The 144179-nt window shown below is 41.5% G+C and overlaps 1 long non-coding RNA gene across 2 annotated transcripts; it reads right to left on the bottom strand.

The window, feature by feature from the left end:
• Nucleotides 1-30010: 30010 nt before the first annotated feature.
• On the bottom strand, nucleotides 30011-112414 carry LOC109895576 (uncharacterized). 2 transcript variants are annotated; one of them, XR_002256005.2, is made up of 6 exons: nucleotides 112305-112408; nucleotides 111551-111680; nucleotides 33247-33354; nucleotides 32966-33068; nucleotides 32652-32826; nucleotides 30011-30797 (listed from the first exon to the last, which is right to left on the bottom strand). It is a non-coding gene; the product is annotated as an uncharacterized LOC109895576 (long non-coding RNA). The 2 variants fall into 2 exon arrangements; XR_002256004.2 differs by having other exon boundaries at nucleotides 30012-30797; nucleotides 111551-111617; nucleotides 112305-112414.
• Between the last annotated feature and the right edge of the window lie 31765 nt (nucleotides 112415-144179).

Genomic DNA, 144179 nt, shown 5'->3' with positions numbered 1-144179 from the left:
GTTTGGGTCAAGAGTGTCCCCCCCTTTGAAGAGGGGGATGACCGCAGCTGCTTTCCAATCTTTGGGAATCTCAGACGACACGAAAGAGAGGTTGAACAGGCTAGTAATAGGGGTGGCAACAATTTCGGCAGATAATTTTAGAAAGAAAGGGTCCAGATTGTCTAGCCCGGCTGATTTGTAAGGGTCCAGATTTTGCAGCTCTTTCAGAACATCAGCTGAATGGATTTGGGAGAAGGAGAAATGGGGAAGGCTTGGGCGAGTTGCTGTTGGGGGTGCAGTGCTGTTGTCCGGGGTAGGAGTAGCCAGGTGGAAAGCATGGCCAGCCGTAGAAAAATGCTTATTGAAATTCTCAATTATGGTGGATTTATCAGTGGTGACAGTGTTTCCTATCTTCAGTGCAGTGGGCAGCTGGGATGAGGTGTTCTTATTCTCCATTGACTTTACAGTGTCCCAGAACTTTGAGTTAGTGTTGCAGGAAGCAAATTTCTGCTTGAAAAAGCTAGCCTTGGCTTTTCTAACTGCCTGTGTATAATGGTTTCTAGCTTCCCTGAACAGCTGCATATCACGGGGGCTGTTCGATGCTAATGCAGAACGCCATAGGATGTTTTTGCGTTGGTTAAGGGCAGTCAGGTCTGGGGAGAACCAAGGGCTATATCTGTTCCTGGTTCTAAATTTCTTGAATGGGGCATGTTTATTTAAGATGGTTAGGAAGGCATTTAAAAAAAATATCCAGGCATCCTCTACTGACGGGATGAGATCAATATCCTTCCACGATACCCCGGCCAGGTCGATTAGAAAGGCCTGCTCGCAGAAGTGTTTCAGGGAGCGTTTTACAGTGATGAGTGGAGGTCGTTTGACCGCTGACCCATTACGGATGCAGGCAATGAGGCAGTGATCGCTGAGATCTTGGTTGAAGACAGCAGAGGTGTATTTAGAGGGGAAGTTGGTTAGGATGATATCTATGAGGGTGCCCGTGTTTAAGGCTTTGGGGAGGTACCTGGTAGGTTCATTGATAATTTGTGTGAGATTGAGGGCATCAAGTTTAGATTGTAGGATGGCTGGGGTGTTAAGCATGTTCCAGTTTAGGTCGCCTAGCAGCACGAACTCTGAAGATAGATGGGGGGCAATCAGTTCACATATGGTGTCCAGAGCACAGCTGGGGGCAGGGGTGGTCTATAGCAGGCGGCAACGGTGAGAGATTTTTTAAAAGTAGAAGTTCAAATTGTTTGGGTACAGACCTGGATAGTAGGACAGAACTCTGCAGGCTATCTTTGCTGTAGATTGCAACACCGCCCCCTTTGGCAGTTCTATCTTGTCTGAAAATGTTGTAGTTTGGAATTAAAATGTCTGAATTTTTGGTGGTCTTCCTAAGCCAGGATTCAGACACAGCTAGAACATCCGGGTTGGCAGAGTGTGCTAAAGCAGTGAATAGAACAAACTTAGGGAGGAGGCTTCTAATGCTAACATGCATGAAACCAAGGCTATTACGGTTACAGAAGTCGTCAAAAGAGAGCGCCTGGGGAATAGGAGTGGAGCTAGGCACTGCAGGGCCTGGATTCACCTCTACATCGCCAGAGGAACATAGGAGGAGTAGAATAAGGGTACGGCTAAAAGCTATGAGAATTGGTCGTCTAGAATGTCTGGAACATAGAGTAAAAGGAGGTTTCTGGGGGCGATAAAATAGCATCACGGTATAATGTACAGACAAATGTATGGTAGGATGTGAATACAGTGGAGGTAAACCTAGGTATTGAGTGATGAAGAGAGAGATATTGTCTCTAGAAACATCGTTGAAACCAGGAGATGTCATTGCATGTGTGGGTGGTGGAACTAATAGGTTGGATAAGGTATAGGGAGCAGGACTAGAGGCTCTACAGTGAAATAAGCCAATAAACACTAACCAGAACAGCAATGGACAAGACATATTGACATTAAGGAGAGGCATGCTTAGTCGAGTGATCAAAAGGGTCCGGTGAGTGGAGAGCTTGGTTGGTGATTTAGACAGCTAGCCAGGGCATCGGTAGCAAGCTAGCATAGGATGGAGGTCGTTTGTTAGCCACCTCTTGTGTTCCGTCAGTAGATTAGTGGGGTAGAGGGGATTAATCCAAATCACACAACAACAACAAAAATAAAAACAATAGATATAGTTATAGAGGCCCAAGAAGAAAACATAATAATAATAATAAAAATATATATATTTTAAATTGTCCGATTGTCTATTCAGATAGCAGCCGGTAAGACAGCTAACGGTTAGCAGGCCGCAGATGGGCGTTCAGGTAACGTCGCGACGGAGGAGCCAGCCGAATAACTCCTTCGGGTAGATAACGTCGGCAGTCCAGTTGTGAAGGCCCGGTGGGGCTCTGCGAAGGCAGTAAAACGGGTCCGGATAGGTGACTGCAGCCCAGGTGTGATTGATGGAACTCGGGAGTGATTGACGGAGCTTGCTAGCTCCGGAATAATTGATGTTTGCTCCGGAATCGACGAAGGCCGATAGTCACACGGATAGCAGCTAGCTAGCTGTGAGATCCGGGTATGAATGTCCAGAGAGCAGTCGAAATCCAGGGACATGGAGAGAAAAATTGGTCCGGTATGTTCCGTTCCGAGCCGCGCTGCACCGTACAGAACTGGCGATAGATTTTCGAGCTAAAGGATAGCTGATGACCACAAACCGTTGTTAGCTGAATACTAACGATTTGCCAGTAGAGGAGCTAACTAGCTTCTGAACTAGCTTCTGGATTAGCTTCTGGCTAGCTTCTTGGAGGATTACAGATCTGAGGTAAATAATACTTTTTTATAAATATACATTGGTGAGGCGGGTTGCAGGAGAGTGTTTTGAAGATGAGTTGATGGAAAATAAAAATAAAATGTATGTGAAAAAGTTGTAAATATATATATATATACAGGACACGACAAGACGAGGACAAAAGACGTCTGAACTGCTATGCCACCTTGGTTGAGGATTTGATAACAGGCTCAAAATAGAACACCAGCTCAAAATAGCCAGAAACAAATAACGTTCTTCTGAAACTCATCAGTCTATTCTTGTTCCAAAAATGAAGGCTATTCCATGCGAGAAATTGCCCAAAGAAATTGCCCAAAAAATGTTTAATCTCGTACAACTCTGTGTACTACTCCTTTCACAAAACAGCACAAAATGGCCCTAACCAGAATAGAAAGAGAAGTGGGAGGCCCCGGTGCACAAATGAGCAAGAGGACAAGCACATTAGAGCATCTAGTATGAGAAACAGACACCTCACAAGTCCTCAACTGGCAGCTTCATTAATTAATACCCGCAAAACACAAGTCTCAATGTAAACAGTGAAGAGGCGACTCCTAGATGCTGGCCTTCTAGGCAGTGTTGCAAAGAAAAAGCCATATCTCGGGCCGGGCCAATAAAAAGTAAATATTAAGATGGTCAAAAGAACAGACACTGGACAGAGGAAGATTGGAAAAAAGTGTTATGGACAGACAGATCTAGGTTTGAGGTGTTCGGATCACAAAGAAGAACACTTGTGAGACGCAGAAAAAATGAAAAGCTGCTGGAGGAGTGCTTGACGCCATCTGTCAAGCATGGTGGAGGCAATGTGATGGTCTGGGGGTGGTTTGGTGGTGGTAAAGTGGGAGATTTGTATAGTTTAAAAGGGATCTTGAAGAAGGAAGGGTATCAATCCATTTTGCAATGCCATGCCATACCCTGTGGACGGTGCTTAATTGGAGCCAATTTCCTCCTACAACAGGACAATAACCCAAAGCACAGCTCCAAACTATGCAAGAACAAATTAGGGAAGAAGCAGTCAGCTGGTGTTCTGTCTAAAATGGAGTGACCTGCACAGTCACCGGATCTCAACCCTATTGAGCTGTTGTGGGAGCAGCTTGACACTATGGTACATATGAAGTGCCCATCAAGCCAATCCATCTTGTGGGAGGTGCTTCAGGAAGCATGGGGAAAAATCTCTTCAGATTACCTCAACAAATAGACAACTAGAATACCAAAGGTCTACAAGGCTGTAATTGCTGCAAATTGAGGATTCTTTGACGAAGGCAAAGTTTGAAGGACACAAGTATTATTTCAATTAAAACTCATAGTACATAACCTTGTCAATGTCTTGACTATATTTCCTATTCATTTTGCAACTCATTTCATGTATGTTTTCATGGAAAAGGAGGACATTTCTAAGTGATCCCAATCTTTTGAACGGTAGTGTATATACTGTATTTTATATTGCATCTTGCCTATGCCGATCGGTCATCGCTCATCCGTATATTTATATGTACATATTATTATTCCATCCCTTTAGATGTGTATGTTTTAGCTAGTCGTTGTGGAATTGTTAGATTATTTGTTAGATATTACTGCACTGTCGGAACTAGAAGCACAAGCATTTTTCTACACTCGCATTAAAATTAACATCTGCTAACCATGTGCATGTGACCAATAAAATGTTATTTTATTTCACTTAATTTCTTTGCCACATTTTTTGTAGTTTTACTTTAGTGCCTGCCTTATTGCAAACAGGATGCATGCTTTGAAAAAACAATTCTGTACAAGCTTCCTTCTTTTCACTATCATTTAAGTTAGTATTGTGGAGTAACTACAATGTGGTTGATCCATCCTCACTTTTCTCCTTTCACAGCCATTAAACTCTAACTATTTTAAAGTCACCATTGGCCTCATGGTGAACACCCTGAGAGGTTTACTTCTACTCTGGCAACTGAGTTAAGAAGGGCACCTGTATCTTTCTAGTAACTGGGTTTATCGATACACCATCCAACGTGTAATGAATAACTTCACCATGCCAAAGGAATATTCAATGTCTGCTTTTTTTTATTTTGACCCATCTACCCATAGGTGCCCTGCTTTGAGAGGCATTGGAAAACCTCCTGGTCTTTGTGGTTGAATCTGTGTTTGAAATTCACTGCTCGACTGAGGGACCTTACAGATAATTGTATGTGTGGGGTACAGAGATGAGGTAGTCATTTAAAAATCGTGTTAAACACTATTATTGAACACAGACTGAGTCCATGCAAATTATTATGTGACTTTTGTAGCAAATGTTTACTCCTGAACTTATTTAGGCTTGCTATAACAAAGGGGTTGACTACTTATTGAATCAAGAAATGTTAGCTTTTCATTTTGAATTAATTAATAAAGATGTCTAAAAAACACAATTCCACTTTGACATTGTGGGGTTTTGTGTGTAGGCCAGTGACACAAAAATCTCAATTGAATCAATTTGAAATTCAGGCTGTAGCACAACAAAATGTGGAAAAGGTCAAGTGGTGTGAATACTTTCTGAAGGCCCTGTATGCATGCGTTCCCCTCTCTCTTGCGCTCTCTTGCACCATATATACCATATTATATTCCTTCTAGTATCCCAAATCAGGATGTTACACCTCACTTCACAAGGAATAGACATGTCCTCTGCAGGGAGTTTGATTCGAAGGTGGGTTGGAATGGTGAACATGTTTTAAGTCCTCTTTGGCTTCATTTACATCTGATTCTTTTTCATACTTCATAGCCATGTGCTGGCTATTCAAGTGATTGGATTTCCATCGTGGTACTCTTGGAGAAGTGGAAAAAAAGAGGCAGAGTAGTGAAAGAAAAACAAAAGAAGGTGTTGGTGTCTGTAAAATAAAATATAACTTTTGCACAAAAGATTTTGGCTGGGATTCAATCCAAAACATTTGAAGTTAATGTCCATATGAACCGACATCTGCAGTGTTTGCAATTGTCTTTATAAGGCGCATTGTCGACAGAGGTATACGGATTGACTCGCGGCCTAAATCTCTGAACATTGGTGCTGTTGCCTGGCACACGTTTAGTTATTGTATGTACAATAACATTGTCCAGGCATCAGCATTGCCATCTTTGTTGTGAATGTGTATGTCTTTACTGTCCATGTTTTCTGCTGATGGCAAACCTTCATGCCTTCGGAATCAATAACAAACTTCTCATCCAGGTCCTGTGTGTCATTGGAATGAATGATGCAGCCTACCACCCTTCCAGGCTCCTGGAAAAAAAGTTGGCCATATAGGCAGATTTCTAGGAATAGCTAAGTTTCGCCAAATCCTACACTCTAAGAAGGTGATATCTAGAAGCTAAAATGGGTCTTCGGCAGTCCCCATAGGATAACTCTTTATAGAACCCTTGTTGGTTCCAGGTAGAACCCTTTCCAAGAAGGTTCTACCTGGAACCCAAAATGTTTCTACCTGGAACCAAAAGGGTTTTCCTTTAGGGGCAGCCGAAGAACCATTTTGGAAACATTTTTTCTAAGAGTGTAGCATTAATCACTATGGGGAAAACACAGTAATGACCTTAGATCAGTGTATAGGAGGCAACTTCATCCTGCTTCCCCCTTGTGGCTGAGTGACAGCACATGATCCCTTTTGCTTTGGCTTTTTGGGCGTCCTGTTAAATTCCCTTTCATTACCTACTCTCACAGTCTATTGGGGATGCCACCACTAGCCCCGCCTGCCACACTGATTGTTTCATACTGGGAATTTGTTGGAGTAACACTTGTGTATACGTGCTTGCATTTGTTGCTTCGAGAATTCAGTGAAAGCAATTCACAGTTAGCTCGGCTCACTTCATATAACCTTGTTTGTCATCGACAAACACATTTCTCCTCTGGGCCAGAGGTCACCGCGTCCTCGTCCCTCGCCATCCAAAGCACTCGTTTCCATGGTTGCAGCCGCTGACCTCATGACAGACACTCTTCAGACCACAGGACTCAATAACTGATCTGTCATGTGATACCTTTTTACCTAATATGCAATGAAATTCATTGTGGTGGTTCTACTCCAGCACAATGTTGTGTGTGTACACACTCAACATATATACTACTACTCCTTTTGAGAAATTCAATCTCAGCACCAAGCCCACCTCTTTGTTATCTCTCCTAGGAGTGCATGTATCTACATTGCTTTGCGACAGAAGGGAGGGGCTGTCTCGCCCCAATAATAGGAATCCTGGGGATGATGGCATGGCAAAACAAGAAGAGGTTGGTTGGGTGGAAAAGAGAAGGGGTAGCAACATTTGTATCCGTCACGGTGTAGCGAAAGCAGCAATGATGGGCAGCTGCGATGACGGCCACCCGGTCTCCCTAATAAGAGACACAAATGGATCTGCCTCTTATCCCAGCAACTCCCGGCCCACCGTCCATAAAGGTGGCTTTCAGACAGAGAGGGAAGCTCATTTGCACTCCTGTTTATTTTGATTATCACCAGGCGAGCGGAAGATCGGGACCGGAGTCGGGCTCGAGCATGGCAGCGCATCTCCCCGTGACACTCCGTCGCAGTCCGAGCCTCAGGTGTTTACCAGCCTGTCACTTCATGTGAGTCCAGAGAGGCGTGAAACACCACATCCTGCATCCTAGTCTTTGTTGATTTGGACTCCCTTGTCCCAATTATCACCTTTATTTACTGCCGGGTGTACTATTTTCAAATCACTTTCTTCCAGTGAATGTGTCAGTGGCCTCACAATTAAAAAAAATATATATATATACACAAATGTAATCCTTCCTAAAATGTTTTCTAACAGTCAGGGAAAACAACTTAGATTCCAATGCTATCATTAAGTGTCAGTGTTTGATTAGACTCTTGTTGATATCAAAAAGCTTTGGAGCCAGCTACTGGGAGCCAACATCCCCCAAACTGACCTCACACTGAAGAACATGGAATAATAGTGATATAAGGGGACGATTGTATCAAGCACATCCGAGAAGAAGGGCTGATCTAGGATCCGGTCCCCCAGTCCACGTAATCGTATACATTTTATCCATGCTAACAGGCAAACTGATCCGAAATCCGCACTCCCACACTCGATACATGCAGGTAGCCTAGTGGTTAGAGTGTTGGGTCAGTCACCGAAAGGTTGCTGGATTGAATCGCCGAGCTGACAAGGTAAAAATCTGTCGTTCTGCCCCTGAACAAGGTAGTTAACCCACTGTTCCCCAGTTGGCTGTCAATGTAAATAAGAATATGTTCTTAACTGACTTGCCTAGTTAAATAAAGGTTACATAAAAATAAAGCAAATCCCAGATACCATTGGGCATCAAAGAGCTTTTTTTTGTCTCCAAATTGAGTGATGGGTCAGTGATATTGTAGACCTGTATGTTGGATGTCATTGTATTCCTTAAAAGGACACAAAAACCTTTGCTGAAACACTTCAAAAGTGTGGTCTTTCTTCTTTGTAGAGATGACTGCTCTGATATGATCCTGACATGCTGTTGAAAGTAATACGGTGAAAACCTCATCTATCCAACTCCTTGAGATTCTTATTTCAAGTGAAGAAGGAATCATTTTTTTGATGATTCGAACAGGGCCTGGTCCTCTGCAAGTTGCTAGAAGAGGAATTATTGAGTTGTTGAGGCCCAGGTGGATCAGTGTTATGAGGATCCATGGGGGGGGGCACACTGCTCTCCAGCCCCGGATGAAAGCATCATTAACACAGGCCCTTCAACCTTCTCCAAAAGGGACGGCATGCCTCCCTTACATGCTGTTTCGCGGCAATACCCCACAACTTTCTCTGACTTTGAGGATGAAACTGCCGTCTTCACAGGTTTTTTTTCCGGTTGCTGCGTCTGTAAACGAATGTTTGATTTTGACTGGGAACATGTGTGTTATGTTTTGTAGAGTGTGTGTTATGTCTGGGAGAGTGTTATGTCTGGGCTTGTCATTTTATATTGAACAGTGTGTATATTCTTTCCAAGACTTTGTTGTGTACATATATTTGCTTTTTTAGCCCAGTCTGTGGTTCTGAGCGTGTGTGGGTGTTTTCACTTCTCAGACATCCTGTATTATAAAGTGACTGAGGCCAGTCTGAGAGCTCCGAAGAGTAAATCAATAACATCAAACAGTGGCTGGTTCCTTCGTCTCAGGCTGGTTGAGTCTCGGTCCGCCGCTGGGGAGGGATTCTTCCGTGCTGTCACCAAGGTTATAATAGTTTTGTGTTTTTATATTCGTTTTTATTTCTATTAGTTTTCTGAGTTTTGGTTTTCAGACCCGATGTAGTTATAGTTGTACAAAAATATTTATATTTCATTTTTAGATGATTGAGTTTCAGTTGTATCTTTAGGGACAGAAAGCAAGTGTGGGAGGCTAGGAGACCTTTTGGTTGTATAGGAAGTGTCTCTATATGGTTGAGGGAATAGGGAATGTTTTTTTAATTTTGGGATATCACTTCTTGGAACTGGGGGGCAGGAATACATAAGGTGATGGGTCTGGTCATAGGTGTGGTTAGCACTTCTCATGACAACTCATTCCACGTCCCTTTTGATTAGTTCAGTTGATTTAGTCAAGTCTGAAATGCTTGGTCTAAAATAGGGCTGGTGCCGCCGGAAAAAAATCTTGGTCAGTTCTTTCGACAAATCGTCTAAATTTTAAAACGTGTATTTTACAATATAGAGACACTTCCTATGTGTTTTAAACAAATCAACTATATGCACGGAGCTTGTCTGATGCTTTAACCAAACTGTTTGATGAAATAATTAAGCAAACAAATGACTAAAAGGAGTCCGACTGCAATTGATTTGATTGTGCCGCTTGAGTCACTGTGTGACAAGCACCCGTTCTCTCTCCCTGATGCAGTGACCACCACCAAACATCAGTGTGTATAGTGCTGTCCGCATTGCTGCAAAATAATTACAGCCAATTCAGACTGAAAAGTTGTTATAGAAATTCATAATTTGTTTAGATAAAACCTTCCCCAGTCTCAACCCTTGCTCTCTTTACATGATACATGTACTGTATGCTTCACATGCACATGACCAATAGGGCCTAACTTACAGTATAGCATAATATAATCACGGCAATAAATTGGTTATAACAAACTCTGAACACATGTGACAGGACAATGGATGCAGAGGACTTGACAAACTCAAAATGTGGAAATATTTACTGGTTGCGCAGGAGGTAAAAGTGAAGTCAGATATGTGGAATAAATTTGACTAGTTGTGGAAAATACTGGAGAACAGGAAAAATAAGCTATGGAGCTGTCACACCCTGACCTTAGAGATCCTTTTTATTCCCTATTTTGGTTAGGTCAGGGTGTGACTAGGGTGGGTAGTCTAGTTTTTTCATTTCTATGTTGGCCTGGTATGGTTCCCAATCAGAGGCAGCTGTCTATCGTTGTCTCTGATGGGGGATCATATTTAGGCAGTCTTTTCCCACTGGGTTTTTGTGGATCTTGTCTTTGTATAGTTGCCTGCAAACACTACATTGGATTCATGTTTGGTTTTGGCGCCTTGTTTTCTGTGAGTTTCATCTAATAAACATGTGGAACTCTATGCACGCTGCGCCTTGGTCCAGTTATTCTAACAACGATCGTGACAGGAGCAAGTGCTTGGAACAATGTTTGGAATAACGTAAACAAAACTAAATGAACACATAAGAACAAACACATACATGTAATAGTGCCAGACATGCACACAAACATATAAAGTAGGCATTGCTGTTACGATTTCAGTTGTCCTTGATGTCCTTCATTATAAATGTATTATTATTATTATTATATTTTTTTGCATTGCTGTTTGCTGTTTTCTTCTGTCTTTTCCTTTTTTCTCTTTAGTTCATTCTCTTGGTTGTTGGTGCATTGGGGTGGTTCTTGGGGATGGGGAATGGAATTAATTGTATTATTTTTTCCAGGGGGGGGGGGGTCTCGAATGGTTGAGGGACAGCTATTGGGGAACTGTGGGGGGATCTTGTAGGGTTTGGATTTCACAAGATTGTGATCATGAAAGAGGAAACTATGACATATGTTTTATATCACTATCATGCACACCCACCCTCACACATAAGGATGGCTCTGTTGCGGAAAGACTGATACATGTTTGATAGTGTCTTGATGCTGTATTGTTTGTCCTTCATGTTTTAATACTTTAACTTGTTATGGTTGCAATCCCACTAACGGGATCGATATGACAACTACCAGTGAAAATAGAGTGCGCCAACATTTTAACCACAGAAATCTAATAATTACAATTCCTAAAACATACATGTGTCTTATATCATTTTAAAGTGAATCTTGTTGTTAATCCCATCAAAGTGTCCGATTTCAAATATGCTTTTCAGCAAAAGCACTACAAACGATTATGTTAGGTCTCCACCAAACCACAATAAGCACAGCCATTTTTCAGCAAAATATAGCATTCACAAATAGCGGAAATAGAGATAAAATGAATCACTAACGTTGAATTATCTTCATCAGATGACACTCATAGGACTTCATATTACACAATACATGCATGTTTTGTTTGATAAAGTTCATATTTATACACAAGAATCTGAGTTTACATTGGCGTATTAGATTCACTAGTTCCAAAAACATCAAGTGATTTTGCACAGATCGTGTTTGAACTAAAGAGAAAAAGGAAAAGACAGAAGAAAACAGTAAACAACAATGCAAGAGGTTCTTTTCCTGGCACTACACTCCTAGGGCCTTCACCTCCTACCTTTAGGCTGTCTCGTCATTGTTGGAAATCAGGCATACTACTATAGTGTCGTCTGCAAACTTGATGATTGAGTTGGAAGCGTGCGTGGCCACGCAGTAATCAGTGAACCAGGAGTACAGGAGTGGGCTGAGCACACATCCTTGTGGGGCCCCAGTGTTAGGATCAGCGAAGTGGATGTGTTGTTTCCTACCTTCACCATCTGTGGGGGCGGCCCGTCAGGAAGTCCAGGACCCAGTTGCACAGGGCGGGGTTCAAACCCAGGGCCTCAAGCTTAATGATGAGCTTGGAGGGTAGTATGGTGTTAAATGCTGAGCTATAGTCAATGAACAGTATTTTCACATAGGTATTCCTCTTGTCCAGATTGGATAGGGCAGTGTGCAGTGAGATGGCGATTGCATCGTCTGTGGATTTATTGGGGCAGTAAGCAAATTGAAGTGGGTCTAGGGTGTCAGGTAAGGTAGAGCTTATATGATCCTTGACTAGTCTCTCAAAGCACTTCATGATGACGGAAGTGAGTGCTACAGGGGCGATAGTCATTTATTTCAGTTACCTTTGCTTTCTTGGGTACAGGAACAGTGGTGGACATCTTGAAGCATGTGGGGACAGCAGAATGGGATAGGGAGCAATTGAATATGTCCGTAAACACTCCAGCCAGCTGGTCTGCACATGCTCTGAGGAAGTGGCTAGGGAATGCTGTCTGGGCCGGCAGCCTTACAAGGGTTAACACTTCGGCCACAGAGAAGGAGAGCCCACAGTCCTTGGTAGAAGGTTGCATCGGTGGCACTGTGTTATCCTTAAAGTGGGCGAAGAAGGTGTTCAGCTTGTCCGGAAGCAACACGTCGGTGTCTGTGACGTGGCTGGTTTTCCCTTTGTAGTCCGTGATTGTCTGTAGACCCTGCCACATACGTCTTGTGTCTGAGCCGTTGAATTGTGACTTTTTCTCTATACTGATGTTTTGCCTGTTTTATTGCCTTACGGAGGGAATAACTGCACTGTTTGTATTCAGCCATATTCCCAGTCCCCTTGCCATGGTAAAATGTGATGGTTCGCATGAGAACCTTATGGCTGCATGGCCTTGGTTCTCAAGAGCTAAGGTTAGGCTAGGTTTAAAATATAAAGTGAATCTCAATGTGACCTCGTCCCCAGGATATTGTGCATATAAGCCTTGTACATCATCAATTCAAAATTGGCCTTAGTGGGACTGACCACAGACTTCTAAGGGAGTGACCTGAGTGAATAAAGTATTTGTCATCATTTAATTTGAGCAAATCAGTCAACTGCGAGGCATGGCTCTGTGCTTGCGGTGTGCTAGCGTACAGGGGAGGGTTAGAGGGAAGGTGTTGTGGGAGATGATTGGTTGATAGTTTAAGTCGATTAAGCCAATGCCTATGGGGCGTGAGTTTCTCCCGGTCTTTCTGTATTGGATAACAAAGGTGACGTTTGACCCGTTTTAGAATCAAAGATAATAGTTTCAGTATAGTTTAAGTTTTTCAAACGGGTTCGTTAATCATTTTATTTCAGTTTTCTGAATCGTTTTTTCATGATTAGTTAAATGTTTTATTTCAGTGTTAGTTTACTATAAAACCTTGGCTAGTGCTCCAGCGTCTTCATAAAGCCACACCCCATAATGCACACCCCTATGCCAGGGGTTGTTTACCTTTTTTTATCTATGGGTCCCAAATGAGAAATTGACCCAAACAGTCCTCCAAATTAAGAAATAGTGTATGAATATAGATGTATTCTCATAATTTGTGACCCACACTTTCACTTGCCCATGGTCCACTTTCGGTCCAGACCAATAGTCTAAGAAACACTGGCCCACTTCCCTCCTCCATCAAATGAGCCTGACAGGCAGCCTCTACCTGGTTAAGAGCCTATGGCTAGGTGGGTCGGAGAACACATCGTTAATGAGGTGGAATAGCAACAAAGAGATGGGAGATTGTGTTTTGTTCTCTGCTTGAACTGCTAAGCCCTCTGGGAAAGCTTCAAACGAAGCTGGGGGTGTAGGAGAGTTTATCTCTACGTCTCGCCAGCTGACGAGGTAAGCTTACAAAAACGAGCCTAACAGGTTTGAAAGCACTTCTCGAGGAGGAGGATGAGGACGAGAAGGAGGGATGACTATGTACTAATGATCTGTTGAGTGGATTGTTTTTTACTGAGTAATTATGCCTCAATTTCCACTGATGTTTTTCTTTCAACCACTTCAATTGGGTCTGAAATACACTTGCGTCTTATTAATGACGCCAACGACAACTTCATTAGCACTCTGAAAAAGCATTGTGTTTTTCCCATTTTCCTCTCAAGATTTTCGGGGAAATATTTAGTGTAAACAAATGACAAATAAAAGGTTTAAAACACGTTACACACATGGACAAAGAGTTGTGGTTTTACTTGGATAGAATTTTAAGTCCTTACTAGAGTTATGCACTCCTCTCCCCCTCGCTATTGCTTCCCTCCTCTCTGCAGTTTGTGGAGATAATAGTGATGTCTGTCTACTATATGTTGCATTATTGTGGCAGTGGTAGTGGAATACCATGGATATCATTCAAAAGTGCAGCCAACACAAGCTCACTCTAAAAAGAAACGCGCCGTGACAGACAAATTGGATGTGTCTTTGCTTGTCATCTCTTTCGCTCCTCCTGGACTGATTAAGGCCTCGCTCTCCTTCCTCCCTCGCTTTCTTTTCTCTTCTCATGTGTCCCTGTGGGCCTAACTGGAGAGGGGAAGTAGAATGTAGCCGTGACCTTTTGTCACCACCGATATCCTAGCAATTAGCTACTGAAAACGCTTGCGAGTTTATGCACACATTGCACGATTAGGAAAATTTAGTTGTGAATGAAAAAGTAATAGGGAAGGATAGTGAGGGATGTCCTCATAGCGATATTCCCCCTAATCCATCTCTGATCCGGTACATGTCAGGCAGGGAAGACGTATGTGGTAAGGGTTCCCCTGCTTCTCTTTAATTGCTAAGCATTGAAATTAGCCTGTGTTTTCTTCTGCCCCTTAACTAGCCTTCTCTTCAGCCCGAACGACAAGCAATCAAGTGAATATTGATGAGGAGGGAAGATGGATCAATCTGGAGGGGCCCTGGGTTGCACCAGATGTTTCTATTTTCTCCTCCTCTTTCCCCATAATTGACAGCAATGTGAGTGATGTATGACTCACTCACTCCATGTTCAAGTACGATAAAAAAATGAGACTTAGGCAGCACAGAAATATAGAGGGGAAAATATGTGTAAAGAAGACTCAGGAGGATACTGTTGGGAGATGGAGGTGTTTTGCTCAGCTGGTTGAAAATGTCACAATCATAAACTACCAGAGGTATGATGTGAAATGGTCAATTGGAATGACCGCCCACTTTTTCCACCTTCGAATCGTGACCTTTGACCCTAGAGAGATGGATTTGGAACTAAAGCAGTTCCCTCTGAGTACACGAACGCAGTAGATCTGACAATCTGAGTCGTCATCTTCTGGAGCAGGTGGAATGAAAGCACTTGGGAGCAGCATTTGCCTTGTGTTGGCTTTCTATCCTTATTCATGCTGAAAGGAAATACCTCATATTCCACAGCCTCTTCAGTCTGCCAGACACTTTGAGAGATTGTGGCATAATCTGTAACAATTGGCTATAGTCACATCGCATTTCATCAACCCCCTCCCCAGGTGGATTCCGGTTAAAGATGATATTGCCAATGCCATTGTCGTCCGGGTGTCATCGTTTGAATCGATCCAAGGACGGATTAGCTCTTTGCCAAGGGTGGTTATTTGCTTTGTGTTGTTCTTGTTTTCCTCCCCCTCTCTCACAACGTGACACAATTGACACCTTTGTATTGATCGGTCAATTATTGCAATGCATGAGAAATCTGTGCCAGATTGGGGGTATGGGCACATGGGGAGCCGATTAAAACAAACATACTGTTTTTGCCGATAGCTCCTACTGCCGGCCGATAATGGCTCAAGCACAGGAAACCTGTCGCCTGCAGGATAGCCGTGGAATACCACCCGATCGACAAGAGACAGGCTATAAGGAAAAGGGTTTGCGGTAAAACATGATGGAGATTGTATTATTATTGATGGCGGATGATTTGTTGGATGAGGTGAGTTTCCTTACTATGTAAAGCACTTTGAGCTCCTGGAAAAGCACTATAGAAATCTACTAAATGATTATTAATATTGTACACTAGCTGCAGAGAACCTTATAGTACAGTAATATAACGTGTTGATTAATGTCAACACAGGCTATGTGCCTGTAGGCAAAAGTAATTTACCATCATCAATGGATATCCCCTGTATCTAATTTGCTCATTTGAGTGAATAATAATAGCCAAATCCTATCTTCCGACAATGAGACACTTTCTATATTATCAGTAAGTCACTGCAGCTGACAAAGTATGATCATTGGTTTAGAGGGGACCAATCAAATACCAAATATGAAGAAAGAGTGAGAGAGGTAGAGCAAAAGAGATGGAGAGAGAGAAAATAAGTGAGAGAGTCAATGCAGGGTATAATCAAGGTCAGCGGTTTCTCATATTAACCATTTTCTGTTCTGATTGACGTGTTCTACATAGAAAGAGGCATGACTGTGGTCGACATATGGAGACTTGGCATTTCTGCTGTCCGGTGGGGAGCGATGCATATAGGGAACAGGGGTATGTAGGAGTGGCACGGAGTCGGCATTGCGCAGATCGTGTTTGATCGTCTCTTAAATTAGCTTCTGTTGGCAACACTGTGCTAGACTGGGAGCTTGGATGAGGGCTGGGCAGTCGGCACATATACACAGATACCAGGAATGCAACCATTTCCCTGCTACTGCGTGACCCTGTTAGACATCCAACTGTCTAGTTTATGCAATGCCACAACTGACAATGGCAAGAGACACTTGGCTGTGTGAAGTTTTTTGTGTCATATTGTAGCAACTGAGGGTGGAAGAGACAGAGCGGGACTTGAACCATCAACCTTGTGATTACAGGCCAAGCAAACTTCCAGGTCTGGACCTCCTGGCAGAGGCTGTATTGCTATCCAATTACATACAGGAGCACTACAATACTCTGAATGTAACGTAATTCATGCTTGTACAAGATTTACATATATATTGTGTACTGTGGATACGAACATTACAAGGCTACAGACACATAGCTAATGTAAACTCCAATCATCAGTTTATGAATTTAAAAACACACATAAAACCTCAGTTTAATTATGCAGCATATAAACTATAAAAGTTGCTCCACAGAGAGAGAATGCAGAAAGGAAATTGTTGGCGTAAACACATACAAATAACACACATACACAGGAGCTGCATTTCAGACATCTACTGGAGTGCTATCTGAGCGGGGTGCGACAGTGATCGATTGCAGGCACATGTGGGCTGTAATAAGTAGGTCCCGTGTCCCACCTGTATTCAGGAGGGGAGAGACTCCCGCATAATTCGTTCTCATTCAAGGGGCAGGTTTCAGAGATCCTACATAGCAGGGCCACTTCAATGAAAGAATAGAAAGGATTTAATGGCAGGATCTGGAGTAAGTCCAGCGGTGTAGGTATATAAATAACCATTGCCGTATGGTATTGTAATAAAAACACCTTTAGTCTTGACCTGCAGATCGGTCACATGGCAGGTTGTCTTTGTCAGTGGTTGATTATGACTGCGGTGTGGTGTGCTCCCATATTCAATAATGTGTTATAGCAGTAATATGCTTTTCAGCATATATTTTCTGTATCTTCCCATGTCAATGTATAATTAGCTAAATTGTCTAAAAGGCTTTAATTAATTCCAAGAATTCCTTTTGCAACCCCTGTTTCCCATTATCTCAGTCTTTTATACCAGTCAATCAATCACATGTATTTAAAAAGTCCTTCTTACATCAGCTGATGTCACAAAGTGCTGTACAGAAATCCAGCCTAAAACCCCAAGCAGCAAGCAATGCAGAGGTTGAAGCACGGTGGCTAGGAAAAACTACCTAGAAAGGCCGGAACCTAGGAAGAAACCGAGAGAGGAACCAGGCTCTTAGGGGTGGCAGTCATCTTCTGACTGTGCCGGGTGGAGATTATGACAGAACATGGCCAAGATGTTCAAATGTTCATAGATGACCAGCAGGGACAAATAAGAATAATCACAGTGGTTGTAGAGAGTGCAACAGGTCAGCACCTCAGGAGTAAATGTCAGTTCATTCAGAGTATCTCAGAGTCTGTTTGATCTGCGGTCAAACGACCACTCCTCATCACTGTCAAATGTTCCCTAAAATACTTCAGCGAGCAGGCCTTTCTAATCGACCTGGCCCGGGTATCCTGGAAGGATATTGACCTCATCCCGTCAGTAGAGAATGTCTGGTTATTCTTTAAAAGTGCTTTCCTCGCCATCTTAAATAAGCATGCCCCATTCAAAAAAAAATTGAACTAAGAACAGATATAGCCCTTGGTTCACTCCAAGGTTAGTTAGGATAGCAAAGGCTAGCTTTTCAAACAAAAAATGTGCACCCCGTAGCACAAACTCCAAAAGGTTTTGGGACACCATAAAGTCCATGGAGAATAAGAGAATCCTCCCAGCTGCCCACTGCACCAAGGCTAGGAAACACTGTCACCACCGATAAGTCTACGATAATCAATAATATTGAGGAGATTTTTAATACAGCTGGCCATGCTTTCTACCTGACTACCCTTTCCCCGGCCAGCAGCTCTGCACTCCCCAAAGTAACTTGCCCAAGCCCACCCCTCTTCTCCTTCACCCAAATCCAGATAGCTGATGTTCTGAAAGAGTTGAAAAATCTGGACCCCTACGAATCAGCTGGGCTAGACAATCTGGACACTCTCTTTCAAAAAATATCCGTGCAATTGTTGCAACCCCTATTACTAGCCTGTTCAACATCTCTTTTGTATCGTCTGAGATCCCAAAAGAGTGGAAAGCTGTCGCGGTCATCCGCCTCTTCAAAGGGGAGACCCAAACTGTTTTACAGACCAATATCGATCCTGCCCTGCCTTTCTAAAGTCTTTGAAAGTCTAGGGTCTAGTTTCCTGAATTTCTGCCTGACTAACGTGCCCAAAGTAAACTGCCTGTTTAGGATATGCATATAAATGGTAGCATTGGATAGAAAAGACTCTGAAGTTGAAAAAATGAGACTATAACAGAGACTATTACATGGCAGGCGAAAATCCAAAGAAAATCTGACCAGAACTTTTTTATCAGCTCCCAGGCTTATTATGGAAACCTATTGTTTCTATGTATCGCCGTCACCCAGATTGCAATTCCTATGGCTTCCACTAGATGTCAACAGTCTTTACTAATTTTTTCAGGCTTCTTTTGAATAACAAACAAGTTTTTGGAGTTTCTGTTATGGGACCATCTGAAGCAAATCTTCCATTGCGCGAGGGTGAAGGCGCGAGCTTATGAATTTTCCTTTCCTATTGAACACACTACTTTCCGTGTGAAATATTATAGTTTATTTACATTTTAGAGTACCTGAGGATTAAATAGAAACATTGTTTGACTTGTTTGGACGAAGTTTACCGGTAGCTTTTTGGACTCCTTTGTTTGCATGTTGAACGAGTGGATTACTGAAATAAATGGCACCAACTAAACTTACTTTTTTGGATTTAAAAAATGATTTTATTGAACATAAAATAAACGACCATTCATGTTGTAGCTGAGACCCTTGGGATTGCAAACAGAGGAAGATCTTCAAAGGTAAGTGATTTCTTAAACCGCGATTTGTGATTTTTAGAATCCTGTGCTGGTTGAAAAATATGTTGATGGGGCGCTGTCCTCAGACAATCGCATGGTATGCTTTCTCCGTAAAGCCTTTTTGAAACCTGACAACGCAGTTAGATAAACTTCTTTGGGACTGGGGGGCAGAATTGAGTTGCTTGGATAAAAAGGTGCCCAGAGTAAACTACCTGCTACTCAGGCCTAAAAGCTAGAATATGCATATAATTAGTATATTTGGATAGAAACCACTCTGAAGTTTCTAAAACTGTTTGAATGATGTCTGTGAGTGTAACAGAACTGATATGGCAGGCAAAAACCTGAGAAAAAATCCAACCAGGTAGCGGGAAATCTGAGGTTTGTAGTTTTTAAAGTCATTGCCTATCAAATATACAGTGTATATGGGGTCATATTGCACTTCCTAAGGCTTCCACTAGATGTCAACAGTCTTTATAACCTTGTTTGAGGATTCTCTGTGAAGGAGGGGGGCATGAGAGCTGACTGAGTCAGGTGTCTGGCAGAGTGCCATGAGCTCAGTCTCGCGTGTTCCATGAGAGTTAGCTGTGTTGTGATAAAAACTAGCTGTGTTTATGATAAAAACATCCTAAAGATTGATTCTATACTTCGTTTGACATGTTTCTACGAACTGTAATATGACTTTTCGTCTGAACATTCGCCTCGACTTGCCCGCGCCTCCTAAGTTTGGATTTGTGTACTAAACGTGCAAACAAAAAGGAGGTATTTGGACATAAATGATGGACTTTATCGAACAAAACAAACATTTATTATGGAACTGGGATTCCTGGGAGTGTATTCTGATGAAGATCATCAAAGGTTAGTGATTCATTTTATCTCAATTTATGCTTTTTGTGACTCCTCTCTTTGGCTGGAAAAATGGCTGTGTTTTTCTGTGACTAGGTGCTGACCTAACATAATCGTTTGGTGCGCTTTCGTCGCAACGCCTTTTTGAAATCGGACACGGTGGCTGGATTTACAACAAGTTCATCTTTAAAATGGTGTAAAATACTTGTATGTTTGAAGAATTTTAATTATGGGATTTCTGTTGTTTTGAATTTGGCGCCCTGCAATTTCACTGGCTGTTGGCGAGGTGGGACGCTACCCTCCCACATATCCAAGAAAGGTTTTAACAAGACGGTAAGCTTTTAAATGATATAAGACAGTTGTATATTCATGAATGTTTAATATTATGAATATTATTTTGAATTGTACGCCCTCCAATTTCACCAGATGTTGTCAGCTTGTGTCCTGCTAGCGTCACACCTAGCCCCAAGAGGTTTTTAACAAACAGATCACAGACCATTTAGAATCCCACCGTACCTTCTCCGCTATGCAATCTGTTTTCCGAGCTGGTCATGGGTGCACCTCAGCCACGCTCAAGGTCCTAAACAATATCATAACCGCCATCGATAAAAGACAGTACTAAGCAGCCGTCTTCATCGACCTGGCCAAGGCTTTCGACTCTTGTCAATCACTGCATTCTTATCGGCAGACTCAACAGCCATGGTTTCTCAAATGACGGCCTCGCCTGATTCAGCAACTACTTCTCAGATAGAGCAGTGTGTCAAATCGGGGGCCTGTTGTCCGGACCTCTGGCAGTCTCTATGGGGGTGCCACAGGGTTCAATTCTCGGGCCGACTCGTTTCTCTGTATACATCATTGATATACATCAAAAGTAATTAATGCCTTACCTTTGAAGACTTCTTCTGTTGGCACTCCAAAATGTCCCAGAAACATCAAAAATGGTCCTTGTTCGATAATGTCCCAAAAATGTCCATTTATTTGGTGCATTTAATTCAGAATACACCGGTTTCAACTTGCCCAGCATGCCTACAAAGTATCTACTGAGTTACCTGTAAACTTGGTTCAAACATTTCAAACAACGTTCCTAATCCAACCTCAGGTACCCTAATATGTAAATAATCGATAAAATTTTACACGGAATAAACTGTTTCTAATACCGGATAAAGACAACGTGAGGCGGGCTCCAGTTCACGTGCACCAAAACAGTCCACCTGGAGTGACACTTACAATGAATAGGACTACTTCTTCATTTCTCAAAAGAAAAACATTGAATAATTTCTAAAGTCTGTTGACATCCAGTGGAAGCCATAGGAACTTCAACCATGTTCCTAATAATAAGGGTATCCCATAGAAAACAATTCGGATAATCCTATGACCTAAAACAAAAATCCCTGAATGGTTTGTCCTCGGGGTTTCACCTGCCATATCACTTCCGTTATACTCACCAACATTCTTTTAACAGTTCTAGAATCTTTAGAGTGTTTTCTATCCAAATCTACCAATTATATGCATATCCTAACTTCTGTGCCTGAGTAACAGGCAGTTTACTTTGGGCACGCTTTTCATCCGGAGGTGAAAATACTGCCCCCTACCCAAGAGAGGTTAACAAACCTCCTTCCGTGGCCTCCAATGCTCTTAAATGCAAGTAAAACTAAATGCATGCCCTTCAACTGATCGCTGCCCACACCCACCCATTATCTAGAATCACTACTCTGGACAGTTCTGACTTAGAATATGTGGACAACTACAAATACCTAGGTGACTCGTTAGACTGTAAACTCTCCTTCCAGACTCACATTAAGCATCTCCAATCCAAAATTAAATCTAGAATCGTCTTCCTATTTTGCAACAAAGCCTCCTTCACTTATGCTGCCAAACATAACATCGTAAAACTGACTATTCTATCGATCCTTGACTTTGGCGATGTCATTTACAAAATATAACACTCTACTCAGCGAATTGGATGTAGTCTATAACAGTGCCATCCATTTTGTCACCAAAGCCCCATATGCTACCCAACACTGCGACCTGTATGCTCTCGTTGGATGGCCCTCGCTTCATACTGGTCACCAAACCCACTGGCTCCAGGTCATCTAGAAGTCTTTGCTAGGTAAAGCCCCGCCTTATCTCAGCTCACTGGTCACCATAGCAACACCCACCTGTAGCGCACGGTCCAGCAGGTATGTTTCACGGGTCATCCCCAAATCCATCTCCTCCTTTGGCCGCCTTTCCTTACAGTTCTCTGCTGCCAATGACTGGAACAAATTGCAAAAATCCCTGAAGCTGGAATCTATCTCCCTCACCTAGCTTTAAGCATCAGCTGTCAGAGCAGTTTACAAATTATTGCACATGTACATAGCCCATATGTAAATAACCCACCCAACTATCTCATCCCCATATTGTTATTTATTTTAGCTATTTTTCACCCCACTCTCTCTACTTGCACATATATCACTACAGTGTTAATGCTAAATTGTAATTATTTTGCCACTATGGCCTATGTATTGCCTTACCTCCCTAAGCTTACTACATTAGCAGACACTATATAGATGTTTTCTATTGTGTTATCGACTGAACTTTTGTTTATCCCATGTGTAACTCTGTGTTGTTTTTTGTCGCACTGCTTTGCTTTATCTTGGCCAGGTCACAGTTGTAAATGAGAATTTGTTCTCAACTGGCCTACCTGGTTAAAAAAAAGTGAAATCAAATTTTAAAACCACAGGTCTGGGACAAGGTAGCACACCCGGTGAACAGGTCAGGGTTCCATAGCCACCGGCAAAACAGTTTAAACTGGAGCAGCAGCACAGCCAGGTGGACTGGGGACAGCAAGGAGTCATCAGGCCAGGTATTCCTGAGGCATGGTCCTAGGGCCAAGAAAGAAAGAAAGAAAGAAAGAAAGAAAGAAAGAAAGAATTAGAGAGAGCATACTTAAATTCACACAGGACACCGGATAAGACAGGACAAATACTGCAGATATAACAGATTGACCCGAGCTCCCCGACACAAACTACTGCAGCATAATACTGGAGGCTGAGACAGGAGGGGACGGGAGACACTGTGGCCCCGTCCAACGATACCCCCGGACAGGGCCAAACAGGCAGAATATAACCCCACCCACTTTGCCAAAGCACAGCGCCCACACCACTAGAGGGATATCTTCAATCACCAACTTACCTTCCTGAGAGTAGGCAGAGTATAGCCCACGAAGATCTCCCGCATGGCACAACCCAAGGTGGGGGCGCCAACACGGACAGGAAGATCACGTCAGTGACTCAACCCACTCAAGTGACGCACCCCTCCTAGGGACGGCATGGAAGACCACCAGTAAGCCAGTGACTCAGCCCCTGTAATAGGGTTTGAGGCAGAAAATCCCAGTGAAGAGAGGGGAACCTTTTTAGGCTGGGCTTCTGTACAGCACGTTGTGACATCAGCTGATGTAAGAAGGGCGTTATAAATACATTTGATTGCAACCGGCCAGGCAGAGACAGCAAGGGTGGTTCGTTGCTCCAGTGCCTTTCTGTTCACCTTCACACTCCTGGGCCAGGAGGACTTACTGAAGAGATGAGTCTTCAATAAAAATGTAAAGGTTGAAACCTAGTCTGCCTCTCTCACATGGATAGGCAGGCAATTCCATAAAAATTGAGCTCTATAGGAGAAGTACTACCTCCAGCTGAGCAAGCCCATCCTCTCTGAACTACCGATACCGGATCCGGGAGCGTGACTACACCCTCAGGCTCATTACCATAACGCAACGTTAACGATTTCTAAAAAATGAAATGAAATAAATATGCCTGCTCTCAAGCTTAGCCTTTTCTTAACAACACTGTCATCTCAGATTTTCAAAATATGCTTTTGAACCATAGAAAATCAATCATTTGTGTAAGAGTGTTGATGGCTAGCTTAGCATTTAGCGTAGCATTTAGCACATAACATTTTCACAAAAACCAGCAAAGGAATCAAATAAAATAATTTACCTTTGAAGAACTTCAGATGTTTCAATGAGGAGACTCTCAGTTACATAGCAGATGTCCAGTTTTTCCTGAAAGATTCTTTGTGTAGGACAAATCGCTCCGTTTTGTTACTACACATTTGGCTACCGAAACGAAACGAAAATTCAGTCACCAAAACGTCGAACTTTTTTCCGAATTAACTCCATAATATCGACCGAAACATGGCAAACGTTGTTTGAATCAATCCTCAAGGTGTTTTTTCACATATCTCTTCATTGATATGCCGTTCGTGGAAGCATGGTTTTTCTCAGAATCCCATGGAAAAATACCAGCAGCTGAGTTTTGCGCACCAATTTCCACGCAGGACACCGTGCGGACACTTGGAAAATGTAGTCTCTTATGGTCAATCTTCCAATGATATGCCTGCAAATACGTCACAATGCTCCAGACCCCTTGGGGAAACGATAGAAAGGGTAGGCTCATTCCTGTCGCATTCACAGCCATATAAGGAGATGATGCAAATCGGAGCCTCAGAAATCCTGTTCATTTCCTGGTTGCAGAAACATCTTGGTTTCGCCTGTAGCATGAGTTCTGGGGCACTCACAGTGAAAACCTTTGCAGTTCTGGAAACGTCAGAGTGTCTTCTTTCCAAAGCTATCAATTCCATGCATAGTCGAGTATCTTTTTGTGACAAAATATTGCGCTTAAAACGGGAACGTCTTTTTATCCAAAAATGAAATAGCGCCCCCCAAAGCTTAAGAGGATTTATTAATGCTTTGTAGGTTAGCATTAAAACCAATAAAACATTTTATAATATTTCAACAATGGTTTCACTTTCACATGTGTCTTTAATTTAACAAATTACTGTACTTTGTGCAAATTATTATCGTAAAAATGTAAAGATATGTTACATGAATTCACAAATACAATGAAATGATCCCACACGTTTTACTCACAGATTTGTCCCAATGCATGATTAATAAATGAGGCTCCAGGTATAAAAAAATAAAATGGAATGAAGTGGACCTTGAAATGTGTTCCTTTGCTATGGGAGACGCCGACTGTACAAATGAGCCGACCCAATGGCCTGAAGTTTCATACTCTTTTCCTATTCCATTGAATCTCTAGCTAAGTCGTACTTTTTACATCCCTGTAGTTGCATCTTGTTTTGATATGCAGCATTGTGTTTTTTTTTAAATCAGATACTCTATAACAAGGCAGATTGTTAGGTTAATGTAAACAAAGAGAGAGAGAGAGAGAGCATATCTGATGACGTAAATTTGCTAGCTGCATCGACAACTGCCCTGCATGACCAGTTTCTCCAGATGCTTTCCGACAAAGGAACCAACCCAGTTGCTCTGACGACATTTGTCAGTTGCCAAGACAAGAAAAGCGTGGTACTTAAACCTCCAGTCTAGGCTGCTTGTGTAGGCTCTGTTATACCTACCGTGTAATATACACCTCTAATGATAATCCCTCGCAATCCCTTATCAACAGAATGTGCCATCAGAGGAACAGGGAGTAGCCATGGACACTCTGGGGAAAGCATCACGTGCAGATTGTGGTTGACACGATTGTGGTTGACAAGTGTCCCTACAACTGAGGACAGGACACAGACAGCACAGTTGATCAGTGACTGCAGGACAGCACAGGGCATCTGGGATGTGACACTTCTCCAAAGAAAAGCCATTTGTTCTACACAAGGAAGATCCTTTCACTGTATTTACACTACCAGTCAATAGTTTTAGAACTCTTACTCATTCAAGGGCTTTCTTTTACTATTTTCTACATTGTAGAATCATAGTGAAGACATCACAACTATGAAATAACACATATAGAATCATGTAGTAACCAAAAAAGTGTTAAAAAAATGTCAATATATTTGAGATTTGAGATTCTTCAAATAGCCACCCTTTGCCTTGATGACAGCTTTGCACACTCTTGGCATTCTCTCAACCAGCTTCATGATGTAGTCACTTGGAATGCATTTCAATTAACAGGTTTGCCTTGTTAAAAGTTTATTTGTAAAATGTATTTCCTGCTTAATGCATTTGAGCCAATCAGTTGTGTTGTGACAAGGTAGGGGGGGTATACAAAAGATAGCCCTATTTGGTAAAAGACCAAGTCCATATTATGGCAAGAACAGCTCAACGAAGCAAAGAGAAACGTCAGTCAATCATTACTTTAAGACATGGAGGCCAGTCAATACGGAACATTTCAAGAATTTTTAAAGTTTCTTCAAGCACAGTCGCAAAAACCATCAAGTGCTATGACTAAACTGGCTCTCATAAGGACCGCCACAGGAAAGGAAAACCCAGAGTTACCTCTGCTGCAGAGGATAAGTTCATTAGAGTTACCAGCCTCAGAAATTGCAGCCCAAAAAAATGCTTCACAGAATTCAAGTAACAGACATACAGGTATCTCAACATCAACTGTTCAGAGGAGACCTTCATGGTTGAATTGCTGCAAAGACATGTGTCCTTTGATCTGGAGTTCAAATTGGAGAATTTTGGTTCCAACCGCCGTATAATTGTGAGATGCGGTGTGGGTGAACGGATGATCTCTACATCTGTTTTATTAACCACTGTAAAGGAGGTGTTATGGTGTGGGAATGCTTTGCTGGTGACACTGTCTGTGATTTATTTAGAATTCAAGTGTCACGCCCTGGTCTTAGTATTTTGTGTTTTCTTTATTGTTTTGGTCAGGCCAGGGTGTGACATGGGTTAATTATGTGTTGTGTTTTGTCTTGGGTGTTTTTGTAGGTATTGGGATTGTGGTATAGTGGGGTTATCTAGAAAAGTCTATGGTTGCCTGAAGTGGTTCTCATTCAGAGGCAGGTGTTTATCGTTGTCTCTGATTGGGAACCATATTTAGGCAGCCATATTCTTTGAGTGTTTCGTGGGTGATATTTCCTGTCTCTGTGTTTGTTTGCACCAGATAGATAGGCTGTTTAGGTTTTCACGTTACGTTGCTTGTTTTGTATTGTTCGTGTTTATTCGTTTACTAAACATGTATCAAAATGACCACGCTGCATTTTGGTCTCCCTCCTTCAACGGAAAAAAACCTTAACAGAATCGCCCACCACAACAGGACCAAGCGGCGTGGTGATAGGCAGCGGCAGCAGGAGCAACGAAATCCAGATTTCTGGACATGGGAGGAGATATTGGATGGTAAAGGACCCTGGGCTCAGCCTGGAGAATATCGCCGCCCCAAAGAAGAGCTGGAGGCGACGAAGGCGGTGAGGCGCTGGTATGAGGAGGCAGCATGGCGACGTGGATGGAAGCCCGAGAGTCAGCCCCAAAAATGTCTTGGGGGGCACACAGGAAGTATGTCGACGCCAGGTAGGAGACCTGCGCCAACTTCCTGTGCTTACCGGGGGGCTAGAGAGACTGGGCAGGCACCGTGTTATGCTGTGGAGCGCACGGTGTCTCCAGTGCGGGTGCGTAGCCCGGTACGGTACATACCAGCTCCTCATATCGGCCGGGTAAGGTTGGGCAGGCTCGGTGCTCAAGAGCTCCAGTGCGCCTGCACGGTCCAGTCTATCCAGTACCACCTCCACACACCAGCCCTCCGGTGGCAGCTCCCCGCACCAGGCTTCCTGTGCGTGTCCTCGGCCCTGTACCACCAGTGACAGCACCACACACCAGGACTACAGTGCGCTTCACCTGTCCAGCGCTGCCAGAGCCTTCCTCCTCTACAGCGCTGCCGGAGTCTCCCACCTGTTCAGCGCTGCCGGAGTCTTCCGCCTGTCCAGCGCTGCCAGAGATGCCAGTCTGCATGGAGCTGCCAGAGCTGCCAGTCTTCATGGAGCTGCCAGAGCTGCCAGTCTGCATGGAGCAACCAGAGCTGCCAGTCTGCATGGTGCAGCCAGAGCTGCCAGTCTGCATGGAGCAGCCAGAGCCGCCAGTCAGCATGGATCAGCCAGAGCCGCCAGTCAGCATGGATCAGCCAGAGCCGCCAGTCAGCATGGATCAGCCAGAGCCGCCAGTCAGCATGGATCAGCCAGAGCCACCAGTCAGCATGGATCAGCCAGAGCCGCCAGTCAGCATGGAGCAGCCAGTGCCGCCAGTCAGCATGGAGCAGCCAGAGCCGCCAGTCAGCCAGGATCCGCCAGAGCCGCCAGTCAGCCAGGCTCCGCCAGTCAGCCAGGATCTTCCAGATCCGCCATTCAGCCAGGATCCACCATTCAGCCAGGATCCGCCATTCAGCCAGGATCCGCCAGCCAGCCAGGATCTACCGGAACCGCCAGCCAGCCAGGATCTGCCAGAACCACCAGCCAGCCAGGATCTGCCAGAGCCATCTACCTGACTGAGCTTCCTCTCAGTCCTGAGCCTCCCCTCAGTCCCGAGCCGCCCCTCAGTCCCGAGCCGCCCCTCAGTCCCGAGCCGCCCCTCAGTCCCGAGCCGCCCCTCAGTCCCGAGCTGCCCCTCACTCCAGTGGGGTCCTTGGTGAGGGTTACTAGGCCAAGGTCGGCGGCGAGGATCACCAATCAAAGGACGCGATGCAAGTGGACTAAGACTTTTTCGGAGTGGGGTCCACGTCCCGCGCCGGAGCCGCCACCGTGGACAGATGCCCACCCGGACCCTCCCCTATGGGTTTAGGTGTGCGGCTGGGAGTCCACACCTTGGGGGGGTCGGGGGGGTTCTGTCACACCCTGGTCTTAGTATTTTGTGTTTTCTTTATTATTTTGGTCAGGCCAGGGTGTGACATGGGTTAATGATGTTGTGTGTTTTGTCTTGGGGGTTTTTGTAGGTATTGGGATTGTGGTTTAGTGGGGTTATCTAGAAAAGTCTATGGTTGTCTGAAGTGGTTCTCAATCAGAGGCAGGTGTTTATTGTTGTCTCTGATTGGGAACCATATTTAGGCAGCCATATTCTTTGAGTGTTTCGTGGGTGATTGTTCCTGTCTCTGTGTTTGTTTGCACCAGATAGGCTGGTTAGGTTTTCACGTTCCGTTTCTTGTTTTGTATTGTTCGTGTTTATTTGTTTATTAAACATGTATCAAAATTACCACGCTGCATTTTGGTCCTCCTCACCTTCACCGCAAGGAAACCGTAACATCAAGGCACACTTAACCAGCATGTCTACTGCAGCATTCTGCAGCGATACGCCATCCCATCTGCTTTGGGCTTAGTGGGACTATCATTTGTTTCTCAACAGGACAATAAACCAACACACCTCCAGGCTGTGTAAGGGCTATTCTACCAAGAAGGAGAGTGATGGAATGCTGCATCAGATGACCTGGCATCCACAATCCCCCGATCTCAACCAAATGGAGATGGTTTGGGATGAGTCAGACCGCAGAGTGAAGGAAAAGCAGCCAACAAGTGCTCATCATATGTGGGAACTCCTTCAAGACTGTTGGAAAAGCATTCCAGGTGAAGCTGGCTGAGAGAATGCCAAGAGTGTGCCAAGCTGGCATCAAGGCAAATTGTGGCTATTTGAAGAATCTCAAATATAAAATATTTTTTGATTTGTTTAACACTTTTTTGGTTACTTCATAGTTGTGATGCCTTCACTATTATTCTACAATGTAGAAAATAGTAAAAATAAAGAAAAACCCTTGAATGAGTAGAAGTTCGAAAACTGTTGACCAGTAGTGTATATAGAACTAATAAATAGAATAATAAATATGTGGGGTGTCTGAAGGGTCCCAGTAGCCTAGTGGTTAGAGCGTTGCACTAGTAACCGGAAGGTTGCAAGTTCATATCCCCAAGCTGACAAGGTACAAATCTGTCGTTCTGCCCCTGAACAGGCAGTTAACCCACTGTTCCTAGGCCGTCATTGAAAATAAGAATTTGTTCTTAACTGACTTGCCTAGTTAAATAAAGATTAAAAAATATATTTAAAAAATTAAAAGTATTGATTACCATTCTACTACAGGTGCAGACGAAGATGTTTGTGACACAGGCTACTTACAGTGATTTTATCACATGGACTCCAAAAGACTGCCTGATCTTCCATGTCACCAGAGATGAAGATTTCATCAACATCATCAGTGACTTTTGGGCGAGGCACATATTCCCCAGACAGACACTGACACAAGAGGATGTATAGGTAGGTGCTACACAGGTATACCTTTACGACATACAAACACTACTGTATAGATCTATTTCATTTTAATAAAAGTAATCCGTGTCATAACTTGGAAAAGTATGTTCACAAATGTAATGAAATGTAATGTACATCAAAAATTGAGATGCTGCAGAGAATAAACAAATATTTTGAAAAAATTTGACTCATTTCAGGAAACCTTGCTCATGCTCTCCACTTTCAGGAGGACTGAGTTTTGAAATCAGTGGAATGCCCATTGGAAGCAGATTATTTTAGCTAAAATGGAGAAAAATATGCAAATATGCAGAGGGAGTCAAAAAGAGAACACAAAGACGGCTGTTCTGTAAGGATCGATGGTGGTAGACGAGAAACAGGTATAGGACGTGAACATTTAATTAACAATGGACATAAAACAGCACAAGACAGGACAGCGTCTGGGCATAAAACATAACGACATTAATGCGGACACGGGGAAGCAACGGAGGGACAGACAGATATAGATGGGGCAATCAAAAAGGTGAAGGAGTCCAGGTGAGTCCAATGAACGCTGATGCACGTAATGATGGCGGCAGGTGTGCATAATGAAGGGCAGCCTGGTGCCCTCGAGCGCCAGAGAGGGAGAGCAGAAAAAGGCTTGACAGTAGCCCCTCCTCTAGGGGTGCCACCCAGCGTCCTACCTGGGCGAGCCTGACTGGCTGGCCGAGGCGTGGGAGCCTGACGAGCCGGCTGAGGCGTGGGAGCTTGACGAGCCGGCTGAGGTGTGGAAGCCTGACGAGCCAGCTGAGGTACCCCCGGTTCCATCGGATGTCGGCACCTGGACCTGACGTCACTAACAAAAACAAAGAAACAAACTCCCTTCACATATTGGTGTCAGCATTCTGTAAGGACAGACACTGATGGATGAGAAGCAAGTACAGGGAGTGAACATTAAATTAACAGACATGAAACAGGACAGGACAGCGTCTGGTCATGAAAACATAACGGCATTAATGCTGACATGGGGAACAATGAAGGAACAGGCAGATATAGATGGGGCAATCAACAAGGTGAAGGAGTCCAGGTGAGTCCATTGAGCGCGGACGCATGTAATGATGGTGAAAGGTGTGCGTAATGAAGGGCAGCCTGGTGCCCTCAAGCACCAGAGAGGGAGAGCAGGAGCAGGCGTGACAGTTGTAAAAAACACTTGTCTCCGGAATACATCTTCAAACTAAGGGCAACCGTGGCATCCGTGACAGAGAGGGAGAATCGTTCATCCATGTATATGGGTAAGAGAGTCTAGCTAGCTACATTTTCAGATATTATAGGTTTCTAATTTATTCAGAAAGTCATTTTCAATGCAAGTTAAAGGTTGCCGTTAGCTAGCACATTTGCTGGCTGGCTCGCTAGCTATTGTTACGTGTATGATCTGTGAAGGTATATTATTCACATCTCAGAGCAATTTGCATTGCTAGTTATAGCCTAATGTTAGCTAGTTAGCTAACATTGAACCTAGTTGGTTAGCTTTAGCTACCTGCAGATTCATTGACGGTAGTAACGTTATGAGTTTGGATTATGGTTCATTGTTTAGCTATCTAGCTATATGTCTAAACAAAAAACTCCACTATGCAAGAAGCCATTTCACTGTACCATTTACAGCTTCTGTATCATGTGTATGTGACAAATACCCTTTGATTTTATTGGATTTTATTTGATAGTGAGTGTTTACCAGAGACCGTAATGTGAAGAACAACATGACTTGCACCAAAGTCAAATTAGGATATAATGTTAGGCCAACGAGACAGTGTCCAAGTTCTAGAATTCTCCAGTAGAATGCCCTGCTTTTATTTCGTCACAAGCACAACCGTAAGCTATTTTTTGTGATTAGCTCGCAATTAACAAAATAATGATGTTGTTGTGAGTTTATTTCCTGCAATAATGCATACAAATTAGCTAAAGTTAAGATGTTGTCAGCTATATGATTATGGTCATATTTGAACTGGCTAGCCAGCTAACTTAATGTTACCTAGCTAGCTAACAAGCTAAAAACGAATCAAAACATTGTTTAGAAAGTTGCTTTTAGTTGCCTAGTTTGCTAGATTGACAAATACATTTTTAAACGGATCGGTTTATTGTGTTAAAATGCACAATTTATGCTATATTGGACCAGCAGGTTGCTGATGTCATGCAGCCTGTCATTTTTGTGTTTTTTTACTTTTCAAAACAACAACGACAGTTTTGATTTCGGACGACAATAGAATGTTCATGATGTCACTGCGACAACTGTCTACAGACATCTTGAAAGACGTGGTATAAACCAGCCTTTAGTCTTGAAATCTTTGGTTGTTTAGTACAACACCGTACTCACTCTGTTTAGAATGAGTGAATCCATAAAGAGATGGTTGGGCTAAGGCTTAAGAGGGTGTGAAATATGCTGAATGGGTATAGACAAAGAAAAGCTCTGCAGTAGGTGTACCAAAACATCCCAGGGCCATTTTATCAATAGTGGGTTTGCAAGTTGATCAACTTTCAAAGCAGAATTACTTTCCCATTGATCCTCAACTGTAGCGGATGATATACCATTTTCTAGCTCTGAGTCTACTTTTATCCGATGTAAAATAAGATCGAGCCGGTCAGTCACAAACGTCATGCATGCACGTTTGTCTCTGTTCATAACTGTGTACTTTATTAGGAGGCTGATCACTACCCCAGTGGTAATGGCAATGAAGGCAGGATGGCAGGCAGCACCAGGGTAGGCATCAGCAGTACAGGCAGCAGTAGCACAGGAATCAGCAGCAGTGTGGTAGGCATCAGCAGTGCAGGCAGCAGCAGGAGGGCAGGCGTCAGCTGCAGTAGGGCAGGCAGTGGTATTGCAGTTTAACCTGTAAAATAAACATGATTTTGCCAGTTACAATATTGCAGGTCACTCTTGTATGTGGGCACTAGTAAGATTATAACATATGACCATGACAAGCCCTATTGTTCTTGCTGTCATTAGCAAGTTCATCATCACACACTTACCACACTGCCAGTCGTGTTGATTTTGACGAGTGTTGCCTCTTCTGTCTTCGCTCTCATCCTTCATGTTCTTAACCAGGGGCAGGTTATGTGGCTATCAGCCTCTCTATTGCAAAACACAGGAACAATACTCAGTGATCTTACTGAACAGAAGCAGATTCATTGTTATTTATTGGAGTTCAATACTATGCACAAACATAGAATTCTGAAGCATAATTTAAGCTTTCAACATTAATGAATTCTAACCCATGGGAATCCACTGATTTCACTCTTGACTGCTCTACCTCTTTCCCTGGCAACTGCTTCCGACCGCGGATGAAGGCAGGTGTTATGAAGTGTGCTCCAATAAAGGCAAAATCATCCATAGGTGCGAAGTTCCTGTCTGACAAAATCTGAAATGAAGGACACAAGAACATCAAATCAAAATGTATTTGTCACCTTACAGTGAAATGCTTACTTACAAGTCCGTTTTAAGAAAATCCCTAAAAAAAAGTAAAAGATAAGAATAACAAATAATTAAAGAGCAGCAGTAAATAACAATAGCAGGGCTATATACAGGGGGTATCGGTACAGAGTCAATGTGTCAATGTGCAGGGGGGCACCGGTGTCAAGGTAATTGAAGTAATTATGTACATGTAGGTAGAGTTATTGAAGTGGCTATGCATAGATAATAACAACAGAGAGTAGCAACAGCGCACGGGGGGGGTAATGCAAATAGTCTGGGTAGCCATTTGATTAGCTGTTCAGGAGTCTTATGGCTTGGGGGTTAGAAGCTTCTTGGACCTAGCCTTGGTGCACCGGTACCGCTTGCCGTGCGGTAGCAGAGAGAACAGTCTATGACTAGGGTGGCTGGAGTCATTGAACATTTTTAGGTCCTTCCTCTGACACCGCCTGGTATAGAGGTCCTGGATAGCAGGAAGTTTGGCTGGGCCATACCTATTACCCTCTGTAGTGCCTTGCAGTTGGAGTCTGAGAAGTTGCCATACTAGGCAGTGATGCAACCCGTCAGGATGTTCTCAAAGGTGCAGCTGTAAAACCTTTTCAGGATCTGAGGACCCATGCCAAATCTTTTCAGTCTCCTGAGGGGAAATAGGTTTTGTCGTGCCTTCTTCACGACAGTCTTGGTGTGCTAGGACCATGTTAGTTTGTTGGTGATATGGACGCCAAGGAACTTGAAGCTCTCAACCGGCTCCACTACAGCACAATCGATGAGAATGGGGATGGGCTCGGTCCTCCTTTTCCTGTTGTCCACAATCATCTCCTTTGTCTTGATCACATTAAGGGAGAGGTTGTTGTCCTTGCACCACACGGTCAGGTCTCTGGTCTCCTACTTATAGGCTGTCTCATCGTTTTCGGTGATCAGGCCTCCCACTGTTGTGTCCTCAGCAAACTTAATGATGGTGTTGGAGTCGTGTCTGGCCGTGCATCAGACACAGCACAGATAAATGTTTATGCAGTCTAGGTTCAATTATTTCAACCATTATACAATATATTCCATTGTTTATGGTAGCCATCTCAGGTCAAAGAGAGCTTCTGTACACTAGCACTAGAGCAACTAGATATGCTGTTTTAAGAAACTGTACTGCCTGCCTGATCTCCAGGGTAGTGGTACGAATAGGACATAAAGCCTGATTCTCTCACAGTGTGGACATCTTATGCCCATCCTCCCCAGCCTTTTGACAGATTTTTGATGCTGCCAGATGGGTGGCAGCCAATGAAATACTTCACTTTGGTCCACTTCTTATAATTTGATTGTGATGTATGATGTGGCACAACTAGCTAATATATATATATGGGAGTAAGGGAATATAATATCAATGTGTATTTCAACGCATATTTTGTGTTTTATAAACTGCATTGCCTTGTTATACCACCAGTGTACTGTATGTTATAGTATGCCGTTAACTAATCACGGCTACGTGTCCCTGTAAGCATTTGTATGGCATTGATGTTGCAACAGTGCTTTACGACAGTTGAAAGGTCATGAAAACACTTACTTTTTACTTATTAAAAACGAATGAACATTATAGCACAGGTGAACTCATTTCAAAACAGTTCAATTAGATACATTTCTAGATCACTTACTGGGATTTCAGTCTTTTTGAATGCTCATCCTGATTTCAAAGCAGTCAATTTTACAGGTCAGTCTGGGGAATTTAGTTTGAGCTTCTGTTGGCAAGGATCTGCTGCAGTCCCGGGCTGGCCAGTGAATAAAAACATACATTTTGACGTAGATCAGATCGATCAATCGGGGCATTAAATTTAATACAGTGGGCTTACTCAGATCTAACACTTAATAGGGTTGTGGAAGGGTTCTCACCTGGCCGCATCCCTCCCGTTCCTCAAGGGAGGGTTTCCTGCTCTAGTTATACCAGCTCAGCTGTAGTCAATTGAACCCCTTTGGGTTGGGGAACCTGTTCATGTTGGGGAACCTCTACGGGTTGGGGTTCCGGGGGCTTTCCCTGGGATTCCTCTCTCCCCCTTGGCTTTCCCAGGGACTCCCTTCTCCAGTGGGTGTGCTTTCAAGAGGGTGTTTGTTTTCTTCTGTTAGCTATTTGTTCAAAGGTTACATGGAAGTTCCTTCCATCTCATATTGTTCACAAAAACAGCAAACCTGGTTTCAAGAAACAGATAAAGCAACACCTTATGGCACAACACCTCTCCCCTATTTGACCTATATAGTTTGTGTGTATGTACTGATATGTGAGCTACATGTGCCTTTTTAAAAAACGTTTGTAGTTCTGTCCTTGAGCTGTTCTTGTCTATTGATGTTCTGTATTATGTCATACTGTATTATGTGTCATGTTTTGTGTAGACCCCAGGAAGTGTAGCTGCTGCTTTTGAAACAGATAATGGGGATCCTAGTAAAATTGGGGGAGAAAGGAGCGAATATAGCCCGGATGGTCAGTCTTATTGCTCTTTCGACCCTGCAACAATAATACAGTGTAACTATCAATATACACAGCTAGTTTGCTAGCAACATTTAGAAACACTTGCCTGGTTAGTTTCCAATTTTGTCTGGATACACAAGTTTCTGGCTGATCTTATGATATGCCTTCACATTGTCACTATATTGACTAGCTATTACCAGAGATGTATCAGTCTATTTACTAAGTCTTGGTGACATAGTAGCTATGGTGGGTATCTAGCTATCTAACGTTAGCTATATTGAGTGCTGAATGGGGGTGACAGCTAAACAAACAACAGTCAGAAACCAAGTCACTTCGTAGATAAGTTATATTATAGTTCAATGTGCACTATCTAGGTAATTGTTGTTACCTCTTTTTGCCTCACTAAATGTTTACCACAAACATACAGTGCATTCGGAAAGTATTCAGACACCTTGACTTTTTCCACATTTTGCTATGTTACAACCTTATTCTGAATTGTATTTAATTAAATTAAATCCTTGTCAATCTACACACAATACCCCATAATGACAAAGCCAAAACAGGTTTTTGACTCACCGCCTCAATTCGGTCTTATGTAGCAACATTTGAAATTGTGTTTTTTACATTGGATAAAAGTAGAGACTGGTATATCATGATATATCATAAACTGCAGATGAGGGACAATGGGAAAGTAAATATGTTTTCAAAGTTGATAAACTTTTGATAAAATGGCCCTTGAATGTTTTGGTAAACTACTGGAGAGCTATTCTTTGTCAAGACCCATTCAGCATCTTTCACACCCTCTTAAGCCTTAGCCCCACGCATCTTTTAAGTATCCACACGTGAGGACATGTCCTAAACAGACTGAGTAGTGTAGGAAATAACCAAAGATTTCAAGACTAAAGCTGGTAAAAGTAGTAGCCTACAATAAGGAAAAACTACAGTTAACTATAAACTTTATCTAGTCATTGGCCTGCAGTGCCTTGCAAAAGTATTCACCACCCATGGCGTTTTTCCTATTTTGTTGATTTACAACCTGTAATTTAAATGGATTTTTATTTGGATTTCATGTAATGGACATGCACAAAATAGTCCAAACTGGTGAAGTGAAATTATAAAAATAACTTGTTAAAAAAAACTGAAAAGTGGTGCATGCATAAAAAAACAACATCCACACAGTGAAGCAAGGTGGTGGCAGCATCATGTTTTTCCATCGGCAGGGACTGGGAAACTGGTGAGAATTGAAGGAATGATGGATGGCACTAAATGGAGGGAAATTCTTGAGGGAAACCAGTTTTAGTCTGCCAGAGATTTGAGACCGGGACGGAGGTGCACCTTCCAGCAGAACAATGACCCAAAGCATACTGCTAAAGCAACACTCGAGTGGTTTAATGGCAAACATTTAAATGTCTTGGAATGGCCTAGTCAAAGCCCAGACCTCAATCCAATTGAGAATATGTGGTATGACTTAAAGATTGCTGTAAATCAGCAGAACCCATCCAACATGAAGGAGCTGGAGCAGTTTTGCCTTGAAGAATGGGCAAAAATCCCAGTGGCTAGATGCGCCAAGTTTATAGAGATATGCCCCAAGAGACTTGCAGTTGTAATTGCTGCTGAAGGTGGCTCTACAAAGTGATGAGTTTGGTGGGGGGGTTCAGTTTTTTTTGGTCTAATTTCTTGTTTGTTTTAACAATAACAATTATTTTGAATCTTCAAAGTGGTAGGCATGTTGTGTAAATCAAAAATAAACAAATCCCCCTTAAATCTATTTCAATTCCAAGTTGTAAGGCAAACAAATAGGAGGGGGGTGGGGGGGTGAATATTGTTGCAAGGCACTGTACCTAGAGAGTTTATCTGTATTTTTTGTAGCTGTCTACATACCACCACAGACCATTGCTTGCCCTAAAACCATGCTCAATGAGCTGTTTACCGCCATAAGCAAACAGGAAAACGCTCCAGAGGCAGCGCTCCTAGTGGCAGGGGACTTTAATGCAGGGAAACTTAAATCATGTTTACCTAATTTCTATCAGCATGTTAAATGCGCAACCAGAGGGAGAAAAACATTCTAGACCACCTTTACTCCACACACAGAGACGCGTACAAACCTCACCCTCCATTTAGCAAATCTGTTCAAATGAATCTGACCAAGTCCTCCCGATTCCTGCTTACAAGCAAAAAATAAAGCAGGAAGCACCAGTACCTCGGTCTATAAAAAAGTGGTCAGATGAAGTAGACTGCAGGACTGCTTTGCTAGCACAGACTGGAATATGTTCCGGGATAATTCTGATGGCTTTGAGGAGTACACCACATCAGACACAGGCTTTATCAGTAAAGTGCATTGAGGATGTCATCCCCATAGTGATTGTACGTACATAACCCAACCAGAAGCCATGGATTACAGTCAACATTCGCACTGAGTTTAAGGGTAGAGCTGCCGCTTTCAAGGAGCGGGACGCTTTGTCTAGGTCCAAGACTCTCCTAAATAGCTTATACCCCGAAGCCATAAGACTCCTGAACAGCTAATCAAATGGGTACCCAGACTATTTGCATTGCCCCACCCACCTCTCTGGAACACTGCTACTACTCTGTTATTATCCATGTATAGTCAATTTAATAACTCTACCTACATGTACATATTACCTTGACACCGGTGCCCACGCACATTGACATTAACTATGTACCGGTACTCCATTTATATAGCCCCGCTATTGTTATTTACTGCTGCTCTTTAATTATTTGCTATTCTTATCGCTTACTTTTTTTATATATATATTTTTGGGGGGTATTTTCTTAACTGCATAGTTTTTTTTAAAGGGGTGGATCAGCTTAATATGCGGAAAGAATATTGGTTCCATCAATGTAATTGTCTGCATCATTTCCAATCCCCCATATATATTTTTTGGTAAATATATATATATCCATACACACATGCATACGTATACACATATATACACATACCTATATAGACATACATCATTTTTTTAAGAATATACCTTTAGTATTATTCCTGGCAAACTCTACCACTGATCCCCCAATTGGAGTAAACTAATAAACACTTCGGCTTTTACCTTCAATTTATACATCTTATACACATTTTACATACACAGTCTGTTTTACAATAGTAATTTTTTGTTTGTTTTTAATCCTTCCTCTATTTCTGATGTCCATTCAGTTTGATTTCTATTTGTAAATGTGCTATTTCACAAAGGTTCTGAACATACATGTATATACAGTGCCTTGCGAAAGTGTTTGGCCCCCTTGAACTTTGCGACCTTTTGCCACATTTCAGTCTTCAAACATAAAGATATAAAACTGTAATAATTTTGCACGCCCAATTTTTCAGTTTTTGATTTGTTAAAAAAGTTTGAAATATCCAATAAATGTCGTTCCACTTCATGATTGTGTCCCACTTGTTGTTGATTCTTCACAAAAAAATACAGTTTTATATCTTTATGTTTGAAGCCTGAAATGTGGCACAAGGTCGCAAAGTTCAAGGGGGCCGAATACTTTCGCAAGGCACTGTACATTTTACAGATCCCTTATGTTTTACATGTTTTATCTTGCTATTAGTCCCATCCTTCAGCTCCATTCAACCTCTCCTATCGATCTCTCAACATCATCCATTTTGGATTTCTATTTGTCATATATTTTTCAACTGTGCTGTGATGCTTCACAAACAAATTGAACCTTTCTATTCTCATAGCTTCTACAGATTGTAAATTAAAAATATTTTTTTTGCTAAAATAATTATTATATTATTGATTGACTGACTATATGGCTTTTCAAATCACCCAGTATTGCTGTCTGCAGCATTAGTTCTAGGCAAATGTTGCAATTCTTCAGCCATTCCTGGACCTGTGACCAAAAACAAGCTACATATGGACAATGCCAAAATAAATGATCTAATGACTCTGCGTCCTCAAAGCACAATCTGCAGAGTTGGGAAGATTGTATCCCCCATACATATAACATTATATTAGTTGCAATAATTTTGTATAGTAATTTAAATTGAATTTTCTTTGCATCCGGCATTGTTTTGCATATCAATTCATAAACCATGTGTACATCGAAAATCTCTTCCCAACTATTTTTCAATGTATATGGCACAGCTGTCAGTTTTTGGTCCTTAAATTATATTGGTATATGTTTATATTTATCACACTTTTCTTTAACCATTTATGTTCTTTAATACAGGGCCGACATACAAGTTCCTTACTTTTTTCCCCTTCTACTTGCCTCTTACATTTTTGTGGTAATGTTGCAATTAATTGGTTGTCATTTTGGGTAGAGCAGACATTTCCATATGTCTGTGTTAGCTGCATGTGTGACATAACTCCACCAGTCCAATTTATGATATCATTCACAAAAATGTGACCTTTTTAAAAAAAATCTTCGAAAAATACAGTTCTTTTTTAATCAATTAGTATATTTGAATTTAACCACAATATTTATTGTATTATTTGTTCTGTCTTTTCAGGTGGATTAAACTGAAATTGCAACCAACTTTATAAGGCTTGTTTAAAAAATAAAGATATTTTGGAGATTATTTCCTTTTCAAACAGTCGAAAGTGGGCCGGTGTAATCTGAATAAAGGAAAAAAGGCCCTTCTTGAACATAGCATGAGACATTCGTACCAATTTACTAGAGAACCAGTTTGGATTTAAGTATAACTTTTTTATGACTGATGCCTTTAGAGATAGCTCTAATGCTTTAATATTTAATCATTTCTGCCCTCTGAATTTATATTTGTTATATAAATTGGCCCTTTTAATTTTATCTGGCTTGCCGTTCCAAATAAAATAGAATATTTTATGTTCATATAATGTAAAAAGTAGGTCACTAGGTGTAGGCAAAACCATAAGCAAGTAGGTAAACTGTGATATGACTAAAGAGTTAATCAGGGTGATTTTTCCACAAATAGACAGGTATTTTCCTTTCCATGCTAGCAAGATCTTATCTATTTTTGCTAATTTTCTATACAAATTTATTGGAGTGGGATATTTTCTTTCTCTTGGGATTTGTATACCGAGTATGTCCACATCTCCGTCAAACCATTTTATTGGTAAACTACATGGTAATGTTAAATAAATAAAAATTTGTGATCCAATACGTAATAGTACATTTATCATAATTTGGTTTTAATCCAGAGAGAATAGCAAAAGTATCTAGATTCTCTATGAGGCCGCGGAGAGACTCTATTTGGGGTTTCAAAAGAAAACATGAATTATCAGCGTTAAATGACACCTTAGTTTATAAGCCACGGATTTCTAATCCCTTAATATTATTGTTTGATCTAATCTTAACTTCTTAATAAGGTATAGGGGGCAGCATTTTCACTTTTAGATAAATAGCGTGCCCAATTTCAACTTCCTGCTACTCATGCCAAGAATATAAGATATGCATATTATTAGTAAATTTGGATAGAAAACACTCTGGAGTTTCTAAAACTGTTTGAATCATGTCTGTGAGTATAACAGAATTTATGTAGCAGGCAAAACTCAGAGGATTAACCGTTCCGAATTTTTATTTTTTTATTTTGAGGTCTCTGTCTGTTCAGTGATTACTCATTGGGAAACGATATTTCTTAGGAACTTGTTTTCAGTTCCTACCGCTTCCACTGGATTTCACCAGTCTTCGGAATTTGGTTGAGGTTATTCCTTTGTGCAATGAAGAAGTACGGCCATCTAGGATCTGCGTAACACTGTAACACATTTCAAGACATTGAAATGTAGCTTGTTTTGTTGTCTTCCTGTATTGAACACAGATAGACCCGTCTTCAATTTGATCGATTATTAACTTCTTGAATCTAGGGGGCACTATTTTCATTTTTGGAAAAAAAACGTAAACGGGCTATTTTGTCAGGACAAGATGCTAGAATATGCAAATAATTGACATTTTAGGATAGAAAACACTCTAAAGTTTCCAAAACTGTAAAAATATTGTCTGTGAGTATAACAGAACTGATATTGCAGGCGAAAGCCTGAGAAAAATCCAATCAGGAAGTGACTCTTATTTAGAAACCTCTGCGTTCCAATGCGTCCCTATTGAGCAGTGACTGAGATATCAACCAGATTCTTTTTTCTATGGCTTCCCTAATATGTCTAGTGTCACAATTCTTTCGAATTTTGTGTCAATTACACACGTATAAGAACTGTATCAACATACTTTAGTCGTATTTTATTATCATAATTATTATTATTTTTTTACTTGTGCATAAGGCATATGTTTTGTCCATTTGCAATATGATTTCATAGGAAGTCAAAAGTCGAAAATGTGAACTTAAAAAAAAAAACGTATCACCCTCGTAAAAAAGTGCTTTCTGGACCGTTTTTCGAAATTGTTTCAATTTTATGTCAATTAATCATGTGTAAGAACTGTATGAATATGCTTTTGTAAAATGTTATTATCATATTTTTTTTTGTTTACTTGTGCATAAGGAATATGATTTGTCCATTTGCAATATGATTTCATAGGAAGTCAAAAGTCAAAGTCAAAAGTCACTTTTTTGGGGGCCAAATGCCATAAGAAATTTGACATGCTCAAAAATCTTGCAGAAATGCAAAATTGACTGGCCTGATGAACAAGGGATGGCCGGGCAGTGATAGTGGGTGTTCTCCATTGCTCGTTGTGTTGATTTCATTATGTCCATTTGTTTATGTTTTCTCACTTTTGCTAAGTCACTGTGCATTTGCAATATGGTGCAATGGGCATTTACCATCACGAATTTGTTATGCTATAAAAATCCTGCAGGAATGTGAAATTGCCTGGCCCGATGAACTCGGGATGGCTGGGCAGTGACTCTGGTTCTTCTCAATCGCTCGTTAGGGTTGATTTCAGAATGTCACTTTGGTGATGGTACCTCACTGTTTAAACATATTGCAAATGGACAAGAGTCACCAGCAAGTCACCGTCCATCAGTCAATTAGATATCATTCTGACACCAAACTGATACAAACTGACACCAAACCCACTTTTTCCAACTCGTTTAGTAGCCAACTATCACATACTTCAGAGCTGGCCCAAAATTCACAACGCCTTCTGTTCAAACCATAAAAAAACATAAAACACGTAGTTACGTTCTAGCTGCGGGTCCATTTCTTATGTCATGTGTAGGCCTAGCTGAGGCGACCACGAATCCCAAGTTTCGGGTTGATAGGTCATTTGGTGTCCGAGCAAAACCCTAATTGGTGCTGAAAATCCACTTGCTACGGGGTCCTTGAATGAGCTATCGGACAGAAACGTTGGGGTCTGTCTATATGGGCCTGTCTATATGGGCTGAGACGGTCGCAATGCACCTAGTATTGCGACTCGGGGACATTTCTAAATGTCGTCATTTTCGTGATGCAAAAATGAATTGAAGTCATTGCAAATGTACGAGGCTGTCTCTCGGTCCGAGATCCTTCTAGAGCCACGTAACTCACCACGCCCTATCGACCTGAGGTCTAGAACAGGATCTAAAGTTTCGGAACTCTAGGTCTGACGGTTCTTTAAAAGTTCCAACAAGGTTAACTAATGCAGGCAGTGTATGTCTCTATGCACCCCAATACGTCCCTCCTTCCAAGCTGTGTGTGTGTGTGATTTAGTTTTCCTTTGAAAATTTATGGGAAAAATGACTGATTTACAGTTCATGGGGGTTGCCTAATCACATTTATGAAGTTTTGGAAAGATCTGACTTTTTTAACCCCTCGAAACAGCCCCTGAGACACCAATTATGGCACGTCTGGTTGGCACAGAAAGCTATAAGTCAACACATATCCTCGTTGGGGTATGCTTTTACAGAATCCTGAGTTTTAAGTCTTTAAGCCCACCTGAGACGCAACTGTCTCAGCAAATGCAAATGCGCTACGCTAAATGCTAATAGCACTCGTTAAAACTCAAACGTTCATTAAAACACACATGCAGGGTAGTGAATTAAAGCTACACTCGTTGTGAATCTAGCCGACAAGTCAGATTATTAAAATGCTTTTCGGCGAAAGCATGAGAAGCTATTATCTGATAGCATTGCAACACCCCAAAATACCTGAATGCGACGTAGCCGGCTCTACACAAATAGCAGAAATCAAATATAAAACTTTCATTACCTTTGACGAGCTTCTTTGTTGGCACTCCTATATGTCCCATAAATATCACTATTGGGTCTTTTTTTTTATTAAATCGGTCCATATATACCCAAAATAGCCATCTATGGAAACTGTGTGATTCAGAAAAAAACACAGTTTGAAAACGCTACGTCATTTTTTTAAATTAAAAACGTCGACGATAAACTTTCACAAAACACTTCGAAATACTTTTGTAATCCAACTTTATGTATCAGTAAACGTTAATAATCTATCAAATTGATCACGGGGCGATGTGTATTCAATAGCTCCACGATTTCAAATCATCTTCCAAAATCTCTCTTCCAAAACTTCCTGTCGGAGACCGGATGGAAAGTGTTCTCTCTACTACGTTTGACCAAGAAACAAAGGCACCGCAAATGACGAGACTGGCGACATCGTGTGGAAGCTGTAGGAATTGAAATCTCGGCCCCATTTAATTTAGTTTCCATTCAACAATACATGCAAGTGGCGCATTGATACTTTTTTCAGTTTTCAGTTTTCAGATTTTCTTGCGCTTTTCGATGAAACACACGCTCTGTTATAGTCACAGCCGTGATTTAACCAGTTTTAGAAACGTCAGAGTGTTTTCTATCCACACATACTAATCATATACATATACTATATTCCTGGCATGAGAAGCAGGAAATGTTGCGCAATTTTTAACAGAATGTTAACTGACTGATTTACACAGGATTGAATGCACTATGTCTATCAAACTGCAGGCATGGATATACACTTTTAGGGTGATTTTAACCACTTCCGGTTGGTCCAGGAAGTTTAGAATCGACACAGGTAGACCTCATAGTGTCCTGATGGACTGTCATCGAAGACAGGTTCATAAGGCATTCATAACCCACATAGGCCTCAGGTTGAATTTAGAGGAGCAGGCAATGTATTCCTATGGGGAGAGAAGTCATTCTAATCTGTGAGATCAAAAAACCCTGTTTTACTGTTAAGGGTTAATGCTACACGGTCAAGGTTAGGCTTGCACAGATCGGGAGGACCTTAGGAACGTACCTGAGGTCGAATTGTGCTTCTTACCCTAACGGTTCTCTCACTGTCACCCAAAAGCAAATGACGTTGTGGGGCAGGCTTCATTTTGGGCCTACTTTTCTAATGGTCACTGCGCGATAGCTTCGCGTGGGATCTGAAGTGCTGTAAAGAGGAACTCTCTAACTACAGATTCAGGAACTTCTCCTTCTTTCTCCTGGATACCTGTAAGTACCAGATTCTCTCTCATGGATCTAGTTTGTATATCCAGTAAGGTTTCTCTCAGAACGGTGTCGTCCTTTTTAATTTCAATCTTATTGACATTCCCTTTAAGCTTGTTTGTTTCCTTCTCCAATGTTGCAGCTTTTTCATCACTCATCTCGAGGCTTGCCTTCAACTCTTTTATATCCTTACTAACTAATTCAAGTACACCCGGTTTGTCATTTATTGATTTTAACATATCGGTTTCGACCTTTACCATTCCCGGTGGTGAAAATATGAAATTGTCTGTGTCTGTAGAAGAGTCACGTTTTCGTTAACTGCATTGTTGGTTAAGTGCTTGTAAGTAAGCATTTTGCTGTAAGGTCTACCTGTTCTATTTGGCGCATGTGACAAATAGAATTTCATTTGATTTATACTTTATCACATCATGAGTGAGCTCACCAATGATCGAAATAATTGAATAAAACACTCTATAGAAATCGAAAGTAACCTGGTGAGGGGTAGTTTGGTCGCACCAACCAAAGATAATAAGAGGAGACAAGATGAGTTTGGTCTGTTTTATAGTATGTATGTTGAAGGGGTGGTGTCATCTACAATCATTCACTTCACTTCCGGAAATTTACTCACTCCCTTCCTTCACCCCGTTATAACATCTTTGGTCTGACAGATGTTTATGTGACACCCAGAATACATTGTAAAAAGTCAAGAAACATTGTGACACACATACACGTAGCTGGCAAATAGCTTAGTGTTAGCTCAATATAAATCAGTACAACATTCAAAAAACTATTATACACACGGAATGCATTATCTGTCACCAGGATTTGAAAACATTCGTATAAAATTTTTAATACATTATGCTCCTTAAGTAGATTCATACATACAGTTGAATTCGGAAGATTACATACACATAGGTTGGAGTCATTAAAGCTAATTTTTCAACCACTACACACATTTCTTGTTAACAAACTATAGTTTTGGCAAGTCGGTTAGGACATCTTTCCTTTGTGTAATGAAGAAGTACGGCGAAATTGAACGAGGGTCACTTGAAGTGTATTGTTAGATAGGGGCGCGTGACCAAAAAGCTAGCTACAGTTTGTTTTCCTCCTGTATTGAACACAGATCATCCCGACTTCAATTGTATTGATTATTTACGTAAAAAAATACCTAAAGTTGTATTACAAAAGTAGTTTGAAATGTTTTGGCAAAGTTTACAGGTCACGTTTGAGATATTTTGTAGTCACGTTGCGCAAGTTGGAACCGGTGTTTTTCTGGATCAAACTCGTTTTGGATATATATCGATGGAATTAATTGAACAAAAGGACCATTTGTGATGTTTATGGGACATATTGGAGTGCCAACAAAAGAAGCTCGTCAAAGGTAAGGCATGAATTATATTTTTATTTATGCGTTTTGTCTACAGGGTTGAAATATGCTTTTCTCTCTTTGTTCACGGAGTTGCTATCCTCAGATAATAGCATTGTTTGCTTTCGCCGAAGAGCTTTTTTGAAATCTGACGTGTTGCTGGATTCACAACAAGTGTAGCTTTAATTTGCTATCTTGCATGTGTGATTCAATGAAAGTTATAGTAATGTATTTGAATTTGGCGCTCTACATTTTCCCTGGCTTTTGGCCAGGTGGGACACTAGTCCCGCATATCCCAGAGAGGTTAAACAGCTTGGAAAATTCCAGAAAATGATTAAATGTCTTTAGAAGATTCTGATAGGCTAATTGACATCATTTGAGTCAATTGGAGGTATAACTGTGGATGTTTTCCAAGGCCTACCTTCAAACTCAGTGCCTCTTTGCTAGGCATCATGGGAAATCAAAAGAAATTAGCCAAGACGTCAGAAAATGTTTTGTAGAACTCCACAAGTCTGGTTCGTGTTTGGGAGCAATTTCCAAACTACTGAAGGTACCATGTTCATGTATAAACACCATGGGACCACGCAGACGTTATACCACTCAGGGAGGAGAATCATTCTATCTCCTAGAGATGAACGTACTTTGGTGCGAAAAGTGCAAATCAATCCCAGAACAACAACAAAGGACCTTGTGAAGATGCTGGAGGAAACAAGTATCTATATCCACAGTAAAGAGTATCTATATCCACAGTAAAACGAGTCCTATGTCGATATAACCTGAAAGGCTGCTCAGCAAGGAAGAAGCCACTGCTCCAAAACCGCCATAAAAAAGCCAGACTACTGTTTGCAATTCCACATCGGGACAAAGATCTCCCTTTTGGAGAAATGTCCTCTGGTCTGATGAAACAAAAATAGATAATGACCATCGTTATGTTTGGAGGAAAAAGGGGGGAGGCTTGCAAGCTGAAGAACACCATCCCAACCGTGAAGCACGGGGATGGCAGCATCATGTTGTGGGGGTGCTTTGCTGCAGGAGGGACTGATGCACTTCACAAAATAGATGGCATCATGGAGGTAGGAAAGTTATGTGGATATAATGAAGCAACATTTTAAGACATCAGTCAGGAAATTTAAGCTTGGTCGGAAATGGGTCTTCCAAATGGACAATGACTCCAAGCATACTTCCAAAGTGTGGCAAAATAGCTTAAGGACAACAATGTCAAGATATTGGATTGGCCATCACAAAGCCCTGATCTCAATCCCATAGAAAATGTGTGGGCAGAACTGAAAAAGCATTTGCAAGGAGGCCTACAAACCTGACTCAGTTACACCAGCTCTGTCAGGGGGAATGGGATAAAATTCACCAAACTTATTGTGGGATGCTTGTGGAAGGCTACCTGAAACGTTTGACCAAAGTTAAGCAATTTAAAGGCAATGCTACCAAATACTAATTGAGTGTATGTAAACTTCTGACCCACTAGCAATGTGATGAAAGAAATAAAATATCAAATAAATAATTCTCTACTATTATTCTACTATTATTCTGACATTTCACATTCTTAAAATAAAGCGGTGACCATAACTGATCTAAAACAGTGCATTTTTACTAGGATTAAATGTCAGGAATTGTGAAAAACTGAGGTGTATGTAAACATCCAACTTCAATTGTACCTACATACTGTATGTGCCTACAGTAGAAACAACAACACGATATACAGAAAATAAGGACCTTACTTTGAAAGGAACACACACATGTCCAAAGTTATTATTTGTATGGAAAACAACAAGGCAATGCGAGCGCCATCCAGAAAATGTTCCAATTCGTGCAAGACTGCGCAAATATCTGCATACCACCTCGTGTCTTTAGTCAGAGTTTGAAGCACTTTACATGTGCAGCTGCAGACTGTTGGTATCCTGGTCTGGTAGGTGAGGTTCTTCTTCCTTTTGTGTTGGTTCAAAGTTTTAACTATTTCCCAAATGCAGCTAATGCACCACACTTTTCTGGTCTGGTAGGTGAGATTATCTTCTCATCTAGTGTTGTGGTTGAGAGTTTCCGTGTTTCCAGCATTTCAATGTGTGGACCACGGTCTCACATATTTTGGTCTGTTATATTCATTCTTAGTCAGTGGTTTTTAAGGTGTCAAAACCGGCCCAGCCCGCCCCTCACCTCACCTCTTCTGTGGGTGAGAGGGGTCTCGTCATCATCAGCTATTTGCCAAGCAGATCTGAGGCCTTGGATCCTCATCCAGGAGAGTCATGACACAAGCTTTGTCATCGATTCCTTGTAGAGACACCACACCGCTGCTTTTGTCACATGAGATGGCAGCAGCTTTCAACCAAAGTGTTTGTGTCCTGGGTGGCATCCTGGTAATACTATTGCATTATCCTCTGCATAGTTGTTGATGAAGTTGCCTCACGCTTCAGGTGCAACCTATGCTTGCTTGGGCCAGTTATCTTTTTGATGGGAGGCATTAGACCATATCATAAATTAACACAATATATGTCACAACAGGTCTCCTCAGGTGTGAAGACAGTGTTATGACCATATTATAACAGGCTATGACATGTTATGTTAGCTGTTGACATATTATGAAACGGTTATGACCGTGTTATGACGCTGGCAAATTGTTACCGAAAAAGTAATTTAGAAATTCTTCGGTCTTCATTTAAAACAAGTTGTCATCCAGTAGGCTTTGATTAAATGTCCATTACCCTCGCCGTTGTGGAAATTTTATACTAGGAAGGTGTATACCAATTATTTGACAGTCCGACTGCATTCGTTCCCCTATCAACACTTTTTAAACTTTTGGTGTCAGCGAGAATGACATAAGAAAGTAATCAAGATGACTAGCTCGATTGAGCTTCCGCAATGTATATCTCACTAGGTCAGGATATTTAAGCCTGCATAATGGTAATAGTGTGTAGTGTGATTTCCTTTACAGTACATTGAGGTACTTAAACCTGTTGTATAATCTCCCATCATAACAATAGAGTTATATTACTGTATTACTTTTAAGATCGATAAATTATTAGATATATTTTCAAAAAAGAATGGATCATGATTATTTGGACAAATCTGTTTATGGTCCAACAGCATATTTAAACGATGTCACCTTCCTTGCAGATCTGTTTATGGTCCAATAGCATATTTAAAAGATGTCACCTTCCTTGCGGATCTGTTTATGGTCCAATAGCATATTTAAAAGATGTCACCTTCCTTGCGGATCTGTTTATGGTCCAATAGCATATTTAAAATATGTCACCTTCCTTGCGGATCTGTTTATGGTCCAATAGCATATTTAAAAGATGTCACCTTCCTTGCGGATCTGTTTATGGTCCAATAGCATATTAAAAGATGTCACCTTCCTTGCAGGTCTGTTTGAACAGTTTGCACATTTGGTTCTAAATTATTGTAAATGTAATATCATCAACCCTTTTGAGTTTCTTTGCCCATGGGAGAAATATATTTGAACCCCCCCATGTCCTTTTTACACACAACTTCATCTAAAAGTGTTGAATGAGTTTTGTGTAAACAATAGATATGCCCCCTATTATATTAATCCAGACGTTAGACAGGATTCAATAGTGGTATGAGCAGTACTTGTGTGCAAAGCTATTTCCAATCCATTTTAAAGGAACTTGCAAGAAGATGGATTTGCTTTGCATAATCACCATAAGAGCTCCTCTCATCTCATCAATGGCTAATAAATCAGTAATCAAAGAGCTCTCTGCCCATTTGAGACATAATCAATTAATGTTAAGTACATGTTAATAACACTTAATTGATCCCCCTTATGCTTATTGAGAGTGAGTCGTGAAACATGGCACTGGGTTGCATACTTATGTTTCAACCCATTAACAGCTGTAAAGACAGCTAAACAATGACCGTGTCCTAATACCAATACTTGAGTCCTAAATAGTAGGCCTTTTGAATTTGCCCAAAAAATTTAGTTTAATAGTGTGTGACATTTCAAAAATGAAGTATACTTTAAAGGATGTTACACTCATTTTGGCTTTTCATCTATACTAAACGAAAATATAAATGCAACCTGTAAAGTGTTGGTCCAATGTTTCATGAGCTAAAGTAAAATATCCCAGAAATTTTCCATATGCACAAAATTCTTGTTTCTTTCAAATGTTGGGCACAAATGTGTTTACATCAATGTTAGTGAGCATTTCTCCTTTGCCAAGATAATCCATCCACCTGACAGGTGTGGCATATCAATAAACTGATTTTACAGCATGGTCATTGCACAGGTGTACCTTGTGCTGGGGACAATAAAAGGCCACTCTAAAATATTCAGTTTTGTCACACAACACAATGCCACAAATGACTGAAGTTTTGAAGGAGTGTGCAATTGGCATGCTTACTGCCTGAATGTCCACGAGAGCTGTTGCCAGAAAATGTCATGTGTAACCATGCTGGTACAGGACCTCCACATCCAGCTTCTTCACTTGTGGGATTGTGTGTGACCAGTCACCCGGACAGCTGATGAAACTGTGGGTTTGCACAACCAAAGAATTTCTGCACCAACTGTAAAAATTCATCTCAGGGAAGCTCATCTGCATGCTCGTTGTATTCACCTGACTGCAGTTCAGAGTCGTAACTGACTTCAGTGGGCAAAAGCTCCCCTTCGATGGCCCCAGGCACGTTGGACAAGTGTGCTCTTCAGGGATGAATCCCAGAATTTCGCAGCCACAATGCATTAGAAGAGGGGGTCTACGAGCTTTGATAGCTAGAGCTCTTCAAGTAAAAAACAACAACTTGGAAGATGACGAATAACGAAGCTTCTGCGGGGGTGGTCAAATGTAACTCATAGCAACATTAAATCCATTATTAAAAATTATGGCACCACAACAAACCTGCCAATAGATGGCCGCCCACCACAACTCACAGACCAGGCAAGGAGGTCATTAAATAGAGAGGCAACAAAGAGACCAAAGATGACCTTTAAGGAGCTGCAAAGCTCCACAGCGGAGATTGGAGTATCAGTCCATAGGCCCACTTTAAGCCGTACAATCCACAGAGATGGAAAAAAGCCATTACTTAAAGAAAAAAATAAGCAAACACCAAAAGGCATGTGGGAGACTCTCGAAACATATGGAAGAAGGTACTCTTGGCAGATGAGACTAAAATTGATATTTTTGGTAATCGCAGAAAACGTGCAAACCCAACACCTCTCATTAGCCCGAGAACACCATCTCCACAGTGAAGCATGGTGGTGGCAGCATCATGCTGTGGGAATGTTTTTCATCGGCAGGGACTGGGAAACTGGTCAGAATTGAAGGAATGATGGATGGCCCTAAATACAGGGACATTCTTGAGGGAAACCTGTTTCAGTCATTTTGGAATGGCCTAGTCAAAGCCCAGACTTCCATCCAATTGAGAATATGTGGATGACTTAATGATTGCTGTACACCTGCGAACCCATCCAACTTGAAGGAGCTGGAGCAGTTTTGCTTTGAAGAATGGGCAAAAATCCCAGTGGCTAGATGTGCCAAGCTTATAGAGACATACCCAAAGAGACTTGCAGCTGTAATTGCTGCAAAAGGTGGCTCTACAAAGTATTGGCTTTGTGGGGCTGAATAGTTATGTATGCTCAAGTTTTCTTTTTTGTTTTATTTCTTGTTTGTTTCATAATAAAAAATATTCGGTTGTCAATGAAATTATACAACCCCCCCCAAAAATCTATTTTAATTCCATGTTGTCAGGCAACAAAATAGGAAAAATGCCAAGCGGGTGAATACTTTCTCAAGTCTCTGTACATTCCTATTTTCCACAGTGGTGCTGGTCCCAATACTTATATTTGATTCTAGTTCTCCTGATTGTCACATCGGTTTATGTGTTTAATGACGTGATACTCTTGCTAGTATCACTTTATTAAAGCTTACATGTTGGCCTCTTGGCCTTCGTAATTTGCTCTACTAAACTAAATAAACCTGTCACGCCCTGGTCTTAGTATTTTGTGTTTTCTTTATTTATTTGGTCAGGCCAGGGTGTGATATGGGTTTATTTTGTGTTTATGTATTGGGGTTTTTCGTAGGTTTTGGGAGGTTATGGCTGTCTGAATTGGTTCTCAATTAGAGGCAGGTGATTATCGTTGTCTCTGACTGGGAACCATATTTAGGCAGCCATATTCTTTGAGTGTTTCGTGGGTGATTGTTCCTGTCTCTGTGTTATTTTGCACCAGTTTAGGCTGTTTCGGTTTTCACGTTACCTTTATTGTTTTTGTATTGTTCGTGTTTCATCTTCATTAAAGATGTATCGTATTAACCACGCTGCATTTTGGTCCGACTCTCTTTCACCGGAAGAAAACCGTAACAAAACCATCTTCGGTATAAAAATGTATTACATTTCAATAGCGCTTTTCATGATCCCAAAGCGTATCAAAAGCAAAAAACAAACAAGCAATACTTCATGAGTAGCCTAGCTATAGTTGGCTAGGTCAACCAACAAAGGCCAAGTCTGAGTGCATGCATTCTACAAAGATGGAGAGGGACCGTTCATGGCTTGATAAGAGGAAGGTCGTCAGAGAGATGGTTGACGAAGGTGGAGTCTGCTGCTCCGAAGATCACTGATTTCTCAATTTTTTTCCCAGTCTGAGCTCGTTTTGTTTTCCCGAATTCACAGTTTTCTGTTTTCTTGAATGCACCAAAAGTATTATGTTCCGGCCATGACATACTATATACTTTTTACTAACCAGTATGTGCTAAATAATATGTAGTACGATTAGTACACAATATGGAGTTTATGTAAATGCAGATTTCAGACACGGCCAGTCTGTAGCCCTAAAGGAATTGTACATGTTTAAAAACATGTTGTACAATAATTACACAATAAAATGTTGTACAAATGGAATTGTAACACATAGAAATGCATTCCATTCAGCTTTGCTGTACTTCATGAAGTTAGGAGTGCAGTTTTGTTCATAAACGCATTACAAATGTGTTAGAAACAGGTTATCAAGTCATTTCACATGCCAGGAACATTTCAAACAAAACGTGTTAATAACTGATCCCCAACTGAGTCTAGTTTTCTCTGTGTCAGATTGACCTAAGTATGGTTAAAATGTATGTTGTGTCTGGGTAAATGTTCTTTATTCTACAACATCATGTGACAGTCATAGCAATATGTTGTTGATTTGCTGTTTCCTTTGATCCTTTGATAAATTGCCTGATGCTTTCATGTAGCCATACAAATAGATAAAAAAATAGGCTGTAGGGAACTACATGCTGTAAGGTAGCTGTGTGGTAAGACAGGTGTACTCTGTTCTGATCTTAGCACAAGCAAACTGAAACAATCGTACCACGTTTTTTTTAACCACCAAATATATTTAAGATATTAGACCTGCAATCAGCTTCTACTGGTTACTTGTCATGTAGTGGGAGGTAGACTGGGGGGGTGGAGGGGAGTTCCAAATCCACGTCATTTCACACATTGCTACTGATCTACGAGAGGAAATTTTTTAGAGGGAGCAACGAGAGCTCCGTTGGGGATAGCTGGCTGTTCAGCACCCGGGCAGTTTGGGATGCAGTGACCCTTTACTGTAGCCCGCTGACCTTGGGTGATAAACTTTACACCTGGTGGCTGTAAAGTGGAATGGATTAATTAGCTAGCTAGTGCCATAGGTCTCCGCGAGGGTTGGCGGTGGGCGTGTAAGCACAGAGGGTGAGCCGTGACCTTTTTGTCTGTACTTGAGGAAAACATCAGTCATTATTGCGAAACCTCTCCCCCGGCGAGTGATACTCGGCAAGTCCCATGGGGATGCTGTCTCTGGCAAATTGAGTTCAGGAAGTGGTCAGGGATGCATTGTGTGCAGATTTCTCCTCAGTGAGCGATGTCTTCAGCACTCCTCCCACAAGTTTCTAGAAAACTTGTGTTTAGGGACAAAATGGCCCCTTTCATTATAACGTTGGAAATAGGAAATACTGTACATTACTAGCGTGTGGGGGATGTGTTTGCAGTCCTCATAAGTGCTAGCCAGCTAACTAATATTTATTAAAACAATTTTGGGGTTATACTAACCTGTTTGCAATCCCTTTAGCGTTGCTTGCTAGCTTGCTGCTAGCTACAAAGGTTAGATGCCTAGTTACAGAAACTACAGTTGTTAGCTATAGTGAACCCTTTGGAATTACCTGGATTTCTGCATAAATTGGTCATAAAATTTGATCTGATCTTCATCTATGTCACAACAATAGACAAGCATAGTGTGCTTAAACTAACAACACAAAAAGTATTGTAATTTTCTTGTCTGTATTCAATACATCATTTAAACATTCACAGTGTAGGTTGTAAAAAGTATGTTAGCACAATTAATTATTACTGTTGTCCTGATTAAAGAAACAATAAAACTGACCACCTGGAGCATCAACATTTGTGGGTTCGATCAGAGGCTAAAAATGGCCAAAAACAAAGACCTTTCTTCTGAATCTTGTCAGTCTATTCTTGTTCTGAGAAATGAAGGCCATTCCATGCGAGAAATTGCCAAGAAACTGAAGATGTCATAAACTAGTCCCTTCACAGAACAGCGCAAACTGGCCCTAACCAGAAAGGAAAGAGTGGGAGGTCCCGGTGCACAACTGAGCAAGAGGACAAGTACATTAGAGGGCCTAGTTTGAGAAACAGAACAGAACAGCTTCATTAAATAGTACACACAAACGACCAGTCTCAACTTCAACAGCAAAGAGGCGACTCCAGGATGCTGGTCTTCTAGGCAGATTTCCTCTGTCCAGTGTCTGTGTTATTTTGCCCATCTTAATGTTTAATTTTTATTGTCTAGTCTGAGATATGGCTTTTTCTTTGCAACTCTGCCAAGAAGGCCAGCATCCCGGAGTCGCCTCTTCACTGTTGAAGTTGAGACTGGTTTGAAGTCGAGTGATTGTGGAGGCCAGGTCACCTGATGCAGCACTCCAACACTCTCCTTCTTGGAAATTGTCCTGTTGATAGTCCCATGAAGAGCAAACCAGATGGGATGGCATATCGCTGCAGAATGATGTGGTAGCTATGCTAGTTAAGTGTGTCTTGAATTCTAAATAAATCACTGACAGTGGGAACCACACATGTGGAGAATATCTGTTCTCCTACTCTGTGTCTCAAAAAGACACAGCGGTTGGAACCAAAAATCGAACATTTGGATTCATTAGAGCAAAAGACAGATTTCCACCGGTCGAATGTCCATTGGTAATGTTTCTTGTCCCAAACAGGTCTCTTCTTCTTATTGGTGTCCTTTAGTCATGGATTCTTTGCAGCAGTTCGACCATGAAGGCCTAATTCTCGCAGTCTCCTCTTATCAGTTGATGTTGAGTTGTGTCTTACTTGAACACTGTGAAGCATTTTTTGGGGCTGCAATTTCTGAGGCTAGTAACTCTAATGAACTTAATCTCTTTATCAGAGGTAACTCTGGGTCTTCCACTCCTGTGTTGGTCCTGATGAGAGCCAGTTTCATCATAGCATTTGATGGTTTTTGCTACTGCACTTGAAGAAACTTTAAAAGTTCTTGACATTTTCTGTATTGAATGACGTTCATGTCTTAAAGTAATGATGGACTGTCATTTCTCTTTGCTTATCTTGCCAGATTATGAACTTGCTTTTTTACCAAATAGGGATATAATCTCTATACCACCTCTACAGTGGTTCTTCTTGTAAAAGTTGCGTCATACTGCAGCACAACTTGCGGGCTGCCACAGGATTCTACGGCAGGTTATTTAAGTGTCAGCCATTGTGGCAATTAATGCTTGTTAGTTCTAGTTTGACCACCAGAGGGCATCTTTGAGAAGCATTTGACTTTTTGTAATATTGGCTGTACTAGAGAATAATAAAAAAAAAATTGTAAGAATATGGGATTCATTTGATTAACATCATGGTGTTTCTATTCCAAGAAAATCGGAATAACGAAACCCCCAAGGTGAGGGAAATGTGGCGCTGTACAACGTAGGCTACTAAGAACAAAATAATCCTAACATTTCCACACCCTAAATGTAGTCTAACCAATACCCAAAAGGAGATTCAGTGAAAATATAAATCTCATTTATGGACTCGGTAAAATGGACTCACACATGTAACCTTTATTTAACTAGGCAAGTCAGTTCATTAAGAACAAATTCTTATTTATTAAGACAGCCTAAATCGGCTAAACCCGGACGACGCTGGGCCAATTGTGCACTGCCCAATGGGAATCCCAATCACGGCCGGTTGTGTTACAGCCTGGAGTCGAACCTGGGTGTCTGTAGGGACGCTTCTAGCACCGAGACGCAGTAGACCACTGCGCCACTCGGTAGCCCTGATTGAAGATCATCAAAGGCAATCAACATCGCTCTAATCACAGTCAGAAGACAGTTGAAGAATCTTGAGTGGACTTATGGAAAGGCTCTGTAAGACATTTTATATTATATATATTTCTTTCTTTTTTTTCCTCCAGAACATGAACCATGTGTATTCTCGTTTTGTACTGTTCGGTAGATCCGACCCAATGATTCATCTGACAAATAAAGACTTTGCTTGCTGCAGGCCGAGGCATGGATCACAGCTGGCGAGACATTCAATGATGTCATCTTCAGACGAATCAACCGTGGCCCTTGAGCAATTTAATCAAAATTGCTACAGAAAAAAAGGAAGAAGATCAAGCAGGCCGAGTTCCAAGCATTCTCTTCAAACTCCATGTGTGGGGAGCAATTTCTCGCCAGGGATCAGGCCCATATTTGATTTTTGATGGTAAGTTTAATTATTTACAAAGCTAAAGGTACATAAAATATTTTAGCCTACACCTCACGGACTGCTCTGTGTTCCACAATAATTCACTGTTTCCTCCTTTTTCAGGTATCATGGCTCGAAATTCAGAAATCATCAAGAGATATGCTGGACCTTATGTCAGAGAGGTGTTTCTGGGATCACATCGTTTCTTTCAAGGTAGAATTGTGACAATGTTTTGTTATGTTTAGGCCAATTTACATGTATATTTCTAGAATTCTAGTAATGTACCTAATGTTCGGCTAAATTCATTTTTTTTCTCCAAATGCTAACAATGACCCAAAACAATTGCAAATGAGGGCATAAATAATACAGTAGTAGTCGGAAGTTTACATACACCTTAGCCAAATACATTTAAACTCAGGTTTTCAAAATTCCTGTTATTTAATCCTAGTAAAGATTCCCTGTATAAGGTCAGTTAGGACCACCACTTTATTTTAAGAATGTGTAATGTCAGAATAAATGGTAGAGAGAGATTAATTTCTGTTTAATTTCTTTCATCACATTCCCAGTGGGTCAGAAGTTTACATACACTCAATTAGTATTTAGAAGCATTGACTTTAAATTGTTTAAATTTTGTCAAACATTTCGGGTAGCCTTCCAGAAACTTCCCACATTAAGTTGGTTGATTTTTGACCCATTCCTCCTGACAGAGCTGGTGTAACTGAGTTAGGTTTGTAGGCCTCCTTGCTCGCACACGCTTTTTCAGTTCTGCACACACATTTTCTATGGGATTGAGGTCTGGACTTTGTGATGGCCACTCCAATACCTTGACTTTGTTGTCCTTAAGCCATTTTTCCACAATTCTGGAAGTATGCTGGGGGGCATTGTCCATTTGGAAGACCCATTTGTGACCAAGTTTTAACTTCCTGACTGATGTCTTGAGATGTTGCTTCAATATATCCCCATAATTGTCCTTGCTCATGATGAAGGTTTTCTTTGAAATACATCCACAGGTACAACTATAATTGACTCAAATGATGTTAATAAGCCTATCAGAACCTTCTAAAGCCATGATATAATTTTCTGGAATTTTCCAAGCTGTTTAAAGGCACAATCAACTTAGTATATGTAAATGTATGACCCACTGGAATTGTGATGCAGTGAATTATAAGTGAAATAATCTGTCTGCAAACAATTGTTGGAAAATTCACTTGTGTTGTGCACAAAGTAGATATCCCAACCGACTTGCCAAAACTATAGTTTTTTTAACAGGAAATGTGTGGAGTGGTTGAAAAACTTGTTTTAATGACTCCAACCTAAGTGTATGAAAACATCCGACTTCAAATGTAACTTGTTAAAGAAAAATACAAAAAAAATGAAAAGTGGCACGTGCATATGTATTCACCTCCTTTGCTATGAAGCCCCTAAATAATTTCTGTTGCAACCAATTACCTTCAGAAGTCACATACTTAGTTAATTAAAGTCTACCTGTGTGCATTCTAAGTGTCATATGATCTGTCACATAATCTCAGTGTATATATACACCTGTTCTGAAAGAACCCAGAGTCTGCAACACCACTAAGCAAGGGGAACCACCAAGCAAGCGGCACCATGAATACCAAGGAGCTCTCCAAACAGGTCAGGGACAAAGTTGTGGAGAAGTACAGATCAGGGTTGGGTTATAAAAATATCTGAAACTTTGAACATCCCATGGAGCAACAATAATTCCATTATTTAAAATGTTTAAGCATATGGCACCACAACAAACCTGCCAAGAGAGGGTGCCTACCACAACTCACGGACCAGGCAAGGAGGGCATTAATCAGAGAGGCAACAAAGAGACCAAAGATAACCTTGAAGGAGCTGCAAAGCTCCACAGCGGAGATTGGAGTATTTGTCCGTAGGCCACTTTAAGCCGTACACTCCACCGAGATGGGCTTTATGGAAGAGTGGCTCGAAAAAAGCCATTGCTTAAAGATAAAATTAAGCAAACACATTTGGTGTTCGCCAAAAGACATGAGGGAGACTCTCAAACATATGGAAGAAGGTACTCTGGTCAGATGAGACTCTAATGGAGCTTTTTGGCCATCAAGGAAAACACTATGTCTGGCTCAAACCCAACACCTCTCATCACCCCATGAACAGCATCCACACAGTGAAACATGGTGGTGGCAACATCATGCTGTGGGGATTTTTCAATTGGCAGGGACTAGGAAACTGGTTAGAATGATGGATGCTAAATACAGGGACCTTTTTGAGGGTAACCTGTTTCAGTCTTCCAGAGATTTGAGACTGGGACGGAGATTCACCTTCCAGCAGGACAATGACCCAAAGCATACTGCTAAAGCAACACTCGAGTGGTTTAAGCGGAAACATTTAAAAGTCTTGGAATGGCCTTGTCAAAGGCCAGACCTCAATCCAATTGAGTATCTGTGGTATGACTTAAAGATTGCTGTACATCCAACTTGAAGGAGCTGGAGCAGTTTTGCCTTTAAGAATGGGCATAATTCCCAGTGACTAGATGTGCCAAGCTTATAGAGACATACCCCAATAAACTTGTAGCTGCAATTGCTGCAAAAGGTCGCTCTACAAAGTATTGAATTTGGGGGGTGAATAGTTATACACACCCAAGTATTCTTATTGGGTGAAAAGCATTGTGTGAATGTGATATGAGAGTTGGGTGAATGTGGAAATAAGTCAATCTGGAGTTTGCAAAATAACATATAGAATTAAGTATAATAAGATGATTGAAATGTGGATAATTAGCTTTAATATAATGTTATCCTGGGGTTCTGTCCATCACTGCCCATCATAGAATATCTCGAGATGGTATGGAGCGGGAGATGTTATTTTAGAAAATAGCGGCAAGTGTATAATTTAGAACCGTTGAGAATCCCATGACCTGGCAATGGAAAGCCGTTGAAAACGCACATGGAGTGCAGGGGTTCATTAATGTGTGTACCTAAGATTCCAACATTCTACTATATGGACTCAGTGTATATATGAATATGATGAATTTTCGGTGTGTGTAATCAATTACTAGAGATTTGATCAAATAGTAATTGGACTAATATTCATGTACTAACTTGTGTACCCAGACGTATGTCAGGGTTGGGGAAAATAATAAATACATGTTTTCTGAGTTGGTCCCTTTTATGGATCATTTGATGAAGATGAGGTTTAAGCATTATTAAACTGTCAACAAAGTCTGGGCAATTGTCTCAGAAACTAATTGGAATGTGTCCACTTTTGTTTTACTTACCCTAACAATGCAACTATAAAACACTTATGAGATTTTCTCTGCCCGGGTACTACATAAGGCAGTTTTTTATTCTCGCTGTATGAGAGGAGTTGCTATATTTAAAATGAAAAAAATAAAAACATCTCCATAGAGTGAATTAAGGTCGAATCTCAAAGTAATTTATAACCTAGTACAAAGCCTTTTTTTTCATCAAACAAATTATCATTACGGAGATAATGAAATGTAGTAAAGTAATTTATATGTATTGCATGGAAAACATAATCTGCTTTTATTAAATTAAAAGGCGCAAAATCTGGTTTCACATCAGTGGAGGTCGATTTCACCTGTTGACTGCAAATTTATTCCTTTTGCGCATGTGAAAATCTCTGTGGAGAAACACTTGGAGGACCAGTCAGTATTTCTGGTAGTTGTGTCTTTATTATGTGCCAAGATGTTAAGACTATAAATCATTTTAATTGGGTGATTTGCGGGATTTCTTTGTAATTTCAATAGCATTGGAGCTATGGTATTGACTAAAATCTGGGTTTCTGATTGTAAATTCAACTATTGGTATGTTTTGCTTAGACAGATACCGCAGCCAGTGTTTGTAAAGAAATAAACTGGACGATTTTGCAGCTTACTTAGTTCAAATTGAACAACTGTTTGATCGCCTGATAGAATAGGCTACTAGGAATGTCGTAATTTGAATCGCGGAATCAAATATTAATGATACGGTTATGAACTGAAAATATGCTTATTAAAAATTCTAAGTGTGTGCTTTATTACCTGTAGCCTAATCAGAAGGGACAGTTACCTAAATCTCATGAATTTGAATAATAGTGAATAAGCAATTGCGATAGAGCTGTGACCATGATCATAATTAATAACGAAACATAGGTTTTAATTATTGCATGATACAACAAACTGAAGTTGTGGGCAGGAAGAGGCTCTTCTATTCCGAAATGAACTGATTTTGCACATTACATGTTACTTTTAAAGTATTGGGCATTTCATAAGTGTGAAGCCGAAGGAGAAGAGAAAGTTGTCAAGGTGGTTTTTAACTTTACGATAGAGGTAAGCGCAGAACGTTGTTTGAGAATGGATTATATATATTTTTCCTACGGGTAAGAATAGACGAGGTATCATGTTTTACTCTGTGGATGTCAACGACTGGTGCTCGCTGAACTTAAGTGGGCTGTAAGACACGAAGTGGGTTAGTTTTGTATCAAGACTGCCATATGTGCCTAATTGGTTTATCAATACATTTTCAAGTTCATAACTATGCACTCTCCTCAAACAATAGCATGGTATTCTTTCACTGTAATCGCTACTGTAAATTGGACAGTGCAGTTAGATTAACAAGAATGTAAGCTTTCTGACAAAATCAGATATGTCTATGTCCTGGGAAATGTTCTTGTTACTTACAACCTCATGCTAATCATATTAGCCTACGTTAGCTCAACCGTTCCTCGGGGGACCCACCAATCCTCTTTATCCTACCCCCTACTTTTTCGAACATTCTGTTAAAAATCGCGCAACATTTCAGCGCCCTGCTACTCATGCCAGGAATATAGTATATGCATGTGATTAGTATGTGTGGATAGAAAACACTCAGACATTTATAAAACTGGTTAAATCACGGCTGTGACTATAACAGAACGTGCGTTTCATCGAAAAGTGCAGGAAAATCTGATCACTGAAAATGGGAAAATATATCCATGCGCCACTTGAACCGATTGTTAAACGTGAACCACATTAAATGGGGCCGAGGTTGCAATACCTACAGCTTCCACACGATGTCAACAGTCTTGTCATTTGCCTACGAATTGTTTCTTGGTCAAACGGACACGAGGCAGCACATTTCTTCCGGTCTCCGACCGGATATTTTGGTGGAGATTTACCCGGACATTATTTCCAGAAGTACAGCTATAGAATATACATCGCCTTGTGATCAATTTGATCGCTTATTAACGTTTACTAATACCTAAAGTTGCATTTCAAAAGTATTTCGAAGTGTTTTGTGAAAGTTTATCGTCAACTTTTTTCATTTAAAAAAATGACGTTACGTTATAAAACGCTATTTTTTCCTTGATCACAGTCTTCATAGATCGATATCTAGGCTATATATGGACCGATTTAATCGAAAAAAAAAGACCCAATAGTGATGTTTATGGGACATCTAGGAGTGCCAACAAAGAAGATGGTCAAAGGTAATGAATGTTTTATATTTTATTTGTTCGTTTTGTGTAGCGCCGACTATGCTAATTAATTTGTTTACGTCCCCTGCGGGTCTTTTGGGGTGTTACATGCTATCAGATAATAGCTTCTCATGCTTTCACCGAAAAACATTTTTTAAATCTGACTTGTTGCCTGGATTCACAACGAGTGTAGCTTTAATTCAATACCCTGCATGTGTATTTTAATGAACGTTTGAGTTTTAACGAGTGCTATTAGCATGTAGCGTAGCGCATTTGCATTTCCTGATGTCTAGATGGGACGCATGCGTCTCAGGTAGGAGCAAGAGGTTTTAACTGACTTGCCTAGTAAAATAAAGGTAAAATAAAAAATCATTAAAAAAAACGTGATGAACAAAACAGAGCGATTTCTCCTACACAAATAATATTTTTGGAAAAACTGAACATTTGCTATCTAACTGAGAGTCTCCTCATTGAAAACATCCGAAGTTCTTCAAAGGTAAATTATTTTATTTGAATGCTTTTCTTGTTTTTGTGAAAATGTTGCCTGCTGAATGCTAGGCTTAATGCTATGCTAGCTATCAATACTCTTACACAAATGCTTGTGTAGCTATGGTTGAAAAGCATATTTTGAAAATCTGAGATGACAGTGTTGTTAACAAAAGGCTAAGTTTGTGAGCCAATATATTCATTTCATTTCATTTGCGATTTTCATGAATAGTTAACGTTGCGTTATGGTAATGAGCTTGAGGCTATAATTACGCTCCCGGATTCGGGATTGCTCGACACAACAGGTTAAGAACTGACCGATTTACACAGGGTTGAATGCACTATTTATCACAAACTGCTGGTTGGATATGGAAAAACACTTTTAGGGTGATTTTAACCACCTCCGGTTGCTCCAGGAAGCTTAGAATCAACACAGGTAGACCTCATAGTGGCCTGATGGATTGTCATCGAAGACAGGTTCATAAGACATTCATAACCCACATAGGCTTCAGGTTGAATTTAGGGGTGCAGGCAATGTTTTCCTATGGGGGGAGAAGTCATTGAAAACTGTTTGATGTAAACACCTTCTTTTAACTGTTAAGGGTTAATGCCACATGGTCAAGGTTAGGCTTGCACAGATCGGGAGGACTTCAAGAATTGTGCTTCTCACCCTAACGGTTCTCTCGCTGTCACCCAAAAGCACCTGCCATTTAGGGCCAGGCTTCATTATGGGCCTACTTTATTCATGGTCGCTGAGCTCAGACCCAAGCAAGCTACGGTCTAGCAGGGCATCTCGTTGAACTCGGCACAGATTATGATAATGCCATTGCAAGCTCTGAGTGTCTCTAAGCACCGCACTCTGTCACTCCATCATTGCTGTGTGTGTGAGTGTGTGTGTGTGAGACAGAGAGAGCTTTTCTTTGACATCTGTTGGGAGAAATGACTAACTTACAGTTCATGAGTGTTGCCTAATCACACATATGAAGTTTTGAAAAGAACAGACATTTTTAACCCTTTGAAACAGCACCTATGACACCATTTTAAGGCACTTCCGGTTGACACAGGAAGCTGAAAGTGAACACATATCCTCCTTGGGGTAGGAATTTATATAATTTTAGGTCTTTATGTTAAGGACTGACTTATTAACAGAGGGTTGAATGAGTGTGTGAGTGGGTTGAATGAATGTGTGTGTTGAATGAGTGTGTGTTATTTCAGGAAATCACAGAAAATCACAAATCTCGCAGAGCTCTGAAACACACTTCAAAAAGATTTGTCTGAACACGCAACTGGATCTGTAACTTTAAAAAAAAAATGTTTTTCTTAAATTATGATAGTTAAATGGCTGGTTCTTTTTTTCCTGACACTGTAGGTTCATTTACTTTGACATGAAGCGGTCAAATTAGCGCTATATTTACATTTTTTACCTTTAATCCCAGAAAAATGGCCATAACTCAAAAACCGTTGAGGCCTCGACGCCATCTTGTTCGGGGCCAACTGCCCATTATGTCAAACCTATGCTCACCAAGTTTCGTCGGCCCGACGTTCGCGGACGTCTAGTAAAGGGACCGTACATTTGCAATATAGACTTTCTCACTAACCATATGGCAAATGTCAAAATGTTCCCTTCTGTATGGAAGTACCTTTGGAAGCCATTACTGGTGTGAATCATTTTCATTAAGATTCTACAAATGTTGTCCAATTCTTATAGCAACATACACTCAGTTGCCAGTTTATTAGATACACCCTAGTAATAGGTTGGACCCACTTTGCCTCTAGAACAGCCTAAATTCTTAAATAAAGGTTAAATAAATAAATACAACATTCTGGGATGGATACAAAGTCCTCCCCCACCCTCCCTCTCCTGTCTGATCCTCCCTTCCTATAGGCAGAAACAGGAAGTTACTGCGTCAGGGTCTATTCAACGCTGGTCTGACTAATGGGATATGTTCCAGATTACCTCTGAGATTAACACATATATATATATATATATATATATATATATATATATATATATATATATATTGACATATACACTGAGAGTGTGACTATATATTTAATGTTGTTCCCACTATGACTCTTAAAACCTACCCAAACCAAAACTCGTGGATAGATAGCAGCATTCACGCAAAACTGAAAGCGCAGCCCATCGCATTTAACCACTTCAAGGTGACTGGGAAGGTGATTGAATACAAACAGTCCAGTTATGCCCTCCGGCAATCAAACAGGCAAAACATCAGTACAGAAACAAAGTGTAGTCGCAATTCAACAACTCAGACACAAGATGTATGTGGCAGGGTCTCAAGACAATCAGGAATTACAAAGGGAAAACCAGCCACATCGCGGACACCGATGTCTTGCTCCTTGACAAGCTAAACACGTTATTCGCCCGCTTTAAGGATAACACAGTACCATTGATGCTGGCCGCTCCCGATGGCTATGGGCTCTCGTTTTCCGTGGCCGTCATGAGAAAGACATTTAACCTTTCTGGGAAGGGTGTTCCGCTAGCGGAAATTGCAGGGCGCCAAATTCAAACAACAGAAATCTCATAATTAAAATTCCTCAAACATACAAGTATTATGCAACATTTTTAAGATAAACTTATTGTTAATCAAACCACAGTGTCCAATTCTAAAAAGGCTTTACGGTGAAAGCACACCATACGATTATGTTATGACAACGCCTAGCCACAAAAACCATACACACATTTTCCAGCCAAGGAGAGGTGTCACAAAAGTCAGAAATAATGTTAAAATGAATCACTTACCTTTGATGATCTTCATCTGGTGGCACTCCCAGGACTCCATGTTACACAATAAATGTTTGTTTTGTTCGAAAAAGATTATCTTTGTGTCCAAAAACCTCCTTTTTGTTTGCGAGTTTAGTTCAGTAATTCATATGCACAAAGCGCGTGCACAACATCCAGACGAAAAGTCAAAAAAGTTCCATTAAAGTTCATAGAAACATGTCAAACGATTTCTATAATCAATCCTTAGGATCTTATCATAAATATTCAATTTTATTTCAACTGGACAGCAGCGTTGACAATAGAAAAGAAAGATAACCAACGACGCGCTCATGGCCGCGCACGATAAACAACTCATGGCTTTCAGCTGAGCCACTCTGAGTGGTCTTATTCTCTCCCCTTTCACAATAGAACCCTGAAACAACTTCTAAAGACTGTTGACATCTACTGGAGGCCTTAGATCTGACCCCACAGACACTGGATAGGCATTCACTTGAACACTATAAACCTCAGCAGTCCCACTTTCTGCTTGGATTGTTCTCAAGTTTTCGCCTGCCATATGAGTTCTGTTATACTCACAGACATCATTCAAACAGTTTAACCCGTGTTACACCTCGCAATGCTGCCTGCCAGCCGGCTGGAGTGTTTACGGACATTTTAAATCTCACTCCGGCGGAGTGGTGCCAGGAAAATAACCTCTTCCCCAACGTCAACAAAACAATGGAGCTGATTGTGGACTTCAGGAGACAGCAGATGGATCACCCCCATCCACATTGACGGGGCCACAGTCGGAAATGCTTCACCCACACAGACAGTGTGGTAAAGAAGGCACAATAGCGCTACTTTAAGTTTAGTAGGCTGAAGAAATTTGGCTTGGCCACTAAGACCCTCACAAACATTTACAGTTGCACAATTGAGAGCATCCTGTCGGGCTGTATCACCACCTGGTACGGCAACTGCACTGCTCCCACTGCAGGGCTCTCCAGAGGTGGTGCGGTCTGTCCAACGCATCACCGGGGGCACACTGCCTGTGCTCCAGGACACCTACAGCACCCGATGTCGCAGGAAGGCCAAGAAGATCAGCTTGTTAACCTAGCTTTCATCCAGAAGGCGAGGTCAGTACAGGCGCATCAAAGCAGGGACAAAGAGACAAAAACAGCTTAAATCTCAAGGCTATCAGACTGTTAAATAGCCATCACTGGCCGGCCACCCCCAGAACCCTGCCCTGAACTTAGTTGCCGGCTACCACCCGGATTCTCAACCCTGCACCTTAGAGGCTGCTGCCATATGTACATACAGTGCATTCAGAATGCATTCAGACCTCTTGACTTTTTCCACATTTTGTTAAGTTACAGCCTTATTCTAAAATGTATTAAAACATATTTTTTTATCAATCAAAACACAATATCCCATGATGACAAAGAAAAAGCAGGCTTTACATTTTTTTGCAAATGTATTGTAAATAAAATACTGAAACATCAAATTTACATAAGTAATCAGACTATTTATTCAGTAATTTGTTGAAGCATCTTTGGCAGCGATTACAGCCTCGCGTCTTCCTGGGAATGATGCTAAAAGCTTGGCATACTTGTATTTGGGGAGTTTCTGCCATTTTTCTCTGCAGATCCTCTCAAGCTCTGTCAGGTTGGATGGGGAGCTTCCCTGCACAGCTTTTTTCAGGTCTCTCCAGAGATGTTTGATTGGGTTCAAGTCTGGGCTCTGGCTGGGCCATTCAAGGACATTCAGAGACATGCCCTGAAACCAATCCTGCGTTGTCTTGGTTATGTGGTTAGGGTCATTGTCCTGTTGGAAGGTAAACCTTCACCCCAGTCCTGAGCACTCTGGAGCAAGTTTTCATCAATATACTCTCTGTATTTTGCTCCATTTATCTTTCACTCGATTTTGACTAGTCTCCCAGTCCCTGCTGCTGAAAAACATCCCCACAGCATGATGCTGCCACCACCATGCTTCACCGTAGGGATGGTGCCATTTTTCCTCCAGACTTAACGCTTGGCATTCAGGCCAAAGAGTTCTAGCTTGGTTTCATCAGAGCAGAAAATCTTGTTTCTCAGGATCTGAAAGTTGTTTAGGAGCATTTTGGCAAACTCAATTAGGCTGTCATGTGCCTTTTACTGAGTAGTGGCTTCTGTCCTGCCACTCTACCATAAAGGCCTGGTTTGTGGAGTGCTGCCGACATGGTTGTCCTTCTGTAAGGTTCTCCCATCTCCACAGAGGAACTCTGGAGCTCTGTCAGAGTGACCAAGGCCCTTCTCCCCGTTTTCTCAGTTTGGCCAGCTCTAGGAAGAGTCTTGGTGGTTCCAAACTTCTTCCATTTAAGAATGATGGAGGCCGCTGTGTTTTTGGGGACCTTCAATGCTGCAGAGATTTTTTGGTACCCTTCCCCAGAGGTTTTCGGACAATTCCTTTGACCTCATGGCTTGGTTTTTGCTGTGACATGCACTGTAAACTATGGGAAAACATATGGCGTATGCCTTTACAAATCATGGATAAAAGAGGAGACTCAGAGCTAGAAAAGTGTATATCATACACAACAGTTGAGGAACAATGGGAAAGTAATTTTGCTTTGAAAGTTGATACATTTGTCACCTCACTTTTGAGAAATTGGCCCGTGAATGTTTAGGTAAACCTACTGAAAAACTCTTCTTTGTCTACACCCATTCAGCATCGTTCACACCCTCTTAAGCCTTAGCTCAACCCATCTCTTTGATTCACATGTGAGGCCATGTACTAAACAAACCAGCAGCCTGCTGGTCCCAAAATAGCATAACTAGTTTAGTTTAACACCAATTAACCCAGCCATTTAAAAATGTATTTAGTTTATGTCAATCTAGCAAACCAGCAACTTTCTAAACAATGTTTTGGTTCATTTGTAGTTTCTTAGCTAGCTAGCAAATGTTACATTTGCTGACAAGCTAGTTCAAATAATGACCATATCATATAGCTGACAATGTCTTCACTTTAGCTCATTTGTCTTCATTATTACAGGAAATGAAACTCCCAAAAATATCATTATAGACAAGTTAATGGCGAGCCAATTACAATAAATAGCTTAAGGTTGTGAGTGTGACAAAGTTATATTATATCCGAACATTTTATAACTTGGACACTGTCTCGTTGACCTAATGTTATATTCTAATTTAAGTTTGGTGCAGGCATGTTCTGCACATTACCATCTCTGGCAAACACATACTATATCAAATACGAGTTTATTTGTCACATGCACAGGATACAGAAGGTGTAGTGAAATGGTTACTTGCATAGTGGAGTCTTTTATTTAAACATGTAGCATAATCCTAACTCATAACTTTACTACCCTGCATGTAGCTAACCAACCAGCTTCAGTGTTAGCTAGCTAACATTAGGGTATAACTAGCAATGCAAATGGATCTGAGATACAAATAATTTAACTACACAAATCATACAGGTAATGTTAGCTAGCTAGCTAACAGTACACTTTAACTTCTTGGTGACAGGGGGCAGAATTGAGTAGCTTGGATGAATAATGTGCCCAGAGTAAACTGCTCTGTCCCAGAGTAGCAGGCAGTTTACTCTGGGCACCTTATTACTAGTAGTATTGTATAGACAACACTCTGAAGTTTCTAAAACTGTTTGAATGATGTCTGTGAGTATAACAGAACTCATATGGCAGGTGAAAACCTGAGAAAAATCCAACCAGGAAGTGGGACATCTGAGGTTTGTAGTTTTTCAAAGCTTCGCCTACCGAATACACATTGAGATATGGATGAGGTTGCACATCCTAGGGCTTCCAGTAGATGTCAACCGTCTTTTGTAATTTAAGTGAGGATTCTACTATAAAAGAGGCTCATTAGACCTGGCAGAGAGCCTTGGTCTCATGACGCGCACTCCCAACAGAGTTACCTCTCGTTCCAGTGCCTTTCTGAAGACAAAGGAATTCTCTGGTTGGAACATTATTGATGTTTAAGTTAAAAACATCCTAACGATTGATTCCAGACTTCGTTTGACATGTTTCTAAAGGGCTGTAATGAAACTTTTCAAGTTTTTGTCTGGATGAAATTCTCGCACCTCATGAAGATGGATTACTGGGCTGAACACGCTGAACACAACAACAAGTGACTATTTGGACATAAATGATGGAACTTTGTGGAACAAATCAGTAATTTATTGTCAAACTGGGATTCCTGGGAGCGCCTTCTGATGAAGATCATCAAAGGTAAGTGACTATTTATGGTGTTGTTTCTAACTTTGTTGATTCCAAAATGGCAGATATTCCTCTGGCTGTTGTGGGTTCTGAGCGCTGTTCTCAGATTATTCTTTTTCCGTAAAGTTTTTTTTAAATCTGACAGCGGTTGCATTAAGTAGAAGTCTATCTTTAATTATGTGAATAACACTAGTATCTTTTATCAATGTTTATTATGAGTGTTTCTGAAAAAACTACTGGATATTTTGGAATAAAAACATTACTGCACGTAAGGCGGCAATGTAAACTGAGATTTTTTAATATAAATATGCACATTATCGAACAAAACATACATGTATTGTGTAACATGATGTCATATGAGTGTCATCTGATGAAGATCATCAAAGGTTAGTGATTCATTTTATCTATATTTCTGCTTTTTGTGACTCCTACCTTTGGCTGGGAAAATGGCTGTGTGTTTTGCGGTGATCTAACATAATCATATGTTGTGCTTTCGCTGTAAAGCATTTTTGAAATCGGACACGATGGGTAGATTAACAAGATGTTTATCTTTCATTTGCTTTATTTGACTTGTTAATGTGTGAAAGTTACATATTTAAATTTTACATATTCGTTAAATTGAATGAGTCATCGATATCCGTCTGGATATCTTGCCCCACTGTATACTGATTACAAATTATGTCATAATGGAAAACATCCCTAACGGACGGAAAAGATATGACAGCTGGTTACACAAAGAGAATGGGGTTGGGTTTGAGTGAAAGAGCGGGAAGACTGAGTAACAAAGGGAGAAGCTATGCTATCGTAAATACAGTATCTCATGCATTCTAAATTACCACCCAATTGAAAAAGGAAAATACAATAAATATTTACTCTGAGCTGCGCTTCGGTAGATTGGTCATAGATCGTAGGCTGAGGTTGTCCTTTGAAGAATGTCTGGTGGTAGGACGGATCCTCTGTACGTTCTCTCCTAGCCCACGTCTACAGTTGCTGCACTAACGCAACGGCTAGGAGGTATCACTTCTTTAGTCAACAAGAGTTCAAAGTTCATACCAAGTTGCCATACTTTAAGCTCATGCTATATTCTGGCTGGTATAGTCGAAATTCACATTTAAATTCAATGTCAATTTCGTTAGGTTCTTGCTGAGGTTGGCTTAGTTCTGTAGGTAGTCTTTGTCCTTTCAAGGTGGGGATGGTAAGTCCTCACATCCTTGGAACAGGAAGTTACATTTTCATCAAGGGGCTTATATAGGATTGATAGAGAGGGCCGTGTTTCATAGTTTACAACCACTGTCTGTTCACATTGGCGGGGCCACTGAGTTTGCAGAGTTTACTCTGTGACAAACCATTCTCTCATTAAGAAGCTAAATTACATTTAATCTTTTCACAAATAGTTTCATATTTCAACATTTAAATTGCACAACAATTCCATGTGAATCTGATAACTATAATGTGTAGACTTTACAACATACAGTTTTTGTCATTCTAATATCAGTAATCATGTCTCAGACTCCAACTGAACTGACATCATATTCATTAAGTCCCAAAGCATATTTTCAACTGGTTGGATTACCGAGATATGGTTCCGTTTGCCATATTTTGATGTCTTCAGACTCTCTGTGAATGTTAACAAAGGGATTTTCAAAAGTCACATCAGTAGAGTATAGAGAGGAAAGATGGGAAAGGTATTTAATGGTGTCATAAATCTCCCCCCTCACGCCAACGTCATGACACTGCACTCTGTAAAAGGAGGTACTCGCCGCTGTCCTGTTGCGGTGTTCTACAACGTACTCGAAATGAATGCTATAAACACACACGTGTTGTATAAGCAATGCCTTGACAAGAGCAGGAGAGATTTCTTCATGGATCTAGCGTGTGAGTTTCCCGAGAGCCAAATGAACACCAAGAATGAAGCTACAGCCACCAAGCAGGCTGCCAAGGCAGCAGGTCCTGTTTTCCCTCTTCCCCAAGCACCACAGCTCCTAGTCAGGAAAAAGAAGACACAATGTCAAGTTGGCAGGTGCACATGAAACAAGGCCCATGAAAACTGTGTACAGGCAACTGATTTGTTTGTGGGGCTCACACAAAGCCCCAAACCAGTGTGCTGACTGTGGACCAGAAGCATAAAGAGAAGACACGATTGATTCATTTGTAAAGGCACGGGTGTAAGGGCACAATACAGTGTCCGATATAATCAACTAATGACTGTTTTTATATCTTGTCATGAATATATTTCCACTAATATTTCTTTATGCAATGAATCCTTTACAAAAAAAAATTGTTACTGGTGCTTTTGTTTAGGAATATAACAAATAGTTAGACCTGAGCACCTGGATGGTTAGTATATTATAATTATCATCTTTTTTGTTTCTACTTTGTCAAACACAGCTTTAACTGGACTTTATGAATTACTATAATTATATTACTAATTTAATCTACAAAGAAAATGTGAACAAATGGATTACACTGTAATGTTTTTAACCTCTAGCGTCAAGCAATCCCGTATTCGGGAGCGTAATCATAGCCTCAAGCTCATTACCATAACGCAACGTTTCCTATTCATGAAAATCGCAAATGAAATGAAATAAATATATTAGCTCTCAAGCTTAGCCTTTTGTTAACAACACTGTCATCTCAGATTTGTAAAATATGCTTTTGAACCATAGCTATACAAGCATTTGTGTAAGAGTATTGATAGCCTAGCAAGCCTAGCATTCAGCAGGCAACATTTTCACAAAAACAAGAAAGCATTCAAATAAAATAATTTACCTATGAAGAACTTTGGATGTTTTCAATGACGAGACTCTTAGTTAGATAGCAAATGTTCATTTTTTTCCAAAAAAGATTATTTGTGTAGACGAAATAGCTCCGTTTTGTTCATCACGTTTGGCTAGGAAAAATGCCGGAAAATGCAGTCACTTACAACGCCAAACTTTTTTCCAAATTAGCTCCATAACATCGACAGAAACATGGCAAACGTTGTTTAGAATCAATCCTCAAGGTGTTTTTCACATATCTATTCGATAATCTATCCGTGGTGGCAGTTGGCTTCTCATCAGAAGCAAACGGAAAAATACTGCAGCTGGAGATTACGCAATAATTGCGACGGAGGACACCAAGCGACCACCTGGTAGATGTAGTCTTCTATGGTCAATCTTCCAATGATATGCCTACAAATACGTCACAATGCTGCAGACACCTTGGGGAAAACGTGGAAAACGTAAACTGACTCCTAGCTCCTTCACAGCCATATAAGGAGTCATTGGCATGAGGCGATTTTAAAAAATGCGGCACTTCCTGATTGGATTTTTATCTGTTTTTTTTCTGTAACATCAGTTCTGTGGATCTCACAGACAATATCTTTGCAGTTTTGGAAACGTCAGAGTGTTTTCTTTCCAAAGCTGTCAATTATATGCATAGTCGAGCATCTTTTCGTGACAGAATATCTTGTTTAAAACGGGAACGTTTTTCATCCAAAAATTTAAATAGCGCCCCTTATATCCAAGAAGTTAAGGGAAATGAAAATAGGCAATAGGCCTACGTTTTTTCTTGGACTTTGTAGAATTATACAAAATATATCCTTGACTCTGTCTAAACAAATAACTATTGTTCTTTTTATTGACATTTGTTCACAAATATTTCTTAATGATTTTCATCCTTTACAATAGTTTATGCACTATTTGTCAAGTGTTTAATTATCAAGCATGTTTGTGCGCCTTGCAGGTTGATATGCATCTGATGCATATGCTAAAGATGACACCCGGCAACATTCAGGCAGTTCTAGTATTGAAACCCGTACTGATGCCGGTACTAAACAGTTCTCTTGGTTTTGCACTCTGATGTCAGCACTCCATTTTCATTGTATTAGATGATCAAGCTTTACTGACACAGTGTGAATGATATGACACTGTTCCTGTACACATAGCTTTGGTGAGTTGTAGCACAATATAGCATTATGCCTGACCCTGTCTGTCATAGTAATAGAGATAGAAGGACATTATCACAGTCCATTGGACCAGAGTGGAAACTGGAAATGTAAGTGGTGTAATATCTTATTAAGGGTCTCACAGGTCTCATCCAGTAGGCTCCATAGAGAAAGGCTAAGTAGGTTGCCTATTTTGTCTGACAGACAATATGGAGTGAGATATTTGGAATGAGGAAAAAACTAGATCACCTTTACTCCACACACAGAGACACATACAAAGCTCTCCCTCCATTTGGCAAATCTGATCGTAACTCTTATCCTGATTCCTGCATACAAGCAAAAACTCCAACTGGAAGTACCAGTGGCATGCTAAATACGGAGGAAGTCCGATAAAGCAGACACGAAGCTACAGGACTGTTTCACTAGTACAGACTGAAATATGCTTCAGGATTAATCCGATGGCATTGAGGAATGTACCACATCAGTCACTGGCTTCATTTATAAGTGCATCGACAAAGTCATCCCCACTGACCGTACGTACATATCCCAACCAGAAGCCTTGGATTACAGGCAACATCCGCACTCAGCTAAAGGCTAGAGCTGCCGCTTTCAACACTAATCTGGCCGCTTATAAGAAATCCCGCCAAGCCATCCGACGAACCATTAACAGGCAAAGCAACAATAGAAGACAAAGAATCCTACTACACCGGCTCTGACGCAGGTCTGATTTGGCAGGGCTTGCAAACAATCACGGATTACAAAGGGAAACCCAGCCAGGAGCTGCTCAGTGATGAAAGCCGTTAACATTCACAAGGTCGCAGGGCTAGTCGGATTACCAGGACGCATACTCAGAGCATTCGCTGACCAGCTGGCAAATGTCTTCACTGACATCTTCAAACTCTCCCTGACCCCGTCTGTAATACCTACATGTTTCAAGCAAACCATCAAAGTTCCTGTGAATGCCAAGGTAAGCCTAAAAGACTATCGCCCCGTAGCATTCACATATGTAGCCATGAAATGCTTGTAAAGGCTGGGCATGGCTCATATCAACACCATCATCCCAGACACCCTGGACCCACTCCAATTTCCATTCCGCACCAACAGATCCAGAGATGATGTGATCTCTTGCGCACTCCACACTGCCCTTTCCCACCTGGACAAAATAAACACCTACATGAGAATATGCCCTTCAAGCTCATCAGTAAGCTAAGGACCCTGGGACTGAACACACCTTACTCTGAAACTGGATCCTGGACTTCCCAACTGGCCTCCCCCAGGTGGTGAGGGTAGGCAACAACACAGCCGCAACGCTGACCCTCAACACCGGGGCGCAGGTCGAGATCTTCAAATTTCTCTGTATCACCAAGGACCTATCATGTTCTAAATATACCAACACAGTCGTGAAGAGGGCACAACACCTCTTTCCCTTCAGAATTCCAAAAAGATTTGGCATGGGCCCTCAAAAAAGTTCTACAGCCGCACCATCGAGAGCATGTTGACTGGCTGCATCACCACTTGGTATGGCAACTGCTTGGCATCCGACCTTAGGGCGCTACAAAGGGTATTGCATATGGCCTCTATGCCAGGCGGTGTCAGAGCCCTAAATATAGTTAAAGACTTCAGCTACCCTAGTCATGGACTGTTCTCTCTGCTACCCCATGGAAAGCGGTACCAGTGTGCCAAGTCTGGGACCAAAAGGCTCCTAAACAGCTTCTACCCCCAAGCCATAAGACTGCTGAACAGTTAATAAAATGGCTACCAGGACCATTTGCATTGACCCTCTTTTTAATTGCACTGACTTTCTTGCACTTGCTCACTGGACTCTACCTACACACTCACACAGACTACACAGACACTCCCAAATGCTCATACACACACACACACGCATATTGACGCCACACACACACACATTCACACGTAAATACACGTTCACACTCTTCACATATACTGCTGCTACTCTGTATATTATCTATCCTAAATGCTGAGTCATTTTTACCCCTACCTACATGTACATGTACTCGGTATTGGTACTCCTTGTATATAGTCTCGTAATTGTTTTGTGTTACCATTTCCTTTTTCTGTCAAAATTACTTTTTAACTTTGTATTGTAGGGAAAGGGCTCGTAAGTATGCATTTCAGGGTAAAGTCTACAGCTGTTTTATTCGGCACGTGACAAATACATCTTAGTTGAGTAGTATTTCGTTTAGGATAAGCTAGATGCGTCTGTTGACTGGGTCTCTTGTGAAATGTGAAGTGTTTTGATCCCAATTCACACACAACGGGAGAAAACAGTAAATGCACCCAAATGTGAAATTTACTATAATTTTGTTTCTTTTATTTTTGTCACTGAGCCTTAAAAAGCATATTGCATTGACACTGCCATGTATGGTTCATTTATTGATGTTGATTGTTGTTTGTGAGGGGCATAAATGCACAATGTGAGGGATGAGAGAAAGTGTGGACTCAGTAGAGTGGAAACAAATGGCGAGCAGAAACATAAAATGGTTCAGCAAGCATTAGCCCAGGACATCTGGACCTCTTCCCCTACGCACTTGACAGCCACTGCCCAGATTCCCCTTAACCAGTCCAATCTGATTCATCCATGTAAACTCATAGCCTCTATCCCTTCTCTCCCGGTCACACCCCATCTTGTCTCACCCTGAATTAACATAGAAACAGCCCAAGTTACATGTATTTTATTATTGATCCATCCATTTTTAATGTGCTTCCCGGGGCTGTCCCATCCATGTACAAACAGGCCGACGATGCTGTCAGAGACCGTTTCAGGGTTCGACTGTTGAAAGAGAGGGCAACCTTGGAAGTACATTAACCGGGGCCCAGGGGACAAAGGCCTGCACATCAAAGCACCAGTTCCCAGTGAGACCTGAATTCCAGGCACAAACCCTTCCTGGTGAAGCAGCACTTATGCTCAAGAGGTCAAAGGTTAATCGAAATTGCATATGGTGCTCCAATTGGTTGTCATGTCCATTAACGGAGGTTCTTTGATAAGGTTGACACCGAGGTCACTTGCTGTGATGAGGACATAAAACCAGGACTATCCCTTCTAATGATTAAGACTTACGACTGACTGGCCTCCGGATCCATCACAATCTCCCACCCTTCTAGACTTCCTTTCATTATTTTCATCCCTTGCTTTTTTATCCTCCACTCACTAATTACCAAGCAAGATAACAGCGAAGTCGCCGTCAAAAAGCTTCAGACCCTTAATGAACAATCAAAATGCTGTCTGGACAAACGGCAGACATTTAATTGTGCAGGAGAAGGAGGGAGGGGAGGGGCTGTAATTTTGAAGTCTCGACGGACGCGCACACGCTGATCTCATAATCATGGTAAGAGTGTCTAAATTTGCAGATGGCATAGTGTAGAGCAGGCCTGGGCAATTATTACCCAGGCCTTGCCACATTAGAATATATTTTTGCCATTCACAGCCCAGAATCATATTACAGGATTATACATCATGTGTATGACTGTGTTGACAGATATATCTACTGTAAAGCACATCCAGATGTGCTACTTATTTAACATGCACAGAAAAAACCCAAATCCATGTTCTCCTTTGGGTAGGTATTTTCATGATTAAACATGCAATGAACTACACAGAGGGAAAAGTAGACTGTGCATTCAGCACCAAGAACAGAACTCTTGTTAACTGTTATGCACAAAAACACAAGAAAGAGAGAGAGCTCAACATTACATTTAAACTACTCAGTCAGTGTGAGGAGTGAAGTCTCTGATGTGCATTGACTAGAGCAGTCAGGTATAGTTTCTGATGACACTCTATGCACAGGATTGCTGAAAGGTGAGAGACAGTAAGAGATGATCTGTGCCTTGACTTGTTATTTTTCGTCAAAGAAATGTCTGTTCACATATATAGGTTGACCCAAACAGTACATACATCTTCTGAGCATAACTCCTAATTTATCGAGAGATGTATAGAACCTCGTCAGTGAAATTGTTTTGAATAGTTCTACAATCGCTGCATCAGACTGAAGATTGATAAACTCAAGTTGCTGTCACGCCCTGGCCTTAGTATTTTGTGTTTTCTTTATTATTTTGGTCAGGCCAGGGTGTGACATGGGTATTTATGTGGTGTGTTTTGTCTAGGTTTTTTTGTACGTTATGGGATTGTGGTTTAGTGAAGTAGTCTAGGTAAGTCTATGGTTGCCTAGAGTGGTTCTCAATCAGAGGCAAGTGTTTATCGTTGTCTCTGATTGGGAATCATATTTAGGCAGCCATATTCTTTGAGTGTTTCGTGGGTGATTGTTCCTGTCTCTGTGTTAGTTTGCACCAGATAGGCTCAGTCACTTTGGATTTTCTTTTTTCATTGTTTTGGAAGAGAAGAGAAGAGAACGAGCGCCATTCTCCTTGCGGAGATGGTGCTAAATACATCAACACGGTCGGTCCCTGGGATTGGGCTGGCCAACACGATTCGTTTTGCTTGGAAGGAAAAGGAGTTGGAGCCTTTAGGACGGGAAACTTTTGGAAGGATAATATTGATGGGGATTCTAAAGCTGACGGTGAAGGACGTGTTTTGTTTCCAAGGCAACTCGTTGGAGGGAGCATACGACGTGGCACTATATACAGAGGAGAAACACGATGATATCCTGAGAAGGGCAAGAGCAGTGGGAGGCGAGAGGCCGATGAGCCACTATGAAATAACAAGCCTGGCGAAGAATAACTTTAGGGTTGTAACTGTCAACATTTACAACCCATACGTTAAGGATGAAGAGGTGAGGGCCTTTCTGGGGAGATACATGGATAATGTCTCCTCAGCAAGGCACCTCAAAGACTCCCTTGGGTTTTGGAATGGGAGGAGAGGCTTCCAGGCCCTCCTCAGAGAGGACCCAAAAGGGACATGGTGGCTACCTCCATCCTCCTGCTATGTTCTCCCTAGGGGCTGACAGGGGGACGTTGTTTTATGCACGTCAGCCCCCGTTTTGCAGGCGCTGTATGGCCTACGGCCACATATTCGCCTCGTGCAGCACAAGAAAATGCAGATTTTGTGGATCTGAGGAACACGAGGCGAAGGATTGTGACAAGCCTAAGGCGTGCCACGGGTGTGGCTCGTCAGCACACCTGTGGCGGGGGTGCCCAGCTCGTCAGAGGTCATATGCGTCTGCGGCTGGGGGGGGAGCAGGAGCGGGGGATGGGGGAAGAAGAGGAGGGGAAGGAAGCAAGCCTCATGACCAGAGTACAGGTCCAGAGGGGAAGGCCGCAAGGAAGGAGGAGGAGCAAGAAGCGGCGGATGGAAGAGAGAAGGAAATGGAAGGCACGGGAGTAGGAGAACCAGGAAAAGCGGCGGAAGAAGGCAACCGAGTGGAGGAGCATGAGAGAAGAAAGCGAGGGAGGAGTGTTGGAGAAGGAGACGGTGGAAGAGCAAGTGGACTGGGGGGAAAGTGCCCTGGTGGAAGAGATGAGGGGTATGGTGGAGGAGCTGGTGGGGGGGGGGGGGTGGTATCTCTCCACTGCCGCCATCACCAAATAAGAGAATGAAGAGGAGGGTGCGATTGGCCGACAGTGAGAGGGAGGGGATGGCCAAGAGAGTGATGGGGGTGGGAGAAACCTCTGGGTTGCTGCTGGTTTCCCCAGGCCCTCAACTTCTGTTGGGTGGGGACACACCTAACAAGACTCAGGACTGGGTACAGGAGGAGGTGGGGAGTTTTTTGTTTGGGGACTCAGCCTCCCCGATCTTTTTCCAATCCAGCTGCAGCACTGGGGAGGGGGAGGATTGTGGGGGTAGACCCAGGGTGCAGGGCACCCCAGAGCCAAACACTATTCCTGCATCCTGGGTTGGTGAGATGGAGGAAGTGGGGGGGATGTCGGGAGTACGGATGGTGTTTTCACCGGTAGATATGGAGCAGGGGAGCATCGGGTGAGTCTCCTGTTTTTGTTTTTTTTCTGTCTGGGTTTAGAATTTGAGTGTATTACATGTTTTAATTAGATTTTTTCATGGGGTCTAATTTTACTTTTGTTAGTTTAAATGTAAGGGGTTTAAGGGATTTTGTTAAGAGGAGGGCGGTTTTTAGTTATTTGGAGGGTGTGGGGTTTGATTTTTGTTTTTTACAGGAGGTTCACCTGAGGGATGGAGGGGGTGTTAGTAAGTTTAAGTGGGAGTGGGACAAGGGAGAGTCGGTTTGGGGTATTGGGGGGGTGCACTCATCGGGGGTAGGGATTTTGTGTGGGCACAGGGAGGTAAAAGTGGAGGATTCTTTTGTGGTAATGCAGGGGAGGGTTATAGGGGTGGATGTCACGATAAGGGATTGTAAATTTAGATTAGTGGTGGTGTATGGGCCACAGGTGGTGGCAGACAGGAGGGAGATGGTGGACTGTCTGACGCCCCTGTGTGTCACAAATAGGAAATTAGTGATAGGGGGGGATTTTAATACAGATTTAGGAATAGGGGGGATAGCAGTGCAGGCGCCATTACCGGGCTAATGGCTTGCCATGGTCTGGTTGATGGTGGTCTGCACACTACTCCGAAAATGGCCGGTCCTACATGGCGCAACTCCAGGGGGGTTGAGCGGAGGCTCGACTATAGTTTTGTACCCAGGTCTTTGGGTAAGTTGTCTGGGCGGCTGTTGCCTGTTTTCTTTTCGGATCACGACGGGGTGCTCCTGCAGGTGGGGTCACCAGTCTGCCTCTTTGGTAGGGGGTACTGGAAGTTAGATCGGGATGTGCTGGAGGAGCAGACTTTTGTTGACGGGTTTTATGGTTTCTTTTGGAGGCTTGAAGGCCTCTGGTCCATGTGCGAGGGGGTGTTAGAGTGGTGGGAATTAGTTAAGGTGAGGATTAGGGCTTTTCTAATAGGGTATTGCAAGAGGAAAAAAAGGGAGGAGAGAAGGGAGGTGGATCATATCCAAAGGTTAATTGAACTCGAGTACGAGGCAGGCAACCTTGGCGGGTCGTTTCACTGGGAGAGATCCGCTACCCTAAAGGCGCAGCTCAGGGAGTTGCAGGAGCGGAAGGCTCGAGCTTTCCTGGAGCGTGCGCATAGTGGCTTTCTAGAACACAATGAGACTTGTTCCGCTATGTTCTTTAAGTCGGTTAGGGCCAGACAGAGTAGGAAGGTAATGCATGGCGTTAGGGAAGAAAATGGTAGTATAGTTAGAGAACCAGATGGTCAGGGTGACAACTGATCATTTCCAAGGTTTATTTAAGGAAAGGGAAATAGATGTAGAGCAGGGAAATGTGTTTTTAGAACACTTGTCCAGGCGGTTGCCGGAGGACATTAGAGAAGTGATGGAGGCCCAGATTTCACTAGAAGAGGTTGAGAGCGCTCTTAGGAGGATGGGAAAAGGGAAGGTGCCTGGGATGGATGGGCTGCCGGCTGAGTTTTATCTCAAGTTTTGGGGTATACTTGGACCAGTGGTCCTCGAAGTCTTGAAGGCCATCCTTGAGACGGGGGTCCCGGGGGTATCAATGGCTGTTGGTGTGCTGTCACTTTTATATAAGAAGGGGGAAGTAACAGACCTTGGCAACTGGTGGCCGTTGACCATGCTGTGTGTAGATTACAAGCTACTTGCAAAGGTGCGAGTGGGTCGCCAGGGCACGCATGCTCTGTCCCATCGGGGAGGGAGGTAGGGGGGTACCACATTTCCCCCTCAAGCTGGACGCAATTTTTGTTTCTTTCTTGTTAACGGAGCTTGCTCATCCAGTGATACACCCGTCCGGTTACCTCCTGCGGGTGTTCTTCTCGTATCAGGCGAGAAGCGTAATGGTGTGGTCTAACACGGGTCCTCGGGCGGAACAGCTGCCGTGGCACTTTGGTCATGCGGCCAAGTGGCTGCGTGCACACCCTGAGGTTGAAGTTGCCCGAGTAGGTTTAGATCACAGGCACCTGTACGAGGAGGTCAGAAAGGCAGGGAGTCCGGCGCCTGTAGTGGGCATCTCAGAAGTGGTCTTGGAGGGAGTGCAGGCGCGGGGTCTGGACAACAGGCTCAAGGACCTAAATTGGTTGAGCCTCCATAAGTGCTTGCTGGTACGTTCCATCATGTACCAGTATAGTTTGGTGCAATCCCCCACCTGTCCAAGATCCTCTTGTGGCAGGGAGGAGACTGTGCGCCATGTCTTTTGGGACTGTGCCTTTGCCGGAGTAGTATGGGCTAGGGCACGGGTGTTGTTAGGTTTGGTAAGGGGGGATTTTGTATTGACGTGGGCCAGGTTAGAGAGAGGTGTAGGGAGAGCGAGAGGGACGGATAGGGACAGGTTTCTGCTCTGGCTTCTCATGAGTCTCTTTAAACGGGGGCTGTGGGAAGCAAGGCAGAACATGGTGAAGACAGGGAGAGACTGGGGGGTGAAAGGGTTAGTGAGGAGGGTGGAAGGAGATTTGAGGGGGAGGATGAAGAGGGAGGAGAGGAAGTGGGGGCAGCATGCTGCTCGGGAGAGGTGGAAGGGGGGTTTAGGGCTGGGTGTCATTTAGATTTGTAAGGGGATAGATTAGGGACGGGGAGATAGGGAAAGGTAGTTTGTAGGGTGACGGGGAGGGAAGATGCTCCCCTGAGGTTTTGTTTGGGGTTTTTGTTTTGTTTAGTTCAATTAAAATACCATTGTTGGAGTATGTATGAAAATTATGAGTTGTAAAGAATGAATGGTATTGAAGGTAATAAATTATTTTTTATAAAAATAAAAATAAAATAGTGCTGATTTTGTTTTTCCACATTTTTGTATACTGTTTGTATTTTCATCTTTTATTAAAGATATTTATGAATAACCACGCTGCATTTTGATCCTCCTCTCTTTCAACAGAAGAAGTCCGTAACAGTTGCAGGTCGGTGGGAGCGTTATACACATTGATGGTGAAAGGAGAAGACACTTTGAAACCCTCAAAACAATGAGAAACTATTCAAAGCTTGCAGCAGCGACGAATACTTCTCCCGGTGGTCATCTGATAGGGAACAGCCTAGTAGTGTCAGAAGGTGGGTGAGATTGTTGTCTTCTATTTGGCAGGTCAGTAGGAGTCATTTTCCCTTGAAGGCTTTGACAAGGCTATAGTTCTGATGTGCAAAAAGGCCCTTCCTGTCACGCCCTGGTTTTAGTATTTTGTGTTTATATATTTATTTGGTCAGGCCAGGGTGTGACATGGGGTTATTTTGGGTTGTGTTGTGGTATTGGGGGTTTTAGTAGGTATTGGGATTGTGGCTGAGTAGGGGTGTCTAGCATAGTCTATGGCTGCCTGAGGTTCTCAATCAGAGTCAGGTGATTCTCGTTGTCTCTGATTGGGAACCATATTTAGGTAGCCTGGGTTTCACTGTGTGTTCGTGGGTGATTGTTCCTGTCTCTGTGTTAGTTGTCACCAGACAGGCTGGATAGGTTTTCACATTTTTCCGTTTGTTGTTTTTGTATTGTTCGTATTTTCGTTTTCATTAAACATGTATCGAACTAACCACGCTGCATTTTGGTCCGACTCTCCTTCGACGGAAGAAAGGCGTAACAGAATCACCCACCACACCCGGACCAAGTGGCGTGGTAACAGGCAGCGACAGCAGAAACAGCGAAAGGAGGAATGGACATGGGAAGACGTTTTGGATGGCAAAGGTTGTTACACTTGGGAGGAGATACTGGCTGGAAGAGATCGCCTCCCATGGGAACAGGTGGAGGCACTTAGGAGAGCAGAGGCAGCCGGAGATAGGAGCCGACGATACGAGGGAACACGGTTGGCAAGGAAACCCGAAAGTCAGCCCCAAAAATGTATTGGGGGGGGCTCAGGGAGAGTGTGGCAGAGTCAGGGTTCAGACCTGAGCCAACTCCCCCTGTTTATCGTGAGGAGCAGCGATCAAAGGACTTCTGGACTTGGGAGGAAATATTGGACAGAAAAGGACCCTGGGCACAGCCTGGTGAATATCAACGCCCCAAAGAAGAACTGGAGGCGGTGAAAGCGGTAAGGGGCTGGTATGAAGAGGCAGCACGGCGACGCGGATGGAAGCCCGAGAGTCCGCCCCAAAAATGTATTGGGGGGGGGGGCTCAGGGAGAGTGTGGCAGAGTCAGGGTTCAGACCTGAGCCAACTCCCCCTGTTTATCGTGAGGAGCCAAGGAGGAGACCAGAACCAGAGCCGGTGTTGGAGGTAAGTGAAGCAGATACTGTGAAGGAGTTAATGGGGAAAGTGGAGGAGAGAGTAATGAGGGAGTTGCTAGTTTGGTGCTTTAGGAATGATATTCGTCCAACGGAGCTTGTCGGGATTTGATGGCACCTGGGTCAGCGCTCCATACTCGTCCTGAGGTGCGTGTTAGTCGGTTGGTGAAGAGTGTGCCAGCCTCACGCACTAGGCCTCCTGTGTACCTACCTAGCCTTGCACGTCCTGTGCCAGTCCTGCTCTCAGGCTCTCCAGTACACCTTCACGGTCCGGTCCATCCTGTGCCACCTTCACACACCAGTTCTCCGGTGGCAGCTCCCCGCACCAGGCTTCCTGTGCGTGTCCTCGGTTCAGTACCACCAGTGCCAGCACCACGCACCAGGCCTTCAGTGCGCCTCGCCTGTTCAGCGCTGTCAGAGCCTTTCTCCTCTCCAGCGCTGTCGGAGTCTCCCGCCTGTTTAGCGCTGTCAGAGCCTTCCTCCTCTCCAGCGCTGTCGGAGTCTCCCGCCTGCCTAGCGTTATCAGAGCCTTCTTCCTCTCTAGCAATGCCACAGTCTCCCGCCTGTTCAGCGCAGCCAGAGCCTTCCTCCTCTACAGCGCTGCCGGAGTCTCCCGCATGTTCAGCGCTGCCAGAGCCTTCCTCCTCTCCTGTGCTGCCGGAGTCTTCTGCATGTGCAGCGCTGCCAGAGCCTTCCTCCTCTACAGCACTGCTGGAGTCTCCTGCCTGTTCAGCGCAGCCAGAGCTGCCAGCCTGCATGGAGCAGCCAGAGCTGTCAGTCTGCATGGAGCAGCCAGATCCACCAGTCAGCCAGACTCTTCCAGATCTGCCAGTCAGCCAGACTCTTCCAGATCTGCCAGTCAGCCAGACTCTTCCAGATCTGCCAGTCAGCCAGACTCTTCCAGATCTGCCAGTCAGCCAGACTCTTCCAGATCTGCCAGTCAGCCAGACTCTTCCAGATCTGCCAGTCAACCAGACTCTTCCATATCTGCCAGTCAACCAGACTCTTCCAGATCCGCCGGCCAGCCAGGATCTGCCGGAGCAAACTACCTGCCTGAGCTTCCTCTCAGTGCTGAGCTTCCTCTCAGTGCTGAGCTTCCTCTCAGTGCTGAGCTTCCTCTCAGTGCTGAGCTTCCTCTCAGTGCTGGGCTTTCCCTCAGTGCTGGGTTTCCCTTCAGTCCCGAGCTTCCCCTCAGTCCCGAGCTTCCCCTCAGTCCCGAGCTTCCCCTCAGTCCCGAGCTTCTACCTCAGTCCCGAGCTGCCCCTCAGTACAGTGGGGTCCTTGGTAAGGGTTATTAGGCCTAGGTCGGTGGCGAGGGTCGCCAATCAAAGGACGCGTTACAGGGGGATTAAGACTTGGTTGGAGTGGGGTCCACATCCCGAGCCGGAGCCGCCACCGTGGATAGACGCCCACCCGGACCCTCCCCTATGGGTTTTGGTGTGCGGCCGGGAGTCCGCACCTTGGGGAGGGGGGTTCTGTCACGCCCTGGTTTTAGTATTTTGTGTTTATATATTTATTTGGTCAGGCCAGGGTGTGACATGGGGTTATTTTGGGTTGTGTTGTGGTATTGGGGGTTTTAGTAGGTATTGGGATTGCGGCTGAGTAGGGGTGTCTAGCATAGTCTATGGCTGCCTGAGGTTCTCAATCAGAGTCAGGTGATTCTCGTTGTCTCTGATTGGGAACCATATTTAGTTAGCCTGGGTTTCACTGTGTTCGTGGGTGATTGTTCCTGTCTCTGTGTTAGTTGTCACCAGACAGGCTGTATAGGTTTACACATTTTTCCGTTTGTTGTTTTTGTATTGTTCGTGTTTTCGTTTTCATTAAACATGTATCGAACTAACCACGCTGCATTTTGGTCCGACTCTCCTTCGACGGAAGAAAGCCGTAACACTTCCCCTGTAGTTTGGAATTCAGTTCATTCATGAGGGCCATGATGTCCACAGTGAAGACAAAATCAGCCAACCATTCTTTATCTTGCAGTTGAGGGAAATCCACATTTTCCTTTCATTTGCGAAAACAAAGCAATATCCGACTTCAGATCCGACACCCTTTTAAGCACCTTCCCCAAACTCAGCCATCTCATGTTTGTGTGGTAGGGGAGATCTGCATGACCCGACTCTCTCTTCCAACAGTGGGACAAACTACCTGTGGTTTAAAGATTTCTCTTATGAAGTTTACCACTTTCGTGACTGTATACACAACATGGCTCATTTTCAGCACACATTTACAGAGCACCTTCTAATGAATAATGCAATACAGGAAAATAATTTTCTGATCTGGCTTCAGCTCAGCTACTTGATCTTGTATCATTTTCAAAAGGCCAATGTTTTTTCCTGTCAAGTTTGGGCACCCATCAGTGGATAACTTTTCAAAACTCAGTCCCAGCTTTGCCACACACTTATTAACCTCCTCCAATAAATATTTCCCTGTGGTTGTGCTCTTCATTGACTGCACTGAAGCAAGCTCCTCTGTAATTTCAAAGTCTGGGGTTGTGCCTCGTAAGAATATCAACAACTGTGCCATGTCACGTGCATCACTGCTCTCATCCTGGGCCAAGGAAAATTGGTGAAATCCTTTACCTTGTATTTTAACTGTTCCACATTTTCTGTGATATCCTTAATACGCCGTGTCACTGTTCATCTTGACAGGGAAACATTTTCAAACAGCAGTTTCTTGTCGGGGAAAAGTATTGCTGCAGAGTCAATTTAACATTCTTTAATAAATTCGCCCTCAGTGAATGGCTTGTAATGTTTAGCAATTTTATGGCATAGTACATAGCTAGCTCTCACAATTCTGTTTGCTGAATGCAGTTTTGTGAAAAGTCCTTGCTGCTTTTGCAACTGAAAGAGCAACTCTTTCGATGCACTTGTCCTCTGCTCAGAAGACAAATTCCTATTTCTCTGCATGCTTTGTCGGGAAGTGTCAGACAACTTGTAGTCTTTCAAGAGAGCGATGCTCTCTTTGCACACTAAGCACACACCTTTCCCTGATACCTCAATAAATACATATTTCAATGTCTACTCTTGCTGGAACACCCTACATTCATTGTCTACCTTCCTTTTCTTTGAAAAACAAATTTTTGCGCAGTTTCTATCTAGCTATTATTTGTAACTATGACGTGTGTGTCAGCCTGTCAGTCACCGTCTGTCCTTCTGCAGTTATTTATATGTGCCTTCAAAATAAATGTCCCACAAGCAGTGGGAGTTAAATCACTACACAAAGGTGAGTATTCATTGGGCTTTTATTTTGAAAAACAAATACGTTTTTCAAAACTTTAATGAAGCAAATTCTTTATGTGATCTGAGCATGATTCCGCGGGCCTTTCGGGACGGCCTTTCTCCAGGTGTAGAGAAAAGAGATGATAGCTATTGATTAGAAACCCAATTAAAGCCAGATGGTACAATAGCCCTTGTGTTAACTGAGTGCATGTTATGCAGACTACTATTTGGTTTTAACGAAAATTTAACCTGCTTCATCTCACATAACACTCACATCCACACACAGGGAAAATGAAACACATACACCCTTGGCATGTGCTTTAATCTCCCCGTGCTTCCACAATGGTAAACTTTGCATTATGCAGGAACGGGGTCTCTAGCCGCTCGCCGGGGCCAATGTTGGCTATGATGCTAATGAGATCAGTGGCATCCAATTCGGCGAGGGTCAGTGCTCATTTCAGGCAATTCATTTTTAATTGAGCTCAAATATAATCCATTTCGTAATGTCAGCTCCAATGCTCATCATATTGGCCCTGCGGTTCTTCAGTGAATCAGTGTGATACTTTGACATAACTTACTGCTAGATGGCCAGCTGTGCTCTTGTGATTTTTGTTTGTGTTGAAATGTTGTGGTTTCCTTCTTTGTGATCCTTCTTGTGAGTAAAGTTCTTGAATCTAAAGTATCTAAAACAGTATTTTTGGCAACACTTTATTTGAAGATACTGCTATAACACCTTCGTAAATGTCATAAATATGTAATGACAGTATTATGACATACGTGGTTTGTGCTTTGTGACATATATTTTAGTATTTTCTAGCATTATGACCGTAGAAATAGAATCCACCTGGAAAAAAAGGTGAAAAAGATTATATTTCTAATCTCATGACACCCTGATTATAATGCAGATGAACCTTTTGGGATAGAGGGCAGCATTTTCACTTTTGGATGAATAGCGTGCCCAGAGTGAACTGCCTCCTACCCTGTCCCAGATGCTAATATATGCATAGTATTATTAGTATTGGATAGAAAACACACTCAAGTTTCTAAAACTGTTTGACTGATGTCTGTTGGGTATAACAAAACTCATATGGCAGGCACAAACCTGAGAAAAATTCAACCAGGAAGTGGGACATCTGAGGTTTGTAGTTTTTCAAAGCTTGGCCTACCGAATACACATTGCGATATGGATGAGGCTGCACTTCCTAGGGCTTCCACTAGATGTCATTCCACTAGGTTTGAGGATTCTACTAGAAAGGAGGGGCTCATGAGACCTCTTTGAGTCAGTGGTCTGGCAGAGAGCCTTGGTCTCATGACGCGCGCTCCCGACAGAGTTACCTCTCGTTCCAGTGCTTTTCTGAAGACAAAGGAATTCTCCGGTTGGAACATTATTGATGCTTTATGTTAAGAACATCCTAACGATTTATTCCATACATTGTTTGACATGTTTCTAAAGGAACGTAATGGAACCTTTCGAGTTTTTGTCTGGATGAAGTGCCTACGCCTCATGAAGATGGATTACTGGGCTGAACACGCTAACAACAAGTGGCTATTTGGACATAAATTACTGACTTTATGGAACAAATCAGTCATTTATTGTCGACCTGGGATTCCTGGGAGTGCCTTCTGATGAAGATCATCAAAGGTATTTGAATATTGATGGTGTTGTTTCTAACTTTGTTGACTCCAAAATGGCGGATATTCCTCTGGCTGTTTTGAGTTCTGAGCGGCGTTCTCAGATTATGCTATTTCCATAATGTTTTTTTGAAATCTGACACAGCGGTTGCATTAAGTAGAAGTCTATCTTTAATTTTGTGAAAAACACTTGTATCTTTTATCAATGTGTATTATGAGTATTTCTGTGAAATCACTGGATGTTTTTGAATCAAAACATTACTGCACGTAAGGTGCCAATGTAAACTGAGATTTTTGGATATAAATATGCACATTATCGAACAAAACATACATGTATTGTGTAACATGATGTCCTTTGAGTGTCATCTGATGAAGATCATCAAAGGTTAGTGATTAATTGTATATATATTTCTGCTTTTTGTGACCTAACATAATCATATGTGGTGCTTTCGCTGTAAAGCATTTTTGAAATCAGACACGATGGGTAGATTATTAACAACAAACTTGTATGCCATCTGTAAATACGAAGAAAAAAAAGATTACGAGACAGTTGGATAAGCCACAGAAAAAGCAGGAGCCTTACCACTAGCCATGATTGGCTGAGATAATGGGTGGGCTGGACATGTTGAGAGATGAGTTCGGATTGGTCTGCCATGTAGCATGCTTCTGTCTATAATATGAGCTGGTCAATATGTATGGGGAATCCTTCCTAACACAGCTTTTTTGAAAGATATCATGCAGGAGAACGGCAAAGATATTGCTCTCCACTTTCTGGAAGAATGCACGGTGGAATTAGAGTATGATAGCTGTCATGACATTGCCCTCTTTGGGTACAGCGAGCACCACCCCCCTCTCTCTGTCTCCTACACTCAGGCTGCTGCGAACTCAGGTCGTAAATTCCTGGAGGAGATTATCTCCTCATGGCCGCAGTATAGAGAGAGAGTGAGTTTTCATAGAGAGAACAAAGGAATTTCTTCCACCTCACAGAACTTGAGGTCCAAACAACATTCATGTTCTGGAGAAGGTATAAAAGATCGATGAAGAATCCAGCTACAAACTGGTCCATTTGGTACAATTTTCTGAAACTCATGGCAGATAATAAGACCACGTTACCATAACGCTATTTATATAATAGCCTTAGATTTGAGGTTTACATCTAATTGTTGTATAATGTAAACTGAGATTTTGGGATATAAATATGCACATTATTGAACAAAACATACATGTATTGTGTCACATGATGTCCTATGAGTGTCATCTGATGAAGATCATCAAAGGTTAGTGATGAATTTTATCTATATTTCTGCTTTTTGTGACTGCTCTCTTTGTCTGGATAAATGGCTGTGTTTTTTCGACTTGACTATGACCTAACATAATCATATGTGGTGCTTTCGCTGTAAAGCATTTTAGAAATCGGACACAATAGGTAGATTAACAAGATGTTTATCGTAAATTTGCCTCATTGGACTTGTTAATGTGAAGTTACATATTTAAAAAAAAAATGAATTTCACTCTCTGCCTTTTCAACGGAATGTTGTCGAGGGGTTCCGCTAGAAAGGTTAACTAAATCAGAGGACCGCCCATGAGCACAGTTAGGAGCTGGCGTAATGAGACAGCCTTTTTCTGCTCTTCCAAATACCCCCACCATGAGAATTTCTCAACAGACCATGTTTTTCTCAATTACGAGAGGACTAAGGTTGAGACCAGCTTACCTCGATAACAAGAGGGCCAAGGTTTGAGAGGAGACTAGCTTACCTCGATAACGAGAGGGCCAAGGTTTGAGTAGATGGATGAATCTTTTAACCATACCAGGTGGTTAAACTAGTATCTAGCTCATCTTGATCATGTGTTGTTCCTTCTCTCTTTTTAGAAGCTATCAGTTACAAGGCAAAAAAAGACAGATTGAGGCCTTCAATCAAACTGAGGACAGAGAAATATGCGTGCACCAGGTCAAGTCTTCTTGCGTGCATGGCCTTGAGAGGTAAGTTAACAATAATTCATATTTTTTTTATAATATGAATTACCATTAACCTCTCTAGGGTATGTGGGATGCACATTATCGAACAAAACATACATGTATTGTGTAACATGATGTCCGATGAGTGTTATCTGACGCAAGAACATGTAGCGTCCCATCTGGCCAACATCCAGTGAGGTTGCAAAGCGCCAAATTCAATTACAGAAATGTTCATTATAAAAATTCAGAAAACAAAACATTTTACATAGGTTTAAAGATTAACTTCTTATTAAATCAACCACAGTGTCATATTTATAAAATGCTTTTCGGCGAAAGCATACCTAGCCCAGAACATACATAGCCCAGTTGACAAATTCTTACAAACAGTAACCGGCCAAGCAGAAGCGTGACAAAACTCAGAAATAGAGATAAAATGAATCCCTTACCTTTGATGATCTTCATATGGTGTTAATCAGAAGACATTCATTTACTCAATAAATGTTCCTTTTGTTCGATGAAGTCTCTTTATATCCAAAAACCTCCTAATTGTGTCTGGAAAGTTCATAGAAACATGTAAAACTATGTTTATATTCAATCCTAAGGTTGTTTTTTAGCCTAATGATCTATAATATTTCAACCGGACAATAACGTCGTCAATATAAAAGGTAAACAAGAAATGCACATGCGCCTGAAAAAACTCTGCTTCACGTTTGGGTCCACTCGTTCAGACTGGTCTTACTCCCTCATTTATAAGAATACAAGTCTGAAACTATTTCTAAAGACTGTTGACATCTAGTGGAAGGCATATGAACTGCAAATGGAGTCCTATGTCAATGGATACTGTAATGGCATTGAATAGAAAATGACAAAACCAAAAAAAAACTACTTCCTGAATTGATTATTCTCAGGTTTCCGCCTGCTAAATCAGTTCTGTTATACTCACAGACACTATTTCAACAGTTTTGGAAACTCTAGAGTGTTTTCTATCCAAATCTACCAGATATATGCATATCATCTTCTGGGCCAGAGTAGCAGGCCGTTAAATTTGGTTTTGTAGCATTGTCATGCTGGAGGGTCATGTCAGGATGAGCCTGCAGGAAGGGTACCACATGAGGGAGGAGAATGTCTTCCCTGTAATGCACAGCGTTGAGATTACCTGCAATGACAACACCGCCCCTGACCATGACGGACCCTCCACCTGCAAATTGATCCCGCTCATTCACTTGACAATAAACGCGAATCCGACAGTTCACCCCTAGTGAGACAAAACCACGACTCATCGGAGAAGAGCACTTTTTTGCCAGTCCTGCCTGGTCTAGCGACGGTGGGTTTGTGCCCATAGACAATGTTGTTGCCGGTGATGTCTGGTGTGGACCTGCCTTACAAGCCCTCAGTCCAGCCTTTCTTTGCCTATTGCGGACAGTCTGAGCACTGATGGAGGGATTGCGCATTCCTGGTGTAACTCGGGCAGTTGTTGTTGCCATCCTGTACCTGTTGCGCAGGTGTAACGTTCGGATGTACCAATCCTTTGCTGGTGTTGTTACACCTGGTCTGCCACTGCGAGGACAATCAGCTGTCTGTCCTGTCTCCCTGTAGCGCTGTCTTAGGCGTCTCACAGTAAGGACATTGCAATTTCTTGCCCTGTCCACATCTGCATTCCTCATGCCTCCTTGCAACATGTCTAAGGCACGTTCACGCAGATGAGCAGGGACCCTGGGCATCTTTCTTTTGGTGTTTTTGAGAGTCAGTAGAAATGATTTAGTGTCCTAAGTTTTAATAACTGTCACCTTTTATTGCCTACCATCTGTAAGCTGTTAGTGTCTTCACGACCGTTCCACAGGTGCATGTTCCTTAATTGTTTATGGTTCATTGAACAAGCATGTGAAACTGTTTAAACCCTTTATAATGAAGATCTGTGAAGTTACTTGGATTTTTCCGAATTATCTTTGAAAGACAGGGTCCTGAAAAAGGGACGTTTCTTTTTTTGCTGAGTTTATATTATCTAGATGCAGGCAAGAGTGTGCAAGGCAGTATTGAATGTCATTGTCTGCATGTGTCTCTGTCTGTCACCTCAAAAATGTCTCTCTGCCTGTGTGCACCTTCGTTGTAAACTTTCATTCATAGGCTAGGGTGTAGCAACCTCATTATTGATATATGGAACATTTGAGTATCATGTAATAGCCTAAACCTATCGCTGTTACATTGACCTGAGTGAATGGAATGTGAATGACAGTCATCCAATATGCTGTTATAGAAATAAGGCCATGCTCATTTATTCTCTTCAATCAATAGGTTTTCTTCTTCGAAAGGTATTGGAAATATCCCTGGTCTTTGTGGTTGAAATTCACTTCTCGACTGAGGGATCTAACAGATAATTGTATATGCGGAGTACATTCAAAAATCATGTTAACTACTATTGTTGCACACAGCCTTAGTCCATGCAATTTAGGTGACCCAAGCAAAACAAAAATCCTGAACATATTTAGACTTGCCGTATTTAAGCTTGAAAAATAATTGACTCAAGACATTTCAGCTTTTCATTTATAAAAATGTCAACATGTTTATTTTTACTTTGAGATTGTGGGGTATTGTGTGTAGATCAATGGCACAAAACCAAAATGTAAATCTATAACACAACAAATTGTGCGAATACTTTCTTTGGGAACTGCTGGACCGTAAGGTTAGCTAGTGCACTCAAATATGGTAATGTCAAAACCAAGGTTATCTTAGCAACATTTACTAGCAACATTTACTAGCAATTCCTCTCTGCTATAAATATTACCCTACATCTATCTAGCTAGTCATCTAACATTAATTGTATTATGTTCCAGAATTTGTTTTTAACATGTAGCCGAGCTAGCTAGCACCACATACTTTGTTAAGTGCCACATGAATTCACAATGCAGAGAATGTGGTGAAATTATGTTTACTAATCATATATTCATAGGTCAATTTCGGCCCATACAATGTCTTTACCTAGCTAGCTACTGAAGTTAGCTAGTTAGCATTTATGTTTAGCCTCCAGGATATATATATAGATTTGTTTTAACCTTTATTTAACCAGGAAGGGCTCATTGAGATTAACTTCTTGACTCTACCCATCCCTTAAGGGGGATAATTGTCATCAGTAACCACTGAATAGCATAGCGCCTCAGTTAAATAATATTACAAAAAATATTCATATTCATTCAATTACAAGTGCAATACTGAAAAACACAGCTTAGCCTTTTGTTAATCCACCTGTCATCTCAGATTTTGAAATTATGCTTTACAGCGAAAGCAATCCAAGCATTTGTGTAAGTTTATCGATCGCATGACAAAACATTAAGTACACTTAGCATCAGGTAGCTAGGTCACGGAAATCAGAAAAGCAATCAAATTAATCGTTTACCTTTGATCTTCAGATGTTTTCATTCATGAGACTAAAATAAAGAGACATAAAATATGAGACTAAAATAAAGAGACATAAAATATTTTATTAAGGTTTTACTGATTTATAATGAGCTAATGCTAAGCTATTTGCCAGCTATGTGTGGCACCATTTATACAATGCATTTTGGGTGTCACGTAAACGTCTGTCAGACCAAAGATGTTATAATGAGGTGAAGGAATGGTTCACTCATCTTTCAGGTACAATTGCGTAAGTGAATGAAGGGAAGTGAATGATCATAGACGACACACCCCTTTCAATATGTTTACTGCAAACAGACCAAACTCATCTTGTCTCCTCTTCTTATTTTTGTTGGGCGTGAAAAACAAACATGGAGGCGCGCACAATTGTCGGATTACTTTTGATTTCTAGAAAGTGTTTTAATCAATTATTTTGATCAATGTTGAGCTCATCCGTGATGTGAAGAATAAGTGTGCGGGGGTACAGGCTAGTTGAAGTAATCTGTACCTGTAGGTGAGGGCAAAGTGACTATGCATAGGTAACAAACAAACAGCGAGTAGCAGCATTGTACAAAAGGGAGGGGGGCCAATGTAAATTGTCCAGTGGCAATTTTATGTATTGTTGAGCAGTCTTATGGCTTGGGGGTAGAAGCTGTTGAAGAGCCTTTTGATCCTAGACTTGGCGGTACCGCTTTCCGTGCGGTAGCAGAGAAAACAGTCAATAACTGGGGTGACTGGAGTCTCTGACAATTTTATGGACCTTCCTCTGACACCGCCTATCATATAGGTCCTGGATGGCAGGAAGCTTTGCCCCAGTGATGTACTGGGCCAATCTCACTACCCTCTGTAGTGCCTTACGGTCAGATGCCGAGCAGTTGCCATACCAGGTAGTGATGCAACCGGTCAGGATGCTCTTGATGGTGCACCTGTAGAACCTTTGTAGGATCTGGGGACCCATACCAAATCTTTTCAGTCTCCTGAGGGAGAAAAGGTTTTGTCGTGCCCTCTGTATGACTGGTATGTCATGGCATGTTTGGACCATGATAGTTCATTGGTGATGTGGATGCCAAGGAACTTGAAACTCTCGACCCGCTCCAATACAGCCCCGTCGATGTTAATGGAGGCCTGTTCGGCCCGCCTTTTCCTATAGTCAGCTGCTTTGTCTTGCTCACATTAAGGGAGTAGTTGCTGTCCTGACACCACGCTGCCGGTTCTCTGACCTCCTCCCCATTGGACGTCTCATCATTATCGGTGATCAGGCCTACACCTGTTGTGTCGTCAGCAAACTTAATGATGGTGTTGGAATCGTGTTTGGACACACAGTCGTGAGTGAACAGGGAATACAGGAGGGGACTAAGTACATGTGGCAGAAGTGTTGTTGCCTACTCTTACCATCTGGGGGCGGCCCATCAGGAAGTCCAGGATCCAGTTGCAGAGGGAGGTGTTTAGTCCCAGAGTCCTTAGCTTAGTGATGAGCTTTGTGCGCACTATGGTGTGGAACACTGAGCTGTAGTCAATGAACTTCATTCTCACATAGGTGTTCCTTTTGTCCAGGTGAGAAAGGGCAGTGTGGAGTGGGTCATCTTAGATTCTGTGGATCTGTTGGGACGGTATGCGAATTGGAGTGGGTATAGGGTGTCCGGGAGGATGCTGTTGATGTGAGCCATGACCAGCCCTTTCAAAGCACTTCATGGCTACTGATGTGAGTGCCACGGGGCAGTAATCATTTAAGCAGGTTACCTTCGCTTCCCTGGGCACAGGGACTAAGGTGGTCTGCTTGAAACATGTAGGTATTACAGACTCGGTCAGGGAGAGGTTGAAAATGTCAGTGATGACACTTGACAGTTGGTCCGCACATGCTTTGAGTACACTTCCTGGTAATCTGTCTGACCCAGCGGCTTTGTGAATGTTGACCTGTTTAAAGGATTTGTTCACAATGGCTACCGAGAGCGTCATCACACAGTCATCCAGAACAGCTGGTGCTCTCACGCATGCTTCATTGTTGCTTGCCTCGAAGTGAGCATAAAAGGCATTTAGCTCGTCTGGTAGGCTCGTATCACTGGGCATAGCGCGTCTGAGTTATAGTAATAGTTTTTAAGCCCTGCCACATCTGACAAGCGTCAGAGCCGGTGTAGTAGGATTCAATCTTAAACTCTCTGGAATATTCGGGACGGTAGCGTCCCTCCTAAGCAACAGCCAGTGAAAGTGCAGGGCGCCAAATTCAAAACAACAGAAATCCCATAATTAAAATTCCTCAAACATAGAAGTATTTCACGCCATTTTAAAGAAAAACGTGTAAATCCAGCTACAGTGTCCGATTTCAAAAAGGCTTTACGACGAAAGCACACCAAACGATCATGTTAGGTCAGTACCTAGTCATAGGGTAACACTGTTGAGAGTTGCGCAAGACGTGAAAAGGAGCATGGTTTGTTATCTTCCTGTATTGAACACAGATAGACCCGTCTACAATTTGATCGATTATTAACGTTTAAAAATACCTAAAGTTGTATTACAAAAGTAGTATGAAATATTTTGGCAAAGTCATAGGCAACTTTTGAAATATTTTGTAGTGATGTTGCATTTTTTGGAAGCGTTTTTTTTCTGGAACAAACGCGTCAAATACATGGACATTTGGATATATATGGACAGATTTAATCGAACAAAAGGACCAATGTTGATGTTTATGGGACATATTGAGTGCCAACAAAAGAAGCTTGTCAAAGGTAATGCATGTTTTATATTTTATTTCTGCGTTTTGTGTAACGCCTGCAGGGTTGAAATATGCTAACCTCTTTGTTTACTATTTGGCTATCATCAGATAATAGCTTCTTATGCTTTCGCTGAAAAGCCTTGTTAAAATCCGACATGTTGGCTGGATTCACAACGAGTGTAGCTTTATCTTGTGTGATTTAATGAAAGTTAGATTTTTATATCTTTTTTTATTTATTTACCGCGCTGCATTTTCCCTGTTTTTTGCCCAAGTGGGACGCAAACGTCCCCTATACCATAAGAAGTTTAATGCAACCGCAGTGTCAGATTTTAAAAAAGCTTTACGGAAAAAGCACACCATTCAATAATCTGAGTACAGCGCTCAGACAACAAAACAAGCCATACAGATATCCGCCATGTTGTGGAGTCAACAAAGTCAGAAATAGCATTATAAATATTCACTTACCTTTGATCTTCATCAGAATGCATGCCCAGGAATCCCAGTTTCACAAATGTTTGATAAAGTCCATAATTTATGTCCAAATACCTACTTTTTGTTCGCTCGTTTAGCCCAGTAATCCATCTTCATGAGGCGCGAGCAGATGAAAAGTTACAGTCCATAGAAACATGTCAAACGATGTATAGAATCAATCTTTAGGATGTTTTTATCATAAATCTTCAATAATGTTTCAACCGGAGAATTCCTTTGTCTGTAGAAATGCAATGGAACGCAAGCTAACTCTCACGTGAACGTGCGTGGTCAGCTCATGGCACTCTGGCAGACCTCTGACTCATTCAGCTCCCATTCCTCCCTACTTCACAGTAGAAGCATCAACAATGTTCTAAAGACTGTTGACATCTAGCGGAAGCCTTATGAAGTGCAATATGACCCTATAGACACTGTATATTTGATGGGCAATGCCTTGAAAAACTACAAAACTCAGATTTCCCACTTCCTGGTTGGATTTTTTTCTCAGGTTTTTGTCTGCCATATGAGTTCTGTTATACTCATAGACATCATTCAACCAGTTTTAGAAACTTCAGAGTGTTTTCTATCCAAATCTACTATTATATGCATATATTAGCAACTGGGCCTGAGTAGCCTGGACCGGTGCCAGCTTTTGGACATGTGAACTAAACCTGCTAGCAAAAGTAGCTAATTGGACACTAGTAATGGACATTATGGAACAAAACAACGATTTTTTTGCAGAACTAGGATTCCTTGCACTGCATTCTGATGAACGATCATCAAAGGTAAGGGTCATCAAAGGTATTGGAATGAATGAATCAGTGTGCCTTGATAAGAATATCATGATGTTCATGTTGCTGTCCAAATCATCTCTTGTATTTCTCAACTCGCACATAACTCCCCATTGCTTCTAGCCTAGTGTTTGATTTGATCTCTGTTGCATGCATAGCGTGAACGGTGCCTAGATGGGATAAGACAACTTTTTCTGAGCCATGTGAAATAACGCATGTCATAATCACAGAATTATCCAAGTAAATGCCAATAGAAAAAAAGCTAAAACAAAGAAAAATGCAAGTCTACTGTCATTCCAGGTGCAATGTTTGTTGTAACTTACACTACGTCACCAAAAGTATGTGGACACCCCTTCAAATTAGTGGATTCGGCCATTTCATCCACACCCGCTGCTGACAGGTGTATACAATCAAACACACAGCCATGCAATCGCCATAGACAAACATTGGCAGTAGAATGGCCTTACTGAAAAGCTCAGTGACTTTCAACGTGTCACTCTCATAGGATGTCACCTTTCCAACAAGTCAGTTCATCAAATTTCTGCCCTACTAGTGCTGCCCCGGTCAAATGTTGGTGCTGTTATTGTGAAGTGGAAGCATCTAGAAGCAACAAGGGCTCAATCGTGAAGTGTTAGGCCACACAAGCTCACAGAACAGGACCGCTGAGTGCTGAAGCAGTAGAAGAAAGTCTTTGTTTCTGGCCATTTTTTTTTGCCTGTAATCAAACCAAGAAATGCTGATGCTCCAGATGCTATGTCTTGCTTGTCCTATGTATCTGATTTTAAGTACCTTGGCATCACACTTAATTCCAACCTCTCTTTTAAAAAACATGTGAAAAAGGTAATTCAGATAATCAAATTCAACCTAGCTAATTTCCGATTTATGCTAAATGTTTGCCTAAAGAGTTAGCAAAACTGTACTTCAAATCTATGACACTCCTCCACTTAACATACTGCTTGACTCGTTGGGCCCAAGCTTGCTGTACAACATTAAAACCTATTCAGTCTGTCTACAAACAGGCTCTCAAAGTGCTTGATAGGAAGCCCAATAGCCAGGGTAGCCTAATGGTTAGAGCATTGAACTAGTAATCATAATGTTGCAAGTTTGAATCCCCGAGCTGACAAGGTACAAATCTGTCGTTTTGCCCCTGAACAAGGCCACTGTTCCTAAGAATTTGTTCTTAACTGACCTGCCAAGTTAAATAAATGTAAAATAATAAATAAAATCACTGTTACATCCTCAGAAAGCATGAGAACCTGAGTAGGGAAAATCTTGTGCAATACACCAACGCATGTCTTGTATTCAAGATCCTAAATGCCCTGGCTCCCCCTCCACTCAGTATCTTTGTTAAACCAAACATATGTCCGCAGATCCACAAGGTCTGCCATGAGAGGTGACTGTATAGTTCCCTCTCTAGGGAAGGGGGCAGCATTCAGAACTTTGAATGAAAAGCATGCCCAAATTAAACAGTTTTTTGTCTGCCTGTTTTGACTGCGTTTGAGCCTGTGGATTACTGAAGAAAACGGGCAAACAAAACGCACGGTTTTGGATATAAAGAGATTTTATCGAACAAAATGAACATTTACTGGGTAAATGAATGTCTTCTGAGTGCCACCATATGAAGATCATCAAAGGTAAGGGATTCATTTGATCTCTATTTCTGAGTTTTGTAATGCTTCTGCTTGGCTGGTTACTGTTTGTAATAATTTGTCAACTGGGCTATGTTCTGGGCTAGGTATGCTTTAGCCAAAAAGCATTTTATAAATCTGACACCGTGGTTGGATTAATGGCAACAATGGCTGACACAATACTGTACAAAAGTTTGGGGTCACTTAGAAATGTCCTTGTTTTTCTATTGAATTAACATCAAGTTGATCAGAAATGCAGTGTAGACATTGTTAATGTTATAAATGACTGTTGTAGCTGGAAACTTGATTATTGTTTATGGAATATCTACATAAGCATACAGAGGCCCATTATCAGCAACCATCACTCCTGTGTTCCAATGGCACGTTATGTTAGCTTATCCAAGTTTATCATTTTAAAAGACTAATTGATCATTAGAAAACCCTTTTGCAATTATGTTAGCACTGCTGAAAACTGTTGTTTTGATTAAAGAAGCAATAAAACTGGCCTTTAGACTATTTTGAGTTTATTTTATTTTTACAGGGACAGTGCACATTAATCAACATTTCAGTAAAAGTGCAGGTTTTAGCCAGCCGGCTAATTTTCAACCGCAGTCCCTGGGCAGGTTATTAAAAACAATTACAATATAGACAATCATTGAGTGGTGAGCACACGCAGAGCAACATAGGACAAGCAAGACGTAACATACAGACAGAGCAACATAGATAAAGAAGCAGCAAGACAAAATTCATAAAAGAAACAGTGTTTCCACACCTCACAAGCTACAGACAACAGAAAACATGGAAAGCGACAATACAGAGCTAGGGATTATGACCTTTAGCCATGTATTCATGCATTTTGGGAAAGTGTGGTATGTGGTGCAGTTGTGTGTCTGATAGCAGTGTTTTCCAGATATGGGGAGCTCTCACAAAGAAAGCGGATTTACTAAAGGTGCTTTTGCTTAACCTCTCTAGAGTATGTGGGACGCTAGCATCCCATCTGGCCAACATCCAGTGAGATTGCAGAGTGCCAAATTCAAATACAGAAATGCTCATTATAAAAATTCAGAAAACAAAACATATTTTACATAGGTTTAAAGATTAACTTCTTGTTAACTTCTTGTGACTCTCAAACCCGGATCCGGGAGCGTAATCATAGCCTCAAATGAATTAGCATAACGCAGTGGACATAAATACCCCTAGAAAATGTTCCTATTCATGAAAATCACAAATGAAATATATTGAGACACAGCTTAGCCTTTTGTTAATCAAACTGTCATCTCAGATTTTCAAAATATGCTTTACAGCCAACGCTAGACAAGCATTTGTGTAAGTTTATCATGGCATAATGCTATGCAAGGCAAGTCATTGGCATCGGACAAACCATATACACATTGGTCAATACCACCCAATTGGACGTTTATTCATGCAAAGTTGATGGCAAATGTCATATGGCTATTGCCAGTTGTAACACTTCAAAAATCCAACAGGGGGCGAGTGCGCTCCACCGTGGTTTTTCATATTGGAAATGGACCTCAAGTCAACATCCAAAAGCAACATTTAGAAAAAAATATTTTTTGGTCAAAAATTATCACCCCTTAAAAAAGTGCTTTCTGGATCGTTTTTCGAAATTCTTTAGATTTTTCTTGTCAACTACACATGTGTAAGAACTGTATGAATATACTTTTGTCCAATTTTATTTGCATAATTTTTTTTTTACATGCGCATAAGAAATATGTTTTGTCCATTTACAATGTGATTTCATAGGAAGTCAAAAGTCAAAAATGTGAACTTTTTTAAAAACTTATCACCCTCGTAAAAAAGTGCTTTCTGGACCGTTTTTCGAAATTGTTTCGATTTTATGTCAATTCATCATGTGTAAGAACTATATGAATATACATTTGTAAAATTGTATTATCATATTTTTTTTTTAACTTGTGCATAAGGAATATGATTTGTCCATTTGCAATATGATTTCATAGGAAGTCAAAAGTCACTTTTTTGGGGCCAAATACCATAAGAAATTTGACATGCTCAAAAATCCTGCAGAAATGCAAAATTGACTGGCCAGATGAACTCGGGATGGCCTGGCAGTGATAGTTGCTCCTTTCCATCGCTCATTGTGTTGACTTCATCATGTCCATTTTGTGATGTTTTTTCACTGTTGAATCATATTGCAAGTGTACGGGCATTTGCAATATGGTTCAATGGGCATTTACCATAAGAAATTTGACATGCTCAAAAATCCTGAAGAAATGCAAAATTGACTGGCCAGATGAACTCGGGATGGCCTGGCAGTGATAGTTGCTCCTTTCCATCGCTCATTGTGTTGACTTCATCATGTCCATTTTGTGATGTTTTTTCACTGTTGAATCATATTGCAAGTGTACTTGCATTGTTGTGCAACTGGTAACCCAAAAATAAAAATATGGTGATTTCATTATGTCCATTTGTTTATGTTTTCTTACTTTTGCAAAGTCACTGTGCATTTGCAATATGGTTCAATGGGCAGGTACCATCACGAATTTGTCATGCTATAAAAATCCTGCAGGAATGTGAAATTGACTGGCCCGATGAACTCGGGATGGCTGGGCAGTGATTCTGGTTAATCTCAGTCGCTCGTTAGGGTTGATTTCAGAATGTCACTTTGGTGATGGTACCTCACTGTTTAAACATATTGCAAATGGACAAGAGTCACCAGCAAGTCACCGTCCGTCAGTCAATTAGATATCATTCTGACACCAAACTGATACAAACTGACACCAAACCCACTTTTTCCAACTCGTTTAGTAGCCAACTATCACATACTTCAGAGCTGGCCCAAAATTCACAACGCCTTCGGTTCAAACCATAAAAAAAACATAAAACACGTAGTTACATTCTAGCTGCGGGTCCATTTCTTATGTTATGTGTAGGCCTAGCTGAGGCGACCCCGAATCCCAAGTTTCGGCTCGATCGGTCATTTGGTGTCCGAGCAAAACCCTAATTGGTGCTGAAAATCCACTTTTTTCCATGACTTGCTACGGGGTCCTTGAATGAGCTATCGGACAGAAACGTTGGGATCTGTCTCTATGGGCCGAGCCGGTTTCAATGCACCTAGCCTTGCGTCTCTGAGACTTTTCTAAATGTCGTCATTTTTGTAATGGTCGAAATGAATTGAAATCATTGCAAATGTACGAGGCTGTTTCTCGGTCCGAGAACCTTCTAGAGCCACCTAACTCACCACGCACTATCGACCGGAGGTCTAGAACAGGATTCTAAAGTTTCGGAACTCTAGGTCTGACGGTTCTTTTTTAGCTCGAACAAAGCTAACTATTGCAGTCACTGTCTGTCTCTACGCACCCCAATACGTCCCTCCATCCAAGTTGTGTTTTAGTGTGATTTATTTTTCCTTTGAAATTTTATGGGAAAAAGGACTGATTTACAGTTCATGGGGGTTGCCTAATCACATATATGAAGTTTTGGAAAGATCTGACTTTTTTAACCCCTCGAAACAGCCCAAGAGACACCAATTATGGCACTTCCGGTTGGCACAGGAAGCTATAAGTCAACACATATCCTCACTGGGGTATGCTTTTACAGAATCCTGAGTTTTAAGTCCTTACGTTAAGAATTGACTGATTTACACAGGGTTGAATGCACTATGTCTATCAAACTGCAGGCAGGGTATGGATAACCACTTCCGGTTAGTCCAGGAAGCTTAGAATCAACACAGGTAGACCTCGTAGTGGCCTGATGGACTGTCATCGAAGACAGGTTCATACGACATTCATAACCCACATAGGCTTCAGGTTGAATTTAGGGGTGCAGGCAATGTATTCCTATGGGGAGAGAAGTCAATGCAAACTCTTTGATGTAAACACCTTCTTTTAACTATTAAGGGTTAATGCCACACAGTCAACGTTAGGCTTGCACGGATCGGGAGGACCTTAGGAACGTACCTGAGGTCGAATTGTGCTTCTCACCCTAACGGTTCTCTCACTGTCACCCAAAAGCAAATGACGTTGTGGGGCAGGCTTCATTTTGGGCCTACTTTTCTAATGGTCGCTGCGCTTAGACCGAGCGAGCTACGGTCAAGCGGGATATCTCGTTGAACTCGGCACGGCCTAGAGATTATGTTTATGCCATTGCCTGCTCTCTGTGTCTTTGAGCACCGCACTTTATCACACCATCCTTGCTGTGTGTGTGTGTGAGAGCTTTTCTTTGACATCTGCTGGGAGAAATGACTGATTTACAGTTTAGGAGGGTTACCTAGTCACACATATGAAGTTTTGGAGAGATGTGACTTTTCTAACCCTTCAAAACAGACAGTGTGACCCAATTAAAGGCACTTCCGGTTGGCACAGGAAGCTATAAGTAAACACATGTCTTGATTGACATAGAAACTTACAGAATCCTGAGTTTTAAGTCTTTAAGTTAAGAATTGACTGATCTACGATCTACACAGGGTTGAATGTAGTCATTTTCACCTTTTGAAGGTTATGTACATCAAAACACCTTTTGAGTTAATTTAACAACTTCCGTTTGCTTCAGGAAGCTTAGAATTGGCACAGGTAGACCTCATAGTGGTCTGATGGACTGTCATAGAAGACAGGTTCATAAGGCATTCATAACCCACATAGGCTTCAGGTTGAATTTAGGGGTGCAGGCAATGTATTCCTATGGGGAGAGAAGTCAATGCAAACTCTTTGAAGTAAACACCTTCTTTTAACTATTAAGGGTTAATGCCACACGGTCAACGTTAGGCTTGCACGGATCGGGAGGACCTCAGGTACGTTCCTGAGGTCGAATTGTGCTTCTCACCTTAACGGTTTTCTCACTGTCACCCAAAAGCAAATGACATTGAGGGCCAGCCTTCATTTTGGGCCTACTTTTCTAATGGTCGCTGTGCTTAGACCGAGCGAGCTACGGTCAAGCGGGGCATCTTGTTGAACTCGGCACGGCCTAGAGAATATGGAAATGCCATTGTAGGCTTTGTGTGGAAAGTGGAAAAATAATTTCTCTATTTTCATTTTGGACCTTTAATCCCAGATAAATGGCCATAACTCAAAAACCGTTGAGGCCTAGACGCCATCTTGTTCGGGGCCAACTGCCCGTTATGCCAAACCTACGCTCACCGAGTTTCGGCTTCGAAATATTTTCAGTTTTCGAGATAAGGCCCCGTCGTGAATCGTGATGTTTTGTCCAATAGCAATATGATTGCTTATGCCCTCTTGTGGGAATTTCCGGGACAGCGGCAAAATGACCAAAATCTTATTATTTTTGTAAAACGGAAACCGAATGTCCGACAAAGTTCATTTGATGACTTCCCGGTAGGTCCGGCCCTGCCGCTCGGCCCGACGCCGTCCGCGAATTTTACAAATGATTTCGGACGTCTAGTAAGGGACCGTACATTTCCAATATGGACTTTCTCACTAACCATAAGGCACCTGCCGAAATCTTCCCTTAAGGTATGCTAGGCTCTACTGGCAGCAGGCAACATTTTCACGAAAATAAGAAAAGCAATCAAATTAAATCATTTACCTTTGAAGAACTTCGGATGTTTTCACTCAGACTCCCAGTTAGATAGCAAATGTTCCTTTTTTCCCAAAATATTATTTTGGTTGGCGAAATAGCTCCCGTTTGTTCGTCACACTTTTTTTCCAAATTAGCTCCATAATATCGACAGAAACATGGCAAACGTTGTTTAGAATCAATTGGTTTCTCATAAGAAGCGATTGGAAAAATGGCTACCTCAGTATTTTATGCAAGATTTTCTGCGGGAGACATCATGTGACCACTTGCAAAAAATGAGGCACTTCCTGATTGGATTTTTATCTGGGTTTGGGCCTGTAACATCAGTTCTGTTGCACTCACAGACAATATCTTTGCAGTTTTGGAAACGTCAGAGTGTTTTCTATCCAAAGCTGTCAATTATATGCATAGTCGAGCATCTTTTCGTGACAAAATATCTTGTTTAAAACGGGAACGTTTTTTTATGCAAAAATTAAAATACTGCCCCCTAGTCGTAAAAGGTTAACTTCTTATGTGCAGGTGGGACGGTAGCGTCCCACCTGGCCAACTTCCGGTGAAATTGCAGAGCGCGAAATTCAAACTACAGAATTGTAAATATTCAACTTTCATAAAATCACAAGTGTAATACATCAAAATAAAGCTTAACTTCTTGTTAATCCAGCCCCTGTGTCAGATTTCAAAAAGGCTTTACGGCGAAAGCACACCATGTGATTATCTGGGGACAGCGACCCGCAAGAAAAGCATGAAAAACATATTTCAACCAGGCAGGTGCGCCACAAAAGTCAGAAATAGCGATAAAATAGATGCCTTACCTTTGATGATCTATAAATGCTGATAAATGCCTTATATTTGATCTTCTTCTGTTGGCACTCAAAGGTCCCAGATACATCACAAATGGTCCTTTTGTTCGATAATGTCCTTCTTTATATCCATAACTCAGTTTATCTGGTGCGCTTCAGTCAATAATCCACCCAGTTTCCCTCCTTCAAAATGAATCTCAAATGTTACTAATAAACTTTTCCAAACAAGTCAAACAATGTTTATAATATAATACGTAAATAAACAATACAATTTAAGACGGAGAATCGTTATTGTGCTTACCGGAGAAAAATAAGAACGCACTCTCTTCCACGCAGTTGGAAACACTACAGCCAAAATGGGAGCCACCTAGGAAAACAACCATTTCTGGCTAATTTTTCTAAAGACTGGTGACATCTAGTGGAAGCCCTAGGAACTGCAATCTGGGAGGATTTCACATTATAATAAAATAAAATAAAATATAATAAAAGTAACAGCCATTGAAAAGAGTGGTAGGCAGAAATGTTCTTTTTTTGGGATGGTTTGTCCTTGGGGTCTCACCTGCCATATCAGTTCTGTTATACTCAGACATAATTTTAACAGTTTATATGCATATCATAGCTTCTGGGCCTGAGTAACAGGCAGTTTACTTGGGCACGCTTTTCATCCAAATGTAAAAATACTGCTCCCTACCGAAGAGAGATTAATGCTTGCTAGTGCTAGTTTATCCACCATAGGGCATCTTTGAGAAGCATTTTACCGTTTTTAATATTGGCTGTACTAGAGAATTTAAAACCTTTTTTGTAAGAACGTAGTTTATGGGATTGATTTTAAGAAATGTTGCTTAATTAATTTGATATTATGGTGTTTCTATTAAAAATTTAAAAAAAACACAGGGTTTCCGTTATTAAAACATGGAGCTGTACAACGTAGACGGTCTGGAGTAGGCTACTAAGTGACTGTGAGTGAAGAGCAAAATAATCACAACATTTCCACACCCTAATTGTAGGCCAACCAATACCGAAACAGAGATTCAGTGAAAATAAAAATCTCAATGATTTATTAAGACCAGTCCCCATGCTTGTCTTAGAGCAGTGCGAAACGGTGCTGAAACAGTTGACCACACCCGGGTAGGCTATTGCTTCAAATTCTATTACAACAAACGGATGACTTTGGGTGTTCCAGTAAGCAACAATTTGTTGTTTTCATCAGCCTACTTTATTCCAATATTTCTGTAATTCAGTGATATTTATTCCCATAGTAATTCATCATGGATGGATGCATCCAGATGTGGTTGGAAAACAATGCATTTGGTGGACTCGGTAAGACTATTGTCCTGCTGATAGCCCATCCAGGGTGCATGGCTTCTTTTGTATTCCTAAAATAACTCCAGCAAAGAGAAGAGAATGGAACCTTGAATAATTAAACATGTCAGTAAAATACTGTTAGACTTGGGGATTATGGTCATGGACAGTGCTATTCGCCTGTGTTAGACCAAATGTGAAAGCACAGGAAAATTAACAGGGACTGTAGGCTACAATAATGTAAAGGCCTAATAATGCTAAAAAAAATCCTTAAATTAATCGATAGCTAGTCTTTACTGTATGCTGCACATTTTTACATTGTATTCTATTTCCATGGAGACTATTCAAGCCATCGAGTCACTGAGGGTTGAAGATGATGAGCAATCGGCAAAGGCAATCTGGAATCTGCTGGCATCAGAGAACAACATCAACATAGCTCTAATCACAGTCCAAAGACAGTTTTATAAATATATATACAGTGGGTCAAAAAAGTATTTAGTCAGCCACCAATTGTGCAAGTTCTCCCACTTAAAATTTTCATCATAGGTACACTTCAACTATGACAGACAAAATTAGAAAAAAAATCCAGAAAATCACATTTTAGGATTTTTAATGAATTTATTTGCATATTATGGTGGAAAATAAGTATTTGGTCACCTACAAACAAGCAAGATTTCTGGCTCTCACAGACCTGTAACTTCTTCTTTAAGAGGCTCCTCTGTCCTCCACTCGTTACCTGTATTAATGGCACCTGTTTTGAACTTGTTATCAGTATAAAAGACACCTGTCCACAACCTCAAACAGTCACACTCCAAACTCCACTGTGGCCAAGACCAAAGAGCTGTCAAAGGACACCAGAAACAAAAGTGTAGACCTGCACCAGGCTGCGAAGACTGAATCTGCAATAGGTAAGCAGCTTGGTTTGAAGAAATCAACTGTGGGAGCAATTATTAGGAAATGGAAGACATACAAGACCAGTGATAATCTCCCTCGATCTGGGGCTCCACACAAGATCTCACCCCGTGGGGTCAAAAGGATCACAAGAACGGTGAGCAATGGTCATATGGTCAGATGAAAATATAATTTTTAAGGTAAACTCAACTCGTCATGTTTGGAGGACAAAGAATGCTGAGTTGCATCCAAAGAACACCATACCTACTGTGAAGCATGGGGGTGGAAACATCATGCTTTGGTGCTGTTTTTCTGCAAAGGGACCAGGACGACTGATCCGTGTAAAGGAAAGAATGAATGGGGCCATGCATCGTGAGATTTTGAGTGAAAACCTCCCATCAGCAAGGGCATTGAAGATGAAACGTGGCCCTGGTGTCTTTCAGCATGACAATGATCCCAAACACACCGCCCGGGCAACGAAGGAGTGGCTTCGTAAGATCCATTTCAAGGTCCTGGAGTGGCCTAGCCAGTCTTCAGATCTCAACCCCATATAAAATCTTTGAAGGGAGTTGAAAGTCCATGTTGCCCAGCAACAGCCCCAAAACATCACTGCTCTAGAGGAGATCTTCATGGAGGAATGGGCCAAAATATCAGCAACAGTGTGTGAAAACCTTGTGAAGACTTACAGAAAACGTTTGACCTCCGTCATGGTCAACAAAGGGTATACAACAAGTATTGACCCTCCTTGGCATTTTTCCTATTTTGTTGCATTACAACGTGTAATTTAAATATATTTTTATTTTGGATTTCATGTAATGGACATACACAAAATAGTCTAAATTGGTTAAGTGAAATGTAAAAAATTTACTTGTTTAAAAAATATATAATAATTTTAATGGAAAAGTGGTGTGTGCATATGTATTCACCCCCTTTGCTATGAAGTCCTTGAATAAGATCTGGTGCAACCAATTACATTCAGAAGTCACATAATTAGTTAACTAGGCAAGTCAGGTAAGAACACATTCTTATTTACAAGGACAGCCTACTCCTTCCTCCCCAGATTCTTTAGCTAAATAGCCCAGTACTGTACTCCCGAACATCACGTTGTACAGCACCATATTTTCCGTTCCATCCTAACGGAAACACAGAGGGTTTTTTGTTTTTCTTGGAATAGAAACACCATAATAATTCTTATTTACAAGGACAGCCTACTCTTTCCACCCCGTTGGGGAATTGAACTCCCATCTCCCGCGTGCCCGCATTCTCTAGTACAGCCATTATTGAAATGCTTCTCAAAGATGCCCTCTGGTGGTCAAACTATCACTGTTACCAGTGGTTCACACTTTACACCGCAGTACGCTGCAACTTTTAAAGGACAAACCACTATGTACAAAAAGTGCTGTAATTTCTAAACAGTTCACCCGATATGGATAAAATACCCTCAAATTATCGTTGATGGTCTGCACTTTAACCTCATAGTCATTGTATCATTTCAAATCTAAAGTGCTGGAGTACAGTGCCAAAACAACCAATGATGGGTCACTGTCCCAATACTTTTGGAGCTCACTGTATTCTTCGGCAGGGTATGCAAACCATGGAACTTTGGCTTTGGAGGCATGGTCAATCTATATAGGGCTGTGATCTCGTTTGGGGGTGATATAACAACCAAGCCCCATTTAATTAAGGGAGACTGAAGTGTGCCGAGGGGCAATTTGCACGTGGAGTTTGACAAAATGGGGCATGATTTGTTGACCTAATTTTTATCCTAACCCAATCTTCATTTACTCGTTGTGATGAGGTTCCAAACTCTGTTTTAGACCCCGCCCCCATACACACACAGACTCAAAAGCAACACAGTGCATGTCATGCCAAGGTTTCAGCCTAGTTCGGCTGCCAGGTCCACAGGCGCCAGGTCATTCAGATACTCCACTCCAGCCCCATTCATGAATGGGGAGTTTTTGTGTATTCACAGATCTGAGGAGGAAATGGAGAGCGATAGACTTTGACTTTAGATGCCCTTTATTGAATTAGGAAACGGACACGGTCAATAAAAAAATAAAAAAATAAAAGTTGAATACATGAGATGCTTAACCACAACTTTTTAAACAGGATATCAAACTGTCACCAGGGCTAAACATAGCAAATATTATAGTAATGTCATTCACGGTTAAATGCTTTCTCTTGATCTAAAGATACCAGCACAGCAAATGTAGGCTACACCCACCTGTCATTGGTGAAATGACCAAATATAGTCTTCCAAACTGTAGATTGTACAATATAGACTTCAACCATCCCACACACTAGGCTGTTTCAATCTTTATGGCCACAGAAACACACTTAGCAGTGTTTACATGACAACTTGTCAATGAAGTAAATTTTGTCAATTGTGTCATTTCCCTCTGAAACATGTTTTAGTAAATGCTTTCTCACAAGCTTTCTGTTCTGTACAAAGTGTTTTTTGTGAGCCATTCATTGTGTAACATCAGGGAGGGCGAGAACGTGAAACAACGATCAAATTCACACTACTTTATTCAGACAGTGAAGAATTAGATGCGTTTTGCTTCGTCATCAAACTTTTAGCTCTTTTTTGAAAGTTCTCTATCTTGAAATTTGATTTCTGACATGCCCAGATTTTGGGGGATTCTACAGTGGGCTAATGAACAAAATTTTAAAACATACTTTTGAGTAAAATATCCCTTCAAGAGATTGCTTGCAAAGCACCCATTTCTCTGTCCCAGTGCCCTTGAACTGAACGTGTGCAAGTTCAACTAGACTAGCTTACGTAACACATGCAGGCATTACTTGGTAGTACACTTGTGCCACGTCTACCAAATAGAACCTGACAATACACCTCTGTACCACTGAAGTGGGAATAGTGGGTTAACAGTCATTTTCCATTTTTAATGCTTCATAAATATTCACCAGACAGTTCATGAATTAGTTACTGCATATTTATAGTGAGTAAAATATCAATTAACATATCAGTCAAACCTTTGTGAGATTTCCAACTGGTGGCGTGGTAAGAGAATAATAATTTCCTCTTTGGTCCTTAGTCATGCTCCGGACTTTCACGATGGCACTCAAAATTAACCATTTCCATTCCTTTCAACAATGCATTATTCATATATCAGCTCATTAATTACTCACACCTTTAAGACGAGGACTGTGGAATTGGCATGGAAAGAGGCACTGTGTCTGGGCCCTGGATGCAATCATCTTGATTTCCAGTCAAAGCATGTGGGAAGAAAGAGATGTGTGAGGGAGTTAATCGCAGGGTTCCTGGGGGAAGAGGTTATGTGGGTAAATTATAAATGTGAGTGACAGACAGTCAGACTGAGTCACTAAGAGGGCTTATGGTGTGTCTCTATTCTTTATCAAGGGCCCTGCTCCTGACCAATTCCACAACATAAACAGTGCATGTCACAACTAGCAAAAAAACAATGCCCTCTTTGATGTGAAGTTCCAATACGGTGATTGGAATTATTTTGTTTTCCTACCTCAGTGATGGAGCCATTGAAGTAATGCACATGGACATGAGTACATTGCTCACATGAAAATCATTATAGAGACTAGCCAAAATATCACAAAATGTCATGTAGCATAGGCAATTCGTCAGGCAATTTGACAGTTACCTCGAGTAAAGTAACTTTTTATAGTTCTGTCACTAAAGCAACACCAATGGTTCCCACAAGACTACAACGACAGAGCACATCAACTTCCTCTACATATTTCTAGAGTGACTAAGTTCAATCTTGCCACTAAATTCCTGGTAACCGTGAATGTTACGGTGAAGGTTATAGGTAGTGCCTTGATGGCAGTCATCCTGCCCAATCCTTTCATTTTACACAATTCCTCCAAAATTCCTAAAGGACAAAGATAAAGATAAATATAAACTTTACTTACTCCATGTTTGTTAAATGTTTTCACGGAAGTAGGTCTGTTGTCTGGTTATAATGTTGTAAGACATGTCTGAATTAACTAAGATGTCTAACACAGCCTCACATGAGTTGTTTGTACAGTTTTCAATGATGGATAACTTGGATAATGATTTGCTAGCCATTTTGTTACAGAATCATTGCCATATGAGGGAAAGTTAAGTGAATGCGTCTTGAAGGACGTAGTAATGATCTTCCATAAGACATTCTTAGTGTTAGGCTGACCTTGTTCTTGCAAGTCATAGATAAGATACAGTAACCCTTGTGATATAACAACTTACAATGCATGCTCAAGCCCTATTGTGAGAGAATGACACATTGTAAATATGCAAAAAATATGTGTGTCAGGGTGTGTGGGTGATGCAGGGAGCTTGTAAGACATTTATCCAAAAATGTTTCATTAGAAAATATATTCAATGAGATCCTCATTGAGTCCTATAGTCCTTTTGCACAATGTAGCAACGCCAACATCCTACCCGATACATAGCTTCCTCTCCCGATCGCGCCGTCAGCCTTATTGTAGCCATACTGAGGTAATCAGTATATTAATATAATCATTTCTATCGTGTTTTTTTTATCATTGTTATTGAAAATTGTGTTTATCCGTTCAGCTAGGGATTTTTGTAAGTCGATTGTGTTCTGTCTTTTTTTTGTTTCTTAGCTAACTAGTTATAAATGCGCTAACTAGTAAGGCAGCAGGAGCTGCCAAAGATAACAGTGATGGGTGTACATCGTCTGGCCAAGACAAGTAGCAAAGCACTGACCTCCAAGTTGTAAAAAGGATTCAAACTTTGTATCCAGTTACCTTTTCAACTATGAAGGTAAATGTAGCCAAGTTGCCATCAGACCAAACAAGGGTGTTTACTCAAAGCTCTAACATAGTTTAAGACATGCCTTTTACAGTAGCTAGCTAACATTATGATTGCTCACTCTTTTTTATTCGAAACCGTTTCGAACTGGGAAAAAGTGACAGGAGAGGTCAGCATAAGGGCTTGCTGCTACAGGTCCATGAGGAAAAATGAGAAACCACACAGTTTGAGTATAGAGTGAAAAGTCAGCTGTTTGTGATACACTACATGCCGGTAACACAGTCTAGTCTTAGACTAAGAAGTTCCTGTCAATGGAGATCTGCATTAAGAGACATTGCTTAGTCTAGGTCTAGGCTTAACCTATGAAACCATTCTTAGCGTATCAATTGTTCAGTCGTCTTCCTTGCTGTTTCTGTAAGCTCTGTTAAGTTGGACGCATTAGACTCATTTAAAGAAAGGACATATACCCTTAATAGAAAAGTTTAAACCTGTATCGCTGTAATGAATTTAGTATCTGTTGCATGTTGCACTATTCACTTCTGTTTGCCGGATATCTTCTTTGGGATAGGGGGCAGCATTTTCACTTTTGGATGAATAGAGTGCCTAGAGTGAACTGCCTCCTACTCAGTCCCAGATGCTAATATGTGCATATTATTATTAGTATTGGATAGAAAACACTTCTAAAACTGTTTGAATGATATCTGTGAGTATAACAGAACTCATATGGCAGGCAAAAACATGAGAAAAAAATCCAAACAGGAGGTGGGGCATCTGAGGTTTGTAGTTTTTGAACTCAGCCCCTGTCACACGCTGACCTTAGAACTTTTTATGTCTCTATTTTGGGTTTGGTCAGGATGTGATTTGGGTGGGCATTCTATGTTCTATATTCTATGTTTTTGTATTTCTTTGTTTTGGCCGGGTATGGTTCTCAATCAGGGAAAGCTATCGTTGTCTCTGATTGGGAACCATAGTTAGGTTGCCCTTTTCCCTCCATTTCTGTGTGGGAGGTTGTCTTTGTTTGTGGCACTATAGCCCTTTAAGCTTCACGGTCGTTTTGCATGGTTTATTGTTTTGTTGGCATCATTTTAAATAAAGGAAAGCGCGGCCAGCGTGGCCTGTTCCAGCTCCCCGCACGTGCCGGGCTAAAGTGGACATGCAGCCAAAAGGACAGGTGCACGTGTTAAGCACTAGATCTCCAGTGCTCCCCCACAGCCCGGTTCATCCTGTGCCTGCTCCCAGAACCAGGCCTCCTGTATGTCTCCCCAGCCTGGTGGGCCCTGTGGCAGCCCCACGCACCAGGCTGTCTATACGTCTCATCCCATCAGTGACGGTCTCCAGTCCGGAGTCTCCAGTGATGGTCTCCAGTCTGGAGCCTCCAGCGACGGTCTCCAGTCATGAGCCTCCAGCGACGGTCCCCAGTCTGGGGCCCGCAACAACGGTCCTCAGTCCAGGGCCCGCAACGAGGGTGCCCAGTCCGGGGCCCGCTACGGGGGTCCCCGCACCAGAGGCGCCACCAAAGTGGGGTGAGCCAGAGATGGAGCGGGGTCTACATCCCGCACTAGAGCCACCACTGCGGATAGGGGGGGGGGGGGGGGGGTACAGTAATGCCCTGACCTTAGAGCTATCTAAGTCTCTATTTTGTGTTTGGTCAGGGTGTGATTTTGGTGGGCATTCTATGTTCTATTTTCTATGTTTTTGTATTTCTTTGTTTTGGCCGGGTATGGTTCTCAATCAGGGACAGCTGTCTATCGTTGTCTCTGATTGGGAATCATAGTTAGGTAGCCCTTTTCCCTCCTTTCTGTGTGGGAGGTTGTCTTTGTTTGTGGCACTATATCCCTTAAGCTTCACGGTCGTTTTGTATGGTTTACTGTTTTGTTGGCTTTATTTTAAATATAGGAAAATGTACACTCAGCAAGCTGCGCTTTTGTCCAGTTCTTCGACGGCCGTGACAGCCCCTATCGAATTCACAGTGGGTTATGGGTTATTTTGCACTTCCTACGGCTTTCACTAGATATCAACCATCTTTAAAACGTTGTTTCAGGCTTCTCGTGTGTAGGGGGGCCGGAACGGAGCTGTTTGACTGGGGTCTGCCAGCAGTCTCGTTCTCAGTCACTCGCATTTCACATGAGAGGTATCTCGCGTTCCATTGCTTTTCTACAGACAATGGAATTCTCTGGTTGGAACATTATTGAACATTTATGATAAAAACATCCTAAAGATTGATTCTATACTTAGTTTGACAAGTTTCTTCGAACTGTAATATAACTCTTTGAACTTTTCGCCCGACTGGACTTGATCGCGCTTTTGGATTTATTTACCAAACGCTCTAACAAAAGAAGCTATTTGGACATAAATGATGGACATTATCAAACAAAGCAAGCATTTATTGTGGAACTGCAATTCCTGGGAGTGCATTCTGATGAACATCATCAAAGGTAAGTGAATAGTTATAATGCTATTTATGACTAATGTTGACTGCGCAACATGGCAGATTTCTTTTGGCTGGTTTGGGCTCTGAGCGCCGTTCTCAGGTTATGCTTTTTCCGTAAATCTGACACAGCAGTTGCATTAAGGATAAGTGTATCTAAAGTTCCATGCATAACACTTTAATTTTCATCAACATTTATAGTGAGTATTTCTGTGAATTCGTGTGGCTCTCTGCAATATCACTGCATGTTTTGGAACTACTGAACATAACACGCCAATGTAAAATAAGATTTTTGGATATAAATATGAACTTTACCGAACAAAACATACATGTATTGTGTAACATGAAGTCCTATGAGTGTCATCTGGTTAGTGATTAATTGTATCTCTCTTTGTGCTTTTTGTGACTCCTCTCTTTGCCTGGAAAAATGGCTGGGTTTTTCTGTGAGTTGGTGGTGACCTAACATAATGTATGTGGAGCTTTTGCTACAAAGCATTTTTGAAATCAGACACTGTGGCTGGATTAACGAGAATTGTATCTTTAAAATGGTGCCTAATACTTGTATGTTTGAGAAATATGATTTATGAGATTTCTGTTGATTTGTATTTGGCACCCTGTAATTACATTGGCTGTTGGCGAGGGGTTCTGCTAATGGACGGGGTCCTAGACAGGTTAAGAAACATGTTGAGTGATTTTATAGTCTAATCGTTTTCTTTTTATATCCCCACGAATGTTGTACAGAAGCCCTCTGAGCCCACAGAGGCCGAGCAGCAGTGGCATAAGCCAAGGACTATGGTATGTTTTAAAAGCTATACAACATATCAAAATCATATGGTTATAATCACATCATAATGAAAAGAACTTATTTAATGAAAACTTGAATCGTCTCATGATTAGATTTAGAATAGTGCCCTTGTTCTGTCTTTTTCAGGGTCTGAAGCCGGAGCCCATTGGCAAAATGACCATCGCCAAGCCCACCAAAAAGCACATGGCAGAAGAAAGGATTAGTTGAGTGTTCCCTCATTGCCAGTATAGTAGGTAGTAGCTGGTCATGTCCTATTTCACTTTGACTATATAAAATGATTACAATTCAGGTGGTTTCAAGTACATTGATTGGCAGCGGCTGCTTTGCAGAAGTACACTGTACAGCACCCTTCTTGGACCGCTCCCTGAACTTTGAGTTCTCCAGATAGAAGAGGCATACAATAACTTTGACCCTCTATCCAAGCCATTGATCTGCAGCATGTCTGCTGAAATGCTTTTAGTCGATTCCCACTTTGGAAAGGTACAGGTGGGGAGCCTCCTGTCTTACCAGCAGCCTCCAATCACAACACGACACATAGTTCACCATAAGGAGACACCACCATTCCCTCCACTGCCCCTAGATGGCTACAGACTGGAGAGAAACTTCAAGGCTCCACATTCTATTTTCTATGTTTTTGTATTTCTTTGTTTTGGCCGGGTATGGTTCTCAATCAGAGGCAGCTGTCTATCGTTGTCTCTGATTGGGGATCATATACAGGTTGTCATTTTCCTTTTTGGGTTTTGTGGGATCTTGTATTCTGTATAGTTTAGTTCTGTATTTTTATTTTGCCTTACAGAACTGTGAGCTTTCGTTTTTGTCGCTGTTATTCTGCTTTTGATGTCCTCAATAAAAAGAACGATGTATGCCTACCACGCTGCACCATGGTCCGGTCATTCCACAAATGAGAGCCGTAACATATATAGAAGCCCCTTAGATATTCTCAGACAATATTTGCCCATATGAAAAATGCTCTTTAGATATTCATTTAGAATCCTCCAATCATATAAATTTAATTAGATCTACAGTACAGGGACATTTTATTAATGTGCAACTCCTGTTAATGAGTTCTTAGAACCGTGTCATACCAATTATTATTGGATCATTCACTCATTAATGGCTTTGGATCAAAATAAATAAGTAGCAACATTATTTCTGATAGTCTTTAATAAAGACATGTTTGGACTGTTCTGACCAAGTTAGTCTGCTCGTGTTCTGTGTGTTCAATTTTTTGTGGCAGTGGTTACAATGAAGAATGTAAACAAAATATATCCTATTCATAATGAATAGTCAGATGCATGTTGCATGCTTGATTTTTTTTCACTTACTATATTACGTATTGGATCACAAAAAAAATATAACTTTTACATTACCATGTAGTTTACCTATCACGTTTCAGGAGAAGACAAATATGCATACAGTGTCGAATTGACACTGAGGTCAGTAATCCAGATCAGAGTCCAAAAGGTACAGTCGGGGTCAGGGCAGGCAGAGGTCAATAATCCAGGGTGGTGTGACAAGGTACAGAACGGCAGTTAAGCACGGGGTCAAGGCAGGCATAAATGGTCAAAACTAGAAAACATGAACTAGAAAAAGACAGGAGCAAGGGGAAAACTGCTGGTAGGCTTGAGAAATAAAACTAACATGCAAAGACAAACAGAGAACACAGGTATAAATACACTGGGGATAATGGGGAAGATGGGTGACACCTGAAGGGGTATAGAGACGAGCACAATGACCGGTGAAACAGATCAGGGTGTGACATTACCAATAAAATGGACTGACTGGGAGGTGGACATACTCGGTATATGTATCCCGAAATAAAGCAATTCTCACTACAATAGCTTTTTATAGAAATTTTGCAAAAATAGTTAAGATCTTGCTACATGGAAAGGAAATGCCAGTATATGTGTAGAATAATCACCTTTATTACCTCATATCAAAGTTTACCTACTTGCTTATGGTTTTGCCAAACACCTAGCGATCAGTTTAAATAAAAAAATTATTTACATAACGTATTTCTCCACGCAGATGCTGTGTTTTTGGTCATTTTTACTGCTTATTTAATCAGAACAACAGTTTTCAGCTGTGCTAACATAATTGCAAAAGGGTTTTCTAATGATCAATTGGCCTTTTTAAAATGATAAACTTGGATTAGCTAACACAACGTGCCGTTGGAACACAGGAGTCATGGTTACTGATAATGGGCCTCTGTACGCCTATGTAGATATTCCATAAGAAATCTGCCGTTTCCAGCTACAGTAGTCATTTTCAACATTAACAATGTCTACACTTTATTTCTCATCAATTTGATGTTGTTTTAAAGGACAAAACATGTACTTTTCTTTCAAAAACAAGGACAAGTGACCCCAACCTTCTGAATGGTAGTGCATATATATTAAATGTCTTACAGAGCATTTCCATAAGTCCACTCAAGTTTTTTCAACTGTCAGACTGTGATTAGAGCGATGGTGATGTTGTGCCATTATGCCATCAGATTCCAGATTGCATTTGCTGACCGCTCATCATCTTCAACCATCAGTGAGTCGATGGCTTGAATAGTCTCGCTGGAAATGGAATACAATGTAAAAGTGTGCAGCATACATTAAAGACCAGCAGACAATTTATTTAAGCATTCTTTTTAGCATTATTAGGCCTACTTTACAGTATTTTAGCCTACTGTACATGTTAATTTTCCTGGGCTTTCGCGTCTGGCGTAACACAGGCGAATAGCACTGTCCGTGACCATAATCTCCAAGACTAACAGTATTTTACCTACATGTTTAAATATTCAAGGCTCCATTCTCTTCTCTGTGCTGGAGTTCTTTAAGTTAAAAACCTGTTAAGGCTAGGGCAGAATACTGCCCCCTTTGGAGGAATGCATGCCCATAGTAAACTGACAGAAAATCTGTAAAAAATTGCTAATATATGCATATAATAAATATTATTGAATAGAAAACACTCTAAAGCTTCTAAAACCGTTCAAATTATGTCTCTATGTAAAGCAGAACTCACAGGGCAGCCATTCTTCCAAACTCTTTCTGTCAGCAGAAAAGTTGGCCCAACTTTGATGTCATCGCCCCCACCCTTCCCAACCAGCTACAGATCTGGGAACAGTTCCTATCTCTTCAGCGCGATGTCCTCTTTCAATGGGGTGCTTCATTGTGAAGATCGCGCGCTCCCTCACGCTTTGGCGGGAAGAAACCCTCGGGTCACGCAATAATACGTATCTTTCTAACTATATGTAGAACATGTATATTTAGTCAACGTTTATGATGTGTATTTCTGTTATCTGGCAGAGTTATCATAATTTCCCCGGACATTGTAGTAGCATTTTTTGAACATGACGTTCAATGTAAACAGTGATTTATGGATATAAATTGCATATTATTGAAAAAAACATAAATGTACTGTATAACATGTCCTATTCCTGTCATCTGATGAAGATTTTCAAAAGGTTAGTGAATTATTTTTCTTTTAATCCTGCTTTTGTGATTTGATCTATTGTTCTACAAATATGGCTATGTAAATTAGCCTATCTTTTGGTGGTGGTCTAACATAAATATGTGCTATGTTTTCGCCGTAAAACATTTTAGAAATCTGACTTGCTGGCTAGATGAACAAGGTGTTTATCTTTCATTTGAGCTATTGGACTTGTTAATGTGTGGAGGTTAAATATTTCTAAGAATATTTTTGCGTTCTGTGCGCCACTGTGTCAGTTGAGCAGGGGGGGATGGTACCCCTAGAGGTACATGTGGGGTGAACAGGTTATTAAGCTTGAGGCCCTGGGTCTCAACCCCGCCCTGTCCAACTGGGTCCTGGACTTCCTGTCGGGTTGCACCCAGGTGGTGAAGGTAGGAAACAACACCACTTTGCTGATCCTCAACACTGCGGCCTCACAAGGATGCATGCTCAGCTCCCCCTTAATCCCTGTTCACCCATGACTGCGTGGCCAGGCATGCCTCCAACTCAATCATCAAGTTTACAGATGATACAACAGTATTAGGCCTGATTACCAACAATGATGAGACAGCCTACAGGGAGGAGGTGAGGGCTCTGGGAGTGTGGTGCCAGGAAAATAACCTCTCACCCAAGATCAACAAAACAAAGGAGATGACTGTGGATTTCAGTAAACAGCAGAGGGAGCACCCCCCTATCCACATCTACGGGACCGCAGTGGAAAGGTCGAAAGCTTAACGTTCCTCGGTGTACACATCACTGACAAACTGAAATGGTCCACCCACAAAGACAGTGTGGTGAAGAAGGCGCATCAGCTCCTCATCAACCTCAGGGGGCTGAAGAAATTTGTCTTGGCACCTAAAACCCTCACAAATGACCGCCTGGTATGACCACCTGGTATGGCAACTGCACCACCCGTAACAGCAGGGCTCTCCAGAGGGTGGCGTAGTCAGGAAGGACAAAAAGATCATCAAGGACAACAACCTCCCGAGCCACTGGCTGTTCCCCATGTTATCATCCAGAAGGTGAGGTCAGTACAGGTGCATCAAAGCTGGAACCGAGAGACTGAAAAACAGCTTCTATCTCAAGGCCATCAGACTGTTAAATAACCATCACTAGCATATTAGAGGCTGCTGCCCTATATGCATAGACTTAATAATTGGAACATTAGTCACTTTAATAATGTTTACATATGCCACCGACATTGCTCCTCCAAATATTTATATATTCTTAACCCATTCCTTTTCAATAGATTGAGTGTATTGTTAAATATTACTGCACTGTTGGAGCTAGAAACACAAGCATTTTGCTACACCCGCAATAACGTCTGCCCTAACACGTGTATTTGAAAAATGATTTGATTTGATTTAACTTAACTGTACAAATTGCACAGATGGTATCTGTTTAAAAATACACATTTTTCCTGCAATAACCTTGGCTTCATGCATTTCTCATGTGAGTAGGCTAATGGTGACAATGTGGAATAGCCAGTTGAGATATTACATTAAATTCTTACTGTAAAATATATGTGTGTTAGGGGGCAGTATTTCCCCTTTGGATGAATTGTGTGCCCATAGTGAACTGCATCAAAATATATGCATATTATAATTAAAATTGGATAGAAAACACTCTGAAGTTTCTAAAACCGTTTGAATTATGTCTGTGAGTATAACAGAACTCACAGGGCTGGCAATCTTGCGAACTAGTTTTGAAATCCTGAAAGTTGGTGCAACTTTGATGTCATCACCCCCTCCCTTCCCAACAAGTTATGGATCTGGAAACACTTCCTATGTCTTCCACTAGATGTCCTCATTCAGTAGAAAGTGTAATGGAGCATTTGCTGTGAACTTTGACCTAATGGGAAGGAAAGTGCTAGAGTGGCGCGTATGCGTTGGAGTGCTTCGTCTGTTCCAATCAGCCCCAGATGAACTAGGATGGCCCGGTTGGAATGCTATTCGATTTGTATGATTATAACATCCTGAAGATTGATTCTGCACTTAGTTTGACCAGTTTCGTCGACCTGTAATATGTAATTTGGAAGTTTTAATGCAAAATTATCCTGGACCAGAAGTCATTTTTTGGGCATTTGAGCTGAAAGTGGTAGCAAATGCTGCTACATGGACACTAGAATTGAACATTATGAAACAAAACGATTTATTCTTGAACTAGGACTCCTTGCACTACATTCTGATCGAAGATCATCAAAGGTAAGGGAATATTTATGTTGTAAGTTTGTATTTCTGTTGACTCCAACATAGCGGAGAAATATTGTTACGTCTGAGCGCCGTCTCATATTATTGCAATGTTAGGCTTTTTCTGTAACGTAAAAAAAAATGTGACACAGCGGTTGCATTAAGAACCAGTGTATATTTTAAATTATATGTAGAACATGTATCTTTAGTCAAAGTTTATGATGAGTATTTCTGTTATCTGGCGTAGCTTTCTATAAATCCTCCGGACATTTTGGAGAATTTTCTGAACATGGCGTCAATGTAAACCGAGATTAATGGATATAAAATGCATATTATAGAACAAAACATAAATGTACTGTGTAACATGTCATATGACTGTCATCTGATGAAGATTTTCAAGAGGTTAGTGAATGATTTTTTTTTTATCCTGCTTTTGTCATTTTATCTTTTGTGGTACAAAATGGCTACGTTTTTTCTTTGTTTTGGTGGTGGTCTAACATAAATATATGCTGTGTTTTCGCCGTAAAACATTTAAAAAATCTGACACGCTGTGTAGATGAACAAGGTGTTTATCTTCCATTTGAGGTATTGGACTTGTTATTAATGTGTGTAGGTTAAATATTTCTAAGAATATTTTTGCATTACCTGCGGGACCGTTTCAGCGGAACGGGGGGGTGTAGTTCCTGTAGAGGAACCCATAGGCTTAACAAATTGTGCTATGGCAGGGTCTTTGATCAAATCAAATCAAATTTTATTAGTCACATGAGCCGAATACCTTACAGTGAAATTCTAACTTACAAGCCCCTAACCAGCAATGCAGTTTTAAAAATATGAATAAGAAATTAAAGGAACAAGTAATTAAAGAGCAGCAGTAAAATAACAATAGCGAGACTATATACAGGGGGTACCGGTACTAAGCACAGATAAATACAATTCAAAACATGATAATCTGTTCTTTTGAAATGCATTTTTTGTATCATGCTTTATATGACCTTTCTTTAAACTAAATATTAATGGATTTATTTGCGATTGTGTATATTAACACTAGAAAGGCAGAGAGTATCATAATGACTCAAGGGATTTACATGTTTAATTACTCAGGCATTTTTTAAGTCATGTCCACCTCATCCTTGCCTTTCCCTAAATAACTCTATATACGGTGCCTTGCGAAAGTATTCGGCCCCCTTGAACTTTGCGAACTTTTGCCACATTTCAGGCTTCAAACATAAAGATATAAAACTGTATTTTTTTGTGAAGAATCAACAACAAGTGGGACACAATCATGAAGTGGAACGACATTTATTGGATATTTCAAACTTTTTTAACAAATCAAAAACTGAAAAATTGGGCGTGCAAAATTATTCAGCCCCTTTACTTTCAGTGCAGCAAACTCTCTCCAGAAGTTCAGTGAGGATCTCTGAATGATCCAATGTTGACCTAAATGACTAATGATGATAAATACAATCCACCTGTGTGTAATCAAGTCTCCGTATAAATGCACCTGCACTGTGATAGTCTCAGAGGTCCCTTAAAAGCGCAGAGAGCATCATGAAGAACAAGGAACACACCAGGCAGGTCCGAGATACTGTTGTGAAGAAGTTTAAAGCCGGATTTGGATACAAAAAGATTTCACAAGCTTTAAACATCCCAAGGAGCACTGTGCAAGCGATAATATTGAAATGGAAGGAGTATCAGACCACTGCAAATCTACCAAGACCTGGCCGTCCCTCTAAACTTTCAGCTCATACAAGGAGAAGACTGATCAGAGATGCAGCCAAGAGGCCCATGATCACTCTGGATGAACTGCAGAGATCTACAGCTGAGGTGGGAGACTCTGTCCATAGGACAACAATCAGTCGTATATTGCACAAATCTGGCCTTTATGGAAGAGTGGCAAGAAGAAAGCCATTTCTTAAAGATATCCATAAAAAGTGTTGTTTAAAGTTTGCCACAAGCCACCTGGGAGACACACCAAACATGTGGAAGAAGGTGAGATGTGGTCATCTGGTCAGATGAAACCAAAATTGAACTTTTTGGCAACAATGCAAAACGTTATGTTTGGCGTAAAAGCAACACAGCTCATCACCCTGAACACGCTATCCCCACTGTCAAACATGGTGGTGTCTGTCTTCCAAAAATTCTAAGTAATTACAAACGGAAAAGTGGTGCGTAAATATGTATTCACTCCCGTTGCTATGAAGAGCCTAAATAAGATCTGGTGTAACTAATTACCTTCAGAAGTCACACAATTAGTTAACTTCTCTAGGGTAGGTGGCAGCATTCGAAATATTGGATGAAAAGCATGCCCAAATTAAACTGCCTTCTACTAGGGCCGAGAAGATAGAATATTTGGAAAGAAAACACTCTAAAGTTTCCAAAACTGTTAAAATAATGTCTGTGAGTATAACAGAACTGATTTGGCAGGTGAACACCTGAGAACAATCCATTCAGGAAGTAGGATTTGTTTTTGGATTTGTAGTTTTCTATTCAATGCCATTACAGTATCCATTGACATAGGACTCAAATTGCAGTTCCTATGCCTTCCACCAGATGTCAACAGTCTTTAGAAATTGTTTCAGGCTTCTATTCTGAAAAATGAGGGAGTAAAAGCAGTCTGAATAAGTGGACCCTGCCGTGTCGCAGAGCTTTTTCATGCGCTGGTCTGGACCAGAGAGAGTGCATTTCTTGTTTACCTTTTATATTAATGACGTTATTGTTTGGTTGAAATATGATAGCACATTTAGGCTAAAAACAACCTGAGGCTTGAATATAAACATCGTTTTATATGTTTCTATGAACTTTACGGATACAATTTGGATTTTTTTGTCTGCCTGTTGTGACTGTGGATTACTGAAAAAAAACTGAGGTTTTTGTATATAAAGAGAGACTTTATCGAACAAAAGGAACATTTGTTGTATAAATGAATGTCTTCTGAGTGCAAACATATGAAGATCATCAAAGGTAAGGGATTAATTTTCTCTCTATTTCTGACATGTGTAACTCTTCTACTTGGCTGGTTACTGTTTGTAATGATTTGTCTGCTGGGCTATGTTCTCAAATAATTGTAAGGTATGCTTTCGCAGTAAAGCATTTTTTAAATCTGACACCATGGTTGGATTCACAAGAAGTTAATCTTTAAACATATGCTTAATAGTTGTATCTTTTCTGAATTTTAATAATGAGTATTTCTGTATTTGAATTTGGCGCTCTGCAATCTCACTGGATGTTGGCCAGGTGGGACGCTAGCATCCCACATACCCTAGAGAGGTTAAATAAAGTCACCTGTGTGAAATCTAAGTGTCACATGGCCTCAGTATATAGACACCTGTTCTGAAAGGCCCCAGAGTCTGCAACACAACTAAGCAAGGGTCTCCACCAAGCAAGCAGCACCATGAAGACGTAGGAGCTCTCCAAACAGGTCAGGGACAGAGGTCTGGAGAAGTACAGATCAGGGTTGGGTCATAAAAAAATAAAAACAGCTTCCAAATGTCACTACAAAATATTTCAAAAGTTGCCTGTAAACTTTGCCGAAACATTTCAACCTACTTTTTTAATACAACAACGGGTCTATCTGTTCAATACAGGAAGACAACAAACCAAGCTACTTTTCAAGTCTTGCGCAACTCTCAACAGTGTTACTCAGTTCCTAGATGGCCGTACTTCTTCATTGCACAAATGAATAACCTCAACCAAATTCCAAAGACTGGTGACATCCAGTGGAAACGGTAGGAACTGAAAACAAATTCCTAAGAAATATCGTTCCCCAATGAGACCTCAGTGAACAGACACTGAGGTCTCAAAAAACATCTGAAAGGTTAGTCCTCTGGGTTTTGCCTGCTACATAAGTTCTGTTATACTCTCAGACATGATTCAAACAGTTTTAGAAACTTCAGAGTATGTCCTATCCAAATTTACTAATAATATGCATATCTTATATTCTTGGCATGAGTAGCAGGAAGTTGAAATTGGGCATGCTATTTATCCAAAAGTGAAAATGCTGCCCCCTATACCTTAAGAAGTTAATGATACGCTTGGAGGGTACTGTGGTGTTGAATGCTGAGCTATAGTGAATGAACAGCATTCTTACATAGGTATTCCTCTTGCCCAGATGGGATAGGGCAGTGTGCAGTGTGATGGCCATTGCATCGTATTTGGCTCTGTTGGGGCGGTAAGCCAATTGAAGTGGGTCAAGGGTGTCAGGTAAGGTAGAGGTGATATGATCCTTGACTAGTCTTTCAGAGCACTTCATGATGACAGAAGTGAGTGCTACGAGGCGATAGTAATTTAGTTCAGTTACCTTTGCTTTCTTGGGTACAGGAACAATGGTGGACATCGTGAAGCATGTGGGGACAACAGACTGGGATAGGGAGAGACTAGTCAATGTTCCACAAACAATCTGAATCTGCTCTTTCTGATTGGGGATAGCAATCAAAACATCTGCATGGACCTCTGTAGGATGATATGGAAGAAGTGCTTTAAGCCAAATCTATTATTGTTATTCTATGTTTGAAGTTCATTTCAATATAGTTTAAGTTTAGTTTGGGGCAGCTGGCCAGGCAACAATCAGACCGGCTGCATACTGGACCCTATTCCAACTGAACTACTAAAGAGCTGCTTCCTGTGCTTGGCCCTCCTATGTTGAACATAATAAATGGCTCTCTATCCACCAGATGTGTACCAAACTCACTAAAAGTGGCAGTAATAAAGCCTCTCTTGAAAAAGCCAAACCTTGACCCAGAAAATATAAAAAACTATCGGCCTATATCGAATCTTCCATTCCTCTCAAATATTTTTGAAAAGGCTGTTGCGCAGCAACTTACTGCCTTACTGAAGACAAACAATGTATACGAAATGCTTAAGTCTGTTTTTAGACCCCATCATAGCACTGAGACTGCACTTGTGAAGGTGGTAAATTACCTTTTAATGGCAGCAGACCGAGGCTCTGCATCTGTACACGTGCTCCTAGACCTTAGTGCAGCTTTTGATACCATCGATTACCACATTCTTTTGGAGAGATTGGAAACCCAAATTGGTCTACACGGACAAGTTCTGGCCTGGTCTTATCTGTTGGAAAGATATCAGTTTGTCTCTGTGAATGGTTTGTCCTCTGACAAATAAACTGCAAATTTCGGTGTTCCTCAAGGTTCCGTTTTAGGACCACTATTGTTTTCACTATATATTTTACCTCTTGGGGATGTCATTCGAAAACATAATGTTAACTTTCACTGCTATGCGGATGATACACAGCTGTACATTTCAATGAAACATGGTGAACCCCAAAAATTGCCCTCGCTAGAAGCATGTGTTTCAGACATAAGGAAGTGGATGGCTGCAAACTTTCTACTTTTAAACTCGGACAAAACAGAGATGCTTGTTCTAGGTCCCAAGAAACAAAGAGATCTTCTGTTGAATGTGACAATTAATCTTAATGGTTGTACAGTCTCGGCGTTACTCTGGACCATGATGTCTCTTTTGAAGAACATATCAAGACTGTTTCAAGGACAGCTTTTTCCATCTATGTAACATTGCAAAAATCAGAAACTTTCTGTCCAAAAATGATGCAGAAAAATGAATCCATGCTTTTGTCACTTCTATGTTAGTCTACCGCAATGCTCTACTTTCCGGCTACCCGGATAAAGCACTAAATAAACTTCAGGTAGTGCTAAATACGGCTGCTAGAATCCTGACTAGAACCCCAAAAAATTATCATATTGCTCCAGTGCTAGCCTCCCTACACTGGCTTCCTGTCAAGGCAAAGGCTGATTTCAAGGTTTTACTGCTAACCTACAAAGCATTACATGGGCTTGCTCCTACCTATCTCTCTGATTTGGTCCTGCCGTACATACCTACACGTACGCTACGGTCACAAGACGCAGGCATCCTAATTGTCCTTAGACAACCTTTAAGTCTTTACTGAAGACTCATCTCTTCAGTGGGTCATATGATTGAGTGTAGTCTGGCCCAGGAGTGTGAATGTGAACGGAAAGGCTCTGGAGCAACGAACCGCCCTTGCTGTCTCTGCCTGGCCAGTTCCCCTCTTTCCACTGGGATTCTCTGCCACTAACCCTATTACAGGGGCTGAGTCACTGGCTTACTAGGGCTCTTTCATACCGTCCCTAGGAGGGGTGCGCCACTTGAGTGGGTTGAGTAACTGATGTGATCTTCCTGCCTGTGATTATTATTATTTGACCATGCTGGTCATTTATGAACATTTGAACATCTTGGCCATGTTCTGTTATAATCTCCACCCGGCACAGCCAGAAGAGGACTCTTCACCCCACATTGCCTGGTTACTCTCTAGGTTTCTTCCCAGGTTTTGGCCTTTCTAGGGAGTTTTTTCTAGCCACCGTGCTTCTACACCTGCATTGCTTGCTGTTTGGGGTTTTAGGCTGGGTTTCTGTACAGCACTTTGAGATATCAGCTGATGTACGAAGGGCTATATAAATACATTTGATTTGACAATACACTATAATATTATTTGAGTATTTACAGTCTATGCGCTTCTGGATCAATCAAAACAATTGGTGTCCTGAGGTTTATTATGACCTATTTGAACATAATACATGAATTAATTAATTAAGCATTATTAATTATTATGGAATATTTACACAATTGAAATATCAATGGTCAGAATGATTAATGGCAGGGTTGGATTTACAATTCCCAAGGGTCACAAATTATTGTCTGTCAGTCAGAGCAAAACACCTGGAGTGCTGTGCCAGAGAATCCAAGCCACCTAGAACCACTCATTCCTATAATACGTTACATAACACTAATATTTGAGACAATATTTTTTGTGAACAAATGTTTCATTTTGTCGGTAAAATAAGGTTTGCGGTAACATGTGAAAATCGTTGTGGAAATCTGTTGCAACTCAAGTCGACTACAAAACCCACAATGCTGGCTGGCTGGCTGGCTAGCTGGCAAAAGTAGCTACGAACAATAAAACTAAAGTCAATATCATCATGTGGAGTAGCTAGTTAGCTGTAAAATTGCCTAAAGAATTTAGAAGTCTACAATCTACCATTGTCAACCTACAGATCGATGTTCCTCTCAGAGTGTCTGGCATTCACAATGGCACCATGCAATGCACCCTGTACTAAAGAGGCAGACAAATAGGAGAAACCTGTTCGACTCTCTGTTAAATTACAAAAACATTTTGAGGTAAGTATATCGCAAAATTACGATCAATGGCTCATGCGAGAGAAGACAACCTCCCGCGTTATGCCAGTATTGAAATCTGATATGTATGCTAAATGTTTTCGCGATCTACAATTCATATTTCTATTAACTTCCAGTGTAGTGAGAGCGGCATTATCGCAATGCTACATCATACCAGCCAAATTTCTGCCTGCTTCAACGGTAATACCTCAGACATTAAAACATGAAATGACCCAAGGAATCGGTAGAACATCGCTCAACAATAACATTCAAAATGGTGAATCTTTACAATACATCTGCCAATAATAATCTCATGATTCACTGTGTTAAAGGCTTCTGTCATGTCCAGAATTAAAATGATGCTAATGTCTTTATTATCAGCTGCCATTAACAAGACATTTGTTACTCTTCCTAGGGCTGTCTCTGTACTGTGCCGTCCACAGAAGCCGAACTGGAAGGTTCATGCAGATTGTTGGTTGAAAGGTAGTTCTGTAGCTGTACTGAGACCACATATTTAAGGACAGGTTGGAAAACAGTCTGTAATTGCTTAGGGTGTTAGGATCCAGTCCAGGTTTTTTCATGGTTGGTATAAAGGAGGCAGTTTTCAGGGAATTAGGCCCAGTGACTGTATTAACCTTTTGCTACTAGCCAATCCCGTACCCAGGAGCGTAATCATAGCCTCAAATGAATTAGCATAACGCAGCGAACATAAATACCCCTAGTAACTTTTCCTATTCATGAAAATCGCAAATTAAATGAAATAAATATATTCAAACACAAGCTTAGCAACCAAATTAAATCATTTACCTTTGAAGAACTTCGGATGCTTTCACTCAGGAGACTCCCAGTTAGATAGCAAATGTTCCTTTTTTCCCAAAATATTATTTTTGTAAGCGAAATAGCTCCCGTTTGTTCATCATGCTTGGCTGAGAAATCGACCGGAAAATGCTACCACTACAACGCCAAACGTTTTTCAAAATGAACTCCATAATATCGACAGAAACATGGCAAACGTTGTTTAGTATCCATCCTCATGGTGTTTTTAACATATATATTCGATAATAGATCCGTCGAGGCAATTGGTTTCTCATAAGAAGCGATTGGAAAAATGGCTACCTCAGTATTTTACACAAGATTTTCTGCGGGAGACACCATGTGACCACTTGATATATATGGTCCCTTACGGCTATTCTTCAATGGAAATGCGTAAAAAGACGTCACAATGCTATAGACACCTTGGGGAATACGTGGAAAACGTAAGCTCATTCATAGCTCATTCACAGCCATATAAGGAGTCATTGGCATGAGGCGGTTTCAAAAATGTGTCACTTCCTGGTTGGATTTTTATCTGGGTTTCGCCTGTAACATCAGTTCTGTGGCACTCACAGACAATATCTTTGCAGTTTTGGAAACGTCAGAGTGTTTTCTTTCCAAAGCTGTCAATTATATGCATAGTTGAGCATCTTTTCGTGACAAAATATCTTGTTTAAAACGGGAACGTTTTTCATGCAATTTCAATATCGCCCCCTAGTCGCAAGAAGTGAGTGAGGCTGGATTTTATGAATGCTGTGGGAATAGGGTGTAAGGGGCATGTAGTTTATCTGATATTTATTTTTTACAATTTCAGAGACAGATGTTGGGGTTGGCAATGCGAATTTGTTAAAACTGCTGCTGGGAGGCTCAGTGTCATGACTGGCCTGTGAGGATCAGGTTACAGTGGATTACAGTTGTACAGAGATACCTCTCCCTCCTGCAGAGGGGGAGAGGAATAGAGGGATTGATCGGGGGTTATGACCTAATGCCCCTTAAAAATTACAAGACAGCAGACCAACTCCTTTCTAGTCTCTAATGTGAGAGACTGGAATGTCTGTGTGTGCCTTAGGGAGAGTCTACCTCAGAAATGTAACATTTAATAAAAGAGACATTAGAACATTATATTTCATCAGCCAAAATGGTGGTAACAATGATAGATGGAATATGAAAATGATTTTGTGATGTCGTCAAAATTAAATGATGTTATGACGAAAACATTAACTTGATGTTACGATCGTCATTGGAATGAGGAGACCAAGGTGCAGCGTGGTAAGTGTACATCTTTCTTTATTAGATGAACACCAAAATATGAACAAGCGTAACGTTCTGCAGGCTACACAGTAACTATACAAAATCAAGATCCCACAAACTAAGGTGGGAAAAAGGCTGCCTAAGTATGATCCCCAATCAGAGACAACAACAGACAGCTGCCTCTGATTGGGAACCATACCAGGCCAAACAAAGAAATAGGAAAACTAGATTGCCCACCCTAGTCACACCCTGACCTAACCAAAATAAATCAAATCAAATCTATTTATATAGCCCTTCGTACATCAGCTGATATCTCAAAGTGCTGTACAGAAACTCAGCCTAAAACCCCAAACAGCAAGCAATGCAGGTGTAGAAGCACGGTGGCTAGGAAAAACTACCTAGAAAGGACATAACCTAAGAAGAAACCTAGAGAGGAACCAGGCTATATGGGGTGGCCAGTCCTCTTCTGGCTGTGCCGGGTGGAGATTATAACAGAACATGGCCAAGATGTTCAAATGTTCATAAATGACCAGCATGGTCGTATAATAATAAGGCAGAACAGTTGAAACTGGAGCAGCAGCACGGTCAGATGGACTGGGGACAGCAAGGAGTCATCATGTCAGGTAGTCCTGGGGCATGGTCCTAGGGCTCAGGTCCTCTGAGAGAGAGAAAGAAAGAGAGAATTAGAGAGAGCATATGTGGGATGGCCAGTCCTCTTCTGGTTGTGCCGGGTGGAGATTATAACAGAACATGGCCAAGATGTTCAAATGTTCATAAATGACCAGCATGGTCGAATAATAAGAAGGGAGAACAGTTGAAACTGGAGCAGCAGCACGGCCAGGTGGACTGGGGACAGCAAGGAGTCATCATGTCAGGTAGTCCTGGGGCATGGTCCTAGGGCTCAGGTCCTCGGAGAGAGAGAAATAAAGAGAGAAGGAGAGAATTAGAGAACGCACACTTAGATTCACACAGGACACCGAATAGGACATGAGAAGTACTCCAGATAACAAACTGACCCTAGCCCCCCGACACATAAGCTACTGCAGCAGGGCCAAACAGGAAGGATATAACCCCACCCACTTTGCCAAAGCACAGCCCCCACACCACTAGAGGGATATCTTCAACCACCAACTTACCATCCTGAGACAAGGCTGAGTATAGCCCACAAAGATCTCCGCCATGGCACAACCCAAGGGGGGGCGCCAACCAAGACAGGATGACCACATCAGTGAATCAACCCACTCAGTTGACGCACCCCTTCCAGGGACGGCATGAGAGAGCCCCAGTAAGCCAGTGACTCAGCCCCTGTAATAGAGTTAGAGGCAGAGAATCCCAGTGGATAGAGGGGAACCGGCCAGGCAGAGACAGCAAGGGCGGTTCGTTGCTCCAGAGCCTTTCGGTTCACCTTCCCACTCCTGGGCCAGACTACACTCAATCATATGACCCACTGAAGAGATGAGTCTTCAGTAAAGACTTGAAGGTTGAGACCGAGTTTGCGTCTCTGACATGGGTAGGCAGACCGTTCCATAAAAATGGAGCTCTATAGGAGAAAGCCCTGCCTCCAGCTGTTTGCTTAGAAATTCTAGGGACAATTAGGAGGCCTGCGTCTTGTGACCGTAGCGTACGTGTAGGTATGTACGGCAGGACCAAATCAGAGAGATAGGTAGGAGCAAGCCCATGTAATGCTTTGTAGGTTAGCAGTAAAACCTTGAAATCAGCCCTTGCTTTGACAGGAAGCAAGTGGAAAGAGGCTAGCACTGGAGTAATATGATCAAATTTTTGGGTTCTAGTCAAGATTCTAGCAGCCATATTTAGCACCAACTGAAGTTTATTTAGTGCTTTATCCGGGTAGCCGGAAAGTAGAGCATTGCAGTAGTCTAACCTAGAAGTGACAAAAGCATGGATACATTTTCCTGCATCATTTTTGGACAGAAAGTTTCTGATTTTTGCAATGTTACGTAGATGGAAAAAAGCTGTCCTTGAAATGGTCTTGATATGTTCTTCAAAAGAGAGATCAGGGTCCAGAGTAACGCCGAGGTCCTTCACAGTTTTATTTGAGATGACTGTACAACCATTAAGATTAATTGTCAGATTCAACAGAAGATCTCTTTGTTTCTTGGGACCTAGAACAAGCATCTCTGTTTTGTCCGAGTTTAAAAGTAGAAAGTTTGCAGCCATCCACTTCCTTATGTCTGAAACACATGCTTCTAGCAAGGGAAATTTTGGGGCTTCACCATGTTTCATTGAAATGTACAGCTATGTGTCATCCGCATAGCAGTGACAGTTAACATTATGTTTTCGAATAACATCCCCAAGAGGTAAAATATATAGTGAAAACAATAGTGGTCCTAAAACGGAACCTTGAGGAACACCGAAATTTACAGTAGATTTGTCAGAGGACAAACCATTCACAGAGACAAACTGATAACTTTCCGACAGATAAGATCTAAACCAGGCCAGAACATGTCCGTGTAGGCCAATTTGGGTTTCCAATCTCTCCAAAAGAATGTGGTGATCGATGGTATCAAAAGCAGCACTAAGGTCTAGGAGCACGAGGACAGATGCAGAGCCTCGGCCCGATGCCATTAAAATTTAATTTACCACCTTCACAAGTGCCGTCTCAGTGCTATGATGGGGTCTAAAACCAGGCTGAAGCATTTCGTATACATTGTTTGTCTTCAGGAAGGCAGTAAGTTGCTGCGCAACAGCCTTTTCAAAAATGTTTGAGAGGAATGGAAGATTCGATACAGGCCGATAGTTTTTATATTTTCTGGGTCAAGGTTTGGCTTTTTCAAGAGAGGCTTTATTACTGCCACTTTTAGTGAGTTTGGTACACATCCGGTGGATAGAGAGCCGTTTATTATGTTCAACATAGGAGGGCCAAGCACAGGAAGCAGCTCTTTCAGTAGTTTAGTTGGAATAGGGTCCAGTATGCAGCTTGAAGGTTTAGAGGCCATGATTATTTTCATCATTGTGTCAAGAGATATAGTACTTAAACACTTGATCCTAGGTCCTGGGAGAGTTGCGCAGACTCAGGCCAACTGAGCTTTGAAGGAATACGCAGATTTAAAGAGGAGTCCGTAATTTGCTTTCTAATAATCATAATCTTTTCCTCAAAGAAGTTCATGAATTTATCACTGCTAAAGTGAAAGTCATCCTCTCTTGGGGAATGCTGCATTTTAGTTAGCTTTGCGACAGTATCAAAAAGGAATTTCAGATTGTTCTTATTTTCCTCAATTAAGTTAGAAAAATAGGATGATCGAGCAGCAGTAAGGGCTCTTCGGTACTGCACGGTACTGTCTTTCCAAGCTAGTCGGAAGACTTCCAGTTTGGTGTGGCGCCATTTCCGTTCCAATTTTCTGGAAGCTCGCTTCAGAGCTCGGGTATTTTCTGTGTACCAGGGAGCTAGTTTCTTATGAGAAATATTTTTAGTTTTTAGGGGTGCAACTGCATCTAGGGTATTGTGCAAGGTTAAATTCAGTTCCTCAGTTAGGTGGTTAAGTGCTTTTTGTCCTCTGGCGTCCTTGGGTAGACAGAGGGAATCTGGAAGGACATCAAGGAATCTTTGTGTTGTCTGTTAGTTTTTATAGCACGACTTTTGATGTTCCTTGGTTGGGGTCTGAGCAGATTATTTGTTGCAATTGCAAACGTAATAAAATGGTGGTCCGATAGTCCAGGATTATGAGGAAAAACATTAAGATCCACAACATTTATTCCATGGTACAAAACTAGGTCCAGCGTATGACTGTGACAGTGAGTGGGTCCAGAGACATGTTGGACAAAACCCACTGAGTCGATGATGGCTCCGAAAGCCTTTTGGAGTGGGTCTGTGGACTTTTCCATGTGAATATTAAAGTCACCAAAGATTAGAATATTATCTGCTATGACTACAAGGTCCGATAGGAATTCAGGGAACTCAGTGAGGAACGCTGTATATGGCCCAGGAGGCCTGTAAACAGTAGCTATAAAATGTGATTAAGTAGGCTGCATAGATTTCATGACAAGAAGCTCAAAAGACGAAACCGTCATTTTTTTTGTAAATTGAAATTTGCTATCGTAAATGTTAGCAACACCTCCGCCTTTGCGGGATGCACGGGGGATATGGTCACTAGTGTAGCCAGGATGTGAGGTATCATGATCTCTGTCTATAATGACAGGAATGGAGGTGGTCTTTATCGTAGTGAGATTGCTAAGGCGAACACCGCCAAATAGATAATTAAAAAGATCTCTAAGGTCAGGGCTTGACACTTGAAGAGTTTTCATAATGTGTATATGATGTTTACGTACTGTGCTTTGTGTAGAAAATATCCAGATGTTTTTGTGACAATGAGGCATGATTTTAATCATCTAACGAGATCATGATACCTTGCCTCATAACTAGCTACGCCCCAGGGAACCCAGAGAGCATGTCATGAAGATGGAAATGCCCCTTTTTCTACCCTAGGGTATAAAACATGTAAGTTAAGAATTGACATATCAGACTAAGTAACCACGAGATTCAGCTGAGGTCTACAACTAGGCGTGACCCCGTAACGCAACATGAGGTTGTTGAAGACAAAGGAAACCTCTTAACAATCAATGCTACAATTCAGTACTGTATCTAAGAAGGTGAATTCAAGAAGGTCTAACCGGTTATTCTCTTCGTCACCGGTTGTCTACACGGCCCTCCTACCCACGCTGGGAGAGTCGACATGGCTGATTATCCTTGTCAGAATCCCAGTCTCACATAAGTGCAAGGACACAGACAACTAAGAGAAAGGACATTGTGACATCTTTTGGAAAATCATAGACTTTATACCCGGTAACGAAGGAGACGGCCATCAAATGAACAAGGTGTCGGCGGAACCTATCCCACTAAGAGATACCCAACGGAGACCTTCAACACGTAAATGCAGGCATTACAATTCTTACCCATATGAGGGCAGTTCGGGGCAAGGTGTTATGGCTAAAACTAAGCATAGTTTGTGTTGCTTTTCTTTCTTTCTCTCTCTAAATCACCATCTTGTGTAACACGTGTCATATTTTGTTGGTCCGCTAGGGACCTGTTGTCATTGTATTAAGTTCTAACCAATAACCTAGACTGTTTGTGTATGTGTATCTTATGTTATCATTTAGCTTCTTAGTAAATAAATAACCAACTCAATTTATGTGGTACGGAATGATTAGTTAGACCTGGGTATGTGCAGATTTACGAATTATGTGAGATTCAGAATAAGACTGATGAGGAAATTAATTCATTAGTGAGTGCTATGAAATTGATATATTCTGATATTCTTAATTCGGGAAACCGTGACTCATTAAACAGACTTTTCAGGTGGTGCCCCAGGTTACTGAGTTAATTGTTACATGATTAATTTAATTATTCGATAAAAAACATGTCATTACATTAACGATAGCAACATCACGACATCAGTATGAATGATCCGAAGCAAGGGGTAGTTTGCATGATGCAGAAATTGCTCAATGGAGGGGGTAAAGGAGGAGTTATCCAAGGGTTTAACTAATTTATTAGTTAAACCAGAAATAGCATTCTGGTGTTTCCCTAACCATTTGCAATGAGATTGGTATAATATAACTTGTGTGCAGTGTTCAGTGCCTCTTTGTTTGCAGTGTGATAATATGACAGGACCTAGGCATGCACAGTTAGGCTTCTTTCCAGTTTATGCTCAGCATCTTTCATAGAAAGATCCCTGTTAAACCAAGATACAGAGCGTTTGAAAGAGATCTCCCAAGTTTTTAATTGGGCAATGTTGACAGTGCCTGGTTATATTGTTGAACTGCCATTTCAAATGAGGTTGAAGATGAAGAGATTAATGCAAATTAGCTGTTTTTTTTTATTTCAGATTGGCATTGGGATGGAGGCAGTCATGAGAAGGGCCCTGTGGTCAGATAAGCTCAATTCGACTGAGGGTCAGCTCACTGATGTCCACTCCATTTTTTTATTTCACCTTTATTTAACCAGGTAGGCTAGTTGAGAACAAGTTCTCATTTACAACTGCAAAGCAGGTCGACACATAGAACAACACAGAGTTACAAATGGAATAAACAAACATACAGTCAATAATACAGTAGAAAAAGTCGATATACAGTGTGTGCAAATGAGGTAAGATAAGGGAGATAAGGCAATAAATAGGCCATGGTGGCGAAGTAATTACAATATACCAATTAAACACTGGAGTGATAGATGTGCAGAAGATGAATGTGCAAGTAGAGATACTGGGGTGCAAAGGAGCAAGATAAATAAATACAGTATGGGGATGAGGTAGTTGGATGGGCTATTTAGAAATGGGCTATGTACAGGTGTAGTGATCTGTGAGCTGCATTGACAGCTGGTGCTTAAAGCTAGTGAGGGAGATATGAATCTCCAGCTTCAGTGATTTTTGCAGTTCGTTCCAGTCACTGGCAGCAGAGAACTGGAAGGAAAGGCGGCCAAAGGAAGAATTGGCTTTGTGGGTGACCAGTGAGATATACCTGCTGGAGCGCGTGCTATGGGTGGGTGCTGCTATGGTGACCAGTGAGCTGAGGGGGGACTTTACCTAGCAAAGACTTCTGGATGACCTGGAGCCAGTGGGTTTGGCGACGAGTATGAAGCGAGGGCCAGCCAACGAGAGCGTACAGGTCGCAGTGGTGGGTAGTACAGTGCCTTGCGAAAGTATTCGGCCCCCTTGAACTTTGCGACCTTTTGCCACATTTCAGGCTTCAAACATAAAGATATAAAACTGTATTTTTTGTGAAGAATCAACAACAAGTGGGACACAATCATGAAGTGGAACGACATTTAATGGATATTTCAAACTTTTTAACAAAGCAAAAACGGAAAAATTGGGCGTGCAAAATTATTCAGCCCCTTTACTTTCAGTGCAGCAAACTCTCTCCAGAAGTTCAGTGACGATCTCTGAATGAACCAATGTTGACCTAAATGACTAATGATGATAAATACAATCCACCTGTGTGTAATCAAGTCTCCGTATAAATGCACCTGCACTGTGATAGTCTCAGAGGTCCCTTAAAAGCGCAGAGAGCATCATGAAGAACAAGGAACACACCAGGCAGGTCCGAGATACTGTTGTGAAGAAGTTTAAAGCCGGATTTGGACACAAAAAGATTTCCCAAGCTTTAAACAGCCCAAGGAGCACTGTGCAAGCGATAATATTGAAAAGACTGTTATAAAGCATGTGTAAGCCTTCACATTTTTTTATGACAAGGCGTACAGTGTGTTATGTTTCCTATTTGGTATATTTTCAACTAACCCTTTTGGGAAATATTTAGTCAAGCGCTTATGATAGACTATTATAAGGGGGTCATACATGATTAAGTGCAAAAATGCATTATAATGTCAACTTAATACATTATATACAAAATCATTTGTTTACTTTTCACATTATATTTTGAGACACAATAGTACAACACAATGCGATACCTATATATGCACAAATTTGCATTAGTTACTGGCTTCATGCATGTTTCAAATGAAAGTTGATGAAGACCTAATGTGATCATGTGCCGATGAACAGATGTGAGGCGGTAGACTCTGTCACGTCAGTGTGAACTGTCTTACATGCCATTTTGTTGTGGTCATATGGGACACTTAGATGAGTGATCATTCCCAAGGTGCAGTTTCACAGATACACCAGGGCCCACAGGGTAGATTCACATCTGGCCATCTGTCAGTCCCATGGTGTGCGTTAGATGAATGCTGAAAAGATAACTTTGATAGGTGGATAATGTAGAGGCACTCCTTAACCAGTAAACACAGGAAGACCAATAAACAATCTGTTGTGGGGGTGTCATGATGAACAGTGTCATGATAATCTCTGCTGTTTACTGTAACTGACTGAAAAGCACTGAAATGACATGAACAACAGGAAGAATGCTGAAGACATTCATAAGACATTCATTGCACATTCATAAGAAATCCTCAAAGAACTGCTGAAGACATTCATAAGTTATCCATAGAATCTGAACGTGATTTGTAATAAGGGTTACATGGTGAAAATCTAACCTCTCTCAATTGAAAATGGTGGCCCTCCCTTCAGCAAAATATATATTTACCAGAACCCTACCTGAACGCTTAAAAAAACAAGTGACCGCTCCCAAGGCGCCACTTAAGTGGGCCGAGACTATGATGTAGTGGGGTCCACGTCCCGCGCTAGAGCCGCCACCGCGGACAGACGCCCACCCAGACCCTCCCCAATAGGTTCAGGTTTTGCGGCCGGAGTCCGCAACTTTGGTGGAGTACTGTCACGTTCTGACCTTAGTTATTTTGTTTTAGTATGGTCAGGGCGTGAGTTGGGTGGGTAGTCTGTTATTTTTTCTATGTTGTGGTTTTGTGTTTGGCCGGATATGGTTCTCAATCAGAGGCAGGTGTCGTTCATTGTCTCTGATTGAAAATCATACTTAGGTAGCCTTTTCCCACCTGTGTGGTGCGGGTGATTGTTTTCTGTTTTGTGTCTTCACCAGACAGGACTGTTTCATTTTGTGTCATTCTCTTTGTTATTTTTGTTTTAGTGTTCTGAGTTTAATAAATATCATCATGACGACGTACCACGCTGCACCTTGGTCCTCACATTCTTCAACCCACGACAGCCGTTACACCCTCCCCTATACCCAAAATAATAATGAAATCAAAGTTGATAGCTGAAAACATGCCTATTGTTTAGCCTCACTTCTTGGACAGACCAGAGCCTTAGATATGCTGTTTTAGAAAATGTTCTTCATGCTGTAAGCATTACATGGAAATGCAGGAATTGTGATAAAGCACAGGGCAGTGGACCAGAAGGTTGTGGGTTCATAGACCACCAGTAAAAGCATTGCATGAATCTATCAATTCCCTTTTATAAACACTTGCAATTCTACATTAGCAGAATCATTTTTAATACCACATAAATTACTGAAATTACAGGCTAAGAATGGACAGAGAGATAGTCCTATGTGTTCATCTCATCATATTTCTCCAATGCCAAATCAGTTAGCAACAAAACTGTCCCTGTTTGCTGCTTGCTGTCATTAGTAATCTGAGCATGATACTTTCAAAAGTTAGACCTACCTTTCCACCCCAGACAGAGAAGGCCTACCAATGCACAAAAATGTAAGCTTTAACTGCTGGCTACTCTTCTTTCGTGGCAAGTCAGGTCACAAGTGTTTCCCTGAAAGCTGTATGGGTTTAAACATATTGTATTGTAAAGAAAGTTAATAGCTTAATTAATTGATAGTGACAGAATTTGATTATTTCCCAAGCAAAGTACATTTTTTTGTCTCCTTGGCAATAGAAGGTTGTACCTCAGCCTCACTAAACAAAACAATGATATCCCCATATGCATCAAAGTCACATCTTTCCTGTGTACTTAAGAGCTTGTTTCTACACTCTTAGAAAAAAGGTGCTATCTAGCACCTAAAAGGGTTCTTTGGCTGTCCCTATAGGATAACCTTTTGAGGAACCCTTTTTGGTTACACGTAGAACAGTCTTAGTTCCAGGTAGATGTGACCCAAAAGGGTTCTACCTGGAGCTAAAAAGGGTTCCCCTATGGGGACAGCTGAAGAACCCTTTTGGAACCCTTTTTTCTAAGAGTATAGCATAAAGCATCACGGAACAAAGCTCTGTTATAGACCACTTTTTATAATCGGATCTGTTTTATTATTTTCAAAATCTTCAGCTAACAATGCCTGTGCTTTTTGTAATTTTCTTTAATAAAAGGTAGGCTATTGCATACCTTCTTAACAGCCCTTCACTGACACGGATGTAGGCTTTTAAAGAGTGCATAGTGGGTGGAGGAATTGTCAGACAAATCTATTGATATAGCCTATAGCCAAATCTAATAATTTGGCCTATAGCCAAATTCCGTCTGTTAAACAGGTAGGCCTACCTCTTATTTCTTAAATAGGAGGAAATATGCTCCAAAACAAAGCCCTTGTGATGTTAGTAAAGTCTTATTAAAATGAAGACGGTTATGCCTCCTCGAATTTGCCTACTTTGAGAATGATTGATTGTGCTGCTTCAACTTTCAGCCACGTAATGTAACTTACTTGAATCTGGTGAGGTCAATAACTGATAAATCCAACGTGGGCAAGAAACATTGTTTTTATTAAAATCAATTATAGTAGTGGCAAGCTATCCTTCTCATGTTCACACTTTCCTTCTCAAACTGAACAGTAAGAAAAACTAAGGAAATGTTGGTACTCACTACTGTTAATCACTCTGGATAAGATCGTCTGCTAAATGACAAAAATGTCAAATGTCAACAAAACATAAGCTATAGGCTACTCCGTGCACCAGATATATAATTTTTGGGAATATTCCTAATCAAAGCATTTTTGGGGAAGAATTCTGAATCTCCTCCTGAACTGTCACTGCAAGCCTACACAGCACAGCATACACACACGTTTTGATTAGCAAGAGCAGAGCATAAAACATACAACTATTGCAGTGTGTAATGCAGCCTAGTTTTATTTACACCTTCCCAGAAGGGCAAAATAAGAAGGGAGTTCATTTTCTTAGAAATATAACTTGCTCTGTGCTTCTCTGAACACTTTGTAGCCTATAGTCTATGGATCATTTGATTGAGATTTTTTATTTTATCTTTATTTAATTAGGCAAGTCAGTTGAGAACAAATTCTTATTTAACAATGACGGCCTACACTGGCGAAAACCTCCCCTAACCCGGACAAAGCTTGACCAATTGTGCACTGCCCTATCACCATACAACTCAGGATCAAACCAGGGTCTGTAGTGACGCCTCTAGCACTGAGATGCAGTGCCTTAGGCCACTGCGCCACTCGGGTGACTTTCATTGACATAGTCTGTATGCGCACTGATATTGCGCGTCCAGCAGAGAATCAGAGATGAGGGACGGCATCTGGCACACATCGATATATAGCCTAATAAATAACTATTTCTAAAACACTGAGAAATATAGACATTTCTTCAATTACAAATTGCATTATCCACCCCTGGACTAGATTACAAAAATACTAAACCCTCCCCTTTACTGAAATTGAAAAAGCATGACCCTCCCCCATTTTCCCCCCAGATACCCATTTTGTACATTTCGATCCATCCCATAGCCACCTTTGACTGACAAGTACTGAAATGACAAACAGAATATATGCTCAAGAACTTCTCAAGCTATTCATAGCACCTTTATAAGAAATCCTCAAATAATTGCTAAAGACATGCACAAGATATCCATTGCGCTTTAATTTAATAAGAAATCCTCCTCAGAAGGTTTGATCTAAACAGCACCGTCTAAACTTAAGCAATACTTATAGAAGTTACCATAGGTAAATAGTGATGTTACACTTCGAAACCAGTTTGTTTTGAGAAAAACAAGTGCTTCTGATATCTTACCGCTTGATCTCTGACTCAAGTATCTCCTTACCCCTGCCTGCTTGCTCATCGATGAGCAATGAACTCTGTAAACATAATGTTTTTCCCATTAATAATGCATTGGTAAGATTTTGTCACTTGCGTGGGGTTAATTTTATGCTTGTTAAAAATGCACAAGTGCCCGATGAAGCACTTGGTAATAACACCTAATCTTCTGGTCTGTCATATCTCTTCACCCCCTCTGGGAGGGGGCACCATACCGTTGCTCAAAGTTTGTTTATCTCTCCTCACACGTGTACACACTTGTGTACATCTGTCTGTTTGTGAGAAGACACAATGTTCCAGTAGATCAAGTAAACCAACTAGCGCTTACTCCACCACACTAATGTATTTTGGGCAGAGCCAAGATATAACGGAAGCAAACGTCTATCCCAATGACTTCCTTTGTCATGGCACTCTGGGAAATGGTTCAACACTTCATCACCAGGCATCATCCCTGTAATACTTTTTTGAGTCATGATAAAATTCCTCTTATGGAGCTAAATCCTGTTAGCCATGCACGGCTCTTTCTTGCAGGTGAATGAGGGACTGGAGAGAATATTAGTCCGGATTAAGTACAACACTGATTTGACAGTGTGCCTCACAATCATGCAGGCACACACAACACATACTCCTGCAGGCAAACACACACATGCTCAAACACATGCATGCCCATAGGTTGCTGTACTGTGCACCTGTGTTGGGGATGGGTGGGTAGTGAATGTGTGTGTCTGTTCATACAATGCCACTAAAGGCTGGATACTAATGGAAGTGCATTTCAATTCCTGCCACACCTCATTTTCGTTATTGCCTTCTCATTGAAATGTGCTCAAAGAGAGAGCCTTTGTGAGTAGTGTGATCCTGCATTTATAAGCTTTTGTTCCCCATCAGTACTCTCATCTTTTAAGGCTGTTCGTTGTCCATTTTCTCTTTGAGAGAGAGGCGAGCGCATTACTTGTCTTTAATCCTATTTTATAATGGTCTTCCCCTTTGAGAGATAGTAAATGGAGTTACAGGGTGGATTGAAGGCTGTCTATGAAATGTCGTCTCTGTGATGACAGAAAAGAAAGACCACCTTGACCAATGTTCTATTGCTAACTCTTAAAATGTGTTTATTACATTGTGCATACTATTCTGATATTCTGTAGTTCGAAAGAAACTGCCAACTTGTTTTTTTAAAGAGGTAAATAGGCCATTTATCATGTACCAGTTCACTATCATTCGATAATATTCCCAGCAAATTCTAAGGCCGTAATATCTGCTTTTGTTTGTTATTATGCATCCCCTACTAATCCACTTCCGATCAATTTACTTGAAGTTGATAAACTCAACTTCTGGTAAATGACAGTCACAAATATTTTGGCTGACAAATTTTAGAAAATTGACAAAAAAACACTGAAATGCGATGATGCAGGTTGAAATCCACGACTACAAATATTTGAAAGAATGCCCATATAAACTTGTCGCTGAACAGCTATCAAATATGTAAAGCACTTTGTGACAACTGCTGATGTAAAAAAGGCTTTATAAATACATTTGATTTATGATTAATTGGTTGAACTACAT

Source organism: Oncorhynchus kisutch, linkage group LG8, assembly GCF_002021735.2.
Source record: "Oncorhynchus kisutch isolate 150728-3 linkage group LG8, Okis_V2, whole genome shotgun sequence".
Classification (NCBI taxonomy): Eukaryota; Metazoa; Chordata; class Actinopteri; order Salmoniformes; family Salmonidae; genus Oncorhynchus; species Oncorhynchus kisutch.
The sequence above is the reverse complement of the archived record's forward strand: the minus strand, read 5'-3'. Positions and strand labels throughout refer to the sequence as shown.